The sequence below is a fragment of the Equus quagga genome, chromosome 15 (genome assembly GCF_021613505.1).
Source record: "Equus quagga isolate Etosha38 chromosome 15, UCLA_HA_Equagga_1.0, whole genome shotgun sequence".
Taxonomy (NCBI): Eukaryota; Metazoa; Chordata; class Mammalia; order Perissodactyla; family Equidae; genus Equus; species Equus quagga.
In genome coordinates, this window is record NC_060281.1 from 36,786,448 (window position 1) to 36,929,522 (window position 143,075).

A 143,075-nucleotide genomic window follows, 5' to 3' on the forward strand; every position below is an offset into this window, starting at 1 on the left:
ATTTACAGTGACTCAAAAAAAAAAAAAAAGAAAATACGTGTAAGTCTGAATGCTGAAGAAAGAAAACAAAGAGGATCTACATAAGTGGAGAGACATACCATGTTCATGGATTGGAAGACTCAATATAGTAAAGATGACAATTTCCCCCAAATTAACATACAAGTTTATTGCAATTCCTACCAAAATCTCAGCAAGTCTTTTTGTAAATACAAACAAAATTATTGTAAAATTTATATAGAAAGGCACAAGAACCAAAATAGCTAAAATGATTTGAAAAACAAAGTATATGGAATCAGTCTACTTAACTTAAGACTGTATATAACTAGTACAGTAATCAAGAGATGTGGTATTGGTGGAGGATAGACACATAGAGCAATGGAGCAGACTGGAGAACTGAGAAACAAATATGCCCAACTGATTTTTGCCAAAGGTAGGAAAGCATTCAATGGAGGATAGATGTGCTTTTCAACAAATAATGCTGGAGCAACTGGAAATCCATAGATTAAAAACAAAAGCAAAAGCCTTGATCTAAGTGTCATATCTTATACAAAAATTAACTCAAAATAGATCACAGACTAAAATGTAAAGCTTAAAACTACAAAGCTTTTAGAACAAACATAGGATTAAATATTAGCATTTAAGGACAAGGGGTTCTTAGACTTGACACCAAAAGCATAATCCATAAAGGGAAAATTTGCTAAATTGGACTTCATCAAAATTAAAGGATGTTAAAAGGATGAAGACACAAGCTACGGAACAGAAGAAAATATTTGCAAACCATATATCAAGGGACTAGTATCTAGAATATATAAGGAATTTTCAAACCTCAAATGTAAAAACTCAAACAATCCAATTAGAACTTGGGCAAAGGACATGAAGAGACATTTCACCAAAGACATACTGATGGCAAGTGAGCACATAAAATGGTGCTTAACATCACTAGCCATTAGAGAAGTGCAAATTAAAACCACAGTAAAATATCACAACTATCAGAAAAGCTAAAACAAAAGGAGAGACAACACGAAATGACGTGAGGATGTAGAGAAATGGGACACTAATACATTCTGATGGGAATGTAAAATGTTACAGCTATATAGAAAGCACTTGGTAGTTTATTTAAAAACTAAGCATACAACTACTACATGACCCAGCAGTTGTACTTTTAGGCATTTATCCCAGAGAGATGAAGACACTCTATGTTTACACAAAAACCTGTACAGGAATGTTGAGAGCACCTTTGTTTGTAATAGCCAAAAACTGGATACAACCCTCTGAGAATACGACTCAGGAATAAAAAGAAATGTATCATTGATACGTGATTCTCCAGAGAATTATGAATGGAAAAAGCTAGTCTGAAAAGGTTACACACTGTATGATTCCATTTCTATAATATTCTTGACATGGCAAAATTACAGAAGTAGAGAAAAGAGCCATGGTTGCTAGGAGTTAATGAGAAGATGGGGGTGAGAGGGAAGTAGGTATGTTGATAAAATGGATTCTTGTAGTGACAGAAATGTTCTGTATCTTGACTCTTATCAATGTAAATATTCTAGTTGTAACATTGTACTATCATTCTGCAAAATGTTACTAATCATGCAAAGTTGGTAAAGAATAAATGGGGTGTCTCTGTATTATTTCTTACAATGCATGTGCATCTACAATTATATTAAAATAAAATTTAATTTTAAAAAATCAAAAGAAGAATATTTTGTGATATGGAAAAATTATGTTGAATTCAAATTTCAGCGTCCATAAATCAAGTTTTATTGAAACAACAACCAAAAAAAGTTGGTCCCGAATTAAGGAAACCTATCTTAAGGTCAGTTGATTAGCAACATTTATTCTATCTGCAACCTTAATTTCCCCTTGCTATGTAACAAAACATATTCACAGGTTCTGGGGGTTAGGAGTAGACATCTTTGGGGGATCATTATTCTGCCTACTACTGGTAGTATACTATAAACATCTGTCAATCACTCCATAGTGGTGCATCAAGAAAATTATTTCTCATTTGTTTTTACAGCTGCCTAGTATTCTACCCAGTAGAATTTTATAATTAGTCTAATTTTACAACAGAATGTGTTGATACTTTTATTATAGAACCTCTTTATTGATTCTTTTTAGCCAAGAACAGCATATGGCTTTCTATTTGCTGTTTACACTGGCCTTTCAAGAGTTTTCTTTTTAAAGTTTTCTCCATATAGGTTTTGCACATTTCTTCTTAAATTTATTCCTAATAATTTTGGTTGTTGCTATTGTAAATACAGTCTTCAGCTTTATAACTTTATCACTGGTCATTTGCATATATGAAGGCTGATTTTAGTATGTTAATTTTATATCTCTACTTTACTAAATGATCTTTTTTACGTAGTTTTCCCACTGAACTCCGTGTTTTCAGATAGATAATCATACCAACGCATAAAAGAGAACATGAGAACTATTGAAGGTGAAAAAGGAGGCGGAAACCACCATGTTGCCCCTTGATAAGTGTATGTACAAGATCTTCGTCCCTTGATCGTCGTGAAGCGTTGCTGAGTTGGGAAGGACTTGGGGAGCATCCCTTTGAGGCACCTCGAATCTCAAAGGTGCAGAAACCCAAATAAAAGTGAGAGTGAGGAACCATGGGATTTCCCTATTTCAGATCGACTTGCGAAGCCTCGACTACTCATCGGGTCGGGGGAAGCGGAGATAGGCACAGAAGAGGAGAAGCAGAAGACTGTTCCGTGGAACCGCCGGCCTGACACTACTCAGCGGTCCTCTCGCGGGAGCGGCGCGCGGGAGCCGGGGGTAACTACCGAGTTGAGAGCCCCTCCCTCCCCCTTCCTAGAGCAGCGCCGGAAGTGCGCCCGCGCCGACCCGGCGAGCCGGTCTTGTTTCGGCCTTTGTGGGTCGTTCTTGTTGGGTTCTGGCTTCCGAAGGGGTTGGAGGCCTCAGCCCGGAGCCCCGGGAGGAGGGAATCCTCTGCTGGCTCCGGGGGCCGCGGGTGAGCGAGCCTGTGCTCCGGACGCTGGGCGACGGGATATTAGGGCGTTCTGGCGGCCTGGGGCCCTCGGGCCGGCCCAGGCGGGAGCAGGGCGCCCTGCGGTCATCCCCGCCCAGGTGGGTCCGCGGGAAGCTCCCAACACAGAAGCCATCCCCCGACCCTTGGGAGGGTGGGTCGGAGCCCGGGGCTGAGGGGTCCGCCCTCGGTCTCTGCGGAGTCCGGCTGTGCCTGGGGCCGCGAACCCTTCTCGCTTGTGCGCCTCCCGACATTTCTGGACGCTCCTGCGTCTCAGACGCCGACCGGCGGCCTAGGGTCACTTTCCTGGGCTTGCCTCCCTTCAGATTTAGAATCACAGAATGTGAGGGTAGAAGAGGGCCTTAAAGACCAACATTTCCAGCCTTTTCACTTTGTAAATGATGAGGAGCGGAGAGATAAGTCCCAGAGGGAATAAATTCATGTGACTTTGCTGTTTTATGACTTCATGGCTTTCACCAGACATCTGGGCATTTAAAAAATAAAGCAGTTAATCGAGGATGTCTCAACGTTTTATTATTATTATTTACTCTAAATGTTGGATTTATTCCATTTAGTTGTCATTTATTCTAGAACTAAATGGAAATGTTCTTTCCAAGTCTTACTCTTTCTTCATAAAGTCCTGAAATAACTTAGCACTTTTTACCTAATCTTTCTCTTTAGTCTATTCTTAAGTCTTTTTTAATCAAAGTATTTCCCTGAGTATAGTAAATTAACCTGGAGACGTGTTTCAAAGCACATATTTAAATTCTCAGAATTTGTGATTTTTGCCTATGGTATTATTTGTGTTAATAATGATGGCTTCTTCCTCAGATCCACCCAGGAAGAAACTTTCCACTGGAGATCTTGCTTGAAGCACTGACACAGCTTTTGCAAGGCTATGATGGCATCTACTTGGGCTATCCAGGCCCACAGGAACCAGGATGAACTTTTGGAAGTAAAGATAGAGGAGGAGGAGCAGAAGGAGGAGAATTATAAGTATACCACGAGACAGGATCAGAAGCTGCAGAAGAACAACACCCATAGCAGAGAGGTCTTTCGACAGTACTTCAGGCAGTTCTGCTACCAGGAAACATCTGGACCCCGTGAGGCTTTGAGTCGACTCCGGGAACTTTGCCATCAGTGGCTGAGGCCGGAGACCCACACCAAAGAGCAGATCCTGGAGCTGCTGGTGCTGGAACAATTCTTGACGATCCTGCCTGAGGAGCTGCAAGCCTGGGTGCAGGAACAGCATCCAGAGAGTGGGGAAGAGGTGGTGACTGTGCTGGAGGATTTAGAGAGAGAGTTGGACGAGCCAGGATATCAGGTGAGAAGACAGATGTGGTTTCTGTTGGAGAAACGATGAATTATGGATTTCTAGGCCAGAGTGAAGTACAGCATTAGTTCACAAAGTGTGATCTTGACACTGGTGCATCAGAAAAGGGCCTGAGTGTCATGAAAAATTGATTAATGTAGTCCTAATTTATTTATACCTTTTCTGTGGAAGGATTATGTATTTCTGCACTAAGCTACAAAGTTCTCTTTGATAAAATGCTGCTCAGAAACATTAGAAACAGAAGATTTAGAAACAAGTCTTCTAGGACAGAGAGAAAATTTTGGAGAGATGATGGTAACAGAATGGGCAGCAGCCTCTTGAAAGGGGCATCACTTCTGTTGTTCAATACAAATTAAGAAATAAGGTTTTGCAGATATATCCACTGCCCTGTCTCCATTAAAGGATTAAAAGATGGAGAAATTAGTTACCATCTCAGAGGAATGGGATATAGGAGCAGAGTAGAAAGTTAGGAGGGAGGGCCAGGGCAGGGGACCCATGTTTCTTTGAGTAGTAGAAAGCCAAGTTAGGTTGGAAAGGTGAGTTGTGACGAGTTAAGAACAGAGAGTCCAGGACCTTGAATATCAAGCCCTGGAGTTTAGATTTAATTCTGAAGGACAGAGACTCCTAACCTTTTCTTTTTGAGTCTAGATGAGCTTTACTAACCCCAAGATGTAAAAGAGAACCAAATTATGTAGGACCTTTTTGTTTTGTTTTAACATTGATAAAAGGCAGTGGTTCTCAGCCATTGGCAATTTTGTGCCCCAGAGAGCATTTGGCAGCATCTTGGGACATTTTTGGTTGTCATAAGGGGGCATCTAGCAGTGAAAGGGCAGGGATGCTGCTGAACATCTTAGAATGCATAGGACAGCCTCATACAGCAGAGAATTGTCTGACCCAACGTGTCAATAGAGCCAAGGCTAGGAAACCTTGGTATAAAGAGTATAAAACAGTGAGAGGGACCTGCCTGTTGGCTTAGTGGTTAAGTTCAGCAGGGTCTGCTTTGACAGTCTGGGGTTCACAGGTTCAGATCCTGGGCATGGACCTACACCATTCATCAAGCCATGCTATGAAAGTGTCCCACATACAAAATAGGGGAAGATTGGCACAGATGTTAGCTCAGGGACAATATTCCTCAAGCAAAAAGAGGAAGATTGGCACTGGATGTTAGCTCAGGGCCAATCTTCCTAACACACACACACACAAATATAAAACAGTGAGATGATAAAACAAGACGTGTGATCTAGCATTGGGGTACAAAATAGACTGGAGAGGGAAGGAGCATGTGGCAAAAAGATCTAAGTTTGAAATGGAGTTATAAAAGTGTGGCTAGAAAGGATGAGGCATGCCTTAGGTAAGAATTAAATGGAAATGACAGCTTAGACATTTGAAGAAGGAAGAATGCATGGAAAACTTTTTACTAAGCAATCTCTTCTAGGCTATGCACTAGGGATTTCAAGCTTGAAAGACTAGCGTAATGAAGACATTCCTAACAGAGTTCAAGACGGTAGGGGAAGTGAATTGGGGAAGAGTTCGTTCATTCAGATATTTATTGAAAATCTCTTTTGCACCAGGCACCATTCTCGGCACTGGGAATGCAGCAGCGAACAAAGCATGGAAGGTTGCTGCTCTCGTGTAGATAGATTCTAGCCTACTGAGAAGAGACAGATGGTAAACAAAACATGGGCAAACATAATATGTCAGGTGGTGACAAATTATATTTGTTAAAGAAAATAGGGGCTGGCCCCACGGCATAGTGGTTAAGTTCGGCACCAACCCAGGTGGCCTGGGTTCCCAGGTTTGGATTCTGGGCGTGGACATACACTACACGTCAGCCTTGCTGTGGTGGCGACCCACATACAAAATAGAGGAAGATTGGCACAGATTTTAGCTCAGGGCTAATCTTCCTCAAGCAAAAAAAAAACCCAATAAAGCAAAGGAATAGTGAATGACATGGAGATTGTGCTATTTTCGATAGACCAGTCAGTGAAGGCTACTCAGATAGGGTGACATTTAGAGCAGGGATATGAATCAGAAGAGCAAGCCATGGAGCCATCCAGAATAAAAGCATTCAGGCAAAGGGAATAGTAAATGGAGAGGTCTTAAGGTGAGAACGTGCTTGTCCTGGTGGAGTTGTGCTTGTCAAGGAGGAGATGAAATCAAATAGTTATAAAGAGATCAGATCATGTAGGCACTTGTAGGCCATTAATTAAAAGGACTTTGGATTTTATTCTGAGATGGAAAGTCATTGGAGAGTTTTGAGCAGAAGAGAGGTTTAATCTGACTTAAAATTTTAAAATAATCACTCTGGCTGCTATGCTGGGAAAGTTCTGTGTTGGGGATGGGGGGAGGGGAAGGCGTAGAGATTAAAGGTAGAAGCAGGGAAACAAGTTTAGGAGGCTTAGCTATAAGCAGTAATCCAGGCAAGAGATATTGGTGGCTTGGACTACGATAGTAGCAGTGGAAGTGGGGAGATGTGATTGGATTCTGGATATATTTTGAAGGTAGAGCTTGACAGGATTTGTTTTTATATAGGATGTGAGATATGAGAGAAAGCGAGTTAAGGATTTTGCTAAGGTTTTTGGTCTGAACTCAGGTAGAATGGATTTGTCATTTGGTAAAGACTGGGTGAGAAGTAGGTTTCGAGTGGAGGGACAGGAATCAAGAGTTAGGTTTTAGATGTGTTAATTTTGAGATTCCCATTAGAATCCAGTTGGAAAAGTTGAGCAAGCAACTGGATATAGAAAGTTGGGATTCAGTGGAGGGATCTATGCTAGAACTTTAAAGGTGACACTTGTCAGAATATGGATGGAATTGAAAGCTATGAGACAAAAGGAGAGTAACCAGAAGTGGTAGCTGAGAAGGAGTGGCCACCGGGGTAGGAAGACACTGACAGAAACATTGGATTCTCAGGTGCAGGCGAAAGTAATTTGGTTTTAAACATGTTGAGTTTGTATTGCCAACCAGTCCTTTCTCTTACAGCATGCTGGAGGCAGCTGATGGGGTTTACAGCTTGATTTCTGAGGTCAACCCGGAGAGGCAGGGATAGAAGGTGCAGCTCACTGTACTGGCCTTTTTTTTCTTTTTTTTCTTTCAAAATTTGAAGTATCAAAACATCTTTTCAGTACATCTGAGATAGCATTCTGTTGATTTTGGCTCTTACTCTGGAGACAGAGGTTACAAAATGAAACTGTGTCAAGGAAATAGAAGCAGTGTATAGTGATTTCTTATTTACAAAATTTAGCCATTGAGGGGGATAGAGGAGTAATTTGAGGGCCTGTTGTATGCCAAGGCCCTGTGCTACATGCTTTACAGACATGATGTCGTATAATCTCAGAGTAAGTGACTAGCCCAAGGTCACAGAGCTGCTAAACTAAGAAACAGAGAAAGTAAGTAGAGTGATTCTGCTTTTTACAGTACCATACTGAGGGAACCTATTTTTAAATACAAGAGGGAATGGCCCCTTGCAGGAATGGAAGCTACAGAGTGGCTGAAGTTGCTGAATAAATGAGTTAATTGGGGGAGCAAGGGTCAGAGGGCAGCAGAAAGGGATGGGATTGAAGGCAAAAGTGGAGATAGGAGCCTTGAAAAAGAAAAGATATCTTCCTCTAAGACAGAAGGGAAGGAAAGAGTATGAGTGGACATAGATAAATTAAAAGGTTAGATGATTTTTGAGATGATTGTAATCTTGGATAAACAGAAAATAAGATCATCTTCCTGGAGAGAAGTGGGATGGAAACCTTGGAAGAGCAGTGTATTGGGAACAGCTTCTGGAGTGACTATGGAAGAGATTTCTCTCCTTTCTCTTCTTTTCCCTTCCTTTCTGCTTCCTCCTCCTACCCTGTTTCTTTTCTTCCTCTTTGTTCTTTGTTTCCTTCTGCCTTTCTTCATCATTTCTCTCTATTATTTCCCTTTACTTAGCCCCTTTCCTTTTCTTCTTTCTCTCTTCTATTTTCCCCTAAGTTCTTTTTTCCTCCTTTCTTCCTCTTTATAGCCTTCTTTTCCTTCTCTCCTTTCTTTTTTCTTTCTCTCTTTCCTTCTCCACTTCTTTGAGCATAAGACAAAGAAGTAAAACTGGCACAACCAACATACTTTAGCTGTTAAGTATGGGGGAAATCACTTCCAGCTGGGGAAGGGAAGGTTTCCCAGAGGAGGTGATGTTTATATTGACCTTGAAGAATGAGTAGGATTATGGCAGTTCATTCAAGTTTCAGAGAGCTGGGTGCCACTGCCATGAATAGTATACTTTTTTGTTTTCTGTTGTCAGAGCAAGTGTCTCAGCTATACCTCATTTACCTCAGGTCTCAGACCACGCTGAGGAACAGGAAATGTTCTTGCAGGAGATGGCACCTCTAGGAAGAGAACAAGAACCCAGTATGACCCTCCAGTGTGTGAAAGCCCAGCTAAAGTGTGAATCTCCAGAACTTGAAGCCCAACAGAAGCAAGGTAAGGAAGAAAGACCCATCTTGGGAGGAAGAAGGCAGGGTTAGCAGAGGACATGGGACTCTTTTGTACTGCATGCTGTTTCTGATCATTGAAGTCAGGAAAGTCTCTCTGGGAATCTGAGAGTCATGCATAGACTCTCAGACAGCTTAATTTGTTACTCTTCAGTTCTTTTTTTCTCTTTATATTAATATTTTTCTAAATTTTGTCTTTCTTTTATTTGAGATCACTTAATTTAGGCCTTCTGATAGTTATTGTCCTTTGTACTGACTTCCCTGCTATTTCTAGCCTTTATCCTACCAGATAATACCACTATCTTCCACTTTGACTTTATCCTTCCTCCTTCAGTAAATAAGCCTTTGCTCCATGATGTCTGCAACTAACTCTCAGATGGTTCAGGAAAAAACAATATGTGTGTACTGTTATAAAGAGAAGGAGTAATAAAGAAAAGGTGGCAGAATGTTAAAATTCGGTGAATGGGTGAAAGACCCTGTATCTTCCTTATCTTTCTCTATATTTTTTCTTTTTCATTTAATTTTTTAAATTGGTAAAAATTCACATGGTGCAAAAACAAAAATTTAAAGTTATCAAATGAAAAGTTTTCATTCTATTCAATTCTCCCAGCCATCTTGTCTCCTCCTCCCTGCTCTAAAATAGGTTGTTACTGTTACTAGTTTCTTGTTTGTCCTTCTAGAGATTTTTTTATGCATATACATTTTTCATATTCAAATGAATATATTTTCCTCTCTTTATCACTAAGATGGTAGAACCTTGCATTTTTTATTTCTAAACAGTGGCTTAATATTAAAATGTCTGGATGTACTACACAATTAACTAATCCTTTTCCCTGCTGATGACATTTAAGTTATCCCCAGTGTTTTATTTACTATAACAGACAGTGCTTTGGTGAATAATCATGTGTGAGTATATCTGTAGCATAAATTCCTATATGTGGAATTACTAGGTGAAAGGTTATATACATTTGTAATTTTGATAGATATTGTTAAATTGCCCTCTGTAAGGCTTGGATCGATTTACACTGCAATGTGTGATATCCATTTTGTGAATACAGTGTTATATCAAACTGATGGCAAATCTGATGGGTGAAAATAATATCTCAATATTGTTTAAATTTGCTTTTCCCTTATTTTGAGGTGGAGCATCTTGTCTTATGTTTAAGAGCTATTGTATTTCCTTTCCTGGAAACCATCAATTTTTCCTTTGCCCTGTTTTCTATTGGGTTATTGGTCTTTTCCTTAACAGTTTTTGGAGTGTTTTATATAATAGGTCTGTCCTATATTCCAATACCATTTTATAGCCGTGCAGAAACTCTAGGTTCTTATGTATTTTTCATTTGAATAATTTTGTGTTGCCTATTGAAGTTGCTGTTTGCTATCATAAGAAATTAGTTAACATTTATGATCCATTTGTAGTTTCAGATATTGAGACTGGAAATGAGTACAGGAATTTAACTTTAAAGCAAGAAGTTTCTGAAGAAATGGAACCATATGGGACTATATCTAGCAAATTTGAAAATGAAATGTCCCAGTCTATTAGATATGAAAAAACCTATGAATCTGAAGAAAAAACAGAAGAGCCTTCTGGACATTCTAGGGAAGATAAACAACCTATATGTGATGAAAATGGAGTAAGTTTGACTGAGAACTCAGGCCTTACTGAACACCAGAGAATTTGTCCAGGAGAAAAACCTTACGAATGTGATGACTGTGGAAAAGCTTTTAGTCAGCACTCACGCCTCATAGAACATCAGAGGATCCATACTGGAGACAGGCCCTACAAATGCGAAGAATGTGGAAAAACTTTCCGTGGGAGAACTGTGCTTATTCGGCACAAAATAATACACACTGGAGAGAAACCATATAAATGTAATGAGTGTAGCAAAGCCTTTGGCCGGTGGTCAGCTCTTAATCAACATCAGAGGCTTCACACAGGAGAGAAACACTACCACTGTAATGAATGCGGCAAAGCCTTTAGCCAGAAAGCAGGCCTCTTTCACCATCTCAAAATCCACACAAGAGACAAACCATATCATTGTACTCAGTGTAATAAAAGTTTTAGTCGGCGTTCAATACTTACTCAGCATCAAGGAGTTCATACTGGGGCAAAGCCATATGAGTGCAATGAGTGTGGAAAAGCCTTTGTTTATAACTCATCCCTTGTTTCCCATCAGGAGACTCACCACAAAGAAAAATGCTATCAGTGTAAGGAATGTGGGAAATCCTTCAGTCAGAGTGGCCTTATTCAACATCAGAGAATCCACACTGGGGAGAAACCTTACAAGTGTGATGTTTGTGGAAAAGCCTTTATTCAGAGGACAAGTCTTATAGGACATCAGCGAATTCACACTGGAGAGAGACCCTATAAATGTGACAAGTGTGGGAAGGCTTTCACTCAAAGATCAGTCCTCACAGAACATCAGCGAATCCACACTGGAGAGAGGCCCTACAAGTGCAATGAGTGTGGGAATGCCTTCCGAGGAATCACCAGCCTCATTCAGCATCAGAGAATCCACACTGGGGAGAAACCCTACCAATGTGATGAATGTGGCAAAGCCTTCAGACAGAGGTCAGATCTTAGTAAACACCAGAGAATCCATAGTAGAGGTCCCTATAAATGTAAAGAGTGTGGGGAATCGTTCAGGCAGAACTCAGCTCTTATTCAACATCAGACGATCCACAAAGGAGAAAAATCTGTTTCTCTGTGATGACTACAAGGAAGCTATGTCACAGAGTGCAGGCTGGAGTAGCTTTTAAATGATTCAGGGCAAAATGTCAGTCACTCACTATTGCTATGAGGAAACCTCAGATATTTTATAAAGAATCCACTATGTGCTGACCCTTGTATTAGGTGCTGTGGAGAACAAGAAGCATAACACCAAATTCGTTTCTTAAAGAGTTTACAATCTAGTTTGGAATATATAAGACCACATGTTTAGTTAAATAAGACTACAGGACAGTAGAATTGATGCTCAAAGTGGTGGAGAATTAAAATGGCACTTGGAAGACAGTAAGTGCTATAAATTCTGAAGGACAGATCCTTGTTGCCTAAGATGGTCAGGAGAGATTTAATTGACGATAAGGGTTTGGTGGGCAGATTTGAAAGGCAAAAGGGAGAAAATATTTAGGCTCAAACAAATGGAAGCAGAGTCGTTTGGAAATATCAGTGACAATACTAGCAAACCTAAAGTAGAGAGCTTGTTCAAACTGGGCAGTTGATGACATTAAGTTGGAAATAACTTGGGGACAAACTATGGAAGGGCTAGAATGCCAGTAATTTTACCTAATATTTTATAACACTTTGACACTTACAAAGCACTCTTCTCATTTAATTCCTAAAATATCTCGGTAAATTAAAATTATTCTCCATTTCAAAACTGAGGATACTCTTGCTTACAGAGATGGTGACATAGCTACAACATCACACAAAGGAAAAGACCAGCAACTTAGGTGCAGATCTCTGACTTCATGTCCTTTTCATTACAATAGATTCCTCAACATCAGTGGAGCTTGTTTAAAATGCCTGAGTCCCACTCACAGATATTCTGCTTCAGTAGGTCTGGGATGGGGTTGAGAATCTTCATTTTTATAGCTCTACAGTCGCCTGATGTTAACTAAAATATGAGAAACATTGCATCGAGACACAACTGCCTTTGTGGTTGCCAGCGAAGTGAGGAAACATGAACACAGTCCCGTAAACAAGGGACCACTGCAGATTTTTGGCATAAGGAAAGCCCTACCTGTGGGACATATGCCACTAGCTCCTTAGAGTGAACAGGGGATTAGACCTCCATCATGCCCAAAACTAGGGCTTCAGGATGGCCTGCCCATTCCTTCAAATTTAAGTGTTTTTTTTTTAAAAAAAAGACTGACTTACATTCCAAGGCTCCAGGGTCTTAGTGCAAGCCCTTTGTGTGTGTATGTGTTTAGTTATGGGAGGGGTGCTGCTGCTTTTCTCTGTTTTACTCATTAACCTCCCTTTTTTCCCAACTCGATAGTTACTATGTTCTGAATTCCCTAAAAATGGCTCTTGAGAATGGTGTACAATTTTTGGTTTGTATACCTTCTTGAGCACATAAAAGACCTAAAGATTAGTGATTCTATCCCTTGGGGCTTCTGAAAATACAAATCAACCAAAAATTGGTTGACTTTACCCCTAGATTACTCAGTAAACAATTCTGTTTTGGATGAGAACCTATGATGATTATTGTAGTGGGAAAATAGGCAAGCCACATAGATGTACACGTGGCTCCTGTTCTGTTTATCTTTTTATTTACTGAAATCATTTTAAATCTCTACTGAGATGTCCTCTTATTTCCTTCCTATCCATAATCCCTATATAGAACATAAGCATATCATCACTGGCTTGGAAAGAGAAGAATCAGTAGTACTATAGAAATACGTGTGTTCCTAGTTTTCTAAATTGTAAGTGTGAACACATTTTCCCATAAAAATGATAATAGTATTAGTCTTATAACTTAGACAAATTATTTGCCAGATCGACTATTGGGATTGGAATTTACATGACTGTGCAAGAAAACATTCTGAGTTCACAACAGAGGAAAGCAAATGAACATTTGAAAAACACCTCATTCACCAGCTGAGAACTATTTATTTAGGCTTTTTCATAAGACCAAAATTGGAGTTGCACACACAAGGCATTGAGGCAGGTAGGATTGGAAACCTAATTTTTAACATCCAAGAAACAAACAAGGATCCCAGAGTGAGCCTGAGAGCTCTGGAGATATAAGTATGTGAGACCTAAGCTTACCCTGCCTGAAATTTCTTACTCTCATGCAAACTCTTCTTATTGGAGGGGACTTTACTTAGTAACAAGAACCGATATGAGAATGTCCTCTTTACCACACTGAGGCTCTCCATACTTGGCATCAAATCTGATTTCACAGACATGTTATCCAAACTGAAGTTCCTCTAACTCCAGAGCCTCTCACTTTAATCTGACTGCTCTCTGCAATGCAATCTTTATTTTAAACTTGCTTTCTACTCTCAGTGCCATTACTTGCAGTCTCTCCAGTTCATCCTCTGTTTAACATGTTCTCTCAATGCACACTTTTTCCTCCATTTGCCTCTGACTCTCTTAAGTACCTAATCTTATAAAGCAACCATAAACAAAGACCCAGAACAATGGGATATGCCTATTACATAGAAAGATACAGTTCATAACTTGTTTAAAAATAAATGGGGGTTTGTTCTGGTGGTTTCTTGTGCCTAAATACAGTTGTACTACCAAAAAAAGGTGGAGTGGCATGAAATTTCCAGGTAGGGATCAAAGGAGATCAAACTAATTATCCAGGATAAGGAGAAAATATAGTAGAATAAGGTTACTTATTGGAACTAAGTTGGCAACAGAGAAGCTGAAGGCCCTGAGGGGCAAGTGGAGGACATGAGAGATGTTAGATATGGAATTGGGGAGCAGTGAACAGAGACTGTCTTGTGATGAAGTCAAGAGTACATCTTCATGTGTAAAGGATAGATGTAGTATGACAATGACAGGATCTAGGAAATTAGAGTCCTTGGAAGCAGCTTATCTACATGGATTTTGAAATCATCAACAATAACAGGATGGAAAGGAACCATATGAAGTGAGTCCAATATAGAAGTAATGGCAGTCAATAGTAGTACCACAACAGCCAGATAGAGTGATGTAAAACTCAAATGAATCATGAAGCAGTGGCTTAGAAATAACATTAAGGATGAGAATAAGTTTGACTGGCTTCTCTTTTCTAATTGATTCAAGGTAAACAAGATGTGAATGTTTAAGGCAAAAAGCACCTGGAGGTTGGGGGAGACCCAGGTTTCTAAAATGATGGAAAATGAAGTGAGCTTAAACTGGGCTTTGGATGAAAAAGTAACCTGACAATCAAACAGGGGTTCCAGAGAGTGCAATAGAAAGGGTCTGCGAAAGGACTGCCAATGAAGATAAAATAGTTGTATGAAGAGGTTGCTGGAATCTGAGATATGAGGTACAGCTAATGATGAAAGAGGATTGAGCAGGGCTCTGAAATGAGAAATATCTGTATGGTGAGGATGGCGGTAGAGAGCGCTAAGATACAAGCACTTAGAAAAGCTCTGCACTCCTGTACTCAGAACAGAAGTAGCCTCTTCCATTAATATCCGGTACTACTTTATTATAGAGTTGTTACAGTTAAAACAAACCCTTCATTATTGGCCATCTTTTGGAATCGAGAAAAGGATTAATTAACAATAATACATAACATTTATTACTTGCTTACTGAGGGCCGGACATTACTGAATGCTTAAATTATTTCAGTTTTAGCTAAGGAAACTGAAATCGATGAATTAAGCTGCTTGAGGTCACAAAGTTAGTATGTGGTGGGGCCAAGATTTGAACCCAAGCAGCCCAGTCCCAGAGCCCACACACAGTTCCTCTGTTTATTTCATTTGAAAGAACTGTGTGTTGCAGTGGTATTCAGTGTTTCAAGTAATTATCTGTAGAAACTTTTTAACTTCTATCACTATTCTGGAAAATACTTAAGAAACTCCAGAGTCCTAGGTCCAAACACCAAAAGTAATAATATCACCATCCTCTCTGCCTACTAAATCTTGGATGAGGTTGGGTCAGCATACACATCAGCCCTAAGTTCTTCTTACCTGCACAATGAGGGTGTCTGCAGGAGACATTCCACTTTAAAAATGGTCTCTTTATAGGAAAGGATCCCCCTTCTAGCTTAGAACCATAATTGACTGCATTATTCTGACAGAATAAGGGATATTTGGCTGTCTTCTTTAATACAGATAATAAAGATTTAGAGAGATGCCCCCATTATGGATCTATCCAGTAACCAATATGGATCTATCTTTGATGAGGGTTTTCAAAAGTGATTTTATCTCTGTAGCTAGTACCACTTCTTGGATTAAAAAAATCATAATTGTGTATTATATAAAATAGTTCTTTCAGGTGTTCCTCTTGACTCCACAGCCCAGAATTTATTTGAGCAACAAGTGCTTGTTTAATTCAGGGATAATCATTTGATAGCCTTTAATTGAATCTTCTCAACTTTCATCTTTTCACGTTGAAAGGTCACATATCACAGCTCCTCCAGCAGTTCATTTTATTAGAATTTCTTTGGATCCCCTCTCCTTCCATACCTTTCTGGGTATAACTGGTAAGGAGTCCTTGCACATTATTTTTTATACATATAAGTATTTTTACATATATATTAATATATGTATGAATATATTTTGTATAAAATAATTGTATATAATTTTTATTTTATACATATAATTTGATTTTATGTATATAGTTTGGTTTTGACAAAGCCAACCATAAGTATTTTGAACTTCTCAGTTAACTCCCTAGCTCACATTGTAAAACCATCGTTGAGAGCCAGCAATTCTCCCTTGATTTCATGGAAACAGTTTATTCACTTCACACGCATTATAAAAGATGGTTTCCAGGTCTGAAAACCCATCATTCAAGGCTCCCAGAGCTTTCACCCATCACAGTTGAAGGTGGTCTTTGGGGGATATATATGTTTGCTCTACCAGTCATCTTAAGTCCAGATGTCCTGGTCCTCAGTGTCCCAAGAAGGACTCCTAAGCGGAGGCCGTTTGTTACCTCTGATTCGTAGTTAGATCTTCATTATTCCTTTCTAAGCTTGATATGCATATCTTACTTTTTGATCTAGTGCCTCAGTTCTGCCTACTCCAGTGAAATATTCAGGAGTAACTCTCTCACCATTTCATCCCGGATAAGGAACTCGACAGCTTGCTGTAGCCAAACTCTAGCTGTGTGACTTTGGGCAAGTGATTTAATCTGCTTGTGCCTCAGTTTCCTCAAAACGTAAAATGGCGATAATAATAGTACCTACCTTACTAGGCAATTAATGTGGACTAAATGGGTTATACATAAAGTGCTTAGAACAGTATTGATCACATGGTAAGTGCCTTGTAGCCGTTTTCTAAGGTTTTACTACCATGGGCTCTCAAACGTGTTGGCTCTAGATGCTCCAGCCCAGGCCCTAAATTAGCTGTGAGCATGCTGCAAGCTCCCCAGGATTGCTGCATACTCCGCCCCGCCCTGGGATTAAAGCTCCCACCTAGGTCTACTCGTACTTTCTTACCTTGGGAACTGATAAACAGTGGCCGGCAGGGGACAAATATCGCCTAAACTGGCAAGGAGAGATTCCCCATCTTTTGGCTCCGCCCCTGTTAGTTATCAGAGATAACTAGTAGCTCAGGGTTTTCGCTTTTTGTCTTTGGAGTGGCTCTTCTGATGTTCTGCAGTTGGAAGAAGACCCCGGGCGGGACCTGCAGCGCCCCGGCCTCAGAGTTTAGGCCCCTGAAGTTACCTGACGGCGCAGCCCGAGCCGGCGCCGTTCAGCGGGGGCGGGGATACTGTCAGGCGACCACAGAGAGGAGAAACCCTCCAGATTCCTAGAGAACACCGAATGGTGAGGCGGCTGGTGATAGTGCAGGTTTAAAACTGCGAGCTCTTACAGTCGTTGTGGCGTGCGTGTGGAGGTGGTTGTTGTGGGTTCGTGGCATCTGGGTTCGACTCAGTGTCTGATCCGGCCCATCAGAACTCCGGTGAGGTTGGGTCTGATGATTGGGAGTTACGGGGGAAAGTTCAGGAGGGCTTCCAAGTTTTGAGCTGTGTTAAGATACTGGGGCTGTTGAGAAAAAGAGGAAAGTCTGAGATCTTGGTTTGGTAAAAGGAAGGTTGGGTTCTTTTGCGGAGATGATCTGACTCATGACTCTCCCTAGAGCAGGTGGGACGACGCTTGAGTGCAAGGAAAAGACATAGATCTAATTACTGATTATACGACCTTGAGCAAATTACTTAATCTCTCGGTGCCTCAGTATAAGTCATCTGTCAGTGGAATTGTATAGTATCTACTTAAATGAGTAAATTCGTAGTCAATTTTAAACAAATATTAGCTGTTGTTATTTTCTCATTTCTGATGTCCTTTTTTTTTTTAATCTGGTGAGGGAGATTGGCCCTGAGCTAACACCTGTTGCCAATCTTCCTCTTTTTGCTTGAGGAAGAGTGGCCCTGAGCCAACATCTGTGGCCATCTTCCTCTATTATGTATGCGGGACGCTGCCACAGCACGGCTTAATGAGTGGTATAGGTCTGCTCCTAGGATCAGTATCCGGGAACCCAGACCTCCGAAGTGGAGCCCACTGAACTTAACCACTATGCCACTGGGCTAGCCCCCTCTGATGTTCTTTTCTTTACCCTTTATTTGGGATTCTCTGAAGGAGAGAACCAAAGGAAAGAGGGTCATGGTCTTTCTCTCAAGCTTTATTAACATAAACATTTAGGAAGTAAGAGATTTTAGCAGGTGTTGCTAGCTAATAATTTGCAAAGTCACTCCCACTCCTAATTTATTTAGCTTCCTGACAGTTCCTTTTTCTTTAAGTGCATTGTCCAGGTAAGTGAGTTCTTGGGTAAAAGAGCTTAACAAAATTTAGAGTTTCTTTTAACAGTTTTATTTTGTGCCTTAGGAAGAAGACTAGCTACAGGGAAATACTTCTGAAAAATCAGTGTGAACCCCAAGCTGGAGTGAATCTTCTCCTCAGCTCTCTCATTCCAGAATGGCAGTCCTCTTGCAGGAAAGCTCTCTAATAGTGACTGATGGTACAGGAACAGGGATGTGCTGTGCCAAGAATCAGGCTGGCAAAGAAATCACAGACCTTTCTTCAAACTTTAAGTTGTTACTATCAGGAGATAAAGATCTGGACCTCACAGGGCTGTCAGAAGACTCAGGAAGCTCTGCCCACAATTGCTGAGACTAGAAATACAGACCAAGGAGCAGATGTTGAAGCAGGTCCTGACCCCTGCCTGGAGAGCTGCAGACCTAGGTAGGATAATATCATCTAGAATGTGGAGAAGAGGCATCGGTCATGCTGGAGAAGTTGAAGAGACAGCTTGAAGGACACACCATCAGGTGGGAAGGGTTGGGAAGATAACTTATGGCTTGACTAGTGAAAGGCTTCCGGAATAGCACAGAAAACAGCAAAACGTGACTTTAGGATCCCTCAGATATCTCTGGAGCCATAACCCAGTGTCTCTGCTGTGGGCTTTAATTCCCCCTGGTATTCATGTGCACGTATGGAACCTTCTCTTTCTCTATTGGGTTTTTGGGGAAAGTTTAGCTTTAAAATCAGTTCAAGACCAGCTTCATCCCATTGCCTTTAGGGCCAAGGCTGAAGAAAAGAACAAGCTATGCCTATGACAGAGATAGTACCTTGGAATCAAAGGTTTCGGGTCCAGCCTGTTAAGACCGTATCTTAGTTTAACTCTCAGCATTATTGCCTTTGAAGCAGAAAGCTGATGAGAAAGGATTTCTGCAGAGAAAGGAGAGATTCTCGAAAGGAAGCTTTTTAGAACTCTTGTTAATAGTGTTCTCTCCCTTGAAACCTTGCCCCTACCAATCTGTTTCTCATTATCTACCCAATTCTTATTTATTTATTTTGCTGGGAAAGATTCACCCTAAGCTAACATGTGTTACCAATCTTCCTCTTTTTTCTCCCTCTTCCTCAAAGCCCCACTACATAGTTGTATATTTTAGTTGTAAGTACTTCTAGTTCTATCTGAGCCACTGCCACAGCATGGCTACTGACAGACGAGTGGTGTGGTTCTGCGACTGGGAACTGAACCCAGGCTGCCAAGTGGAGCACACTGAATTTTAACCACTAAGCCATGAGGGCTTGCTGTGCCCAATTCTTCAGGTAGAAACTCTCAGCCGTATTTGCCAGGGGCATTGTGTTTTGCTTTGTTGTTATTTTGTTTTGACCTGTCCAACTCCTTTAGCTTCAAGTACTGATTTCTTCTTATGTTTTAGTCCTGAACATTATTGGGAAAGTTATTTTCCCCACTGCAATTTTTCCAGTTTACTGATTTCCCACATCAAAATAGTATATGTATTTTGATACTGGTCTTACTATCACTTCAAGATAACCTTTATCATATCCTGTTGTTTATTGATCCACTCAACAAATATTCATGGAGCATTTTGTCTATAGGAGTGGCCTAGGTACATTTCACTTGGTGTAAATGGTCCTTTTAACTAGCCTTTGCAAATTAAACTTCCTCTTGGTTTCATAATATTCCCTGTTTTTCATCTCTGGATTCAAACTGATCTTCTCTTAACTTTTTTTTATTATACCTTCCTGATTCTTTTATTGTCACATTTTGTGAGAAAATCCTGCATGCTATTCCAATCTCCTGCCCAGTTATCTCCTCACTCAAACTGGAACCTCACATGCCTTCTTTGACACTTTATAAACTTGAGATGGCAGTTTTAAGACGTGGAAAAGGCATACACTTTAGGTAAAACTGGGTTTTGTTTTTATCAGTGTTCCTCAACTAAAGTCTCATTATCTCAGCAGAAGATACAACTGACATTTGAATTGTCTATGCATTTTTTTTAGATGATGTTACTGAGAATGAAAATAAGGACTTGTCTCCAACACAAAAAAACTGTGAAGATGCTAAATCATGTTGGGGGATCTCTATAGAACTGCATTATCAATGCAATAAGTGTAGTAAAAACTTTACTTACTGGTGAGTCATTACTCAGCATTAGGGAGTCCACATGGAAGAGAATCTCTCTGAGAGCAACAAGTTTGGAAAGGCTTTTGTTTATAACGGATCCCTCTTTTGCCACCAGCAGATCACCACAAGGAAAAATGCTTATCAGTATAAGGAATGTGGGAAAGCTTTCAGCTATAGTGGCCTTTTTTGACATCAGAGAATCCACATAAGCCAGAGACTGCATAAATGTGGTGAGTGTGAGGAGGCCTTCATTCAGTGTGGAAATCTTGTAGAACGTTATGTGAAGGAAATAGGAAGGCCACCCAGAAGTCAGGACTGACTGTGCACCAGAGCATCTACAGAGGAGAGAGATCTTATAAACATGATGAATGTGGAAATACTTTCCATGGAATCACCAGCTTTGTTCAGCATTGGAGAATTCACACTCAAGAGAACCCTGACAGTGTGATGTGTATGGAAAATTCTTCAGATAAGAGTTTGGATCTTGGTAAACATCAGCAAATCCATATTAGAGAGGCTCTTATAAATGAGAGGATTGTGGGAAGTTATATAGATAGAGATCAAGCCTCACCTACAGTCTCTCCACAGTATTGGAAAATTAATATAATTAACGTAAATGGGCAGTTGTATGGTGAAGAAGTATTCTAAATTGCCCATTTTAGCCAGTAAAAATATTCAATGAGTGTCTCAGGTCAAGAAAAGGAAAGGTCAGAAGTTTTTTCGATTCCTAGAGGAGTCTATATATGTAAGCAACCAGGACTTTTGAAATAAACTCTTTCTCTGCATCCCTGGACTTGTGATCCTGTCTCCTGGATGATTATCTGTGTATTGAAGATATGTTATTTCCCCATGCCTGCTCTAATCTCATATCTTAAATTCATTCAACAAATGTAGACTGTAGTAATATTGTCTTACTGTGTTATAAATATATTTTATTGATGGGCTAAATAGGCATGTATGAGTACCCTGGGACTCAAAAATCACATTTATATGGTTTCAGTAAATGTAAAGAAAGGAACCACATCGTTGAATTGTTGGATACTTTCCCAGATTTGGGACTGCCTCTGTGTTCTCCAACACAAGGCTATATACGTGTCCTTCAGAGAATATATATTTTCCAGCTTTGGTCTGATTATTTTTTTAAGACAGAAAAAGATACTTCACATATAACCTATTGACAGATAATGCTAGAGATATTTTCCCTTATAGATAACACAGAATATAATCTTGTGAAGGCTGGTACTTTAAGTGACTTGCTGGTTATCCTTTTCAGTTCTAAAACCTACAGGCTAGAAGAGGAAAGAATCTTTAGAAGCCCTGCGGCAAGTTGGTAATACAGCCCAATCTCTAGGAGAATAAGGCTTACATATTTTATAGTAGCTCACTAAATACAGGAACACAGATTTCAGAACTTTGCAATGATTCTTTGGATCTGCTGTGCATCATTAGATTCTTTTGACAAGGTATTATAGTCCCTATTTTAAAAGATGGACTGCATTTTCTAGAGGGTGTTTTCAGCATCTATGGAAATCACGTTTCTTTTCCTTAACGTTGTTATTGCCTTGCATCATTTGAAAATGTTTCTTAATACTGAGCCAACTTTGCATTCCTGGAATTAATCCCATTTAGTCATGATGTTTTGTTAATGAGTTCTACTTGCTATTTTATTTAGTACATTTTTCTTCAATATTTATGTAAAATTGGTCCAATTTTCTTTTTTTGTACTATATTTTTCAGGTTTAGGTTTCAGTATTTTATTTGCATCATAAAAAGAGTTAAATTCTTGTTCATTTTTAATGCTCTAGAACAATTTATATAGGCTTGGAATTAGCTGGTCTTTGAAGGTTGAATTCTGACATAAAACCTGGGCTGAGTGCTTTTTTGTGGAATAATTCCTGGGTAACTTTCTCTCTTTCTTTTACAGAAATGGTCTATTAAGCCTTTCTATTTATAAGGGGGTCAATTTTGGTAATCTGTTATCTGCCTAGAAAATTATCATCTAGATTTTCAAATTATTATTTCACCTAGATTTTCAAATTACTTCCCTAGAATCTGCAATATAATCTATTATGACTTTTTAAAAAGCTTTATTGAGGGAAATTGATATACAGTAAACTGCTAAGTGTACAATTGTACATGATAAGTTTTAACATGTGCACAGCTGTGAAATAATCACTACAAAATAATGCACATCTCTATCACCCCAAAAGGTTTCCCCATGTTCCTTGATAATTCCTCCCTCCCACCCTTCCCTGCACACTGCCCCCATATCCAACCTCTGCTCTGCTTTCTGTTGCTATAAATTTAGTTTGCATTTTCTAGAATTGTGTATGAATGGAACCATACAGTATGTTCTATTTTTGGTCTGACTTCTTTCATTCAGCATAGTTATTTTGAGATTCATCCATGTTGCATGCATCAATAATTCATTCTTTCTATTGTTGAGTAGTATTCTATTGGGTGGATATACCACAATTTGCTTATGCTTTTACCTGTTGATGGACATTTGGATTATTTCCATTTGGGGGCTGTTAAAAATGAAGTTGGTATGAACATTTGTGTACAAGTCTTTGTATGGACATATGTGTTCATTTCTCTTCAGTAAATACCTTGGAGCAGGATGGTCGGATATAGATGATAAGAATATTTTTAACTTTTAAAGAAACTGTCAGATTGTTTTCCAGTGTTTGTTCTCTTTTACTTCCTCACCAGCAGTGTATGAGAGTTCCATCACTCTACGTTCTTGCTAACCCTTAATATGGTCAGTCTTTTTCATTTTAAACATATAATAGGTTGTGCAGTGGTATCTTATTGTAATTTTAATTTACATTTCCTAGTGGTTAATGATATTGAGCATCTTTTCATGGGATTATTTGCTATCCCCATCAGCCTCTGCTGAAGTATCCGTTGAAATTTTTGCCCATTGTTTTCTTGGGTGGTTTGTTATTCTGGATGCTAGTCCTTTATCAGTGCAGTGATTTGTGAATATTGCTTCCAGTTTGTGGATTGTCTTCATTCTATTAACAGTGTCTTTTGGAGAGCAGAGTTTTAAATGTTGATTAAGTCCAATTTATCTTTTGTTCTTTTTTTTTTTAAAGATTGGCATGTGAGCTAACATCTGTTGCCAATCATTTTTTCTCCTTTTTCTCTTCAAAGCCCCCCAATACACAGTTGTGTATTCTAGTTGTGAGTGCCTCTGGTTGTACTATGTGGGACACCGCCTCAGCATGGCCTGACGAGCAGTGCCATGTCTGCGCCCAGGATCTGAACCGGTGAAACCCCGTGCCGCTGAAGTGGAACGCATGAACTTAACCACTTGGCCTCGGGGCTGGCCCCCCTTTTTTTTCTTTTTGGTCATATTTTTGGTGATATTGCTAAGAAATCTTTGCCTAACCCAAAGTCACAAAAACTTTATTCTACGATCACTTTTAGGTGCTTTATGGTTTTTAGTTTTTTCTCTACTGAATTGCCTTTGAACGTTTGTTGAAAATCACTTTTTCATATTCATGGGAGTATTTCTGGACGTTCCATTCTGTGCAAATGATTTGTCTACCTTTACGCTAATACCATTCTCTTTCGATTACCAGACCTTTATAATAATTCTTGAAATCAAATAGCATTAGCCCTCCAACTTTTTCAAAGTTATTTTGGTTATTGTAGGTCATTTCCATTTCCATGTGAATTTTGGAAACTGCTTGTGAATTTCTACAAAAAGTCTCCTGGGATTTTATTTTGGATTGCCTTGAATCTATAGATCAATTTAGGGAGAATTGACATCCTAAGAATACTGAGTATTCTAACACATGAATGTGGTACATTTCTCTACTTTAGATCTTTTGAATTTATCTCAGCAGTGTTCACTGTACAAGGAATACATAGTCAGGTCTTAATTTATGAGCTTAATTGAAAATCTTTTAATAGGTAAGTTAAGTCCATTCACATTTATTGATATGATTGATCTATTTGGTCCCAACTCTCAATTTATTTTGTAATTTTTTGTGTGTATTATGTCATATTTGCTACATTTATTTCTTGTGTATTTTTTGCTCTTTTCCTTTAAAAATATTCTTGGTATTTAGGAAAATTTGTGGTTTTATTAAATGGTAACATTTGTACTTATACATTTTTAATGCCCTCAGTCACTTATTTTCTTATCTAGCCTTTTACTATTGGTTTTGTCGGTTTCTGTTTCTTTTATGTCCAATCCATTGCCTGTGCAATAATAGTCACTGAGCTTATTCTACTGTGTCCCTTCTCCCATTTTTATGTTGCATTATTTCTACGTTGTTACAACATACAATGTTTACATATTTGTCTTCAACTCTTATTGCCACTCTTGTTTTAATTTTAGATCTACAATAAAGTATACTAAAATTTATCCATCAATAATTTTGGAGTTTTCCAAGTCATATGATTGAATAAAGCTTGTTCTCCAGTTGACTCCTCAAGGACTCATGAGTACTGAAATCCCTAAGTTCTTACACGTCTCAAAATATTTTTCTAGTCTTGATACTTGAAGGACAACTGAATATTAAATTGTTGTGTCACACTATTATTGAATTTTTTAAAAATAATATTCCATTATAGTTTCCTTTTGTATGATGTTTTTGAGAAAATGGATACCAGTCTAATAGATTTAGTCCTTTTAAGTTATTTAATGTTTTTCCTTAGAGGTCTGGAGAACATTTTTCTTTGTCTTTAAAGTCAAACAGATTTTCTAACATGTATCTCTGAGTTGCTTGTTCCAGGGTAATTTTCCCAAGTATCCATTGAGGCTTTTCTATATTCAGATCTTCTTTTCATTGTTTTAACTCTCTAAAGTGTTCTTGGATTATGGTTTTAAATATTAATTTTGTTTCAGTGTTCTCATCTCCCAGTATATTTTTCCAAGTTTTCACAACTAGGGTAGACTTCCTCCTTCTGTTGGTAGTTTTATAGCAATTTTTAGGCTCACTGCTAGCTCCCCTCTTCTCTCTTCTATGACTTTTTCTCAGACTGTCCTTTCCCACCACAGAGGTTTGCCATAGGAAGATTTTGGTGTTTTGTCATTTTGTGCTTCCAGGTAATTTCAAGTTTAGGTATTTTTTGTCTTCTGGTAGTCTTGAGGGCATAGTTTTTCTATAATTTTATTTGTTTTTCTTGTTCTATATTATTTTGGGAGGTTATGTTTGGAGACACAGATTTAAGCAGTTGCCATTATCCTCCATCAGTAGGTTTTCTAAAAAATAGAAGCATTTAGAACAGAAAGTATCAGAATTCTCATACTAAGGATAAGTATCGTTTTGTGATATTTTTGTTTCAGTATTATATATTTGTGTGTGTAACTATGTCATTTGTAAAGTGTATTCATTTTTATAGGTCATATTCAAAATAGTTTAAAGAGCATTGTACAAGATCATTTCCCAGGCCCCTTTCAACTTGTACTGTCAAGGGTTCTGAACCCTCTCTCTTTACAGACTTTTTATTGTTCAGTTTCCCTCTATCATATGTGTCCCAAACAAGCACTGTTTTGTCAGTCAAGTTTGATGGGAGTACATTGTGCTGAATCAGGCATTTGTTAAATGCAAAAGCCAAGTCGGAAAAACGTTCAGGGAACTTACTAACTGGGAGGAAACAACTTTATAATAAGTTATACCTCAAGAATACCTATGGAATACCTATGGAACATAACTCATGTGAAAATGACCCTCTTTTCCTCACTCCCTACAACCCTTCATGATAGAATTTTCTTCACTGGTCTGTAGGGACTGAAAGAAACCCATGATTTGGAGCCCTGACACTTTAATAGTTTCGTTCTACTGCATTTACCCTACAAAGTAGAATAACGATGTCCCATCATAAGAGCCTTCCCTTGTTTGGCAGAAGGCCAGTGATCCATGGGCAATGCTGCCAGCCATAACAAAGGAGGTAGAGAGTGGTAATACATCATTAGACTTCATGCTAAGAATGAAGTAACTTAGATTTCATATGGACTGCTAGATTTTGAAAGGTCAGGAAAAAATGACTGCTTGGACTGGCTGGGTGGTAGAGGAGTGGCCATGAGATGCAGATGGGAGAAGACTATAGGAAGTAGGTCTTTGATAAGTGTTTTTAAATTTCATATCTTAAATAGGCTTGGTTTAAATCAGTATTTCTCAACAAGGGGTGTTTTTTGTCCCCCAGGAGACATTTGACCATGTCAGGAGACTTTGGTTTTCACAGTTAGCATGGGAAGGGATACAGAGGGAGGAAGGAGCTACTGGTGTCTAGTGGGTAGAGGCCAAGGATGCTGCTATACACATTACAATGGACAGGATAGCCTCACAACAAAATCATTCAGCCCAAAATGTCAATAGTGCTGAAGTTGAGAGACCCTTGTTAAAAATGAAGGATACTGACAAGGAATGGGAGTAGGAATGAAATACATGTTTTCTTGGTTGAAATTCCATTACATTTCTAGGTTAGCTTTTCAAATGTGCTATCTGATCTTTGGGCTGCATTCTTTTGACCAGGAAATAAAAGGCCAAGAGTGTCATCCTTTGATTCAAGTCCCCATCCTGTTATTAAATTTAATACCCCACAAAGGTTTCCTGTGGGAAGTTGGTTTTCTTAATCGGGTAGATTAAAAAAAAAAGATCAACAGTTCTGACCACTCATGCTTCCTAGAGCTCAGACATTTCCTTTGGATCTTGGAGGTGCCTTGGTAGCAGAGGGAGCCCCATGTTGTCCTCTTTTGGCAACAGCTGCCTGTGTGCATTAGTGCCAGCCCTAACAGGTGCATCTGGAAGTACCTTTTATTTCTCAGATCCTCAGTCTGCCTTTACCTTGCTGGTGGACTGAACTTAGTGTTTCTCTGAGCACACCACTGGGCACTGATCATTTCAAGTGGTCTGGATGCCTGAATCCACTTCTGGATACTGACAGTACAGGTCAGTTTCTTCAGACGCCTCCTGCCCTGGTGCTGCTTTCTGAAGTTAGACACTGACTCTCTGTACTCAGATTACTCTTTCAGTATGTACCAGTGGACAAGAATGTCAGAACTCTTCCTTCAATATACATTTTCTAAGTAACCTCAGTTCATATATCAAGTAAATATTTGCTAGTGACCCTGGGTACAGTTAGAATGTAAAAACAATTTAAAACATAGGGAGTGAAACACTCACAATTTCAGTTTTTTTCTTATATCTAGGAGCTGTCTGTAAGCATATTCTTGTAGGAACAGATAGCTTCATTTTCATTCAGATTTGCTGTTTATATAATCAGAACAGGAAAGAACGCCAAGGATAAGGGCAAGAGACACTTATGTGTAAGAGAAGCCCACTCCTTCTCACTCTTACCACATAGCATTCCTCTTTCAACTGAGCCCTGAGCCGTGAGTTTAGAAACAGAAACTCGGACACGTTTCCAGAGACCACCAGGCTGGTCAGTGCTCAAAGGTAGGACGGATGAGTGTCAGGCCTGTAGAGGTAAGGCACATTTTTCTTCAACAAATACAAAGTGTTAATTGTGCCAGGTCCTGTCTCTAGTTGCTATATATATATAAAAAGTCTGGTAATGTCAGCAAAGAATCCTATAAGGAAAATGTCTGAATTTTATAGATAGAATTGAGTCCACGCTCATAACCACCAGTAGATAGAACTGAGTCCACGCTCATAACCACTACCAATACTGGAGATCGGCCTGTAGGCAGATAAGGCGATCAAAGTGCCTCCTTCAGCAAGGAAATGGAAATCCAGGTTGGAGAGCGGGTCCATTCCGTCTGTGAGCCCCATCCAGCCAAGGCTCTTCAGTCTTCTCAAGAGCAACCACGGCGTTTGGGGATCCTAGAGTGGACCCGGAAGTGCATCCGGGATGAGAGAAGCGCCAGTACCCGCGGGAGTCGAATTTGTGAAAACCTCGAGCTTCAGTGGTTTGCGGCGCAAGGGATCAGAGTGTCCGGTGAGGGTGGTTGGAGGCCACTGTTGCGCTCCTCCCCTCGGAGTCATCCTCGAGACCCCAGGTAGGGCTCTGATTAGGACCGGCTGGGACGCGGAGGAAGGGGGTGCGGAGCAGGGTTCTCTGAGCGGAGAAGCCTCCCTCCCATTCCTTCTCCCCCTGCCTCTTCCCAAATGCGTCTGCAGCAAAATCGGCCCAGACAGGCGACTGGGCGTGGTGGGTCGGATCTTTCTGGGTTGGGATGCTGAGGCAAAGGGCCTTTGAAAAGTTTTGATCATGGGCTGGAGAACCTGGGTCCTGTTCTATGGCCAGCTTGACTCACTTCTCTGAGGGGACTCAGATGTCACCTCAGTGAGGCATGTCTTTACTACCGTATTTAAAATTGCCATATACACCTTCAGCATCTTTCCCCTGTCTACTTCTATAGCTCTCATCGCCCCACTATAAATTTACATATTTTCTTTGTCCAATATTTATTGTTTCAACAGAGGTTTATTGTCTCTATCGCCAACTCACCCCGACCCTAACATTAGTATAAGCTCCTCAAGGGCAGAGATTTGTGTCGGTTTTAACTCATGAGTAATAAATGTGAAGCGCCCAGAATTGTGACTGGCACGAGTTAAGAACTATACGTGTTTGCCATTAGTGTATTGTTCACTGCAGCATCCTAAGGAACTAAAATAGGACTGACACTTAGTAGGAACTCAGTGTTTCTTGAATGAATGAGGTTCTTGCAAGAGCCTTGTGACAAAGGAAGGAAACAGATTTTCTGTGATTAACTAAGCTGTATAATAAATGCTCTGAGCAGAGCATGAGAAGCCCCGGTGATACAAAGATTGCTGGCAGAGAGAGTTTTCTAGAGTAATAGGAAAGAAAGGATAGCTAAATTAAAAAAAGAAAAAGAAAAAGAAAAAAAAAGGCATCATAGGTTACATAGGAAATAACTACGTGGCTAGCAGTGACAGAAAGTGCTATTTCTGTAATCACTTTTGATTCTTGCCAGTAGGCACTCTGGGTAATTTTACAATTCTAATTGATACCCAGTATCCAACTTCAGCACCGCAAACGTCAGTGGCCAAATGAATTTAGGTTACTTTGGATGTTTCAGTGAATGTGGAACCAAAACCCACATCTCAGACTTTCAAGGAGTGAAAAAGAAGCACTCTGTTCCCTTGAAATATACAGGTATAAATTAAAATGTGAAATGAACTAAAAGGAAAATTAAGTGCTTTTAATCACATTGAGAAAGCTGCGATATATATACTTCACTCTTACCTAGGTTGTTTTTGTTTTTTGGTTGGTTTTGTGTTGTTTTTGTATGGGTGGTTGGGACTTACTTGGATATGGGATGTGGGATATTTGCTATTTGACAGGGAATGAGATAGATGGGATTAACAATTTCTATTTATTGACATTTCAGCAATTCAGTTTTCATGCTCTTCAAATTTTTACAATCTTGTTCACCAAAGATGGAATTCCACATACTACAGTCCTTAATCCCTTGTTTCTTTTGAGGAACACATCTTTTAGAAATGGAAGAAAGCATTAATTATACAGGATTATTGCTAGGACATAACCTTTTCTATTCACAGGAATAAAATCTAGTTACGCTGGGACAGCCACTGAGTAACTTGAGAGTTTAAAAAAAATTATACCAATTGTATATATTCAAATAAGGATAACTTATACTTTATCCCAAGATTCAGCCAATTATTTATATCGTCCAAAATTTACTATTTTCAAAATTGTATTTATTTGGGGGTTTGGATATCAATGTGTTTTACTTTATATCTCTATATGGGTAAAACCTCTCCTAAAAGATGGCATTCAGGTGGGAAGGCATATCCTTGTTGGTGCCCCTTTTGGTCTTGTTTATTCTGTGTCTCCGTGAGTTGACTGTGCATGTACACATAACTCATACTTTGGAGCATCCTTTATGGATGTTCCTCTTAGATTTATTCATTGTCTTTCAGTTTTATGGTGATAAAACTTCACATGCATAAATTTTTAAAAAATTCTAATTCCCTCAAATTAGACACATATGTAGGTCCAGGAGGCCAGCACTCAGAAAGACCACCATTTAGCTTCTGCCCTACTTTTACGCCTTGAGGAACAGTCACCTTGCTCGTTTAGTGCCCTTTTTACCCTCCTTTTCACCTTTACTCCCTCCTCCATCTAGTTGTTCCTAAATGATAGTCCTCACTGCAGACCATAACTGCTTTTATCCTTTCAGCTAATTGGTCTGAGATAGTGAAAGGCATATGAATTTTGGAGTTAGAGACCTACATTTAAATCAGAAACTTCAGTTTACCCCCTTTTTTCTCTTGCGTATGTCACCGAACTATTTTGAACTTCAGTTTCCTTTTTTGTAAACAGGGATTATAATCCAAAATTGGTCACCTATAGGAATTGAATCATAAATATAAGCACCTACCCAGCACAGTGACTAGCAAATAGAGTATATTCAATTAATGTTAGTACCTGTCTCTTCATCTACTTTCCTTCCCATTAGACATCTAACAGTGCCCAACCTTTACCAATGACCATTTCTTTACATGATTACCTAAAGGCCACCTGAGTCAAGTCCAACTTTGGCTCACTACTCTCTAAAAAAACCCAAACTTTTCAGATTCACCCTTTGAGTAGGTTGGATTACAGCCCCTGTTAGTGATCACTTAGGAACTAGAAACTCCTCCCACATAACAGAGCATATCCAATGGACCTTGCCCTGTAAGCAAGAGATAGAGATGTTTTTTGAAGACTTTGGCAGATCCCTATAAATTAATCACAAAGCAGACCCTTAGGATTTTAGAGCAAACCCATGCCATTCTCTGCAGATTATTACTCTCCTTTTGAGAGAAACAGCTTTTGGCTTGCCACTGGACCTTAGTAGAGAATAAATTCTTGGTCATGGACCACTAAGTTATCATGTGACCTGATCTGCCCATCATGAATTGAATGTTGTCTGATATGCCAAGCCATAAAACTGGGCATGCACAGCAGCACTTCCTTATTAAATGGAAGTGGTATATATACGATCAGGCTTGAGCAGGCCCTGACAACACATATAAGTTGCATGAGGAAGTGAGCCAAGTACCCAAGGCCTCTACTCCTCCTACATTACCTCCTCTCTATCTACCTGAGCTTATGGCCTCATGGGGAATTCTCTATGACCAGTTGACTGAGGAAGAAAAAAAACTAGGGCCTAGTTTACAGATGATTCTGTATGTCATGCAGGCAACATCCAAAAGTGGACAGCTGCAGCACTTGAGCCCCACTCTGCGACAGCCCTGAAGGACAGTGACAAAGTGAAATCCCCCCAGGGGACAGAACTTTGAGGACTGTACCTGGTTGTTCATTTTGCTTAGAAGAAGAGATGGCCAGAAGTATGTGTCCATAACTCTTCATGAGCTATGGCCATTGATTTGGCTGAATGATCAAGGACTTGGAAGGAACACGATTGGAAGATTGGAGATAAGGAGGTCTGGGGAAAAGTGTGTGACTAGACCTCTCCTAATGAGCACAGAAGCAGAAGATACGTTTGTACCATTGAATGTTTACCAAAGGGTGACTTCAGCAGAGGAGGATTTTAATAATTAGGTGATTAGGATGAGCTGTTCTGTGGCTATCAGTCAGCCTTTCCCTAGGCACTCCTGCCATTATTTAATGGGATCATGAACAAAGTGGCCATGGCTGCAGGGATTGAGGTTATGCAAGGGCTTACTTCCACTCACCAAGGTCAACCTAGTGATAAATAAACGAAAAGCAGTAAGATATATTGGAGCATATGAGGAAGCCATTTGGTTTAAACCAATTCGGCTTGACCTTGTTTTTCCAGAAGGGCCTGACATGGCCTGCTGAGCATGCATTGTACATCTGCTTTAAACATTTACTATGTTCCAAAGATGAGAATGATGCCCTTAAGGATGGGGATGTAACTTCCCCCCATATTGGCATTTCTTTAAGGATAAGCATCTCTTCTTGGAAACTAAGGATTAATTACCGACCTCCTGTGCTCACCTGGTGACCACTGACCTGCTGACCACTGACTGCTGTGCCAGCATCTCATGACAGTAGTAAGAGAGATATTCCTGTCACACATGATGTATGCTCTTTGTTCCAAGATGGTATATACCACTCTGTACACCCCACTTCTTTGGTGCCCCAGGCTATAGTCCTCAAACCTGGCTCATGATAAACTCACCCCAATTTTGATTTATAGATTAATTATGGATTATTTGCATCAATGCTAGTTAGAGCCACTGCTCAGTTTCCAGTCTGTCAACAGCAGTAACCAACACTGAACTCCCAACATGCACCATTTCTTGGGGGTCATCAGCCAGCTACCTGGCTACATTGATTACATTGGATCACTTCCATCATGGAAGAGGAAGTACTTTGTTCTTACTGGAATAGACACTTATTCAGGATATGGATTTGCATTCCTGGTCCACAGTGTTTCTGCCAAAACTGCCTCCTGTTTTTGCCTTCTGCCTTATTCACCATCATGGTGATACCGGCTCAATGTGAGTTTGGCATAAGGGAAGCCATACTGTAGAAAGGAAGCCATATTGTAACTATGGATAACCTCTAAGTAACTAGCCCAGCTGGACATACTCTGGCTTGCACATAGGCTGATAACAAATAACCAAATCATAAAGAAAACTGCATGCATCATGATTTATGACCCCTGCTTAGCTATATACCTCCTAGCTGCCATGAGATGATAACTTTGTTCTTTTGAGTTCCTTAGAAATGTGATGATCCAGGACAGGAATTCTCTACTGGCATCCATCATCAATGAAAGCTGAAAGGTCTAGTGTAGCGACCCCTAGTATACAGTGCCAGATGGTCAACATTCCTGACCCCCTTCTCTACAGCCCACTATCCCTATGTAACTGCTTCAAGAGTCTATATTCTCCTCGAGATGGTTCTTTAGGACATAAGTCCACCATCTTCCAATTAGCTAGCTCATTGCTTAATAAAAGTCCTTTGCGCAGTAGCAATGGTATTCCACATAGCATCACTTCTGACCAGAGAGCTCATTTCGCAGCAAATGAAATGGGCAATGGACTCATATTCATGGAATTTGTTGGTCTTACCATATTCCCCTTGGTGCAGAGTTGGCATTGTCTTCCAGGATGCAGTATATACTCTAAATTGTCATCCAGTTTATGGTGCTGTTTCTCCCATAGCCATGATTCATAAGTCCAGGAATCCAGAGGTGGAAATAGAAGTTTTTCGTTCACTCTTACCCCTTGTAGCAATCCAGTAGCAAAATTTTTACTTTCTATTCCTGACCTTAGGCTCTGCTGGTCTAGGGAGGAATGCTTCCCCGAGATGACACAACAAGGATTCCATTGAACTGGGAGTTGAGACTGTGACCTGGCCCCTTTGACTCCACAATGCCTTTACATCAGTAGACAAAGAAAGGTGTTACAAAACTGGCTGATGTGATTGACCCTAATTAATAAGGAGGAAATGAGTTCCATTAGACAATGAGGAGTAAAAGGCTAGACTACAGGAGATCCCTTAGGGCATATTTTAGTACTCCACTGTCTGTGGTTAATGTCAATGGACAACTGCAACAACCCAATTCAGGCAGGATTGCTAATGGCTCAGACTCTTCAGGAATGAAGACTTGGGTTACTTTACCAGGCAAAAAACTACATCCAGCTGAGGTGCTTGCTGAGGGTGAAGGGAATACGGAATGGTCAGTGGAAGAAGGTTGTTATAAATAACAGTTAGGACCATGTGAGTAGTTACAAAAAAAACCCAGACAGTAATAGTTATGACTATTTCTTTATTGTTTTTGTATGAATATATTTGTATATTGACCAAATTTTTTGCTTTCTTCTCTCTTTTGCACTCTTATCGTCTAACATAAGATATATCAGTGGTAGTTAACTTTACATCTCAGTATTTAAGTTAAAGGATTTCAAAAGGAGGAGTGTCAATCAGCTAGGAGATGAATGAAGATTGGCCAAGGACAAAAAAAGAAGAGACTTTGTATCTTCTTCTGAGGAAAGAGTTAGTGTTTGTGGTTTTATGGGATTTAGTTGTATCCTGTTAGATGGGAGTATAATTTTGTAACTGTCATTATTAGGAGATTAAGTATGGTTAAAGGATATGTGTATAGGTGCCAAGTTGAGAAGGGGTGGAATATGATGGCTTGCGATGGTCAACTTGGCCAGGCTGAACTATATTCCCCAGAATTCTCTTTCTAGTATGTTTCCAGTTAGGGCGGGCTGCAGGAAGATTCTCTGGTGAGGAGAGGGCAAGAGGGAGGCAGCAGCCATTATGTAGCATACACATATTTTTGCTCATCAGCTGACTCACCTGGTTGGTGTGAAGCAGCATCTGGGCTTGTAATTGTTCTTCCTTCCATTGGGTCCTGCCTCTGGTTTTATGACTCCTGATCCAAGTGTATGAGTTTAACTCCATGATAGAGGGCCCCAGCTTTCACAGAATACCTTTGTCACAAAAGTCAGAGGCAACAAGAATTTATATAGGTCCTAGCCAGCTTGTGATCTTCCCTTCCTGCCTGCCTGCGGACTTTGGAGCCTTGTGGAGACTGTTTGGCCAGCCCCCTAATTGTATAAGCCTATTCATAGATAGATAGACCGACAGACACACAAACACAGACAGATAGGTAGAATCAACTTGTTCTCTGGTTGAACTCTGACTGATAACAGGAGAAAATAAGACTCTCTTTGAATACAGAATCTTTGGCCCACATCTCTTACATGGTGTTCTTTTTCTTTCCTTTATTTTTCTTTGCAAATCATGAAAACATGAGTTCTTTTTCAGCTTCTTTTCTCCACTTCCATAGCAGGCAAAGTATAACCAAACAATGATTCTCGAAAATGAGTGTAAGCAAATCACCTGGGGTTCTTGTTAAATGCAGGTTCAGATTTTGTAGGTCTGGATCTTAATTTTTACTGTGCTCCCAATGATACTTATTTTGCTTGTATTCATTTTCTATTGCCACCTTAACAAATTACCGCAAACTTAGTGGTTTAAAATGACACAAATTTATTATCTCACGGTTCTTTAAGTCAGAAGTCCCAGTTAACTTGGCTGGTTTCTCTGCTCCAGGTTTCATAAGGTCAAAATCAAAGTGTCAGCTGGTTGGTAGGCACTTGGAAGGAAACTAATTCCAGGCTCATTCAAGTTGTTGGAGGAATTCAGTTCCATGTGGTCGTAGGACTGAGTTCCCTATATGCTTGCTGGTGTTGACTAGAGGTCATTCTCAGTTTTTAGAGGCCACCCACATCCACTCATTCATGCCTTCCTTAATCTTCAAAGATACCAACAGCAGATTAAGCCCTACTTATGCTTTGAATCGATGTCTGCCCTTCAGCTCCCTCTTCTGCCACATCCGAAGCACATCTGCTGACAGCCAAAGAAAGTTCTCTGCTTTTAAGGGATTGTGTGATTAGATTGGGCCCACCAAGAGAATGCAGGATAATATCCCTATCTTAAGGTCTACGACTCTTTTGCCATGTAACATAACATATGTTAAATATTATAAGAGAAAATGGACTCTCTTTTGCTAAATGAGGCCTAAATTCTTTTCTATTGACCCCAGGTCAGTTTCTCAGGAGAAATGGGAACTTGAGCAATGGATGTGTAACCATTGATCCCTAACTTGTGACATTCTGTTTTGTAGCTGACCTTTTACCAACACTCCTGGAATGCTGATTAAGATAAAGACAAAGATAGACTGACACCAGTAGTCAGATCACCAGACCATGTTGCAGACCCTGTTTTTTGTCAATGGTCACTATGGAATTTGGACTGACACCAACATTCAGCCTATATAATCTTTCCCCCACCCCTCCCCTTCTGAACAACCACTCAGGATCTCCTTGGGTCCATGCTTTCACAGCCTGCAGACTCTAACTGGACGAAATAAACTTCAACTTTCCTTGAACCTTTGTTAGTGTTTTCTTCCAGGTTAACACATATTCATAAGTTCTGAAGATTATGATGTGGACAACTTTGCGGGAGAGCATTATTCTGGCTACCATATAACAGAACCACACTTTGGTTATAGAGAGCTCTTTTGGTAGCAAGGAAGAGAATCCCATGGGAACTGACCTAAGGAAAAAGGGTAATGTCGTATAAGGATATCAGAATATCTCATAAAGCTCAAGAATAGATTCTTGTTTTTATCCACCTCTGGGGTGCCACTTCAGTATTTCTGATACAAACTGACTTTCTGTGCTTCACAGTCTATGTGATGGTGAAAATGGGGCTCCAGTGCCTCCCAAGGCGCTGCTGTGTGTCCACCCTTCTAAAGAGAGGATCGATTCCAAATCCAAACTCCTGGGAAAGGGACGATGATTAGCTCAATTTAGATCAAAAACTTAGCCCTGAACGAGTTGGCTGTGTCCAGGGAGGAGGGAGTGAGATTGTTGGGGTATGGTTGCCAGAAACCTGTCCTTTGTAGATCAGTGGAGAGACAGTTAACACAGAAGGGAGGAACTGTAATAAGCTGGGAAGATATCCAAGAGCTATCACAGTAGGGCTGGCAGAGAGAAAAAAGACTTGCTGAAACAGTGACTTCTTTCCTGTTTTTGACTCTTGACACACAATTTCTTCATATTCAGAATAATGCTCCAGTTAAGGGCCTCTGCTGTTATGCATGGAACTGGTAAGGAGAGACTGGAAATTTTCCCTGATAAGGTGTTATGTCCCAGGAAATAGAAAAGAGAATGGCTCTGAAAAATGACTATGAATCTGAGGCTGGAGTGAGCCTTTTCTCTTGTTTCTACTTCCCAGAATGTCTGCAATCACATTGCCTCAGACCCCAGAGGAGCAGGAAGAGTCTGTGATAACAAAGGTGGAGGAATTTAGGACTCACAACCCACAGAGGCTAGACTCTTCCATTCACACTTTATACATTTCTGCTATTAGAAGCCCACTGGGCTTTGTGGGGTTCTGGCCCAGCTCTTGGAGTTCCTAGGATGCACATCAAGGAGCAGATCCTGGAGCTGCTGGTGCTGGAGCAGTTCCTGACCATCCTGCCTGAGGAGCTCCAGGCCTGGGTGAGAGGACGCCACCCAACGTGGGCAAGAGGTGGTGACTGTGGTGGAGGATTTAGGGAGAGACAGATGAATGGGGACAGCAGATGCAAAGGAGAAATCTAATTTTTTCTTAGAAAGTTGGAATGTAGATACTAGACTGAAGTTAAGGGTCCAGTAATCAAAGGAAGATAGTCATGCACTGCATAATGACATTTCAGTCAATGACAGACCACACATGCGACGGTGGTCCCATAAGATTAGTACCATATAGCTTAGATGTGTAGTAGGCTATACCATCTGGGTTTGCTTAAGGACACTCTGTAATATTCTTACAACAATGAAATCGCCTAAGAATGCGTTTCTCAGAACATATCCCCCCCCCTTAAGCAATATGTGACTGTACTGAGCCTCATTTTAAGCATAAGTTGTTGATTAATCTCTGAGTTTAATATACTTTTTTATTTCTTCTAATCAGAACCTACTCTTGATCAGCTTCTTTTCCTATTTGGGGATACTCCCCGTTTTCTCTAGGATGTGACTTAAGCTATTTGTTCTAGCCCTCAAACCATATACAAGAAATGCTGATGGAAAGCCAACTCAAAAAGTAATGTCTGGGGCCCCACTCCAAACAAGAAAGAGATGGGGAGAAGCAGTTAAGTTTAAGGCCTACCCACATGTTGCCCGAAACTGTGAAGGGCAAAGAATGACAGGTACTGCCAAGGCTACTTGGTTGTTTAAGCAATCAAAGTTTATTTATAAAGGGAAACAGAACAAGGAGCAGGGATAAAGGGGAACAACAAATTGGTACTTACAACATCCACACCACAATCAGCCGGGGAAGTCCCAATAGTTTGTATGGCTGGTGGGAGTGCGATTGTCCAGGTCTGAGGCAAAGCATCCTTTCCTCAGTGAGACTTCCAATTATTCTATGCCTGTGACTCCCTTTTGTCCTAAAGTTTCTCTGGGTTTCGACTCAGGGTTTTACACATTTGGATATTTTGAGTTATTTATTCTTGTTCCTACGGATGGGGTGTTTTTATCTGTTTTATTCCCATGGATGGGATGTTTCTAAAGTCCTGTCATGTGCCCATCGGGGTGGCTAGCCCAGACAAGGAACATGACGCAGGACATATTTTTTGTAGCTTGCGCCTTAGAGTCAAGGCCGAAGTGTCCATCCTTGGCCCTGAGCCCAGACACATTCCTTTGTGGGGGCCCAGGCCCAGTGTCCTTGGAAGGTGGGGGGCGTCGATGGACTTCCGAAAGGCTTCTTTCAAAAGAAAATATGCACACATATTAGTGGGCTTTTCTAAGACTCCAAAAAAGATTTCTACCCCCAAGATATGTATTCACACATGGAAATTTTTTATAGTTTTGAGGAGGGAAAAATAAGCATTTATTTGTTAGTTGTAAGTTGAGATTGGAACACACAAGGTAATTTTCATGAGTTCCTTCTGGCTTCTCTCCCGTATAGCCCGTATCTTCCCTCAGGTGAAGAGGGAAACGCTTTTTCCTAAAGTATTATTGTGTCAGAGGTCCCCAAGACCACCCTCAGGCTCAAAGATCACTAGAAGAACTTACAGAACTCAAGGGATTGTCATTATTTTGCATTTCCTTATGTATCCAGTGAGTCAACTTCTCGGCAGTTGGGTCTATGATTTCTAAATCCCATTGGTAAATTGTACCTGTAATAACTGATCACAGAACAGCTACTGTCGCATATCATGGGTGACTCAGTAGCCATCCACGCATCAAATGTTCATCACCCCCTGCCCTCTCCTCATTCCTTTTCCTAAATAATGCCTTTGCCATGTTTCAGTGAGTCGGGGTTGTTCTAGCAAATCCCTCTTCTGACACCATGTGTGTCAGGGGCCCCCAAGACCACTCTTAGGCTTGATGATTCTCTGGAAGGACTCACAGAACTCAGAAAAACTGTTATACTCACAGTTATGGTTTATTCCAGCAAAGGGCTACAGATAAGAATCAGCAAAGGGAAAAGCCACATGGGTGGAGTCCAGGAGAAACCAAGGACAAGCTTCCAGGTGATGTCCTCTCCCAGTGAAGTCACATGGGGATGCGCTTAACTTCTCAGCAATGATGTATGACAACATATGCAAAGTATTGCCAACCAGGGAAGTTCACCCGAGACTTGGTGCCCGGGTTTTTATTGGGGGTCAGTTCTGTAGGCAGGCAGTGCCTAAATGACTGCTCGTTCTCCAGCCCCTAGACATTAAACTGATAAAGCATGACTCAGGGCCTCAGGGATACAAAAGCAAGTGTTCACTGTAAGTGTTCACCGTAAGTATAAACTACATGGCCAAGCTAATATAGTGTGACCCAAGGCCTCGGGCTTATAAAAACACTTCTCAGACAGGCTATTCCAAGGGCTCAGAGGTTATGTCACAGGAGCCAGTCAAGGGTCAGTCCTCCTGAAGAAAGACCTTTCCTTAGAATGTGCAACCTGAGCTTGCGAAGTTAACCCTTTACTGTACAACTATCCAGTTAGGTAACAAATTTGACTAAAACAAGCCAGGTCAGGGAAACACTAAGGGGTGCTGGGGATTGTGGCTAATACATTTCTTCTCAGTTCTAGCCAATTACTGGAAGTTGTCATCCACTCTAAGTGAGCCAGATCCTCCGGTTTTTTAAGAGGAGCAAGGTATAAATGGGACTTTTGGTGAAAAATATCTTAGAGCCAATTTATATCTTAAATTAAGAAGGAATTCATTCAAAAGTTACTTGTTGTAGCAACTGAACATTACAGACATATTCCCCTTGTTCCTGTGGACATTATAGCCTACTGAGAAAGAGAAATATTAAACAACTAAATAAAAAATTACACAAATGGCCATATAATTGTAATTGTGGTAAGAGAGTTGAAGGAAAAGTACAGATGATGTGATGGCAGTTTATAACAGGGGACCTCACATGATCTGGGGAATCAGATTTCTCTGAGGAAATGACATTAAGCTCAGGCCTGAAAGGATTGGAGTGGGAATCAGGGTGGAAACAGCTTTTCAGCCTTTTCAGAGGAATCTGCAAAAGCGAAGGCTTTGAAGGGGAAGAAGCTTAATGAGTTCGTGGAATAGAGAGATTACGGGACTGGGTATTATGGAGGAAATAGAGTGTCGGGAGACTGGCGTCCAAATAAAGGTGAGGGAGAAGCCCCATACCCAGCTCTCGGCAAAGATATGGCTTTCGTCTTAGACTGTCTTAAGACCCTCATTGTCCCCTTCTTTATGGCTTCAACCTTCTCTACTTCTAGCTTCCTTCAGATAAGGAAGGTCACATACTTTCTCCTAAGTACTCTCTAGGCAGATAACAAAAAGGACTGGAGCAGGCCAGGTCAGGGAAACAATAGAGAGTGGTGGAAGTGTGATAAATTACACTTTGCTTCTTCTCAGGTCTAGACAATCACTGCCAAGTTGCAATCCACCTCTAGAGGCCAGATCCTAAGATTTTTCAAGAGGAGCAGGAAATCAGAACTTTTCTATGAAGTGGAAAGTAAATTTTAAAAATGTTAAAACACTATGTAGAGCAATTGTGTGCAGACTAAACTGAAAACCACCAACATGTAACCTCTGAAATCATGGTTAATAAGAGTAGGGAGCATTGAGTGAATTACAATTAGTTAAAAGGTTCGATAACCAAGCCATTATTCCTCTCTAGTAATATAATACTTTAACCTTGGGTATTTTAGAGTTAATCCCATTGATACTGAGCAAGGGCTCCGTCTGCTCTCCACAAGATAAAATGCCAAGCAGGCGATGGTATGAAAAGAATTTTAATAAGCAATAAACTAGCATATCGGAAGATGGTGGACTATAACCCTAAAAAACCTTAAAGGGAACTGATTTGGAAATGACTTTTATAAGGCAAATGGAGTTATGGGGGCGGGGAGGGGGGGTACTCAGAAATGTCAGGTGATGGACGACTGCAGAACATCCGCCGCCTCTCTGTAACGGATCTGCTGAATGTAATATTCCTGAGGAATCTGAGAAAACTTCAGTTCCTTCCTTATCTGAAACAGTTTGGGCAGAGGACATAAATTTTCTGCTAACAAGTTATTCTTTCTACTGGTTACAGATTAGCTCGCCTACGTGCAGTTCTAAGCATTTTTCCAAAGCATATTGTGAGAATAAGAGGGGGAGGGGAGCATGTTGCCTTGGGCGCTGAAGTTCTAAGAGTCCTCTGCACAGGGGTGACTGTCTTTCATGTTTCTTCATGGGCCTCCTGTGCAACTTCGGAGGGATTCTATGTGTTGCATGCGGTGGATCTTTAGTCTACGACATATAAAGTTTACAATGTCGTTTTAAACTGCTCCTGGGTGATGCTTAGTCAGGCAGAGGGCTGTAAGCAAGCTACTCTCTTAGCGGTCCTTCTGCTGTTGTACAAGGCAAACTCAGAAACTTTGGTTACTTTGTTTCCCACATTAACCTTGTGAGTACAGGCACAGTTTCATCCCAATCCAGGGAAGCTTGAACTCCGTCCTTGGTTTCACAATGATGACAAATTCTGGTGGGGGAGGGTTCCCCAGGATCTCCTCCAAGTGAAGTACCTTGATCAGTGGTTCTCAATTACCTTCCATCTGGAAAGCATCGTTTATGGGAAGGCATCTTAATCCTCCCTTTGTGTGGTCCTGATATCTCAATAACCCCCTCGATTTCTTTAGGGAGTCTTGTCTGTGCTCCTCAAGCCCAGTACAGTCCCGGCCAAGAACATTCAGGCCAGTGGGAGGAAAGGGCAAGAGATGCTGGCTGAGATGTTGTGAGAACCCCCAAAAAGGGAGGATGGTGGAGGAAGTAGGCTTCTGTTGGGACGAGCAGAGGGCACCTGGGCCGGGGTCGCCCCGCCCGCTGCTGGGGAGGAGAAGAGTGGCTGAACTGAGCGAGGGAAGCGCATAAAGCCGGAGGCGGCGGAGGTTGCCCTGTTTGGGAGAGATCATCGAGTCCAGAAAGCCTCTTGGTTCCTAGAGAGGAAGCGGGAGCGCATCTGGAGGACACGGTTGCCAGCGGCTTGGCGACTGCCGGGAGCCGGGCGCCCGCTGCTTGCAGCTGCTGGTGGGCGGGCGTAGTGGGAGCTCTAGGTTTCGGGCCGGTCCATTTCCCTGACCAAGACCGAGTTCTCTGGAGCTGGCGGTGCGCTTCAGCGGTAGCGGGGTGGTATCGACCCTTGGGCCCTCCGACTCGGCCCGTTTCGTGTCACACTCTCCAGGATCTCCGAGGATTGGTGGCTTCAGAGGACTCTGTGGTGGGGGGTAGGGGGCCAGGGACTCATTGATGACTCTTGTTCCACGTCCCTGAACGGAGAAGCCTCCCCACGCACCCTCCCCGTGCCCTGAGTCCGTTTCCAACATCGTGATTGTTTACAGTTACAGCTAACTTCATACTTAATGGTGGAATACCACATTTTCCCTATAAGATTGGGATCAAGACCACAATGTCCGTTCTCACCACTCTTATTCAACATAATACTGGAAGTAGAAGCCAGTGCAATAAAGCCAAAAAATGACACAAAATCATACATATTGGAAACGAATAAAATTTTCCCTATTTGCAGGTAATATGATTGTATACATAGAAAATCCCAAGGAATCTACAAAAAACTGCTAGGACTAGTAAGCGAATTAAGCAAGGTTGCAAAATACAAAGTCAACATGCAAAACTCAATCCTAGTTCTATACACTAATAATGAACCTTTGGAAATCAATGCAATGCCATTTGTAATCACCTCAAAGAAAATTAAATATTTGGGTATAAATCTAACAAACATGTTCAGGATCTATATGCTGAAAATGACAAAATGCTGATGAAAGAAACCAAAGAAGATCTAAATAAATGGAGAGACATATTATGTTCATGGATTAGAAAACACAACATATAGTAAAGGTATCAATTCTCCCTACATTGATTTATAGGTTTAACATAAATCCTACCAAATCACAGCAAGAATTTTTTGTAGATATAGATAAGCTTATTCTAAAATTTATACGGAAAGCAAGGAACCTAGAATAACTACATTTTGAAAAAGGATAAAGTGGGAGGATTCACTCTGCTTGATGGGAAGGTTTACTGCTTACCTACAGTGATCAAGAGAGTGTGGGATTGCAGACGCAGAGTTCAACGGAACAGACTGAAGAACCCAGATGTAAATCCACACAAAATGTCCAACTGATTGTTCACAAAGGTGCAGAAGCAAGACCATGGAGGAAGGACAGCCTTTTCAGAAAATGCTGCTGGTGCAAGTGGACATCCATAGGCAAAACCCAAAAAACCTCAGCCTAAACCTCACACCTTATACAAAAATCAGCTCAAAATAGATGATGGGCTAAAACATAAGACCTAAAACTTAACACTTTTAGAAGAAAACAGGAGGAAAGCATCAGGGCCTAGGGTTAGGTAAAGATTCTTAGAATTGACATCAAAACCATGATTCTTTAAATGAAAAATTAATAATTTGGTCTTCATCAAAATTTAAAACTTTTATTGTGTGAAAGACTCAAGGATTAAAAGACAAACTACAGACAAGGGAAAATATTTGCAAACCATATACCTGAGAGAGGACTTGCATCTAGAATATAAAAAGAATTTACCAGATCTCAACAGGTAAACAACAAACAATTCAGTTAGCTATGGGCAAAAGTCAGGAACACACATTTTACTGACGGTACCCAACAATGGGCAGGCACTTGTGTCATTCACGGGACCATTCATGCCCCATCTCATCTCCCAGGCACCCTCACTCACAAGGTTACTTTAACTTTTTTCTCTTCACTGCAAATTTTTAAGTTCTATCAGCTGAATTTAGACACATCTTTTTTTTCCCAACAGAAACACAGAGGAAAACACAGGCACTTCAAGAGTTACAACAGCAACTGCCAGGAGAGCACGTTGTCTGCTTGGGTGGGAGCTCAGGGAGGGCAGGAGTGATATAGTGTACATCCTGCGGAGGTGGCTGGAGCAGTGGGAGCCTTCTTTCCTTATAGTAACTGAGGTTGGGATATAGGGCAGGGAGCGGTCAGGAGCCATGGAAGGATAAGCTCCACACCAGTAAGCAAAGTGCAAAGTAAGATTTGCACTGACTTTCGTTTTTAAGTAGCCATCTACTCAGCCTCAATAAACATTTAATAACAACTAAGGCATCAGGCAGCTGGATTCAATCCTACCTTCAGTGACTTAACCTCTAAACATTCATCAGCAGGTAACATATGCGACTGGTTCCCGGAAAATCTTTTATATCCTGTATCTCAGCCAGGGCGGTATAGGTACAACAGCGGGAAGACCCTTGCTCCTCGCCTCGTGTCCACCACTTAGGCAAGAGCATGTGCTACCAGATGCCAGGAATTCTTACCACATATCCTATTCTGTTCTGCATGGCCACATCTTTCCTCCAAAAGGACATTGTGTCCTCACCAACCCCATGTTTGGCAGCAGATTTGTCAAGGAAAGGCTGACAGATTTGATCAGAAAACAAACAGCTCTTTTTAGATTGAAGCAATTTTAAAATTTATATAAACATAAAAGGCAAGAGTAGCCATTTGTGTCAGTTCCTTCTGTCCCTTGTCCCACAGGATGGCATCCAAAGCAGCCATATGACAGCAATACATATGGTAGAACGTCCTGTGCTGAGAAGCTCGTGTCAGGCTGCAGCTAAGCAGTTTTGTAGCTTGCAGTCATAGGCCTAACTGGGGAGAGGTAGAAAGCCTCATTCCTCATTAGAGGAAAATATCTCATGACAGCCTCCGCGGTAGATAGGGAGGGAAACGGCAAATGGCCTTGGAGCAGCTCCTCACAAGTCTACCATGTTCTCATGTTCTGGGTGGATTACAGGGCTTGGATCAGCTGCTGTTCAGTCCTAGTCTACATGGCACATACAGAGACATGCAGGGTGCCAAGCAGCCTCATAAAATAAGGACAGATATGGATAGAATATGATTAGGAGACAGAAGACATTAGTTCTCATGCTCTTCAAAGGCAAAGACAATGTCTTTATCTTTGATTCCTTAGTACATGCCCTACCACAATGCAGTTTGCTGAATGAATGGTTGTAAATATACTTATTTAGAAATAGAGAAGAAAAACTGTTGTTTCTGGAAATAGGAGTGTGAACACTTTGGTCTCGTATAGTAGGTGCCAGGAAATTTTATGTTAATGTGAAAGAGCAAGTAGAATCAGCCAATTTTCAGAATCATTCATTCATTTGGAACCTACCAGGTGCTGAGGATGCAGTGGTGAGCCAGTCATTTATCTCTTGTCTCTCATCCTCATACCAGCCCGTCTCTATTCTCATCTGTAAGCTGGGTAGGGAGGCTACAAACATTATTTCCTAGTCTCCTACTGTCAATTATAAGAACTAGAGATAAAAGCGGGGAGCATGGTTAAAAGTTTTGATGCTTAGCTAAAACCTGAAACTATAGTGTTGTGATAGTTAATTTTATGTGTCAACTTGACTGGGCCACAGGGTGCCCAGATATTTGGTCAAACATTATTCTAGGTGTGTCTGTGAGGGTGTTTTGGGATGAAACTAGCATTTGAACTGGCATAAAGCAGATGGCCTCCCCTAATGTGGATGGTCCTCATCCACACAGTTGAAGGCCTGGCTAAAACAAAGGCTGACCCTCTCAAGAGGGAACTCTTCTTCACTAACTGCGTTGAAGTAGGACATCAGCCTTTTCCTGCCTTTGGGCTCAAACTGAAACATTGGCTCTTCTTGGTTCTCAAGCTTGCTGGCTTTTGGACTGGAACATATACCATGAGCTATTTCACTCCTCAGGTCTTAGAACTTGGACTGGAACTACACCATTGGCTCTCCTGGGTCTCCAGCTCGCCAACTGCAGATCTTGGGACTTCTCAGACTCCATATTCATGTGAGCCAATGCCTTATAACTGTCTCCATATATACATCCTATTGGTTCTGTTTCTCTAGACAACACTAATACAAGTATGTTCAGGATGTTTGGAAAGCATGTAATGCATTTTTATGGGTTTAAGAATTCAAACGAAATAAATAACCATATAGTTTATGACTGTAATACAAATAACTCACATTAGGATTTGTTAGATTTCTGTCCCCTAGATCCCTGAAACCTTCGAAGTACAAGCCTTGGAAAGTGACATAAAAACGGGGACTTGGATAGATCTGCAAAGGATTTTAAATAAGCAGGAAATATATCACAATGGAGAAACCATTAATTGTGAAAGGTGACCAGAAAACCTTGCTATATATGAATTCCAGAGTCTTAGAATGAAATATTGTAAATAGGGAAGAGACTGCTGGTGCCAGAAACCAAGGGAGAAGGGTGAGCAGATGCAAAACAAAAGCATATTTCTATAGTAAAGAGGAGTGATACACTAACAAAAAATTTTTTAGGAAAATGGTCATCTTGAAATGCTTTTGCAGAGGCAACTCCATTTAAAATATACGTAATAAATTCTTTGTTATAATGCTAACTAGAAAAAAATTTCTCGCAAATTCAAGACTGCAATTTTGACTATCATGAAGAAGAAAAAGATGGTCTACAATGTGTGTTTAAAGAAAAGTAGATAGCTTGAGGAGTTAACTTAATGGTTAAAATTCTCACCATGAATAATGGACGGAATGGTACCACACAGCTGGTTTGGGAATCAATATATAAGAAGAGCAAGACAGTCACACACCAATAATGGAGTTTTGAAACTGTAAGTGCTATTTGTTTAAAATATTTGGTGTGAATCCACTGACTGCAGCACGTTTGAGCGTAGCAGGCATAAGACTTGATGCACAGTCTACTATACACTTGGGCGTGGGGAGAGTTTGTGGGCAAGAGAGTATCTATAGCTATTTTAGAGAGCATTTGGTTAGGCCCAAGAGAACTAAAAAGTGAGAACCAAGATGCTGAGCATTAGAGACTTTATTATTTTATTCTGACTTGGTAACTGATTTTCACGCTGCCTGAATAGGAACATTTTCTCCCTAAAGAGTGACAAAATTAATATCAGGGAAACAGTAACAAAACAATGGAATTTCATGATTGGCACATATTCACAACGATTTAATGATAAAGAAGCTGTTTAAGGCATTCACACTAGAATTCCTAGTCTGGTAAAGAAATCTGGATTCTCTCCATCACAGTAACCCAACCCTCAACCCTTCTCTGCCAATCCTATGTGCTTGGCAAAAATGCACTACATGAACTCAGAATCTAGAACCTCAGAATTAGACACAAGCACAAATGGTTTTGGTGAGAAATTCCTCAGAAATCTAGACGACATCAGACTTTCAGAATTATACAGGTAATCTCACTGGTACATTTAATAAATGTTTATTAGCACCTGTGTACAAGGCACAGTGGGGAGCGTAAGACTTCACGAATCTGACCAACCATGGAGGATTCATTATAGCAAACGAACAGTCAGAGCAGCAGTCCCCAAATCACAGCCTTCCACCCAGGAAATATCAAAATGTGCTGGCTGAGGGTGAGGAGCCAGGCTGGAAGCCCTTTTAAGTCCAATAGGTGAGAACAAACCATTTCAGGTCCTATGTCTTCCAGACAATTCTCCCATAGCGTCCTATCAAATATGGTTTTTTCAGTCACCTTCTAGAATAGAAGATACTTCCTCTCAGCCAGACTCTATCTTTTCAAACAAATACCCGATGACGTGTAGTGGTAAATTAAGCCCCAGCCCACAATTTCTGCAGTCAGAAGGGCTCCAGGGTGGCTTCAGTGCAGTAGGAATGAGCACCAACTTTGGCATGTTAAGACAATGAGTCATTGTGACAGAATTTTTTTCCCAGTGTGACTTCTTTGATGTTGAACAAGGTACGAAGTTCGGGTGAAGCCTTTTCCACATGCATCACACTGAAAGGGTTTCTCACCAGTGTGGATTTTTTGATGTTCCATAAGGCCTGTATTCTGAGTAAAACTTCTCTCACACTCATTACATTTATAAGACACGGGAGCCTCAATATGTCCCTCCTGGCTTTCCATCCTAGCCTGACTCTCCCAGCTCTCTCCATGGTCAGGATTCTGAACGTTGTTATCCCCATGGATCCTCTGGTGTCTCAGGAGATGTGAATTCCGCCTAAAGGCCTTGCCGCACATGTTGCACTGGTACGGCTTCTCCCCGGTGTGGATTCTGTGGTGTTCAAGCAGGCTGCAGCTCTGGCTGAAAGTCTTCCCACAGTCATCACACTCGTAGGGCTTCTCCCCAGTGTGAGTTCTCTGGTGTTTGATAAGGTCTGAGCTGTGACTGAAGGCCTTGCCACAGTCTTCACACTCATATGGCTTCTCACCAGTGTGGACCCTCTGATGAATGACAAGGGCAGAGCTCCCGATGAAGGCTTTGCCACACTCCTCACATTCATAGGGTTTCTCCCCAGTGTGGATTCTCCTGTGCTTACTCAGGCCTGAACTCTGAGCAAAACTCTTTCCACATTCATGACAAATGTGCCGTCTCCTCCCAGCGGCATTTTTCTGCTTTCTTTGTAACCTGCCCTCCTGTTCACCAGCTGCTTCACATGTAGAAATCTGGCCAAGGGCTTCACCCAGGTGGCACGGTATTTCCCCAGGCTCCTGTTCTGGATGTTCCTCTTGTGGAGGCAAGTCCCTGATCTTAGTCTGTGTTTCACCACCTGAAATAACAAATGGCCAGCAACTGTCAATTATGCTCTGCCAAGGAGGAAAGCTCTGTGATGAGTCCCAGGGAGGCAAGAATTACAGAGGTCTATATAGGCCATGGGTGAAGAGTGAGGTGCAAGAATAAGGATGGAAATAAAGAGGGAGAACAGGGGTGCTGGGGAGGAGGGAGACCTGAGAATGAGAATGGGGCCACTGGAAGAAGGGTACAAACTGGGAATGGAGGGAAGGTGGTGATGACTGAGGACGGTGCTGGGGACACACAGAGAGGCTCCAAGTTCTAAGGATAGTAAAGCAGGGCCATGCATCTAGGATTAGATACTAAGGGCTGAGCAGAAGGTGGCAGTAAACAAAGCAAGTGAAAGGACTTCTGAAGCATTCTGTAAGAAACATGGAAAGTGGGGACTCAGAAATTGATCACTAATCAATAAGGGCAGTCATCTCTGCTCTTATTCCACGTAGAGGTAGGGTTCCCAAACAGAACTGGCTTCAGCACTAGGAGATCTGAGTTGGAGCCCCCACTGTGCCACCAATGATCTATGTGAACTCAGACAAGTCAGGCAGTCTTGTCAGGCACCCTCATCTCTAAGGTCAGGCTCCATAGTCAATCTCTAGGTCACTGCTAGCTCTCACATCTGTGTTCCCATGGCCCTTTTCCTGAAGGGACCCCTCAGGTCTCCTCCTCTGTGATGGCTAGCAACAGGAAGGGAAGCGGAAGAAATCAACATGTGCTGAGCATCTACTATGAGCTGGACCTGTACTAGGGATGGTCTCTGCTTCCTCCCATGTATCCTGACTAAGACACTGGCAGGGCAGAGAAGAAAGCAAGGTCAGGATTAAGGAGCTAGTCACACAGCTGGTTAGGAGCTGGGGTTCAGAAGTGGTGGTTCTGAATCCAAACATAATTCAAACAGCTACTAACAACCCAGGAGGTTCTCATACTCAAAGGAAGCCAAGAAATCTGATGAGAAATCAGTGCCCATCAGTCTTACCCAGGGAGATCAGGCCACCACAGTTCTGCCTTTCATCTCTGAAGAAGTTCACCTGAGGTGAATCCAGCTGGGTCCACCCAGGAGTGAGGGTCAGGGCCACATCTTCCATTTTCAGCAGCCCCTAGAACGACAGGTAACCCCACCTAGTTCCACTTGCTCAGGATCACTCCTAAAGCTGGGGACTACAGTGAGGGGGACATGCAATGCCAGAACACCCCCTTAAAGGGGCTCTGTGAAAAACAGCAAGTGTGGCACCCTTATTCCTACTTAACCCAGTCTTAAGTGTCATCTGTAACAACGAAATAACCATGGAAGAAATGTTAAACACATTACAATAAGTATCTTCATATAAATATTTAGACACCAGAATAGAAAGAAAAGATTTGGAAAATAAAGGCCAACACAGTGAAAGAAATGGAGCCCAATCAAAACCTTCCAAAAGATTTGTGGTGTGATTTTCCGGCATAGTAGTGATAAGGGTTCATTTACACTAATGACAATGAAATCTAGGTATGAAGTGAGAAAAATCGGGGATGAAAATGGACACTACAGAGACTCAAACACTGAGATCTTCAAGGACATGAAGAACTGGGTAGGAAATTAAAATCCAGTGTAAGTAAAGACTGTTCAAATCGTATAAGTTTAGATAAAAGGACTTGCCTCATCTGTTCCCTCACATTTAAAAGTTCCTGAGGGCAGAGGTCACATGTTTATATTCCTATCCACAGGACAATTTTTAAAAACTTTAGAAAAACAAAACAAAACCACGATCACAACAAAAGCTTCAGTTTGCATTTTCTGAATTGCCCTTACTGAAGAAGAAAATCCTGTTGAAGAAGGGGCTGACCAAAGTGGTGGAGGAGGGAAGATCTGGGAAGCAGACAGCCCCCAAGCTAGTAATAAAATAGGAAAAGGCTCTGGCAGCAGAGTAGCTATCTATCACTGAGTGGTTTCTCTTGCTTATAAAAGTCATCTTTTCGTATGTCACATTATAAACATAAAGTCACCATCATGCTGTTATTTACTTAATAATGGACTATAATACAAAGCATTTAGAAGATATTAATCATCTGCATGAGTAAATTTTACTCTTTCATTTAATTTCATTATACGTACTTTTGGGGGAAAAAAAAAAAGGCTCTTAACTGGGCACCAAAAAGAAGTTACACAATGATAAACAACCTTGGCATAAATGAGAAAATTCAAAATTCACCTAGGATTTGGGTGGAGGATCGAGGATGGAGATAGAGGGGGAGTGGGGAGGGAGGGACCTTCATGGGAAGCACCACAGTAGTACAGGACATTGTGGGAGGGAGAGGCGCTCCAGCTCACCTGGGGCTCTGGGGAGAGCCTGGCAGCTCCCACCGTGTTTTCTCTGCAGCACCCTCCCGCGGCAAGCCCAGGAACCTGGAGAGCTAAGAAGGAAAGATGAGATCTACCCTGGCATTCGGCCTCACTGCCCTGTGGAATCCAAGTCCAAAAACTGGGTCAATACATTCCTGCTGAGAAGTTTATACAGTGTTTTCCTTTCCAGAAATGCCTGATCCCTACCAGCTCCAATCCTAGGGCCTAAATAGATCTGGTGTGCTCTGTAGATATACACAAACTACACAGAAAAGCAGGATCCTTGGTAAAAATGGTTTAATGAAAGCAACAGAAAGCAAGCTTTCCATCTAAAGATCCTTTGAACTTTACTAGGGAGGGAGAGAAAAATAAGATTTTGGTTAAAATGGCTTTAGTGGCTGTTGGGGGCTTTCTGCTTTGGTTTTGGGAAACTAATTAGAGTCAGACAAGGCTGGGCCCAGAAAGGGAGAAATGGACATCTGGTTGTACAGAACTTGCTCAGATCAAAGAGAGAGAAGAGTAAAAAGAACCTCAGGTTTCCTTATAAAAGGCAAACTTTAGAGGCCGGCCCCGTGGCCGAGTGGTTAAGCGCGCTCCGCTTCGGTGGCCCAGGGTTTCGCCGGTTCAGATCCTGGGTGCAGACATGGCACTGCTCATCAAGCCATGCTGAGGAGGCATCCCACATGCCACCACTAGAAGGACCCACAACTAAAAATATGCAACTATGTACCGGGGTGCGTTAGGGAGAAAAAGGAAAAATAAAATCTTTAAAAAAAAAAAAAAGGCAAACTTTAAAAGGGGCACAAAACAATTGGTTTAGGCTGGAACCTCTATTGAGAAGTGAAGACTGCGTGTTGGTTGGCATGTCCTGGTGTTGTGTGTCTTCCCTACACACATGTTCAGGGCACATGAGAAAACACCACAGAATATACAGCCGCGTCCTATGGAGTGAATTTCATGCTATTTTAATAACAGACCTAAGGTTTAGAAGATTTATACTCTTTAATTTGCAATAGTCCTATAGTCTGTGGGATATTCTGACTGGCTTTACAGATTCTGTTCATTTTCTTCTTGGCACTTACTGCTATCTGAAATTGTATTATTAATGTGTTTATTTTCCATCTTCCCCACTAGAATGTAAGCTCCATTGCAGCAAGGACTCCTGTCTCACTGACAGCTCCCCAGCACCAACAACACTGGCTACCACGTAGAAGGCCTCCATTATTATGTGTTAAATAAATGGAGAACAAATGCTTTCCAAACCAAATTTTATTTATTTATCTTATTTACTATGTCCAGGTTTGGTTAGGAAAGCTTTCCACCATTGTTTGAAATTTCCCTTTTAGTCTCAGTCTCAAAGTAGACTCAATCAGTGATGGGCATATAAAGTAACTGTCAATGGATTAGGTGACCTTTAAGTGGAAGTGGATGAAGCCTGTAGAATTCATACTGCCCAGAAGATAATCCTCACCTCTGTCTGGTAAGGGCTGGGATCCCAGAGATTCATGCTTGAGCAGAGCTTTCATTGGCTGGAATTGGCTACTTTGTGACCCCTGGGATGGTGCCAACAGTGCCATCTCGCAACAGAGCAGTTCTTGCCCCTGGTCACCACCTGGGACCTAGAAGTTATTCATTTATTTTCATTTATTCATCAAACACTTCTATTGCACGTTCTATGTGCCTGGCACTGTTTCCATGAGCACTAAAGATATTAACTCATTTAACATAGACAACAACAACCTTAAGGTTGGTACCATTATTACCCCCATTTCACTGATGGGGAAACTAAGCCACAGAGAGTTTAAGCAACTTGCCCAAGGTCACTCAGCTAATAAGTGGCAATGGTAGGATGGGAGCTCAGGCAGAATGACTCCAGATCTTATGCTCTTAAGCATTACTCTGTGCTCCCTCATTAAATATATTTGTGCTTTTATGAAAACTCTGGGAATTGGTACTAAGTTCTCAGAGAATACTAATATCTTTTCTTACTGAAAAATGAGGATAATAATTTCTAGCTACAGGGTTTGGCAGACCAGTAAATAAGATCACAGTATGTGAAATCACCTAACACAGGATCCTGCATATGGTATGTCCCTGTTAAATGCAGGCTTCCTTCTAGACACTTATAGTTAAATTATAGTTTTCAAGTTACTTTCTCATGTGCAGCTCAGAATTTCCCACATCCTCCATAAAGATTGAAGAGCCTGAAGCTAAGAGACTTGAAATGAGTTTTCACTGTTACAGAGGGCTTGGACATGGTAGATCCAATTCAAGAACCTTGGTCTCCTAGTGATAACTTAGAAGCCTCTGACCATATGTCCTCTGAAGGAATGTGCACAAGGGCACCACACAATGCAAACAGGAAACAATCTCATACAACAGGCAAGAAGATGCAAGTAAAAATCAACCAATTTTCTACCAGAGGTTTTTAACCTATGGTCCATGGACTCCCTCCCAAATGGTCCACAAACTTGGATAGGAAAAAACTACTTTTATTTACTAGGCTCTAAGAGAAACTGAGCATTCCCTTCAGTTATGAAAGGAAGCAACAAACCAATGTGGTACAGCATACCCAGGACTTCGTCACCAATAGAAGTTGAAGATGTTTTCACATCACATTACAACCAGGCAAATACTGTCAACATCATTCATGCTTCTAACAACTTTGAAATTACTAGTTACTAGGTCTGTCCCTGGGTCTTATTATTTAGTTCATCAATAAAAAAGCATATGTATAATTTTAACACAAATTTAATACTTTGCTAACCATATTTCAATATAATTGAGTACTTTTATAATTCTTTATATTTTCCTTTATGTATTTCAAAATATTATTATGAGAAGGGGTCCAGGGACTTCACCTTATTGCCAAAAAGGATCATGGTACAAAAAGAGATTGAGAATTTCTGGAGCTTAAAGAAATGCCTCTCGCTTGGATCTTGAGATTTCAGCAAGAAACAGACCACACCTCTCAGATACTAAACCTGTTCTCTCTACCTGCGACATCGGCTCATCCAGCTGCCTCTCCAAATACTCCAACAGCACCACCACCTCCTCCCCGCTCTCGGGATGCTGCTCCCGCACCCAGGTCTGGAGGTCCCCCGGCAGGATGGTCAGGAACTGCTCCAGCACCAGCAGCTCCAAGATCTGCTCCTTGCTGTGCATCTCGGGCCGCAGCCACAGTCGGCAGAGCTCCCGGAGCCGGCTCAGCGCCTCGCGGGGCCCCTCAGCCTCGGGGTAGCGGAAGCCCCGGAAGCGCTGGCGGGAGTGCTCCGAGCCCTGAACCAGGCTGCTCCTCACTCTGGCCTCCTCCGCAAAGGCAGAGGCGTCTTCCTCCTCCACCTTTATGACCAGAAGCCCCATCTGGTCCTCTGCAGATTGGGCGTCCAGGGCTGCGCTTTCCTTCGATTCTCTGGCCATCGTGGGCCAAGGCGGTATTCAGGCCTCACTCTAGCTGGGAGCTGTATTTCTGCGGAAGATTCCTGGAAGTAGGAAATCACTATTAACCAGTAAAATTGAAGCAGTCCCCTCCTCTCATGCCCAGCAGCCCGAGGACATCCCTGGGGAGCAGGCGTGAAGATTTCTTCCCCATATTCAAGTGCGTCTGCAGCTCCATTCTTGGCACCACCCCAAACCTTAATCCCACAATAAGCTCCCCAAAGGATATCCTGGGGGTAGGCCTGGACACCGCCTCTGGCCCCCCAACCTCACCCCTAGATCTCCAGACTAATCTGGAGAAAAATTGACACTGGCTGGGCTGAACTTTGGTGCCGACCTGGGCCACTTCCTAGACGCTCTCTGACGTCCCTCCTGGTGATTGGCCCATTACAAACCAAGTCTGTGGTTGGCTGAATTCTAAAATGACCCCAAAGACTGCTGCCCTAATCCTGAGGACTTTGAATATGTTGAGGTAGCATGGCCGACTGACCACAGAATTGAGTCCTACCACCAACCTCAGTGAGCTTGTCAGTGGGTTCCTCCCCAGAGCCTTCAGATGAGAGCTCAGCTCTAACACCTTCACTTTGCCCTTGGAAGACCCTAAGCACAGAACTCAGCTGAGCCTGCCTGGTCTTCTGACATCTGGAACTGGGAAATAATAAACAGGTTGTTTTAAGCTGATAAATTTATGGTAAACTGTTATACAGCAATAGGGAATAAATACCAGGTCCTTATCTGCCATCAAAGCACTGCAGGTCAAAAGACATACGACGGAATTTTTAAACCCTGGGCACCTGCTGGTGAGGCTCCCAACTCTCTCTGTTGTGAAGTTTGCCCAAACAACTGGCATAAAAGTAACACTCAAATTCAGCTGAAAGTAGGGCTTCCCTAGATGCCTCTGAGCTCTGTGCTAGAGGGGACCTTCAGTTTCTCTCAGAAACATCAAAGAAGCAGAAAATATCACCAAGCCCTTGCCCTGGAGAAAGCGGTGGCTGCCCCTGGTCCTTGCCACCCCCTCAATCTGCCACTCCTTTTCCTCCTCTTCAAGGTCAAACTTCCTGAAAGGAAGCCTCCGGACCCCCACTCTGGTCCCCAGCTCCCACTATCCCACAACACACTGTGAGCAGCAGCTGCCAGCGATGACCGCTGAGATCACTCCTGCAGAGTAACCAGAGACGCTTCCCCCAGTTTCCATTTTCCATGGCTTCTTCTCAGGCAGCAGATGCTCCTGTCCGCTTCCAGAAACTATCTTGTCCCTGAATCCAGGGACCCCTTCCTCTCCTGCTTTCCTCCATCCTGTTTCTTTCCAGCTTCCATTCACAGTCTGTTTAGGTGCAGACTCTCGCCTGGGTTCATTAGCGTGGCTTTACGACTTACTCGTTGGGTGACCTTGGTAAATTACTCAGTATTTCTGTGCCTCTTTCCCGTTCCGTAGTAGGGATAGTAATTGTACACAGGGATATTGTGAGCATTAAGTAAGTTTGTGTATAAAGTTCTTACAACAGCGCCTGGCTTGTGGCAAGTACTGTATAAATGTCAGCTAATAGTATAATTCACTGGCCTTTCTCTTTTTAAGTATGAGTGGGCCCTGGAGTTCTGTTCTTGAGTATTTCTTTTCTCTTGTTACATCTTCCCCAGAACTGTCTTTAATCACTTGCAAGATTTTAACTCTCATTTCAAGGCTGAAGACTCCTGATCCCCATCCTGAGCTGCCTCCCAGACAGTCCTATCTGGAAATCTTGCAAACAAAGCCAATTCAATATGCCCCAAACCAAGCTGATCTTCTTCCCCGCAATCTACTCCTTCCCCAGTACGGCACTCTCTAGAAACAACAGCATGACCTGCCAGACTTCCTCAGGATCTTCTTTGACGTGCTCTTCTCATTCAGTTGCCACACTGGGTCACCTGGTCCTGTCTATTCTACCTGTTCAGTGTCTCGCAGATCTGTTCCTTTTTCTCTATTCTCATTGCTATTGCCATGGCCCAGGCCCTCATTATTGTGTCTAGCCTACTAAGTGCTTTCAACCCCTCCTTTCCTCCCCCACCTTCCAGCCTGCCACCAGAGAGCTCTTTCTAAAATACATATACCTCATCAAGTCATTCCTCTGCCTCAAACCAGTAATGCTCCCATTCTCATCCAGATAAAGCACCTATTTCTACTCATGCCCACTGCTGATCTAAACCCTGGAAACATCCCCTATGGTCTTGCAGGTTGTGCACTGTTCAACGTGCCCAGCCAAGGGGACCAGTGGGAGCTCAGGTAGGGCTCACAAACCTGGGCCCAGACTGTGTCCACTCCACAGAGGTATGTTTTCTAATAGGCACAAAGTTTCCCTGACTTTGCAAGAGGTTAGCAGCTGCCCTGACAGGCTGTTCACTATACTCTTGATATAGTATTTATTTTCATGCTTTCACATCTCTGCAGGGTAAACAGCACTTGAGCTCTGAAGCCCAGCTTAAATATCCCCTCCTCTGTACAGCCTGTCACCACCCCCGTCCCTTAGGCAGAATGAACTGTCTCCTCCGATGACGCTTTCTGCCTTCCTTGCAAAATAAATAAGATAGCTTGTGGAAAGAGCACACTAAGAGTGCTTAGTAAACTTTATATTAAAAACAACAGGGGGCTGGCCTGGTAGCACAGTAGGTAGTGCGCTCCGCTTCAGCAGCCCAGGGTTCACCGGTCAGATCCTGGGCGCGGACCCACGCACTGCTTATCAAACTGCGCTGTGGCAGGCGTCCCACATATAAAATAGAGGAAGATGGGCACAGATGTTAGCACAGGGCCAATCTTCCTCCACAAAAAGAGGAGGATTGGTGGCAGATGTTAGCTCAGGGCTAATCTTCCTAAAAAACAAAACAAAAAACCAACAACAGTACTTGTGCATCCTTGTTCTCTATTTAAAAATCTGCCTACCCTGCTGGACTGTGAGTTTCTTGAAAAGAGATCTGCCTTTAGCTTACTCATTTTTGTATTTCCCAGGTCCTGACACATAGTAAATACAGAATAAGTTTGTGGTGGTTGTTTAAGTGAAAGGATGAATGAACGCAAAAGCACTGGGTGAACAGTTATTTCTGTAAAGCACTCCAGCACAGTTGACATTTTGGGTGGGATTAATTCTATGCGAGGGGAGGCTGGGGGAGTTGTCCTGTAAATAGTAGGATGTTCAGCAGCACCCCTGGCCTCTACCCACTAGATGCCAGCGGCAACACCCTCCCTCTCCCCAAGTCATGACAACCAAGAAACATCTCCAGACAGTGCTAAATTTTACCTTGGGAGCTAAAAGGCCCCTGGCCTAGAACCCCTCCTGTAAAGAGTGAAAATGTGAAGTTCTGAATTACAAAATCTGCCTTAGTGCCAAAAGCTGATGGGGAACTTAGGGACCACAGCAGGGAGTCACCTGGCAAGTGAGTAAGGGCAAAGCTGCCTCCAAGGAATAGAGGCGGGCATCGCAGGGACTCCTAAGTTTCCCAGAGTTGGGCACGGGGCCCAGAAGGATGGGCAGATGGGGGCTGGGGTCTACGTCCCCTGCAGCTTTCCCTGGGGAGGTACATGGGGTTCCCACAAAGACTGAAAAGAGGGAGGCCCTGCCTCTCCCTCACTGTGAAATCTCAGATGTTGGAAGGCTGCAGAGATAGGGGACAAATGGGGATTCAGAGGCTGCCTCAGGTGCCTCCAAGCAGAGCTGGCGCTAACCATAATCCATGCCAGAACCAGGCTGGGTAAGCTACCATTCACTGTAGTTAGAAGACGGGCACTGGAACAAGACAGCCTGGACTCAAATGCCAGCTCTGCCACTTACTTGCTGTGTGACCTTGTGCATGTTACTTATTAACTACTCAGTGCCTCAGTTCCCCTAACTTTAAAAGGGAGATAATAAAAGAACCTACTTCATGGAGTTGTTATACATTTGTTAATATTTGTAAAGACCTTAAAACACTGCCAGGCACATGGAAAGTATTTATTGAATAAAATTTAGAGGATGGGATTATAGCTTGGTCCCCTCCCACTTTAGCAAAGACAGGAAAGAAAATTCTCCCTCCATCCTCCCGCCCCCCACCATGAGTTGGGTAGGTCCAGGAAAGGGAGAAAGGGAGAAGGTAAGGTATGGAGGCCCACACATACACCATCCCTCACAGGTTACGCCCTCTCTGTTATTAGCCATTCCCAGCTGCCATGGCACCTGGGCCAGCCCTAAAAGGGAGGGGAGCCCTGAGATTCCTCTGAACTAGACAGAAATAGATCTGAAACCCTAAGTGACTGCAAACTTATTTGACTGGGCTGAGGTGTCAGTACGTCCCTCTTCACTCAATGGAATGGAGGGGATAGAAAACGTGAGGCTGACAGAGGTGACTAGAGGAAAACACTTCCAAGAGTATGCCTTCCTGGGTTTCTGTTCCAATCCACTACAGTTCAGAGGATGACAGGGAAGGGATGGGACTCAGGAAACTGCGACCTCAGCACAGGTGTTACAAATGAGAAGTACCAGAAAATACTTCCTCCTAATCAGCTGCCACAAGGGATCTGGGGCACTGTTCCGTGAATGAATATCACCAAAATAAGTGAGCCTCAGTCTAATCAAGTCTCTAGATCCAAATACCAGGGAACAGGTAAAATACAGAAGCAAATTCAATTAAAGGTTGTCAAACTTCACTAGATGCTAGAATCATTAGGAAACTTTTAAAACCTCCTGATACCTGGGCTGAAAGCAGGATCAACTAAATCAGTCCCTGGGGGTGGGACACAGGCACTGGTAACTTTTAAAATTTTCTAGATGATTCCAATGTGCAGCTGAGTTTGAGAACTAATGAGTTAAAGATACTAAAAAGAAGCAATCAGCCAAATCCAGAATGTGAAACATTTTGTAGTACAGAAGACCCGAGTTCTTCAACAAATAAATGGCATTTAAGTAAACAAAAAGGAGAGGGGGAGAAAGAGAACTGTCGCAGATTAAAAGAGATGGAATAGACATAACAACCAAATGCAAATGGTAGACTGTATTTGGACCCTAACAGAAAAAACAGCTATAAAAAGACATATTTGAGACAATGGGGAAAATTTGAACACCACGATATTAAGAAATTACTGTCAAATTTGTTGAGTGTAATAACAATACTATGGTTACATTAAGATAAAAGTCCTGGGGTGGGCCCCGTGGCTGGGTGGTCAAGTTTGTGCGCTTCGCTTCGGTGGCCCAGGGTTTGCTGGTTCACATCCTGCGTGTGGACCTATGCACCGCTCATCAAGCCATGCTGTGGCAGCATCCCACATAGAACTAGAAGGACCTACAATTAGGATATACAACTATGTACTGGGGCTTTGGAGAAGAAGAAGAAAAAAAAGGAGGAAGATTGGCAAGAAAGGCTAGCTCAGGGCCAATCTTCCTCACTAAAAAAAAAAAAGATAAAAGTCCTTATTTGTTAGAATTAACACTGAAGTACTTGTGGGTGAACTAATACAATAGCTTGAATTTGCTTTAATACTAGAAAGGGGGGGATGGGGATGGTGAAGGAAGGGAGGGAGGAGGGAAAAAGGAAGAGGGCAGGAGAAGGGAAGGGAAAGAAGAAGAAAGAAAATGACCCAAAGATGATGGTTATTGAAGCTGACTGACGGGCACATTGGGGTTCACTGTAATATTCTCTCTACACTTATATTTGTTTGAAATCCCCCCAACTGTAAAAATTAAACAAAATCCTACCTTCCTTCCTTCCAGAATAGTATAGTCTAAAAGCATTTAGGTGGGGTCAAGGGAGGTGAGAGAGGGCCACAGCCCAGCCCAGAATGAGTTTAGAGCCCAAGCGGAGTGAAGAGGGTGTCCATGCAGGAAAATTAACCCTGATACATTACCACTTCTATCCCACATTCCCCAAGCAAGTTTCACCCCTCTCCTATTTGGGGTCTGAGCCCAACTGAGCACAGTGAGAAGGCACTGGATTAGGAGATTGGTTACAAACAGGTAGTGTTGATCAAATAGGTAAATATATCAAAGTAAAGTTTCTCATTATCGGAGAAGAGAGCTACAAATACAGAAAAGAGAAATCTAGTGTTAACCTTGTAAGGTTGGATTGGAATTAAGGGTGTTAGTGTGAATTCAGTTTCCAATATTATAGTTATGTATAGAAACATGGAAGTCACATATAGAAACATATATATCTGATCCCCACTCAGGCTGGGACTTAGGACGCTCAAAACACTGGCAGATCTCCCAGCACTGAGCAGGACCCACGATTTCTGCTAACACCAGGGGTTCCAGTCCTTCTTCACTGTTAAGACCTTTCTTGCTCCTTGGGAATCCAGGCAGCCAAGGGAAAGGCATTCCCAAGTCTTAAAGCTTTGGGGAGTCTGAGCATCACAACACACAATACACAACACAACAAGACCCATTTGGCTCTTTGCTCTGGGATAGGCTCTTATTCAGATTATCTTTTTTCCCTCCTAAAATATAGAAATCATCCATTACAAAAAGAACTGATGAATGACACTAAAATTTAAAGAAGCAGTAGGAAAGCCAGTCACCAAGACCATTCACTAAAGATAATATGCCGTCATAATTAGAAATAATAATAGTAATAATAATAGCAAATCTTGAAATCGTGCTTACTCTGTGCCTCGTACTATTTTAAGGGCCCTACACATTTTAAGTCATTTAATCCTCACAACAACCCAGCAAGTTAGGTGACATCATTATCTCTATTTTACAAAGCAGTAAAACGAGGAACGGAGGCTAAAGGACTAGCCAAAAGTCATAGCCAAAAGTCACACAGCCTATTAGTGGCAGAGGCAGGAATCGAACCAGGCAATCCCACTCCAGAGTCCAGGTTCCTGTCCAGTACCACGGAGTAATTTAAAGACCTTGGTACTGACCTTGCCTCCAGGCGGAGCAAAAATGTAACGGCTCCCATTTCCAAGGCTTGTCTGTGAGTGTGACCCAAGAATCCCAGTCTCTAAACGCCCTGGGGCACCGACCCCGACACCCAGAAACGGCCCTAGACAAGGGGCACCCGTGGGCCCTACGCGGGGACCCCTGGCACCGCAACAGAGCGCCCTTCGGTCCCCCACGGCCTTTGCCAGGGGTCGCCCTCCTCGGGAGACGAGGCTGCAGGGGACGAGGGAGGGAGGGGCTTCTCTCCACCCCCAAAGTCCCGCCACACACCCCTGCTCGAGACAAAACAACGCAGGACAGCCCACCCCCGCACCGGGACGTTGGCGCCCGTCGGGCGGGCAGCACTCACCCCACACTCACCAAGTGTCCCAACTAGCCGACCACCCGGGGGCGGGGCACGGAGGCCACTTCCGGGCCTCTCTAGCCACCTCCCGACAGACACTCTGTCGTTCACCCGCTCCCCGCCCTGTCACCTCCCCTCCCCTCTGGCTATTAAAGGGGCTTTTAGAAAAGACTGTTCTGGCTGTAACAAAGGGAGAAACCCAAAGAGCAGATCTCTGTCTATGTTTGCGAGTAGAAGAAAGTAAAAAGAATTTAACGTATTTTCTTGTGTAATCAGAGACTGGAAAAATACATAAGAAAATTAATAATAGTGGTTACCTGTGAGAGTGAATGGTTAGAAACTCAGTGAAAAGGACAATAAAGGTGAGAGAAAGAGTGTTATTCTATATGTTTTAAATATATTTTTAATTTTAGAGCTGATTGTATTACCTAATTAAAACACGAATTATAAATACGTAATTGTTTTAAGGAGCATGCTGAATTATTTACATAGAAAGTCCAAGATAATCTAATACTCAAATTACAATGATTAATAAGAGAGTTTAGCCAGGTATAGAATTTTTAAAAATTCGTATTCGTAGTTGGATTTCCCATTACCAGCACAAGTTATAAGATGTAATTTTTAAAAGATAGCGATTACAGGAGCGAAGAAAGACATAAGATACCTTAATGGAAATAGTGTAAACTTTTATTTATGAAGGCTAGAAAATGGAGATATATACCATGTTTGTGTATACGAGAACTCAGTATCATAAAGATGTTCTTTCTTAAATTAGTATTCAATTCAACGAAAATCTCAAGAATGTGTTCCATGGAACTTAATTAGTTGATTCTAAATTCATGTGGAATGATGAAAGAGTGAAGAAGATCCAAGGAGATTTTTGAGCAAATGGAGATGCAGAAACTTTCTCTACCTGATAAAAGGATTTATTATAAATGTCTAGTACTTAAGAAAGTGTGGTATTGGCACAATTATGGACAAATAGACCAATGGAAAAGAATTGAGGGCTGAGAAACAAACATGCATGTGTGGAAGTTTGATGTATTACAGATGTGGCACTACAAGTCAATGGGGAAAGAAGGGGCTACTGACAAATAGTACTGTGGTATTTGGATATCCAAAAGGAAAAATAAAATAAAATTTGAGTTCCTACTTAACACATGCACTAAAATCAATTCCAGTAAGATTAATAACTTAAAACTCAAAAAACAATCTTTTAACACTTTTAAAAGAAAATTTAGGATCATTTCTTTATGACCTCAAGTAAAGCAGGATTTGTTTTTAAAATATACAAACATACAAACTATGAAGGAAAAAATAAATAAACTTGTCCTCATTAAAAATTAAAACTATCTAAAAATACACCAGAAACTAGTGGAAAAGACAAGTAAAAGACTGGGAGAAGATATTTGCAACATGTATAATCAACAAAGGACCAGTACAATAAATGTATAATGAACATCTATAAATAAATAAGAAAAAAAATCCAGCAACCAAATATGACAAATGACAGGCAATTCACAGAGGAGGAATCTTGAATGACTAATAAACATAAGCAACTGCACTTAATCATTAGCAATTAAGGAAAGGCCACTTTTAAACCATTTCATACCCACGCCTCAGCAATAACATTTGTCAAAAATTTGGAACTCTCCTACACAGTTGATTGGAGTATAAATGGGTGCACTTATCTTAAGAAGCAATTTTGAAATATATAGTAAAGTTGAAAATGATATGCACACTTGCCCAGCAGCTTCCAAGTATTTACCTTGTGGGACCTCTTGTACATAAACTAGAGTGTTCTCTGAGTGACTATTCTGAGCTAGACAGTTTTAGGTGCTCAAGATACAACAGTGGCCAAAAAAAAAAAGGGCAAAGATCCCTGCCCTCATAGATCTATTGTTCCAGTGGGGAGTGACCAAAAAAAAAAAAAAAAATTAAGCGAAATAAATACATAAAGTAGAATGGAAGTTGATGAGCACTAGGATTTAAAAAAAAGAAGAAGAAAGTAAAATCAAGTTAGAGAGATCAGAAGTCCTGGTATAGGAAGGGGCCAGCTAAAGTATCAAATAGGAAAGTCAATGCAAGTCACACTGAGGAGATGATATTTTAGCCAAGATCTGAAGGAGATGAAGGAGTTAGCCCTGTGCAAATCTAGAGTGTGCCTGGTGGAGGAAACAGCAAGGAAGCCAGGGTGGCTGAGGGAGAGTGAGCAAGGAGAATATAAGCAATAAGGTTAGGAAGACAACAGAGCTCAGACTGTCTCAAGTAGGTCATTGCAAGGACTTTAGCTTCTAAGTGAAATGGGGAGCCTTGGAAGAGTTTCAAGGAAGAGAGTGACATTCTGACTCAAATGCTTACTCTGGCTACTGTGTTGAGAACATCCTGTCAGGTAGCAAGGACAGAAGCAGGGAGACCACTTGGAAGGCTATTGTGGTACCCAAGGGAGAGAGATGATACTCTCTCAGTCCAGGGTGGTAGTTATGAAGGCAGTAAGAATTCCAGATATATTCTGAAGTTAAAAACAGCACGATTTCCTGACAAATTGGATATGAGATGTGAAAGAAAAAGAGAATTCAAAGATGATTTCAAGGTTAGACTAATTGCAAGGATGAACTTACCATTAACTGAGAAATGGAAGATTATTGGGTAGAGAAAGTTTGGAGGGGGTAATCAATGTATGCCTTTGGTCAGGTTATGATGGACATGCTGGGCCAATCATTTGCCTATTTGCTCTCACATTCATTCTTCACCTTCCTCTGCCCTCCTCTGTATCTCAGAGAACATTTCTCAGACTTCTTTGCGCTCTGGTTTCTGGATAGGCTTGGCCGGTAGGAGTCACAGGAAGAATACTGGAGGGCAAGAGGAGAGAGGCCAGACTTCTCCCATAGTCTCTCTGTGCTTTTATCTTTTGCAACAGCTGTGGTTTAGCCGGTGCTCTAACTCCTACTCTTTGATACTTCCTTCCATTATTCTCACTTCAAGTTCTTCATGATCCAGCTTTTGTTGGGCGAATCAAGCTCCATGCCTGCCTTATCCTTCCAGCTCTCAGGGTGATAACAGTTTCCTACTATTGCTGATCTCTGGGTTGCCTCACTATTTCCTCTTTGGCTCCTCAGCTTTTCCATTGCCTTGTAACACAATCCCTGTATGAAATTCCTGGTATTTGATACACCTAGAGTGCTTCCTTTTTCCTGAGTGTACACTGACTCATTTCTGAGTGTGCCCTGAAGTAGAAATATTGAAACGGCAGCTGGAGATATGAATTTGGAAATCAGGGAAGAAGTCAGGGCTAGAAATATGAATTTGAGGGTCAGAAGCAGAAAGATAGTATATGAATCCATGAAGGTGGATGACAGCACATAGAAAGTAAGTGTCTATAAAGAAAATAAGAGAATTGTTGTATATTGGGTTCTCAGGAAACTGAGTCAAGACTCTGAGATTTGTATGCAGAAATTTTATTGAGATACATCTTCAGGCATAACATTCATGAGGGATTGCAGAAGCAGGATCAGGCAGAGTAGTTGAATTGTGATGCAGTTACAAGAGAGGGTCTAGCTGATTTTATCAGGAGCTCATGAGCTGAGCTGGTCCTTTAGAATTGCCCAGCCTTGATGCAAGGTGTCTGAGGCAACTCTTTGACTGAGGTCAATTCCCGGAGACAGGCTCAACTAAGAGCCATCAGCTACCAACTCTCCAAGCAGCTGGGGAAATGAATGCCTCATTGTGTAGTACAACATCCACTACAGTCCACCCTTGAACCACTCTGGTCCATTTGTTTGATAGAATAAGGAATGGGAACAACTACTCCAGAATTCTGCTCTCTGCCTGCGGAAATTTACAAGGATAGATGGGTAGGAGGAATTACAACCCCCAGTGACATAGCACATCTTAAGGTTGTAAAGGATATTCATTTTCTTCCTCCTCTACTACCCATTCTAGATTCCCGTTATCCTTGACTATTACCTTTGATGGTCTGGGTGGTTTTCCTGGTGGGTGACCCAAATACACATCCCTAAGATGTCTAAACTTCTGGTCAGTATGCGCCTCTCAGGCTATAGCAGCACTTTTCCATTTAATGTGAAGATTGCTCAGGGGAGAGCCAGAGACATCCATCCAAGTGGATCACCTAAGAGACGAACTTTTTCTTTCTTGTCCGCATTGTGTAACAGCAGCCCTACCTCTCCTATTGATAGGACCATCAACTCCTGCCAGCATGGTGACTCCTCTCCTCATCTGCTGGTAAAGGAGGCTAAAATATCTGGGCAGCAGCCCCACCTTTCAGTTTATAGGGAGTCTCCCTGTTTCTCATGGTAGAGATGTTCTTCTAGGAACTAAGACTTCCAGACTCACAGAAGATAGAAAGCACAAGTTTCCCCACATGTGTCACTAGGAGGGAAGGAGTTCAGGGCCACTTCTCCTTCTGTTCCTTAGTTCCTAGACATACATGTTTATATATTAAGAAACAAACACTACTTAATGATCATTGTCTTAGGGTTTTTATGCTTTGCTCTGGATCATGACATGCCATTTTTCAGAGTGTCATCTTCAAGGTGGCACTTTAGCTGTACTTTCCAAAGGTCGTTCCATTGCTCTATTTGGCCAGCAGGTTCTTGGTGGTTAAGAGTGTGATAGAACCAGTGGATCCCATGGCCACATGCTCATTGCTACACTTCCCTTGAATCAACGTGAAGTTGTGTGGATCTCATGTCAGCAAATCCAAGATTCTGTATGTTCTTGGATAATAGTGCTAGCTGAGTCTTGTGAGAAGGAAAGCCAAACCCATATCCAGAATATGTGTTAATTCCAATCAAGGTGAATCACTTCGTAGAAAGAGGCCCTATGTAATCACTTGCCATCAATGGAATTGATCCCCTCACGATATGGTACCATATCAAGTATTTAATATTGATTTCCATTGCAAGTAATTTGGACATTCAGCAGTAGCTCTATACCATTAAGAAGGAGGCTGTGCTGTTAAGCCCATGGATAGCCTCCTTCTCTGTTACCATGTCTACCCTGTTCATGAGTCCGTTGTGCCAGCACTGGTGTGGCCAACAACAGAGGCTGGTTGATATAAACCATCTGGGTCATTCTGTCTGTTTATTGCCTCTTTCATGACGTATGCTTTATGATGGGCTTTAACTTGTATTACAATGATCTCTAGACTTCCTATTCACTTTCATAGATCCATCCACCTGCCTTCCCCTCAGACCTCCTTGTTTTTGACGTTCAATCTTTTTCCTTCCAGTCTCCTACAAACCAGCCATGACATTCCTCATTGCCGTGAATGTATATAGGTTCTTACCTGTAGCATTTTTCTTTCCACTCAATATATGACCAGGCGAACCACCCAAAGCTCTGCCCTCTGGGTGCAATTCCTATACTGACATACTACACCAATTCATCCATGGCCCATACTCAGCATTTTCCCTCTTTTGTCTATTGGTCATAAGGAACTCCTCATCAACCACCACCATCATACACTTATATAGTCATAGGGGTAAGTGCTAATGCAGCAGAGATGGATGACAACAGGAGATGTTTTTCAAAAGATGTATGTATAATTCACTGTGTATGTTATGACCTTGCTGCAGAACCATAGGGGTTTATATAGTGATTCTTTTATTAAGACTTTCTATGAACTCCATACCGCATGTTTTCCACAGTGGACACCTGCAATACCTGTAATACCTATCATACGGCCCGAGGATCAGTGCAGCATGCACCGCAGCCTGGACCTCCTGAAGAATCCTTGCCAGCCTCGATCTCACTGAGATCTGGCCACCTTCATTACTCAGTAAAATGGGTCAGGGAATTTTTCTCAAGTGTGAAATATACTGCTTCCAGAGTCTAAAGAGGCAAACCAGGAATCATACTACCATCTTAGCAGTAGAAATGCAAGATGCAATAATTTCTTTTTTATTTTAGAGAGGATGGTCTGACATGTCCTGGACACCTAGACATAACTAATATCTTCACTTTATGTTGTTGACACCTGAATCTTCTTTGCATATGTCTCCCACCTTCTGGAACAAATGTGTCTTACCAAGGTCTCCAACATATCATGATTTGCTCATGTGGTCTGAATAATATTATCATCAGTAGAGTGAATCAATATAATTTTTGTGGGGTTGTCCAAATAGTCCAGATCCCTTTGAGTACAATATGATAGAGGGGGAAAAGAGCTAATATAGCCCCTAGGAAACAAGTAGATACGTAAACTTTTGGCCACTTTGTGTAAAACTGAACTGCTTCTCTTCTTCTTTTCTGAGAGGGATGGAAAAGAATGCACTTACCAGATCAATGACTGCATATTATGTATCTGAGGTCATGTTAATCTGCTTTAGAAAATGTATCATCTCTGGCATATACCATATCTACCATTGCTGCTAATACTTGGTTGAGTTTGCAGTAGTTAATTGTCCTTCCCAGGATTGTCTGGTTTTTGTAGGGGCCAGGCTGGTGAATTAAAAGGGGCAGGGAGGATGATGCGTTCTTTTTATCTTTAAGGGTAGTGTTAACCTTTCCACGTTTGCTGGGATTCAAAAAAATTGTTTTGAGTTACTCTCTTGGCTGGGAAAGAGGTAGCAGTTTCAGAAACTACCACTTCTTTCCCTATGATATAGCTCTTAACTCCGAGTCCAAAGGTTCAATGTGGGGTTACTCCATCTCTGAAGTATATCTCATCTTTTTTAAATTCAGAGATGAGAGAAATGACCACTGCAGGCAGGGGAGTTTCTTTGGACCCAATCTGAGCTTTATTTGGGCCACAGCTTCATTTCTTATCCGGCCCTCATATATCCACAGTCTAACAGGGGGCCACAATGATACTTTGGGTACCTAGGTATCAACATCAACTCACACTTTGTGTCAGAGTCCTAAAAAATCTTTGGCTATTCCCTCTTTCCCTAGTATACATCTAATAAACTAGATGTCCTGTACTGCAGTCCCTCTATGGAAGGCTTAGGGAAATATAGTATATACCTTCAGTTTGGCATTACAGGGTCTTTCCTCATGGAAACACAGCCAGCTCAGGTCCAGAAACTGCATAATAACTTGAGACTTTTTATTGAGGTGATTGCTCTCAGCCTTATCACTTATCCTTTATTTTTTGAAGTTATATATATAAAAAAACACCCTTGTTGGGTACCCATCTGTTTTACCATTGGGAAGCTATGTTCTATCAACCATCTCCATAGTTTTCTGAGGGTCAGTTCCCTCTGGCTGCTACTCTAAACTTTATGTTTTCTATAGCTATTTCTGCCAAACTGGTTCTAAGTTTAAGTATAACTGCCTGGCCTGTTATATTGGTATCCTTAATTGCAATTAGGGAAACGTGTTCTGTTACAGCATCTCCTCCTGTTATGGATTGGATTATATCCCTTGAAAATCCATGTGTTGAAGTTTTAACTCTCTAGTACCTCAGAATGTGGCCTTATTTGGAAATAGAGTCATTGCAGATGTAATGAGTTAAGATGAGATACTGGAGTAGGGTGGACCCCTAATGGCTTGTCTTTATTAAAAGGGGAAATTTCAACACACAGATAAACACACGGGGAGAACACCATGCAAAAATGAAGGCAGAAATCAACAAACCAAGGAACACCAAAAGTTCTCAGCAAACCACCAGAAGCCAGGAAAGAGGTTTGGAACACATCCTTCCCTCATCACCCTCAGAAGGAACCACCCCTGCTGGCACCTGGATCCTGGAGCTCCACAAGTGTGAGACAATAAATTTCTGTAGTTTAAGCCACCTAGTTTGTGCTACTTTGTTTTAGTTCTAGACAACACACCTGCCATCAGCCCTGGTCTACAGCTGGCTCTCACCACAGAGCTTCTTAATGACGCTGGTCCCCTTTCATCAGCATATTCCCTCTCAGTTTGGTTAATAGAGGATTCTCCATCACTCCCATAGAATATAGTCAGATCATGGGTTTTCTGGCCTTCCTCACACAGTATGTCCACTCTAGCATGCACACTTCTGTGAGCCTCTTGCTCCCTGCCTCCACCATCTGCAGTAGCAATCCTATATTTCTGCTTCACGTACTGTGAACCTTTACTTCTCTCTCCCAACATCCTATTACAAACATTTTCAAACATTCAGAAAAGTTGAAAGAATTTTAAAGTATACCATTTACCCATAATTTAGATTCTACAGTGAGCATCTTACTATACTTGCTTTATTGCATGGCTGTTCCTCCATCCATTCATCAATCCATCTCATTTTTCTTAATATATTTATATTTTCTTGATACATATTAAAGTAAATTGCAGACATCAATCAGTACTCTTCCTCCTAAATACTTCAGTGTGCATGTCATTAACTAGATTTCAATATTTGTTTATAGCTCTTTTCTTCTGAGGTAAAATTTACATATAACAAAATGTATACATCTTAATCGTACATTTGTTAAGTTTTCATAAATGCATACCCCTGTGTAACCCACCCTCTGTTGAAGTATAGAACATTGTCATCATCCCAGGAAGTTCCCTTATACCACTCCCCAGTAATTTCCCCCACCACTCCCAGAGGCAGCAACTCTTCTTATTTTTTTTCACCAAAGTTTAGTTTTGTCTCTCTTGAACTTCATATAATTGGAATCATGGAGTATGTATCATTTTGTGTAAAAGGTTTTGCTTTTTCTATGCTCTCAAGTGCTAACCTATCTGTGTATTAGCAGCATCTCCCAGGGCCCTTGCCAAGGTGTTAAATCCTATATCATTGGAGAGTGCCTCTATCTTGATACACTCTTCCTTATCCAAATTTATATCCCCCTCTTTGATCCAGCCCTCTCAGATCCAATCTCATATATACATTCCTTGGTCCTGACAATACATGTTGGCTCAGTCCTACAGCTCCTTTAGCAGATAGCTTCTTTCCTCCCTCAGCATCCCCCCAGTACTTCCCCAGCCAGGTTTTGCTGTTGTGTAAACCTAGGAATTGACCTGGTGGCCAGGTGGAGAAGTGGAGTAGATTCTGGGCGGGCACATGATGACTTGCAAAGCAGAGGCTCTACATCATCTTCAAGCAAGCAGGAAACACTGGCTTTTAATAGGGAGGCATGGGGTACTTCTGCAGGCCCACAGGGTTCAGAGAAGTCTGAGGATTCAAGACTCTCAAGTGCTTTGACTTACATATCCCTATCCTAAGTCTTAGAATTCCAATCCTTCCCAGTCAGCAATCTGGCAGTGGCTTAGCATGCCTACTGGATTTGATAATAACCTTGTTTGGAGCTCTGCTGCTCTTTCAACTAAGTCCTGGGTCTGATCCTCAGCCTCTTCTGCTCTCGGGCTGAAGGAGATTAGACTTTTTATGGTGCTGAGGAGGCCCTTTGGCTTTTACACTTTGCTTTATATTGGTGGTTAATCACTCTCAGAAACCCATTGCCTACTTCTAATGCTTCAGTGGCCCCTGACAACAGCTATACTATTCCAAAGTCCTCATAAATACTATTTCTACTCAAATTCTCAAAAACCTCATTGGCAAAAACATTCCTTCTAGGTCCTTTTACATTCCTACACGTCTTGCAGTATGTGCCAAGAATTCAAAACCCTGACCATTCTTTTATCCAAGCCCTTTCTCACAGTTGTTTATGCAGGTTGTAAACTTGAGAGATGAGGTAACATTTTCCCCTGGACAAAAAGCAAGCTTACTTAACTGCATTCTACAGAAGTGGCAGATTCCCTAAGCTTAGGTTTCCCCTACATGCAACACAGACTCATTGTTTGCATATCATCCATCTGAATATACCTTGTAACTTCTTTCAGATTTGGGGGCAAGTGAAACTGACACATATATGAATGTTCAAGTTGCTTGCTATCTATGAATAATAAATTCCTTTGTTTCTGACCATAGACATTGTGTCTTTTGAGATCATCCACGAAACATTAACAGGCTGGATTTTGGTTTGTAAGTAGAATAAAATAAAATCCCAGACCCACCCCACCTGAAATAATTCACCTACAAGTTCATTACCTTCCACCATTATCCCATCCTACTTTACCACCATTGAAAGTTTTAACAATCATACTGCACCTCCTGTCAAGGATATAGGTTCTTTACCTATCTTTAGGGCTTGGATCTTCATTGCCAGTTGGCATCACGTAACCCAAATTCAAAATCCTAGTTTTGAGACTACTTCCTACGACCACTTCCAATATCAAATGTAGGTTCAGTTTTCCAGGAAAGAGATTTTGAGATTTATATGCAAGAAATTTATCGATGATTTCCCTAGAGAAGCAACATTGGGCAGAGGGAGAAGTTGAACAAAGGGATCAACTAGTACTACAGGGAGCTCTGGAACCAAAGCACTTGTCCTTCAGAGTTGCCTTGCCTTGAGGCAAGGAGTCAAATTTGCATATACATCTCAACAGTGACTGGTCACTAAATATGGGATGCCATGTTTGGGGACATGATCTTGAGCTACGCAGTTGTCACTGATGGCTGAGGGATATGCCTCAAGAGAGTCTCAGCTAAGAGCTATCAGCTCCCTCACTCTAAGCAGCTGGGGGAATGAGTGCCTCAGTTGTGATGGAAGGAACCGATCACTGAACAACAGATCCATTACAAGAATCAGTGACTATACTTTGACATTCTAACATGTAGAGAACGGGAAGATGGGTAGGATTCATAATGGAGACTAGAAGCAATAAACAGTATAGTAGGAGAACTATGAGAGAGAGTGGTGCCCCAGGGAAGAGCGTATTTGAAGGAAAGAGCAGTATTCAAATACGTGAAATGCTGCCAAGGGGCTGTTGAGGACTGATAATTTATCATCTGAGTTGGGAAAGTGGAGGTCAAGAGAAGTTTTAATGGAATGGTGGGGATGAAAACATTATTTCAGCAGGTTTATAAGAGAATGGACATTTTCCCATTTCTCAAATATGAAGCTTAGTTATTCAGACTGACTCTCTTATTGAAAAGAACCTATATAGCATATGCTATTTTACAGTAATTTATTAACACTATTGCAGAGCTGCTAAGATAGTAAGGAGTTTTAAGTTACAATCTAAGTGGAAGTGGAAATTCAGAGAGGTAGTTCAAACATTGAAACTGATTTTTACCCTTCAATTTTGCCAAACAAAATTTGATCTTCAATTGTGATAGTCTTGGAAATAGAAGACAAAATCCCAGGCCTGCCTAAGGTGAGCATCAGATAAGAGACCCTCCTTTGAGAAAGCCAGTACCGACAAAGGCTGCGGCAGTGATGAACCAAAAATAATGCTACTCCATATCTACCTCTAGCATACTAGAGGTAGGAACTAGTAAGGGAAGTTGCCTTGGTACTGAACACAACAGAAGAGAACAGTGCCTGAGAATTATAACCACAAGCAACTTTGCACAAATTTACAGTCCAGATTCACAAAACCAAGACAGAGCAAAAAGTCTTAAATCATGAATTGAGTTTAAAATATGGACTAGTCAGAGACAAATGCAAATCCTCTTAGGTACAGACCCTATTTTCCTTCATTCTACTTGCTTTGAGTTTAGTTTGTTCTTTATCTAGTTTCTTAAGGTGAAAGGCTACGCTATTGATTTGAGATATTTCCTTTTAATACTTACAGAAATAAATTCCCCAGAAGCACTGCTTTAATTCCATTCCATACATTTTGGTATGTTGTGATTTTGTGTTCATTCATCTCAAAGTATTTTCTAATTTCCCTTGAATTTTCTTCTTTAACTCATTGGATACTTAAGAGCACACTAATTTCCATGTATTTGTGAATTTCCAATTTCCCTTTATTATTGATTTCTAATTTCATTCCAGTGTGATTGGAGAACATACTCTGTATGATTTCAAACATTTAACATTTACTGAGGCTTGTTTTATGGCTTACCATAGGTTTATATGTTACAATCTAAGAATAGTAATGAAACTAGCACACTCCAATTTGCAGGAAGGTGGAGGAGACCTTAATGCAATAAGGTCTTAAAAGGCTAATGTGGTTGGGGTCAAACGAACTCTAGGACATAGGAAATTAAAAGTCCCTTCCAGGACAAAGCGTTGGACTTCTGCTTTCAGTCATGGCAGAGGAAGTAGGAAGACTATACACGTTACTCAGAACTGTGATTTATTGGAGTTCTAGCCCAGTCAAAGTGGAAAGACTTTGATTATATGCTGAGAATTGAACTGTAACACCAAAAGGTCATGCCTTAGGAGTAAGAACCATATCCTGAGTATGGACTTCTCTATATCCACCCTAATAAAGCTAAAAACCAAACCACCTAAGAATCAAGGAAAACTATCAGTAAATTAACTACCTGCTAGAACAAAATTCATTGAAGGAAGAAATCATACTCCAAAGGCCTTAAAATTCATCATCTATAATGTCCACATATAATAAAAAATTATTAGACATGCAAAACATGCAAGAAATGAGACACATAACCCACCTTCCCAAGCATTACATAGAAACAGATCCAGAGGTGACCTAAATGTTGAATGACTAGACAATGACTCCAAAGTAGCAATTATAATATATTCATCAATATAAGAGATTCTCAGGTTAGTCTCCATACAAAAAATTTAAAACATCCTAAAATATTGTAGCTCATAATTGAAAGAAACTTGGTAGAGGTTTACCCAAATATCAACAATTTAAAATGTTTTGATCAGACAGGGGGTGAAGGGGAGCACTTATGTGGTGACAGTCAAGAAATAATGTACAAGTGAAATGTCACATTGATGTAGACTATTATGAACTCAATTTAAAAAAACATAAAAAGGAAGAAAAAAATAAAATGTTTTGATCAGGCATGCTGGAGGAAGGACTATATTACCTTCTTATTCTTTCTAGAAAAAGTTAAATTACAAAATTAACATGAGGAGACAGTTCAAGAATATAAAGCCAACAATTTAGGAAAAATTTATTATAGAGGTGCATCAGGCAGTTAATTAATTAAAGCACTTATTTTATGATTTTTATGTTTGTGATGTTTGTAAAGCTTTAAAATTTGTAGTGTGATGCGATGTTCCATTCTCAATCTCCATTTCATCCAAATTGTATACACTAGATCTCCCACTTTCGGTATTTATCTTTGTTCTATAAGCTTCATGAGGGTGGGGACTTTGTGTTCATTATTATTATATCCAGTCCCTAGAGGAAACCCTTGGCACAAAGAATGCATTCGACAAGAATTTGTTAAATGAATGAATTAATTAATTTAAAAAATCAATTCAACTTAAGTATGCTGTCCCCTTCTCTGCATTTCCATGGCTACCACCTTGATTCAGGCCCTCTCTATCTCTTCCCTGGACTCTTGCAGTAGTCTCCTAACTGGTCTCCCCGCCTGTAATCTCAACTCCTTCCAGTCTATCCTCCACACTGCTGCCACGATAACATTTCTAGGTGTAAATTTGATCACATTGCCCAAACTCCTTGGTTAGGGATCCAGGAACAGCAAGTGCTGGTGCCCCTGTCACGTATTCCATTCTCCAGCCATGGTGATCTGCCTAGTTCTCTGGGTGACCAAAATATCTCACCCCATTCCTGCTTTTAATCTTTTATTCCATATCCTGGAAATTCCTTTCTCTTGCTCCTTTCCCCTTGTACACCTGCAAGCTCGTTTTGCTTCCTGTTCTGCTCCATTAGTTTCCTCTTTCTTCTGTGTCACTAATTTGGCCTAATACACACACTTATTTTCGAAATGCACAGCATTATACCGTTCCAGGGACTATCCTCTTCGACTTACAGTTATTTTATTCCATTTCACATGCAAATCAGTTTTATATAGTTACTTGTTTACATGCCCGTGTCTCCTTCTAGACTCTGGAGGTTCCAGAAGACAGGTTGAGAGTAAAAACCATCACCCACCACAACAAACCCTTTGTATTCTCACTCCCACAACCACATCTCCGCTCTGTCAGTGAGGCTAGCGGAAGGGGACAGACTCAGGAAGGAATGAACGATAAGTATTAGAACTGGAGGAGCCGTGAAGTCCGTTCTGGCCCTAACGTTTTGCGTTTCTATGACCGTCTGACTCCCAGATGCCAGAGTCACTCCGCACAGAAATCCCTCGCTGGGGAACCGCCTCGCACCCCGTCGGGCTGGATATCTGGCTCCGAGCTCTGTCAGGAGGTAGTCATCAAGACGCAGCGGCCTCCGGAGCTCCTAGAGAGTACAAGCTAGCTCCTGGAAGGAAAAGAGCTGCCCGGCTTCTGCGGCTGGACTCAGAGCGGCTGACGCACTTCCGGCCTTTGTGGTTCGTCGGTTGCCGGGCACCGCTGCTCCGCCTCAGAGCCTGCGCTTCCCAGGCCTCGAAGGTGAGTCTCGCGCCGCTCGTCCCGACCCCTCGAGTCCCGGAAGATTTAAGGTCCCTGTTTTGGAGTCGGCGGGAGGGGATGGTTGTGCTAGCGTGGCCCCCGACACGCTCTCGCAGTCGCCTAGACCTGTTCACGGGCGTGAAGCTCGTGGAGTAGGAGGAGGTCCCGCCCCTGCCCCTGCCGAGGTCATGGGAGAGACCCGTGGAGGAGGTGGGGCTTTGTGACAGCCCGGGAGGACTAGAGGTGGAGGAGGGGCGTGCGACTGCGGGTCTCTCTCTGTCAGAGCCCCACTCCCTGTATACCCATCACCTTCATTCAACAAGTGCTAACATTAAGCGGTATTTGTAGCATCTGTTTTTTTCTTTAAATATTTGAAAACACATTACAAGCATCATGACTTGTCCCCCATAAATAGTTCCATATGTGCATCTCTAAAAGTTAAGGGCATTTTACATACGCAGATCATAACCACAATATCATTAACACACCCAACTAAATGTAGGAGCATTCCCTAATATCGCCTAACACCTAGTTCATATCAAATTTCCCTTAGTTGTCCTACAAATGTTTTTTGCAATTGGTTTGTACCACCTAGGATTCAATTAAAGACCATTCGTTGCATATGGTTAAGTCTCTTTTCATTTAAAACTGCCCTGCTCTGCTCCTCCCTTCCCCCCATCCCACTGCCTTGTTGAAGGGGAGACTTGCCAGTCCTCCTGTAGAGTGTTCCCATTTCTGAATTTGTTTGTCCCCTCATGGTATTTAAGTTGTTCCTCTATTTTCTTGTCATTGTTGTTGGTTGTCCTTTGGGATTTACTTTACAACACGGGTGTTTTATGATTTTCATTCTCTCTCTCTTGCTGTTGCTAACATGCTGAAGCTAATAAGAAAAAATGTTCTTTTATGCTCTTTCCACCATGTTTTTAGTTCAGTTAAGGAAGATGAGGACCTGTGATTGAATTCTGCAATTGTGTCGCTCTTTTATCATGTGTGTGCTGCCTGACACATAATAGGCACTTAGTAAATATTTGTGAAGTGACTTCCTTTGTGGGTTACAGGTAGTGCAGAGAAAGTGAATATGAATTTAGGCTGAGCTCTCCTACTTCCTCCAGAAGTATGCCTTGCACACACCTCCAAGATTATAACTTTTATTTCATCCTTTTGTGATTCTATCCCCATGACCTCCTGTGTATCCCCAGCTCTTAGCACAACTCCATAAACATCTGTCCAAAGACTTTGTTTTCCAAACAAAGGTTAGGCTTTCAGTTGTATGTATTTTTCAAAGTTAAATTAATTTGAAGAGTACAGTGACATATCTAAGCGGAAGTCTTGCCGGATCTAGTGCAATAGCCTCCACCCCCACTCTTCTTTCAACTCTTGCCTTTTCTGCTTCCACTCTTGCTTCCAACTTCATTCCCTCAGCTTGTTCACTATCCGGTAACAGAGCTGCTTCAAACATAAATCCAGTCTTCTCACTTCCCTTCTTAAAAGCCTTTAGTGGCTTTCCATTGCACTTAGAATAAAATCCAAACTCATGCCCTACATGATTTGGCTTGTCTTAGAACTTAATTTTTTGCCACTCTGCTCTCACTTGGCTGTAGCCACTCCAGCTTCCTTTCATTTCTTTGACCACACCATGCCCTGCCTCAGGGCCTTTGAACAGTCTCAAGTGCTCTTCCTGTCCTCCACCTCTACTCTTTGCGTGGCTCACTCCTTTTTGCTCTTAAGGGCTCAGCTTAAATGTTATCTCACCTCTCATCACCCTATCTTAATAGGGCCTCCATTTATTTGATAACTCAGTGCCTAGTTTATTTTCCTATAGTATTTATCACACCTAGTAATTATTTTATTTGCCTCCTTACTTTTGTTATCATTGTTATTATTTTTGATTTGTCTTACCCATTAGAATGTAAGCTCCAGCAAAACAGGGACTGGTTCTGTCTTTTTCACCATTGTATCTCTAGTGCCTAGCAAAGTGCCTGGTATATTGTATGTGCTCAGTGAACATTTATTGAGAAAAATGAGTAAATAAATGGCAACAACATCTATCTGTAACACAGCCAGGAACTATGACTTCAGAAGAAATCAAATAGGAAAACTTGGAATGGTTAATATAAACGGCACCAAATTTATCCACTATATTTAAAAAATAAAGTGTCTTAAACCATTGGCAGAATTCACTTTCTTGTGATTGTAGGACTGAAGTCGCTGGTAGGACTGAGGTCCTCCTTTCCTTGCTGGCTGCCATCGAGGGCCTGGTCTCAATTTCCAGAGGCTGCCTGCGTTCCTTTACATGTGGCTCCCTCCATTATTGGCAAGCCAGCAGTTGTGCATCAGATCCTTCTCATGCTTCAAATCCCCCACTTCCTCTTCCGCTGCCAACCAGAGAAAACTCTCTGCTTTTAAAGGGGTTATGTTAGTGGGTTAGGCCCACTCAGATATCTCCCTATCATAAGGTCAACTAACTAGTGACCGTAATTACATCTTCATTACACCTTTTGGCATGTAAGCCAACAATCATAAGAGCAGCACTAGAGCATGGAGGTCATGGGGCAGTCTTAGACTTCTGCCCACCACAATACCACTAGTTAGTTTATTCTGCAGTTGATGGATGTTTGGGTTGTTTCTAGTCTGGAGCTATTATGAATAAAGTTGCTCTGAACATTCCTCTATTTCTGGCCTTTAGCAGACATAAGCCCTTGTTTCTTTAGGGTATATATTCAGGAGTGGAATTACTGGGTCATGGGGTACATGTTTGTTCAGCTTGTCAAAGACTGAGGAGACCATTGCTAAATATCTGAAATGAAAAGACAGCTACAGAGGTATGCTGCCTTGGCACAGTCCTGAATGGAAGGGATTGCTGGTCTTGTATAGGGGTTTTGAGAAGCATGGAGTTCAGTGATTGCTGGATCTTTGTGGGGCTAAGTGGGCTGGCACCATCTGTGGAAGGGTGGTTTTATGGGACAAACTGTTGTTGATTAGTTGGCACTTAGAGCTGCGTTTATTGAAATGAGTCATTAGGATTGGTTCATTTTCAAAAGCTATGGCTTGTCACTAATTGACTGACTTGCAAAAACATGTTCTCTGATGTGACCTGTTGTGTGATTGAACAGCCCGTTCTGGGCTACTTGGTACCATAGCACAGAACAATCAGTCTTTGCCTAGGAGTGAGGGAACTTTTTTCCTTCTCAAGCTTTAAGAGAGTTCTATCAGTATTAATGCATGAGAGTTCCATTTGGTCCATATCATTGCCAATTCACCCTTAAATTATACGATATGTATTTACTTTAGAATTTTTTTAACGAAGTCTCTCATTGTTAAGTATTTCTATTCTCCTTACAACAAGGGCTTTAATACACTAACATTTACTGAACATCCACTACATCTTGTTATTATATGTTAGAATTTTTAGTCTCATATCCCTCCCTTTTGTATAGTAAAATATTCTCACATAAAAAATGTAATAAAGGTTACCCGTTGAAACATTCCATATCATCCCTGCCCCCAGCCACTCATTTCCCACCCCTAGAGGCTAATAGTGTTTCTCAGGTATCCAAATAGAAAAGATATATATTCTTTTTTTCCTTTTTTTATACAACTAATTGTATGTTATTCACTCTGGTTCTTCACTTTGCCTTTTTCACTTAAATATATCTTGACACACCTTTCATGTCTGTGCATAATGAGCTTCCTCATTTTTTTAAGTTGCATAGTAGTACAATATATGGATTACTGTGCAGTCATGCGTTGCTTAACGACGGGGGTATGTTCTGAGAAATGTGTCGTCAGGCAATTTCGTCATTGTGTGAACATCATAGAGTCACTTACACAAACCTACATGGTGTAGCCTACTACACACCTATGCTATATAGTACTAATCTTATGGGATCACCGTCATGTATGTGGTCCGTCATTAATCGAAACGTCATTATGTGGCACATGACTGTAATTTATTTAACCAGTCCCATTTTAGTGGACATTTAGGTTGTTTCCAACCTTTTACTGTCACAGTCATATAGTAAATAACCTTTTATATACATCATTTTACACATGAGTGAATATGTTAATTTATAGGGGGTTTTTTGGCCATAATCATTTAAATTTATTTTCATATTTTGTCAGTTCTTGGGCATATGTTGTTTCTTCTATTTCACACCTCCTCGCTGAGTTCACCTTTGTTTCCTGGACTACATCCTTTACTTTTTTAGGAAGTAGGTGGTAAATGACTTTATTTTGCTCTCCTTATTTAATTATATTTGGCTGGGGGTCAATTCTGTTGACGGTCATTTCCACCACTCTGATTGCATTCTGAACCCCATTTTTGTTAATGAGCAATATGCTGTGTTTCCTTTGTAGGTAATGTGTCTCTCCTCTGGTAGCTTTTAAGATTGTCCCTTTATCCTCAGCAGGCTGCAGCTTCACCTTATTATATCTACATGTGCACTCTGGATCTGAGAAGCCATGCCTTCATTTCTGGAATATTCTTAACTTTTTTTCTCATCAACTATTATTTATCAGCCATTCATTACATTCTCATCCTCTGAATCTCGTATTATGTTAATGTTGTATTCTCTTAATATAGGCTCTATCTTAACTGCTCTTTCATATTTTTCATTTCTTGCTGCATTCAGAGTGAAATCTTCAATATTGTCTTAAAAATCACTGTTATTCTTGGGGCTGGCCCCGTGGCCGAGTGGTTAAGTTCACGCGCTCCGCTGCAGGCAGCCCAGTGTTTCGTTGGTTCAAATCCTGGGCGCGGACATGGCACTGCTGATCAAACCACGCTGAGGCAGCATCCCACATGCCACAACTAGAAGGACCCACAACGAAGAATATGCAACTATGTACCGGGGGGCTTTGGGGAGAAAAAGGAAAAAATAAAATTAAGAAAAAAAAAATCACTGTTATTCTTGAGCTGTGTCTGTTGTTTATCCTCTAATGCATTTTAAATGTCAAAAATTTTTTTTTATTCTAAAATTTCTAATTCTTTTTATAGCTGCTTGATGTTGCGTTTTCACCTGTTTTAGTTTCATTATCTCCTGTATTTCTCAGAATCACTTATTTTAAAAATTCCTTGGACTATAAAATAAATTTCATCTCAAGTGAATTTCTATTCTGATTGCTGATTGGTTTTCTTAGGGTTAGAGTTCTTTGTGTGTTTTGGAATTTAGTTTGTAGAGTTATTTTGTATGCAAGGCTTTCTGTTGTAGATTTCTCTCTCTTCTTCCTTCAGCATTATATCCAAGACCCTTTCTGGGTCTTATAACCAGTGCTTGAGTGTTGCTACCCTAGGGAGTTATTAGGGTGGGCAGACCTAGTATGGGGCCAGCAGCTTCTGGGCTAAGTTTCTGCAGATGAGGTTGGTCTTGTCCCTTGGCTCCTGGGCCAGTAGCTTCTCATAAAGTCATAGCCCAAGTCAGCAGCCTACAATCTTTTTTTCTGCCCCCTTTTTATGAGTGTGAATGTCCACTGATGCCTCTGGCATTAGAAAGTGAGCCTGGTTCCCTACAGTCTGAGACACACCACCTTGAGTTTCTTTAATCTCCCAAGAATTGAATTCTAGCCTGAACCTGACTGCTTCTAGACCATTAGCCCACAGCCTTAACTCCCTTAGCTAGTCTGTGTTTCAATTTCTGGTCCACTGAGATTTTTATCTTGTATTTGTGGCTGGCCATGTCTTTCTCTTTATCTCTTTTTATGTATCATCTCACAATGCCTAATGTTTGGAGGCAATTGGTAATTAAGCATGAACTGGCTGTACCGTGTTGCCCTGGAAATCTGAGTCCAATCTTCGATGTATTGCTTTTGAGCCGGTTGGGATGTTCAGGTGGATGCCCCTTTGGGATCTAGAGGTGAGCTTTAGCACATATCTGGAAGGTCACCACTGGCCATTGTCTGCCCTGGCCTTTCTTGAATATTTCTTCCAGGATTTTCAACTGTCTGCTGAATATTGGCCTATAAATTCATTGTTTTATTTTGTTAGGGCTATTTCTTCTGTAAAAAGAGGGTATTCAACTTACTAATACTGCTTTGCTAATAATACCTGGTAATTAATATTTATTTAGCAATTGCTATGGGCCAGATACTGTGCTAATCTTTTTATATGCATTACCTTATATAATCATCACAACAGCCCTATAATAGGGGTGCTATGGTCAGTCCCACTTTAGAGAGGCCACATGATTTAAACATTATTTGCTATCATGCAGTGTTTCTAAAGGTGATTTTAGAGAACTCATTCCCTTCAGTTCATCAGATGTGTATCAAGTACTTGCTCCCTGCTAGGACATAAGGTGACATCAAATTGCAAACAATTGAATAAATCAGGGCACATAATTGAATAAATTAGGTAAACAAAACATTGAAGAAAGATTCATCCACAATTTTGTGGCAAGTCCAGATTTGTAAGTCTCCTGCGCATTTTGTTAGAAGAGGTATCTGGGATCTGTAGCAGGTTGGGGCATGGTTGAGAGAGGAGACAGTAACACATGGGGGACTATCTGGGAACACCGGGTAACACATACAGATCCTGGGAGCAGGGGTGGCATGAGGGAGAAGAGAAAGAGGGCATTTTCCCTTCCCTGTCCTTGCCATGGCTTGATGAAATGAAAAGGGAGGTAGAAAGGAAGAGTTTGTTTATTTATCCAGAAAACATCTATGGAGCACTGACAGTGGGCCAGCACCATGCTAGGCATTAGGGATAAAGACAGAGTTCACGGTGGCACAAGATCAGGAGGTAAGTCCTAAGTCCACCAACTGTGGGGAGAACAACACAGAGATAGAGAGGCTGCCCCACCTGTTTGGGTATGTGAGGGATTGCCTGTGGTGCTCAAGTTAAAAAAAAATGATCTCCATGGTTTCTCAATAGCATTAAGGTGCAGAACCCATATCAGTAGAACAATTTTTGCCTGTAAACCTAACCTAAAAATGTGGGAAGCCACATTTTTAATAATAATGGAATCTAATGCAACTTCATAGTTAGAAATTCTCAAACTTATGGTTGTCCTGGACTGAAGACTCAACAAACCTGATACCCAGATGCTGCAGTAAGGTGTAAAAAAAATACATTTGGCCCTGGACATTGACAAAGAATAAGTCCCACAATCTTTGTAATTCTTCATATTCTCAATGCTGTGACATAATTTTATGTAAATATTGTACTAAAGTCTGTCTCTCCCACTGTAAATACCATAAAGGCAAAGACCATGTCTGTTTCCTCTCACTGCTTTGACCTCAGTGCCTACACTGTGCCAGGCATCTGGTGGGCACACAGTATTTGAATGAATGGAATAAATACATTTTCCATCAATAAAGTATAACCGAAAAACTTCTGAATTCTCTCAGACCTTAATAATCCTATTAACATAGGGCTAAAGTCATATATAAAACTTAAATTCCATCACTAAAGTAAGCATTATATCAGTGTAACCACCATAAAGCATCTCAACTTAATCTGCCACCACCCTACAACATCTTCCTGCCATTTCCTTCCTGAATTTTACTCAGTATTCCTTTAAAATACAGATCTAACATGATGACAATGAAATAAAAACCTTGATACCCCTTGGTTTTCCATATAATATAGTCTAAACATCTTAGCCTAGAGTTCAAGGCTGTTTTCTATTCCAGTGCAATGCATCTTTCCAGCCTCATGTGTTTACACCCATTTTCCATCCCCACCCGACACTCTAGAGTTCAGCCACCAGTTCAGCCCTGCCGGTCTTTAGAGACACTATACAGTGTAACCTTAAATATTTTTGGTTGTGTTGTTTGCTTGGCGTCTGATGTTGAATCCCCGCCCACTGCCCTTTCTCTGGCTGACAAATTCCTGTTCATTATTTTAGGCCTGATTCAAATGTACTTGCTGCTAAGCCACATTCTTCCACTGCTCCATACCTAGTCAGACTTACTTTTTTCCTACTCTTTGCTCCCAGAATACTTAGTTGAAGCCTCTATTATAGCTCTCATCATTTGCTCTTATAGCTAGTTTTGTATGTCATGTTCTTCACCTAAAACTATGAGGCTTTTAAATCACTACTATTTATTTATTCATTTGTTTATTTATTTTCTTGGAATAAGCACTATTATTTCAAATGGTACAAAAATCAGAAAAAGTACAGCAGGTATTCCATGAAAAGTAAATTTCCCTTTGTCTCTTCTTCTGCAGTTCCCTAATTCCCTCCCCAGAGGCCACCCTTCTATATCAGTTTTTCATTGCCATAATAATGTGGTATAACAACCACAACATTTTTGTGGTATGCAGCAGTAAACATTTATTTGGCACTGAATCTATAGGGTTAAGCTGATCTGGGCAGGGCTAACTTGTATATCTGCAGTCACCTGTTTGTCCAGCAAGCAGCTCTGCAGATCTTGGCTAGGCTCACTCACATGTCTGGGGATCAGCTGGCTGTTAGCTGACCTAGGATGGTCCATCTGCCCCACTGGGGTGATTTGCCTCTGTCCTGCATGTCTCTGATCATCTGAAAGTCAGCATATTCTCCTGCTAGCAGTTTAGAGGGCAAGGGCAAGCAAGCTCAATCACAAGTACTTTTCAAGTTTCTGCTTGTATCACCCTTGCTAGTATCACATTGGCCAAATCAAGTCACATGATTGAGCCCAGAATCACAGTGGGAGGGCATTGCAGAGTACATGGCAACAGGGAAGGGTAAAGAATTTGGGCCATTAATGTATTCTGCCATACCCATTTTTCCAGTTTCTATACATAGTATAAGTAAAATCCTATATATGCTTATTGTTAAGATAAATGATAGCATAATATTCATCATTCCTATATTTGGTTTTTTTCCCCACTACTTTTTTCTTTCCATTAATACATACTGTTTTATCATCAGGTGTATCCTTCTAAAGAAGATTAAGTCAGGGAATCTAAAATCAGTTACCCTTTGCCCCAAGCTGGAGTGAGCCTTCTAAATTAATCCCAGAATGACTTCAACAGAAGAACAGGATGGCCTTAAGATTGTGAAGGTGGAGGAAGACCCTATGTGGGACCAAGAAACCTACCTTGAAGAGAATAGCTTTTCTGGCCAGGAAGCCTCCCGCCAACTTTTTAGGCACTTCTGTTACCAAGAGACTCCTGGTCCCCGAGAAGCACTGAGCCGGCTCCGGCAGCTCTGTCATCAGTGGCTGAGGCCAGACACCCATACCAAGGAGCAAATCCTGGAGCTACTAGTGCTGGAGCAGTTTCTGACCATCCTGCCTGAGGAGCTCCAGTCCTGGGTGCGAGAACACCATCCCGAGAATGGGGAGGAGGCAGTGGCTGTGGTTGAAGATTTGGAGCGAGAGCTTAGTGAACCAGAGAACCAGGTGAGAGGAGGAAGATGGGCTCCTAGACACTGAATACTAAATGAAGGGTGAAGTTGGTAACCCAGGTTGGTTGGCTGTAGCCACATGTACTAGTTTTCCATTGCTGTGTAACAAATTACCCCCAAGCCTTAATGGCTTAAAAAGACAAACATTATCTCACAGTTTGTGTGAGCCATGATCTGGGGGGCTACTTAGGAGGATCTCTCATGAGGTTGCAGTAAAGACATCAGCCAGGACTACAGTCATCTGAAGATCTGACTGGGGCTGGTGGCTCCACTTCCAAAATGGCTCCCTCCCATGGTTGTTGGTCAGGGGCCCTCAGTTCCTCACTGGCTGTTGGCAGGAGCTCTTAGTTGTTAGCTGTATGGGTTTCTGCTTAGGGCTCATTGAGTGTCCTCACAACATGTCAGCTGGCTTCCCTAAGAAGGAGACAGAGAAAGAGAGAGAATAAGGATGAAGCCACAATACTCTTTATGACTTAGGCTCAGAAGTTACATACCATCACTTCTGCCACACATTCTATTCAGTAGAAATGAGCTATTAAGCACAGCTCACACTCAAGGGGAGGAGAATTAGGTTCCACCTTTTAAAGGAAGGAGTCTCAAAGAACTTGTGAACATATTTTAAACCACCACATCCCTTGGGTCACTCTTGTTCTCCCCCTTCTGCTCTTGGGTGTGGAATTAAAACTCTGGGCCTTCCCCTCTGCCATTTCTCTACAAAATATTTCATATGGTCTCTTTCATTGAGTATTAGCTTGAGCTCCTGTAGTGCTTCTCTTGTGAATCCAAATATACCTACCTTCAGGCCCCAGATTACCAACGTGGACATTCTGAAGTGCTCTCAGGGGATATGGTGAATCTGAAGTCCAAGCAGGAATCAGCAGCCATCCGGCTTCAGTCCATGGTGACACAGCTCAAATGTGAATCTTTTGGTCCCCACCAATTTGGAGAACAAGGTAAGGACTTTGACGGGTCCATTCAGGGGATCTCTGGTGGCTCTGTATAGGGTAATAGTTAAGACTGTGGATCTGGAGCCAAATTAGCTGGGATGGAATTTAAACACTGCTACTTAGTAGCTCTGTGACATTGGGCAGGTCAGATAACCTCTTTGTGCCTTCAGTTTATGATTATATAATATGGAGATAATCATAGTACCTCAGTCATGGAGTCATTTGAGGATTTAATAAGTTAATAAATGTAAAACACTTAGAACAGTGCCTGCTTTGTAGTAAGCACTCTATAGTACCTACTTTCATACATCGTGTTGGGGAGCCTCGCCTTCTCTGAGTGACCCCCTCCAGCCATTTCAGCAGTGCTGACGATCCCTTCGTCTGCTGGCCTCAGTATCCCTGTTTAGCCCCTCTTTACCTTACACTGCCAATTTTGCATTCCTAGAACATGTGTGTTTGCTATGGATCTTCATGTTCCCCAGCCCATGGTTGTACTCTGTCGTAAAGAAAAGAGATGATGATGTCTGGCCCATTTATTATTCCAGATGGTGAAGCTGTACCTGAAAACCAGGCATTGGCCTCAAAGCAGGAAGTCTTAAAAGAAATGGAACATTTTGGGAATAGCAGACTCCAGAGAGATGTTCCTCTGGATTCTAAGTATAAAGAAACTTGTAAACGTGACAGCAGGGTAGAAAAGCAGAGGGGACACCCCACTGGAGAGAGACGTCACAGGTGCAATGAATGTGGGAAAAGCTTTACTCAGAGTTCAGTCCTCATTCAGCACCAGAGAATCCACACTGGGGAGAAGCCATACGAATGTGAAGAATGTGGGAAGACCTTCAGCCAGAGGTCAGGCCTGATTGAACATCAGCGGAGTCACACAGGAGAGAAACCCTATCAATGTAAGGAGTGTGGGAAAGCCTTCAGTGCCAGCAATGGCCTCATTAGACACAGAAGAATCCACACAGGGGAAAAACCATATGAATGCGAAGAGTGTGGGAAAGCCTTCCGCCTGAGCTCATACCTTGTTCAGCATCAGAGGATTCACACTGGAGAGAAGCGCTATCGGTGTAACGAGTGTGGGAAAGCCTTCAGTCAGAATGCGGGGCTTTTCCAGCATCTCCGAATCCACACTGGTGAGAAACCTTATCAGTGTAGTCAGTGCACTAAAAGCTTCAGTAGGCGAACGCTCCTTATAAAACATCAGAGAAGCCACACTGGAGAGAGACCATATGAATGTGATGAGTGTGGGAAAGCCTTCAGTCACCATTGCAACCTCATTAGGCATTTCAGAATCCATACTGTTGCCAAACTAGACTAATTCCATGGACTCCCAGGCCCTTAAATGGGGCCATCTTGGAAAGTAATATTTTCAAGTGGCTTATTTGTTATCAAATATATCTTGCTTTGGAATGAGTAGCTTGTCTGCAGACCAGGTGCTGGTGTCTCCTGGGTGGATGACTGTGGGTGTGCGCACTTGCTGGGCAGCCTCCTTCTTGCCTATCCTGTGGTTCATTTCTAATGATTTCCCTTAAAGGGACCAAATCTTACCTGGAAAAAAATTGGTACGGAGGGGCTGTTATTGAGTAATACTGAATATTGAACAACTGTAAAAGACTAGTATCTGTGTATACTTTTTAAAGATTGGGTAAGTTCAAGTGATATTCAGAGGCGAGTCTTTTTTTTCCCCCTGTAAAAGTTACATTTTAAACACATTTAAGGTTTTGGGGAGTAGGAATCATTTCCACAGGAAACATTGCCGTGGTCTCCCCTAGGAATGTGATGTATGGTCTCTTTGGTGCTTTCATCAGGAGGGGTGGTATACTCATTAACCAAGCAGCATTATCCATGGAGTGAAACCCGTAACCTTGATGATTTTGAAATCTATGTCCCATTTGATATCTAAGTGCAGGTTATTACCATATTTAAGGTTCCCATTTTTTTTATAAATAATGAATGAGGATATTTTAATATCCTCACGATGTACCTTTTTATTCATAGTCTTTTCTGTCAGCATTATTCCCCTGCCACTGCCCTTTGGAGGTTATCAGCAACATTGAATGCCACTGCAAGCAGTGTTATTGAGGCCCTGTAGAGAAAAGCAGCCTCTGACCTCAGGCAGCTGCTTAATTGGGGAGACCAGCATGCTCAGGGCACATGCTGTCAGAGTTGAACACAAGCTCTGACACAAGACTGTCCAGGTTCAAATGCTGCCTCTCTATACTGTGCGACTTTGGGCAATTTATTTGAATGCCCTTAAGCTATGGTGTCCTCATCTGTAAAACAGGGGACGATAACAGTATCCTTCTCATAGGATACATGAGATTATATTAATACAAACTTTTAAAGCACTTAAAACATAGCTCTCAATAAACGTGCACTATGATTTACATAAGAAATAATACCATCTACTGAATATAGGTGGAATTATAAGTATGTTAGAACTAAGTAGGCTATTAAATGCCTCTACTGATAGTCTCATACTTTTCTCCACAGTCAAAATCTGAATAAGAATTTCAAAAGGGAGGAAATAAAAGTTCAGCTTAAAAGTATACTGTGCTAAACCTTTGTCTTCAAAGTTTATAAAAAATGTTAAAAGTATATGTGTGTATGTATATATATGTGTATATATATTTGGTTTTCCTTATAGCTTAGAGACCATAACAAAAAAAAAAAAACCTCTAAAATTCGTTGACTATTTCATTTGTGAATAGAGCAATTAGCTAAATTCAGATTATCTAGACTAATGCTTATCAGATTTTAGAGTATCTACAAATCACCTGGGATCTTCTTAAAGTACAGATTCTAGCATGAAGGTCAGAATGGAGCCCAGGAATCTGCAAGTTTAGTAAGTTCCTGGTGATGCTGATGCTACTGGTTCATGGAGCCACTCTGAGTATCAGGCCTCAGACAGCCCTGCATGTTGATACGGTCCTTCAGAATTGCTAGAGGTGCCAGGCAAATCAGTTTCCTTCCCATCCGCCTTCCTCCTGCAACCTCTGCATCAGTGTGAAGTCCCTAAACCTGTGCTCCCCATCTGGACCCACTGCCTGCCCCACCTTAGGAGGAGTGAGATACCCTGAAGTGCAGTGGGCAGGTGGGGTGAGGTGGGTTTGGGAGACAAGGTAGTGTCCTCTGCTCTGGCACAGGCAAATTCAGCAGTCTTTACCTAGGCAGCCTAAACAGTACCTACAAAAGTTTGCTTCAGGAAAAAAGCTGCTGCTGCAGAGCTTCTGCTCTTCCTCCTGCCTCCTCTGCACAGGAGCTCCCAGGGTACACGGGCCAGGAGCTGTTGCATGTATACGAGCGCACTGTGGACCTGCCAGTCCTTACCTTTCTTGGTCTCTCTGAGCATTTCGGGACACAAGGACGAGGTCTCGGCTGAGGTGTCCTTACCTAGGGTGCTTCTACATACCACATCTACCTTCAACACTCGACTTGGGCTTGGTGCCTCTGGGACTCCAACCCCAGTGCTCAGACAGCCACTTCCTCTCTCACTGCTCAGAAAGGCAAAGAAAAGCTCACAGAGAAATCAGCCACAAAACAGAGGCCAAAGGGGTAAAGGAGAAGAACAAAGAACAGCAGATCACCTGTTGGGGAGGGGGGTGAGAGAGAGAGGAAGAAGAGAGGGCCGGACAGGGCAAGGCTTCAGTGAGGAGAAAATTGAAGGGAGAAGTCGGGAATGTTTCGTTTTTTCAGATTCTGTTCCACCGATCTGGTCCAAAGTGTTATAATAGCTGATGCCACAGCTTCCCTGCATTCAGCCTCACTGACAGTGACAGGAAGCATTTTCAGTGCCTGTGATCAGAGGAGCAGCAAGAGACCTGGAGGAGAGGGAGGTTCAGGCAGTGGGTAGGGGCACTCAGTTAATCAGCAAGCATCCACTGAGCCCCGCTTTGGCCAGCAGGCGTGGGACACATCAGAACAGAACAAGCAGACACAGGTCCCTGCCCTTGCAGAGTTTACATTGTAGCAGAAGAGAAAAACAATAAACAATGAGCATAAGTAAATTGTGTAGTATGTTAAAAAGTGATAAAGTGCTTTGGAAACAGAAGAAGGTGGAGCAGGATAAAGGAGTGAGGTTTCATCGAGTGCTCGGGAGGCTTCATTAAGAAGGAGGCGTTTGAACTAAGATTTGGAGGAGGGTGGGGAGTCAGCAGAGTGCTGTCTGGGAGGACGTTCAGGAAGAGGGATAAGCCGATGCAAAGGCCCTAAGATATGGAATAAAAATAGCTGTCCCGTTGGGTTTGTCAAATTATCCTCACAATCACCCCAGAAGAGAAAGGTATGTGTATTTGCCATTCACATGTATAGCTGAGTAAACTGAGTGCGGTGGAATGAAGAATGAAGTGACTGCTCAACCTCGAGTGCCTGTGAGGGAGCAAAGGTCTGTGATCCAGACCAACTGAGTCCCCTTCTAGTGCTCTTTCCTACTAAGTGCCTGGAAACTTTGTTTTCCCACCTGGAAAATTCTTCTTTTCTTCCTCACCTAGAAATCATAGGTGATGCCACACAAATAGATGTCAGAGTAATTATTTTGAGTGACTAGCTGTGTCCCGAAAGCACTGGGGAGGGTGTCCAGCAGATAACCTGTTAGAACGCAAGAAGAAATGGATAGATTCCTGCAGAGTCAGGTGATGTTAATGGTTGGGTGAGAGCCTGGGGAGTGAGGGTGGCGAGGTACAGGGACTGCAGGCAGCCAGCGCCTGATGGGAAGGAAGGGCTGGCAAAGTGGAGGCGTGGGGGAACTGGAGACAGTCAAGTTTGCTACTTGGTAGCAGAGCACCGCTGCTGTTTGTTACTATCTAGCTGTGTGACTGAGACAAGTTACTTCACCTCTCTGTGCTCTTGTGGAAAGAGAAAAAGTCCAGGTGGATAAGTAGAGATCTCCAAAGCAATATTTTGATAACTAGAGCTCTTCTTCTCTAGCTCTCTTGGTGCTCTCCCTTAAGTGAAATCCATTTGTAACAAGTGGGGGTAGGGTGGGGCTAGGAATTGGAAGGGAAAAGCCAGGCCTGTATCGAACGGGAGGTCCCAGGATTTTTTGGGAGGGGGAAGGAAGAGAGTCTCCAATTTGCCTCTTTGCTCTGGATGGACCCAAAGGGAGGAGGCCAACGAAGTGAAACAACTTCAGAGCAGCCTACAGAGGAAGCGGAAGTATCTGCGTGCAGCGGGCGGGGGAGTGGGGCCATGACGCCAGGTTTGCCCAGGTCCCAGGCGCCACCAAGTGATAAAAGTCTGAGACAGAGCTCAGTCCCGCCCTGGGTGAGTCCTGGGATGAGGGCAGCGGGGGGCTGCGCTGTGAACCAAGACGGGATAAATGCTTGCATTTCAGGAATAAATACCATACTACGACCACTACTAATAGATGCTTGTATAGCCCTCACCAGGTGCCTGGCACTGTTCACTCGCCCAAGGTCCACACAGCTTGTAGCACTAAAGGCACCCTCTGTGCTCTTGACCCCATTTCAGATAAGAAGCTGCGGAGTATTAAATCAATGCTGTCAGGCTGGGCTGGATGCCTTTTAACTGCCACCCTAGTCAGAACTGAGAGCACGGTTTAACAGTTCTATTGAAAGACATTGAGGTTGTGTCTGTTTTTCACTACATTTTAGAAACAACACTGCAGTGACAGGTCTTGAACTTGCCTCCTTGAGCACAATAAGTGCAGGAACATAGCATATGTACATTTGTAAAAAGTTCTTTACTACAGAGAATTTAAAACATTGATAAAAGTTGAAAGAATAGTATAATGAATCCTTCCATGCGGTACATCCACTTTCAACAGTTAGCAACTCATGACCAGTCTTGTTTCATGTATATCCACATCCACTTCCTCCCTTCCCTAGTTATTTTGAAGCAAATCCCAGATGTATTATTTTACCTGTCAATATTCCAGTATGTATCTCTAACAAAAACTCTTAAAAACATAGCGATAATACCTTTATCGCCTAAAAATTCAGTAGTTATTCTTTGTATCATTGCATATCCAGGAAGTGTTTACAAACCAATTCTTATGTCATTGTTCCGCCACACCCCCATCTGGGTGAGCAGTGTGGGATAGGTTGCCAAGAGACCAAAGAAAAGACCTGGAGACAGGGAACAACACATATGGGTTTATTGGGAGTTACAGGGAAGGTCCAGTGGCGGCTGGCTGGACAGCAACATGTACCCGCTATCGCCCCCTAGAGAAGCTTGCTTAAGTAGGCAGAGGAACAAAGGCTGCATGCTTGCCAAGGGGGATGGTCCGTATATGACCTGCACTCCAAGGACCAGAGCCCCTCTGGAGGGCCTCTATATTCCTTCAGACCGCCAGGGTCTTGGTGCTAACTCTCCCATGAGAAAGCAGTGGGGTTGGCCAAGCCCAGGTCTGTTATTATCGTGAGTGCTGGCGCACAGCCCAGACAGGAGCCTCAAGGACACATGGTTTTTAAAAGGGCACGCCAGCTAATGCCCCTCCAGTCTTCATTTTTTTACGTTTGTTTGAATCAGGATCCCCATGCTGCCTACAACTGTGCTTGACTGATAGGTCTTGTCTCTTAATCTCTTAATTAGATATCGCTTTCATTTCTCTTTCTCCCCATTGCATTGTATTTGTTATGGCTGGCGGGGGGCGGGGATTGTTTATCCTGTAGTTGCTCAGTCTGCGTTTTGATGAATGCCTCCCTGTAGTGTGGTTTAAAATCTTTCTCTGTCTCTGTATTTCCTGGGAATTGGTAATTCAATCTAGAGGCTTGACCATATACAAGTTCAGCCTTTTGGGCAAGACCACTTCATCATGGTGTCATTTTCTTCAATCAGGAAGGAATGTCTGGTTTCTTTTTGTGATGTTAGCAGCCATGGATGAATAGTGTCTTTATCCATTAATTCATAATGGATGGCAAAATTGTGATATTCTAATTGCATCATTCCTTCTTTATTCACTAGAAGAATACATTTATTAAAAGAAACTTCTTATCACCTATTTTGTTACTGAGTGGTATAGTTCACATGGAAAAGGCGGGGTAAATGCTTGATTGTTTCCTTTTATTTACCAGTTTTCAAAATACTTAGTTGGTTCTCTAGCATTCTCTAAAGGTAACTAATTCAGTTTTTAAAAATACTAATAATTATGAACTCATGGATGTAAACACACTTGAAGTGTTTGAATCCACTGCTGTCATTATCTTTACTGATGTTCGGATTTTCCATCTTCAAGTGGGAAGCTCTTCAAGTTAGCTCCCAAGTCCTTCTGACATGAGACCTTCATAGTCAGGGGCTTCCTTGCTTTATGGTTTGACAAGATGTTTCGGGCTCATGTCATATATTTCCTGTCTCAGATCTGGATTCAGCCATATCTCCCAGGAGCCTTGATTTCTTTTTGGAGAAATGCACATAACCACAAATGAGGTATTGGGGGAGGCTCATTTTTTAGCTGGTCATTGTTGCTAAGCCTTTTCAGTAGAAAAACCTAGGGCATATACTTCCAATTCAAATTCAGGACGATAGGCTACAGTCATGTGTCACTTAACAGCAGGGGTACGTTCTGAGAAATGTGTTAGGTGATTTCATGACTGTGTGAACATCACAGAGTGTACTTACACAAACCTAGATGATATAGCCTAATAAACACCTAGGCTATATGGTACTAATCTTATGAGACCACCATATCTGCAGTCTGTCAGTGACTGAAACATCGTTGTGCAGTGCATGACTGTATTTACTTCTCTCTTACATTTTTTTCTACTCTTGTATTAGTTATCACTGTGTAGCAAATTGCCTAAAAACTTAGTAGTTTAAAACAACACACATTACCTCATAGTGTCCATGTGTCAGGAATCCAGGCGTGGATCAGCTGGGTCCTCTGCTTCAGAGTCTCTCAAGACTGAAATCGAGTGTTGATAAGGCAGGTGTTTCATCTGAAGGCTTGACTAGTGAAGGATCCAAGTTCACATGGTTGTTGACAGAATTCAATTCCTTGAGGGTTCTTGGACTGAGGGCCTCAATTATTTGCTGGCTGTTAGCAAGAGGGCGCCCTCAGTTCCTTGTCATGTAGGCCTCTTGAACATGACAGCTTGCTTCACCAAAATTCCCAAGGGAGAGCATCTGCTAGCAAGCAGAAGTCACAGTTTTTTGTAACCTGTTCACAGTAGTGACATCCCCTTGACATTGCTGTATTCTGTTGCTTAGAAGCAAGTTAATTAAAGGGAGGGGATTATACATGGCCTTGAATACCGGGAAGTGGGATCATTGGAGGACATCTTAGAGGCTGCCAACCACAGTTTTCTCCTGTGTCAAGAATCCCAGTTCTCAGTGACAGTAGGGATGATAGAATTAACATGTCATATGTGCATTGAAAATTTTAACAGATGCTAAAGAGCCTCCAAATTGGCTGTGCCAATTTACATTCCCATATCCCACATCCTTGCCAATGTTTATATTATCAAACTTTTAAATAGTTGCTAATCTGTTAGGTATGTAATGGGGTCTTTTTTTTTATTTTTAACCCCTAATACTAATGAAATTAAAATTATGCATCTCTTAATTTTATTGGCCATTTGCTTTTCCTCCTTTGTGAATTCCTTATTCATATCCTTTTTCTTTTGGACTTTTTCTTTTCTTTTCTTTTGGACTTTTTAACCTTTCCTTATTGGTGGGCAGGAGTTCTTTATATTCTGGATATTAATCCCTTTTTAAATCCTTTGTCATGTGTGTGTGTGTGCATATATATATATATATATATATTTATTTATTATATATGGATGTATGTATTTATTTCATTTTTTAAAAGATAGGACTATCTCTGAAGACAAGATGGTGAATGGGAGTCTTCTTGAATCCCAGACTCCAGGCAGAGTGCACGTGCTACTAAATTATTGAAGCTCAGACCATCTGGAGAACCAAGAGAAGTTCCCAGTTGTGGCCATGCCAGTTCCCTCTTGAATAGAAAAGGGCTACACAAGTCAAGGTGGGGAAAACAGCTTTACATGGAATCAGGAATCCAGCCTGCCTGGAAAGAGTCCTTCACACCAGGAAATTTGCAGACAGCACAACACCTCTGCTACTAGGATTCCCTTGGGCCTGAGTGACTTTGATCCATCTTGGGAAATCTGCCATTGGAAGCTACAGCCAGAACACTACACAGCAAGGAGCAGATACTGGAGCACTTCCCAACCATCCTGCTAGAGGAGCTCCAGGCCCTGGTGAGAGAACATCACCCACACAGTGAAGAAGAGGCTGTGACCTTTTGGGAAAGAAAGACTAACGGATCAAGAGCATGTGGGCAAGTGGAAGGCTGGGAGGTAGAAAGTCAGAATGAAGGGCAGTAACAGGTTAGTGGTGGGTGGGGAAGCCCTTTGAGAAATTTCTTCCCCACTGGGCTAAGCTGAAATAATCAATCATTGGAGTTTTTCTTTACCATTTTCTAACATCCCCCCTGTAGCTCTCGAATGTTTGAGAAGCACTTATGCCTTCTTCTCAGCCCTGTGTCTCCTAAGTCTCTTCTCAAAGGATTTAACCCTAATTCCCATAATAATTTCTAAAGAAACCCACTGATTCAGATTCCAGCCCAACCCCATAAAAGGGACACCATCTTGAAGGAAGAATCTCCTCTGAGAACATTGTGGGCATCCTCAGTCATCCAGCTACAGCTCACAAAGACCCAGGGCAAGTGTGAACCTCCAAAACCACGTGCAGTTCCAAAGACATGTGAGGAATAGAATTTCTTCTGAGATGCAGGATAGAAAGCACTGCCAGCTAGAGACATATAGGCAATCTTTGTGCCCATTTTTATTAGTTTCTGCTTCCATCAAAACTCTGCCTTATCCATCTTCTCACTCCACTCTATGGCTACAAAATATTTATTAGTTGAACGAATAAATGAAGATATGTGGGCAGAACTAACATCTACCCATTCCTTCAGGAGACAAAGAATTTATTCTTCTATTTGGCCTCTTGTTCTCTTTTCTCATGTTTTCATCATCAGAAGTCACTTTTCAGAGTTTTTGCCTGTTTGAGTGGCGTGCAGGATTGACACATTTCTTTTGCATTTCAGATAAAGAATCCAAGATTGAAAATATGGAGACTAAATGCAAGCAAAAGAAGTTGGCTTTAGAGGAGGGAATACTTGAAGTAAAACCTAAAACATTCTACGCAGACCTCGAATTAAAGTTTCGCAGGGTCCCAAATGTGACAGTAGCAGTGAATGCGCGGGTCGTTTAGCAAAGCAGTGGAGCAGAGCCACGTGGGAAAAAGGTTCACGTTAAGGTGAGTGTAGGAGGGGCTTCATCCACTCCTCGGGGCTCTGAATCCACGAATCCACGGCGGATCCACCCCTGGGAAAAGCCGTATGCGTGTGCCGATTGGAGGAAGGCGATGCCGCAGCGCTCGTACCTGACTGAGCCCCCGGAAGCGCGCGGTGGGAGCTCGCACAGCGTTTTCCGCGGCTGCCCAGCCTTCGCACAGCCAGGCGCAGGCACATGGGGAGCGGCCATACGCATGCGCAGCCGTGCTGCCGTCTGTGACCCGTCAAGGCCCGGGCGCCTCTGTCTTCCTCAGGGCCGACCTTGCGCTTCAGCTGTGCGACGGCCCCGGGAGCAGATCGTGCGCGTGAAGTCTGCGCTGGCCCTTCATCAGGAGCTCTGACCTCGTGGGTCCTCACGGACGAGAGGCCTTTTAAGTGTCGCAAAACTTTCAACCGGCGCCCCACCCACATCCAGCACTAGGGGGTCCACGTGGGCGAGAGGCCCTATCAGTGTGAGGAGTGTGGCAGCGCCTTCAATCAGAGCTCAACATTTCTGGAGCATGAGAAAACCCATCAAAAAAAAAAAAAAAAGCCAAAAAAAAATATTAATTGGTAGTGTAATGCCTTCGGGCAGAGCCTGAAGGAGTTTGGTTGAATCAATGAAAGAAGAAATGAAGAGCTTAATTCTTACACCAGGAGTTCATCTACCACAGTGAAGATCAATTGTATCTTCCGTCAGAACCCATATTTTACTTCTAACAGCAAATTTTATTGAGAGTCCGTGTGTCAGACGGGAGCTGAGTATCACGTGATAAATAAAACACACCTTGACCCTGCATTGACACAGACACAGGCCCTACCTTGGAAGACAAATTCCAGTTATATACAAGCATAATCAGAGAGCTAAATACTTTGGTAAATATATCCTGGAGAGAAACTTTTATCAGACAGTTGGATTTGGCACTGTCTCCTTCCGAATTCTCACTTCACATTAGAAACTGCATGTGAGCTACAAGTTCCATATCCACTTGGGATTTGTCCTGAATGGCACAGGAGCAAAACCACAGCGAAGAGAGAACATCATAGTATAAAATGAGGGGAAGGTGCAGTCTGAGCTTGGGTCTTAGAGTATTCAGGCACAAAGGCAAAGCAGACTGATGTTAATTTTGTATCCAGAGTCCCTAAATAGATCACTCAGTGTGGGGAATGCAGGAAAACCTGGTAAGGATCATTTCTGTCTTGCCTTGAAAACTCTATGGTGATTCAGTTGAACAGTTTCTCCGAGCCAGCCAGATGACTAAGGGTGCCTGGGCCTCTTCTAATCTGTAAATTTACCCAATAAAGTTGTGAAGTCACCACTTGTCTTCATCCCTCACCCAAATTATTCTGTATTTTTTTCCCATTGAGGTTACTATCATACTCCACTGTTCCAAAGTGCACTTTAAAGATAAAACCATTTTTTTGGTGGCTAATTTTTCCCATCAAGTTGCAATGTATTCTCAGTATCCTGAATGGTATAGCTAATAGATTAATTTCAAGTCCTGTTTTGGTTACAAAAGAGATTCTTCAGAAGCTAGCTGTTTAGTAAAGGACATGATCTGAACACAAATAACTACCATGTAAGGAGTAGTCGTATTTGAGAAGCACCATAGACGTGGTGTGGACAGAAGTACCACAGGTGTTCAGTACAATGGTGGGGGAGGGGAGACAAAAACATCATATCTCTGGTATAGACCTGCAGGAAATTTTGGAATGCTTTCCTAAGTGATAGTTCTTCACAATTACACAGACGTTGATTTCTCCCGCAACGTGACTTTTTGGGGTTTTATAGAGAGAAGTACAAAAAGAATAAAAACCAGAAAAAAACCATAAAACAAATTGGTACTCAGTATTAGCCCCATGGGCTGTACTACTTACTAGCTATATGAATTTGGAATGCTACTTAATATCTCTGTGCCTGTCTCTTCATCTATAGAATGGGAATATGAATAACATAACATTTGCAAAACTCTTCGAACAGTGTCTTGTGCTATAAAAGTTATGATAAAACGTGTCTGTGTGTGTGAGAGAGAGAGATAGGAGTCCAAAACTTATTCTCCTGTATCCAACTTCATCTCCTAGCCTGGGAGGAGGAGACCTGATATGGATCAATGATATATCACTTAGAATTGGGTTCAGCTGGGAGTACCAAAGGCCCTCCCTCTCCCCTAGTAGCAATGACTTAAGATAGAAGCTTATTGTCCTCACATGTAAATTTTGAAGGTAGGCAATTTCCAGAGCTCCATTCCATAAAGTCTTCAGGGAACCAGGTTCCTTCTAGCTTATTTCTCCATCACTTCCTGAGCAGATACTGGTTGTACAGCCTCGGCCAGTCCTGCTCCAGACTTAGGGAGTCACTCACCCTTTCCCTTGGGCTCACTGTTTCTTCTCACCTGTGGAGTGGTATGGTGCTGAGGGCTATGGTGAGAGTGTGGGCCAGGCTCAGAGAGGTAATCTGCCCAAGGTTACATAGTTGGAATTCAAAGACTTTCTGGTGCCAGGACCCACATATAGTCCACTATTTATCATGCTTCATAACATACTGTCTCTACCTTGTGCGTGGCTGATGCCAAGTTGCTCCTTAGAACTCTCACTGTGGACGTGATTTGGAGAGGGGCTTGGGGAGGGAGAGCGTGGAGGGACGCTGTGGCGGGCAGCCAGGCAACATCTCAGAACTGTGATCTAAGTGACAGCAATGGCAGAGGAGTGGAGAGACACAGAGAGTCAAGAGAGATTAGAGGTGGGTGGTGGAAGGATGGAATCACAGACGACATCCATGGTACCTGGGTGGGTACTGATGTTACTCATTTAATATGGAACCCCAGAGAAGAGCAGGGTGGATTTAGAGGGGGGCAGATATTAAGCGCAACCTTTGATAAATGCCTAGTGGGGATGGCTGGAGGGCTCTAAATATCAGGATAAAAACGAAGGTGAAATAAGAGGTTATTCTGTAAATATTTCTTGTCCACATTTGCAATTACTATCTGTACCACTCACTTAAATCATTTAATCAAAACCTGCATTCTATTAATACTCTTGTAGGTAGATATTTATAGATACCAGACACTATCACTTGAAAGCAGAGACCAACTCCTCTTAGTCATGGATTTCACAAGGAATATCAGATCAATTGAAGGAAGCAGTGAACATATGAACATATTTTCTTTGAGCATCTGATTGTGGAGTAAGTGAATTTGTGACTCCATTACACAGGGCTTACACTTCCACCTCAGCACTCACATAACAGACACTCCTGTTGAAAGAATTCAAGCCTGACCACCTGGCTTCCAGCCAGGAATGGGACTGTAAATGTTAGATGTGAAAGGAATGCAAAGAGTTGTTGCGGCTGTGACCCACAGAAATGAGGTCAGGTCCATCTTCTCTTTACCCTCCAGACTAATTCACCAGTACTAGCCTTCAGCACTAAGCAGTCACAGTTCACATCATTCACTTCTTTCAAATATTTTCCCTTGGGTTATCTATCCTGGTGACTTTAGTCCTGGCCTTACTCATTTATCTCCTTAGTTGATTTCAACACGGGCTTTCTGTCAACTTAACTCTACTGCTATCCCCTCCTTTCTTCTCATGGTCATTCTATTGTTACTCGGATTTGTTTTATATTTCCTCAGTTTTCTTTACTCTTCTGGCTTCTGCTGCCGACTTCCACGGTCAGAGTAGGACACACCTTTCAATATTCAGAGGCACTGCTTCGCCCCCAGCTTTTCCTTCATGGCACTCTCCTCCTCCAACATCCCCGCCTGACCCTCCTCATCTACACATAGTCTGATCCAGATTTACACCAATGCTGAGGTCTTCAGCATCTTATTACCTATGTTATGTTTAGATCAGCCTTACGTCATGGGTTCTGTCTCAGTTTTCACCCAGGGATTCAGCGCCATTCTATGGTTACTATGACATTGCCTGCATTTTTAAAATGGCATGCTCCAGAGATAATTACCAAAAAAAAAAAAAAAGAAAGAAGCAGAATTTCATTCTTTAAATGAACAAAATAATCAATTCAACAAATAAATGATTTCCCACATGTCTAACACCAAAATTAGCCATAGTAAAAAGTAGCACCGGAGTTCAACACTTTTACAGATAATTTTTAACATTACTTGTTATAATAGTCTGTGAAACTCTATATAAATGTCTGATTTTTAAAAGTACTTAATTTCATTACATACATCAGCTTTGCTTTGGGAGAGTACAAACTGAAGTGTAGCCGTGATTTTTCTGTCTTGTTATTGTCTGCATTGTGTCCGTTTTACCTGCCTTAATCTGACAGATTAGCATTGTGTTCCAAGTAGAAATGTGCAACGTATCTCCAAAAATCGAAGAGGTCTAGAGAGGCACCTGGGTTGCAGGCTCTGTGTAGCTGCCACGCATTGTTCATGGCTACATCAATCATATAGCTCACCAAAATTGAGTACCATTTCTTGCTTCTTATTCTCACCTTATACTTGGAAATGATTTGATCCATTTTAGCTACACCTTCCCTGCATTCATCATACAATTTCACTATGGATGGCTGACTTATCTGAGGGCTCTCCTCATCATCATCCGCAAGACAACTTATCTCATTGACTGGCTCTATGCCAACAGCGTTCGAGCACAGACTGATAATGCCATCACCATGCCAACGACACAGAATTATCTCATCATTTTCTTCCACTCGGAAATCAAAATACCCCTTCTTCATTTTTTTCATATGTTCTGTATTCATAAGGGGACATTTTTCAGTCCTGTTCTCACGAATTGTTCCTGTTGCCCTTACCCCTTTCTTCTTCAAGGCTGACACCAATTTGACACTTGTAAAGAAGCTGTCAAAACACAGATGATAGGGGTACTGACCTCTCTCTAAAAGAACATCAGCAAAATTCATCACTAGATTTCCACCTAAACCAAGATCAAGATCCCTATCTGCCATCATAGTTGATTCTTCTTGATAGGGTTCAAACCAAACCACATAACCCTGTGTGGTTGTACCACACCAAATTTTATAGCCAATTCTAATAGGTTTCCCATTCAAGAATTGGTCACTATCAAAGCATTCACACATTGTCTTATCAAAATAATAGTATTCTTCTAGAGGAGCATACAGGAGGAAGTTTTTATTCATTTGCTTTATGAGAGGCCTCAACTTTGTAAACTTATCTTTTTGGTCTAAGTGGCTATTATCTGCAAAATGCAGGCATGAGAAAATCAATTCAAATCTGTCCCTTCTAATTGCATCTCTAACCAGGTTCTGATCGGCATCAGAGATTTCCCAGTACATGCCCCTTCTGGGACGCCTCACAAACCCACTCAAAAGCAGGACACCAAACACACACCTCATTTCCTGAACTGTGACTTTCAAGTTGACATTTTTCTGAGAAGCATAATTATTGGTTTCATTGACAATCAAGTTGAATGTCTCATCATCAAAAAATAATTCAAAGAGCTCTACTGGGTTCAACTTTTCACTCTTGAGATTCAAAAGTCCAGAATCCAGTGCTGACCAGTTTGGAAAGTTGGGTTTAATGTCTCTTTTGGTCCAATTCTTCTCTGGGACACTGAATACCTTTAGCTTTTTTGGAGCAGGCTGGGTCTCAGGCTCATTGTCTTCTTCCACATCTGAGTCACCAGAAAATGCCAGGCCTTGGAGCAGTTCACTCACTCGAGCTTTGTCTTTTTTTCTCCCTTTTCGGGTAATGTCTCCTGCAGCATATTCCAAGGATGAGATGTGCATCCGGGCCCACAAGTCACCCGGGTGACGGTCCTTCAGGGTATTCAAATGTGCAACCGTCCTTTCAGTAGGGACGGGAGTACTACAAGGGACTTGGGATGTGCAATCTCTGGGAAAGGAAAAAGAACATATGCTATAAAAATCCTCAGTCTTATTTGCTACTATGTGAAAAATCCACTGAAACCTAAGTATTCTTTTGTGGGGATTACTTACTTCTTACTCCATGAGGAGGAGTGGCCAGACCTAACGTTTCTGACCTCCCTCTACCTCTCACTCACTCATGCTTTAACTAATTGCTGAATCTTGGAGAAGGAACTGGGCTGTCCTCTTTAGGGGCAAGTGGCAGGCGTTCCACGCTCCTGTTTGCCCCAGGTCGTATTGGGCAGGCCCACACAGTGGGAGCTCTGCTACACTCCTCCTCTGCCACTCTGCCTGTTTAGCTCTGCCTCTGAGCTGCTTTATCAGCCCAGCTTCTGTCAAGAATAATGCTGAGGTTCCCAGAACCATCCGTCTTACTCCTGTGTCTCTCTCAATTGGTTCTGAACTTGGACACGGAAGGGGGTTAGGATTTACTGGCCCCAATCACCTCTCACAGAATTCCTGAACATGAAAGGATTTAGCATCTTCTAGTTCTACATTCTTATCTAGTGGACACACTGCTCTGGGGAGAAACAAACTTACTGCTTTTGATCTGATTTTTATGGGGTTTACAAGGAAGAAGCTAAAGTTACTAAAATGAAAAGTATTATTTTACACAAACTTCTTTTTTAATTGTAGAAATTTGCATTCCATTTACTAATGTCCTATTGGCAAATAGTCTAGTTTTAGATGACACGGGGAAAAAGCAGTGAAGAGTATGTTTTCATATAATTTACACTACGTATATTTATTTACTTAAAGCATTTATCAACGTGGGTGTCTTCCATGTCCACCCGTAGGACCCATTCAACACATCCATCTTAGAGTTCCCTGACATCCTCCACTTCAGGGACCCTCCCTGAATCCCATCAATATCTGAATCTTTCCACTGCTGAAATCTAAACTCCAAGAGCTCACTCCCTCTCCCCAGTGTCTTTTCTCTCCAGCCTCCTCACGCCGTTGTCCGGTGATGCCTGTTGTTCCGTCTCACTCTGACTCCTCCATTCCCTCCTGTTTCCGCCTCCCTTCCTATTCAGTCTAGACTCCATGATCCATCACCTTAGCCCCTCTCTTGCCAGACAGTCCATCACCCCACCGCAGTGTCCTTCTGTAGCATTGGACCAGCAAAACTTCAGCACTGGATCAAACCCATTATTGCTCTTCTCTGTTCCTCACTCAGGAGTGAGCAGTGCCAGAGGTAGACTGACTCTGCTAAAAATGAAAGGTTCCAAATTCAGCTAGTTACTCAATACTGCCCAGAAATCCTTCTCATTTCCTCTCGTCCCTTTTTTCCCAGTTCCCCATACCAAGTATTTCAAATCATCATCACTCTTCCCAAATCTTCAGCCCAGTTCTTGGTATCTCCAAATATCACCTTTGTTCCTACTTCAAAGAGGACCGAGAACTTTTCAAGCAGAAACTCGCTCTTTGAAACAGTCTCCTTCCCTGGCTCATGTGACTCCTCTCTCCTAATTCTCTAATCCTCTCTAGGCATTTGCATATTCTATTTCTCTGCCTCTCTCCTTTCTATCTCCTCTTTATCTAGCAAATTGCTGCTTACTCACTAAGTCTTGTTTCAGATGTCATCTCTTCCAGGATGCCTTCTCTAATATTCCAAACTTCAATTGGGTGCCTCTCCTGCACACTCTGTCACAGCTACAGGGCACTTCATTACATTGCATGGTAGTAATGAACTGCTATACCCCCATGTGACTTATTGAGGGTAGGGTGTCTGTGTAATATATGACTCTCTATAGGAGTGATGAAATGCTTGCTGAATGAGTGGAAAAAAGGAAGAATAATATGAAATGAAACAAAAGTTGGAAACTTCTAAAGGTATGCCTGGAAAACATAATCAACACAACTATCTCTTGGCCTTTCTTCTCTTATCAGTTCATCATTTGATTCCCCAAACCCAATTCTTGGTCCTTAATTCTGTCTAGTTCATTTTAGCCTGTGACATCCTGAGAAAGTTTCAAATTCCTAATAATCTGCTCCATGACAGTGGCAGGCCGTTACTTTTCTGCCAACATTGCTTGCCTTCTTCCTTTTAAGTAGTCAGAAACCCGATTTGTTTGTGGCAGTGATGTGTCCAGATCCAGGCCATGAGTTGGTCTAAGCCAGTGATGATAATTCCATTCCCCTTTTCTAGAAACTCTATGCTCTAGCCTCTCTTGTAGCCAGAGATGGTCATGTGACTCAGTTTCAGCCAGTGAGAAATAAGGGGAAGACTGTTGGGACTTCTGGGAAGGCATCTGCTTTCTTGATAAGAGGAACAGATAAGGGTAGAGGTGCCTTCTACCTGCTTTCTGCTTTAAACAGCACAGTACTTGGAGCTGCAGGAGCCATCTTGTGGTCATAGGTCGATAAACCAACACACTCAGGATGGTGAAACAAGAGTTACTAAGAGCCTGGACCCTTGAATACGAAAAACGAATAATGCCAAATGTTGTAGGAGATGTAGAGATAAATGAACCCTCATCTACTGATCTGGGAGTGTAGATGGTGCATTCTTTCTAGAAGTCAATTTAGCAGTACCAAATTAAATTTAGTAAAAACACATCCTATGGCTCAGCAATTCTGTTCCTCGGTATTTATCCCAAAGAAATTCTCACAGGAAGCATGTTTGAGGATGTTCACTGTAGCACTGTTTTTACTGGTGGGGAGTTGGAGGCCATCTGGGTGACCATCTCTGGGGGAGCTGATAGGCAAACCATGATAGATGCACACTACAGAAGACTATGCAGCAGTGATAAGTAAAGGAATCAACGTACACACGGAAATACAGTCAGGTCTTAAAATGTTAATACTAAGTGATAAAACAAGAACCAGAACAGTATGATTGATAATGCTATTTGAATAATTTAAAACACATGCACATAAAACCAAAGTGCATATTTTACACGAACACATATCAATAATGGATATGCATTAAGCCCAATATGATGAGAGAAGTAAACAGAGTAATGGCAAGAAGAGGTAAGGAAATGAGTGTGTGTGTGTGTGTCTGTGTGTACGTGTGTGTCTGTGTGTACGTGTGTGTGGCTGGGCAGAGGAGTAAAGGCACAGTGAGTCCTGGTTTCAGTTACCTGAGGCTAAATGTACCCAACAGGCACAACGGCAGGTTCCCACTCTGCAGTTATAACTCTAAGTAAGCTAAGGCACAGAACATTGTTTCTCTTCCTTTAGTGGAGCTGGGCTCAGACCTCATGAGCTTTAGGAAAAATTTCACTGCTCTTCTTAAGCTTCAAAGCATTTCTGTTTTAACTGAGATTTAGCTCCCTGTTTCCCTAAGATGAACCGGTGTCAATAAGGAGAATCCCCACCCCCGCCCTGCTCTCCAGCCTAATCATCCTACACTGTTTCCTTTCTGCTCTTTTCTCAAGTCTCTCAGGAGTTCATGGCCTCACCAGAAGCCAACCCTCTGCTTGTGATGTGGTCCCTCCCTTTCTGCTTTAGGAGTGTCTATGCTACACATTCATTCACTCCCACAACCAACATTTATTAATCATCTACTATTGTCTTTTATTTCTCCTTGTTTATCAGCTACTTTCCTTTTGATTCTTGGTCATGACTATTTTTATGGAGATTAAAAATTTCCTACTTGTCCTCCCTAAGTCCTCTTCCAGCTCTGACATTGCTTTCTTAACCATCATGGCAGCCTTACCTGCAGGCTTCATGCTCTTGTCTAACTTCTCTGCCTTCTCTATCTTCTTCTGCCTTTTCTGGCTTCTCTGTCTATAGCTCCACCAAATCATAAGGGAGACTGGGGTGGAGTGAGCAGGCAGCATAGACTGAGTCAGAACAGGATTCTGGGAGGCAACAGTGCACCAACTGAAGGTTTTGCATAATGACTGTATATTGACAGGTCACCTTCTTGGCATGGGGCCTCCTATGATCACAGAAGTAAGAGTGGCACTATGCCTGTATTATTCCTGGGAAGCAGACTTTTGACAACTGGTTTCTCTGGTTCCATTCCAATTTCTTCTTCTTCTTTTATTTTTTTTTAAAGACTTTATTTTTTCCCTTTTTCTTCCCAAAGCCCCCCGGTACATAGTTGTATATTCTTCGTTGTGGGTCCTTCTAGTTGTGGCATGTGGGACGCTGCCTCAGCGTGGTTTGATGAGCAGTGCCATGTCCGCCCAGGATTCGAACCAATGAAACACTGGGCCGCCTGCAGTGGAGCGCGCGAACTTAACCACTCGGCCAAGGGGCCAGCCCCTTCTTCTTTTATTTTAAAGATTGGCACCCGAGCTAAAATCCGTTGCCAATCTTTCTTTCTTCTCCTCTTCTTCCCAAAGCCCCCAGTAAGTAGCTGTAGTACATATTCTAGCTGTAGGACCTTCCGGCTCCGACGCTGCCTCAGCATGGCTTGATGAACAGTGCTAGGTCTGTGCCCAGGATCCGAACTGGCGAAACCCCAGGCCGCCAAAGTGGAGCATGCAAACTTAACCACTCTGCTGTGGGGCCGCCCCCCCCAATTTATTCTTATGTCTGCAGGATTTGTTCCGCTGAGAACCATGGAGACTCACCTATTGGGTATTCCTGACACCTCAGCACCTTGTTCCATTTCCTCAGAAGTTTCTTGCTTTGCGCTGAACAATCCATCTTCAGTTACAACTTCTTCAGCTAAAATAATAAATTAGTAATTTAAATGTCATCTGTTGCCTGAATTTCGGAAAAACAATCTTCAGGGTTGGGAATAGAATGTTCCAAATTAAAACAAACAAACACAAATCAACAGGTGTCCCAGGAGTGCAATCAAACACAATGTGGCACAGTACGGGAAGATAATGAGAAAGGTCAGTTAGCTGGGGGAGGGTCTAACAGGGCAAAGCACGTTGAAAGAAAATTACACATGGACAGGAGTGTTCTCAGAGAGTGGAGAGCTTCCTCTCAGGTAAACAAGGGATCAGGCAGAGGAGTTTGAGGGGCTTCCGGGTATAAAAGAATGCCTGAAAATGACAAATTATATGGGACCCTTCACAGGGAAGAAAAACAGGAGCAGAGAAGGAGTTGTTGAGGGAATTACAGAATACAGCGGGATGATCAGAGAACAATCAATAAGCTGAGTGATTAACAAGAGAAGAAGATAATGTGACTGGGAGAGATGCAAAATGACAGGGGCTGAGGCAGTGTGGAGGCATACACCAGAAGAAGGGGAAGGGAGGGTGAAGCTGACGGAAATTTCAGGGTTAATGATGGGAAAAGGAGAGCAGAGACAGGGGACCAGCCAGAGGCCTGTCCTTACTCATCAGACTGAGGTTTGTAATCTTCTCCTGAGCTAAGTTCCCACAGAGGTTCCTCTGAGCCAAACTCAGATGTGGCCGTTCCTCTGGGACAAGGGCCTGGGTTTCTTCCTCCTCAGTCTTTACTGATACCTAAAACAGCAAAAAATGGCCTCTTAGTCTTTGCTGTGGTAAGGGGTAACTGGTAAGGGGCCCAGTTGTGAAGGGTATTGAATACCACACTGGTATTCACTGGTAGACCAGTGGTACCAACCCTGCAGCAGGGGCCATGCTCTCTGAAGGCCTAGGGGAGGACTGTCCTTGCCTCCTCCTAGCTTCTGATGGTTGTCAGCAATCCTTAGCGTTCCGTGGAGTGGAGATGCATCACGCCAACCTCTGCCTTGGAAATCACACGGCATTCTTCCTGTGTGTCTCTCTGTCTTTACATAACCTTCTTAAAAGGACATGATCACTGGATTTAGGGCCCACCCTAATCCAGTGAGACCTCATCTTAACTTGATTACTTCTACAGAGAATTTATTCCCAAATCAGATCACATTCATAGGTACCTGGGGTTAGGACTTCAACATATCTTCGTGGGCGCGGGGGCGGGGAGGGGGGGCACACAATTCAACCCACAACATCATCTTAGCCCTACGTTAGTTAAGGTCATTTCCCTCTTTCTCTGTCCGGTCTTTTATTATTTAACTCCACACTAGTTTTCATTCTGCTGTCCACCCACACCTCTGCTCTTTCATTTTCCCAGATTTCTGATCATCTTATTCTTCCACAATTCAAACTTACTGATTATACATCAGTACAAACATTTAAATTATTTTGTTATTTCTTCTGGTGCAATCATGTCCAAACATTTCCATTTTGAAATACATACTACTCTTTTAATAAATTAATTGTTCTTTGTTTCTCCATTATATTACATTTTAGACAATTATATTGATTTAAAAAATCTGTACAGATAAGTTTTATTTTCTATATATTTCTTTTCAGGGAGGTAGAACATTTGTCATGAACAGGAGGCACTGGGTCTGCTAGGATTAAGAACCAATTAGAAGCCACAGAAAAGGACTGAGAGTGGAGAGGACTCCAGGAAGACACTGTCTTGAGAAAACAGATTTAGCCGCAGCAGACTTAAATGGGAGACAATTTTTTTAAAGCTATATGACTAAGAAAATGATTGAACCACTGGGACAATGAGGAAAAAACAGGAGTCCATTTTGCGAAGATGTGAAGATGTGATGTCTTGGATACACAGAATTTCCGTTATCATCACCAAATGTTAACTGGATATGTGCAAAATTTCCACGGAGAATATAAGAGTGTGAGGGAGACTTCTGGTTCTCGGGCTGGGGAGAGAAACTAGAGACCTCCCCAAAGATAAACATCAGTGACTAAGCATCAACGAGTGGAGGCACTTTCTGAAAACAGGAGCTTCACTCTGCCCCTCACTCCCATACCCTGAGATGTGGACGTGCCCCCTAAATATGGCACGGAATGAGGCAATAGTGCGTGATCAACACGAGCTCCTTGGATGAGCCATACATGGTCTGTGACATTCTGAGACAAGGTGAAGGCAGAGGGACTGTGCCATCTGCAAGGCTCCCAGGGGTGAGGAGTGTGAGCCAAGAGAAGGGCAGGGAATAGGTGGCCAGGGAGAAGGACGGCAGCTACGAAGCCCCCATAAGCCTGGGCACCCTGCTCACCTGGGACCTGGCTAAATGGATCTCAGCTACAGCTGCCTTGTCTCTGGGATTTTCTTCCTGGAGTGGGGCTGGTCCCTGGGGAGCAGGCCCTGTGAACGGAAGAGACCAGAGTCCTGAGTGAGACATGACAGCCTGAAGGAGTGCCCTTTGTGGGGGCCCAGCCCCTAAATCTTCAAATGCTTGTTAAAAATCCAAGAACTAAGTCTAACATAGAGCATCACACCTGTTTTCATTCTCTTAGGAATTCTGCAATTCTAAAACTTAGGGTCCCCCTCCCACAAAATTCAGTGGTTGCTCTACAGTGATGCACCTTCACATGCACAAAGAAAAACTAAAATCATAGATGAAAATAAAGAGAGGAAAGTAATAAGTTGGTGGTAAAGGAAAGACTAAGCAGAGAACACAGATGAAAGAAAAGAAATGCGGAACAGAAAGACAAGACAAAGAGGAAACAGAAAAGCAGAAAAGATGAAAGAGAGGAAATAAAATATTAAAAAAATTTTAAAAGTTGATAAAAGGGGAGGCTATATGTTGGAGCAGGGGGTATATGGGAAATCTGTGCAGCTTCCTTTCGATTTTGCTGTGAACCTAAAATTGCTTTCAAAAAATAAAGTCACACATACACACATAAATAGAAGAGATGTTAGCCATGAGCTGGAAGAACGTTTTGAGAATCTGCCTCGTTAGAAGTGGCTGATCCCAAAGGAACCACCAATAATTGAAACAGTGACCATGAGTGCATAGTGCCAGGCACTGCACTGTGACTTAAAAAGATTAGTTTCTATGCTCACAATAATCCTAAGAGTCCAAATTATCATCTCTATTTATCCTAGGCAGAATCAGAGAGATCAGAGGTAAGCGCAAAGCATGCAGAAGTCAAATATATTTGTTGACTGACTAAGTGAATGACCTGTTAAATAATTTGCTCCAGGTCACATGGTTGGCAGGTGACAGAGCTGGGATTCAAACCTCTAGAAGTCCTCCCTCTTTGCTATAACTTTTCTTTCTGGATTCTCTTCCTCCTGTCTTAGAGCTTGGGGAGGTAATTCCTCAGTTGCAGGATGCTAGGAATAGGGGGATGACATGTACCGCAAAGTGGCTCTTCCACGCCCCAGTTCACACCACCTTTAGGCCATGATGCTCCCTGGTTTTCACCGTGAAGGACAATCCTGAGATCTGGGCTGCAGTAGGGACCACACCACAAAGGCAGGCACGTTCCCACAGGCTCAGCTCTGGCCTATTCAGTTTGGAAAGTAAAGAATTTCAGTTTCAGTAGAAGCTGAGAGCCGAGGCCCAAGCCTACTGGCCTCTGGCAGAGCATCGGCCTGCTCTTGAGATACAGAGAATGAAGGCAGGGATCACACCAGTCAGACGCCAAAATATCGTATCACAAAGTGAAACACTCATGCCACCATCTTCTCCTAAAATTGCTCTAATGCCCAACGACCTAAAATTCAAGACATAAAAAATAGCATTCCTTGGATAATGGAAAGGGCAATTTCACAAACCACTTTGAGCTAAGGGGCACCAGGAATACTACAAAATCAGAGCGAGAACTTACATGTCTGATGAGGCTCTGTGGTCAGACATGTTTCATTTGTTAATTTCTGTATTTAAGGTTGAGGAAAAGAGCTGTGTCTTCAGAAATTCTCAGAGGAGCCAGAGTTCCCTCTTTTAACTGTCTGACCAGAGTTTGGAGGGTAGGGGAGGGAAAGATGGGACTTTCTGGAAGAGATAGCTCTGAAATATCTGAATACCAGGAGAGAGTTGCCTGACAATGAGGCCACAGACAGAGCTGACAGGCAGAGAACATGACATGAGCAGGAAAAGAATTAAAGGCCAGAAAGCAGTCATATGTGACACCTGAAGGAAGGAGGAGAAGACTCAGCAGGTGCCAAAACAGTTACCAGCATCAAACATTAACTGAGCATCAACTATATGTACAACAAGGTACTTGGCACAAAGCAGAGAGGTACAAGTTAGGGTTTTTGTTCTCAAGGGGTCTACAGATTGGCCGGGGAAATAGAAGGCAGTTATAAAGTGGATTTGATGTCAAAAGAACTGGGTTACAGTTCCAGTTGTGTGACTGTGGGCCTGTCACAGTTTTGCTAAGCCTCCAATTCCTTATCTATACAATGGGGAGAACACAGCCCACTTTACAGGGTTAATGAAGATGAATGAGATAATGAACACAAAGGCCCTCTGTAAACCGCAAGACCCCACACGAGGTAATGTATTATTATTTTTCAAGATAGGCAACAATACAAGGAGCCAAAATTACTGAATGAAGAGCACAAGTGATAATTCCAACCCAAAATACAACACAGAACATAGCACCACTTTTCTTTGCTCCAGGCACAATGGGTCACTGTAGAATCTTTTTGTTGCTGTTGTTTCATATCTAGAGGGAATAAACCTTGCTAGCTAGCAAGACAGCTTCGCACCCGATTCACTTTTCCTACCTGACCTCCATGAAATGCATAGATGCCAAACCCAACAGCTTAACAAGCACGGTGTAAAGCAGCTCTGCATAACTATAATAGTAAGGTCCTTCTTAACTATTAACTATTGAGGGTGTTGGACAATAAGATCTTAGAATTCTAACATTTTACAATTTCAAATGTTTTAAAAAGCTTGCTTAGGTACAGGGTTAAACAAAAACAAAACTTGAGGATACAGATAAACAAACTTTTACTAAGAAGACCATGCACTTGTCAGTGGCCTGCTCCCAGCATCCTCACTAAACTCAGTTCTGGCACTCACCACTCACTTCTTGGGGGTTCTCTTGGGGGAGCTCTGGAGGTTCACACTTCAGGGTGGTTACCCCAGGCAGGAACTGGATGCTCTGACACTCCAAAGAAGCTCCTTGATATTCTGTCACCAGTAGGTGCATGTCCCGTCCCTGAGTGTAGACAGGGGCCTGAGGACAAAAGATTCACCTTGAAAAGGCATCCTGGTAGGAACTGGACTAAACAGCAGTTAGGGACATCCTCAAGGGAACACTGGACAAGCCCCATTCGACCCTTTAAAGAAGCAGTGGGTAAGACAAAGTAGCAAGACAGAGACATTCACTCATTCAGCAAATATGGACCGCAGGCCTACTGAGAGCCAGGCTCTGTTCTACATGCTGGGAACACAGTGGCAAAGAAGAGGGACAAGGCAAGCAAAGCATCTCTGCCCAGAAAAACAAAAGAAAAAACCCAGATGGATGCTGAAACTAGTGGGTGGAAATTTAATAAGAAATAGGATATGTACATTGTCTGAAAATGTCTCCCACAGATTAATTACTACAAGGGAGAAAACGGTAACTGTGTAGTGGAGAAATCTGACAGATACCACCTTAACTTCATCAGTAATGGGACAACCCATGACCATGTGCCTCCTGATACAAGGCACTGAGAAGAACACAACATTATACGTGTGGTATTATAGCCAAAATGCACAACATTGATTTATCATGAGAAAATACAAGACAAACCCAAATTGAGGGGCATTCTATATAATAACTGGCCTGTACTCTTTAAAAATATCGATGTCATGACAGACAAAGGAATACTGAACTGTCCCACATTCAGGGAGACTAAGAGACACAGCAACTAAATGCAACATGTGATGCTGGATTGTATCCTGAATCGGGGGAAAATCGCCATAAAGAACACTGCTGGGATAATATGGTAAAATTTGAACCAGAATTACTTTTTGGAGGATAGTATCATAAGAATTTTAATTTCTCCAAACTTGATAACTATATTCTGGTTACACAAGAGAATGTCCTTGTTCTTCAGAAATACACACTGATGTGCTTAGAGGTAAAGGGGCATGATATGCACACTAACTCCCAAATAGTTCAAGAAAAAAATGTGTGTGTGTGTGGGTATGCACACACGTGCATATACGTTTGCACACATAGAAAGAAAGCAAGAGGGGGAGCGCTCACTCACACAAGAGTGGGACACAGCATGAAACAAATGTGAACAACTAGTGAATTTGGGTGAAGCGTATACAGTTCTCTGTACTATTCTCCCAATACTAAATAATTATAGACTATTTCAAAATAAAAAGTTAAAAATTAACAGACAAATGTTGTCCATTTCTTCTCCCACACCACCTCACACATTCTCTTCCTACCTGCTCTCCTGTGTCTCCTGCGTCTGTCTCTAGATTCTCCAGCGCTGTCACCACCTCCTCCCCATTCTCCAGAGGACATGCCTGCACAGAGGCCTGGAGATCCTCGGGCAGGATGGTCAGGAACTGCTCCAACACCAGCAGCTCCAGGATCTGCTCCTTGGTGCGTATTTCCGGCCTCAGCCACTGATGGCAAAGTTCTCGGAGCTGGGCCAGAGCCTCCCGGGGCCCGGTTACCTCCTGGTAGCAGAGCTGCCGGAAGCGCAGGCGGCAAAGCTCCTGAGTGTGGGAGCTACGTTCCCTTGAGCTGGACATCTGCTCCCATGTGGCATCTTCCTCCTTCATTGTCACAAAGCTGTCTCCATTTTTAGGAGCAGGGCCCGGGAAAGCTTCATCCATCTTGGGCTTAAAAGCTACGAAAAGGTTCACTTAGCTAGTGTCTATGCTTCAGAAACACTTTTCAAAATGTACATCTGAGGTCTAAGCATTGATCAGTAACTTGAAAATTACAAGAGCTTCAAGCTTTATGTAACATATTTATAATTTTGTCCCCAGTGTAAGTCATGCTCAAAATCTGAGTCTGCTTGCCTATATTATCAGTGAAATTAGCCAGAAGTATACCTTGAACCCTAAAGAGGTTGAGCCAGAGGTAAGAGATGTAAGGTGAGGGAAATGAGGGAAGAAGGGTCAACAACAAGAATGCTTGAGCAGCTTAAACTTTAGCTGGGAAGAAGGGACAATTTTACTCATGCAGGAGCCAGATGGCTGCCTTCATGGACAGATTAATAGACTCTCATCTCAAAGGTCATCTATCTCTGGGTATTTCTTACAGAATATTCCACCTTAAACGTAGGTGAGATAGACTATTTCCAAAGTCTCGCACCCCCTAAAACCTTTTGTGATGACATTTTGCCCCTCTTCTCCTCAAGAAGTGGAGTCTATTTTTCCTTCCCTTGAATCTGTGCTGGCCGATGACTTGCTCTGACCAATAGAATATGGCAGAAATGACACTGTAAGAGGAAGTGCTCTTGTGCCTCTTGGCACACTACCACAGGACTGCCATGCTGTGAGGAAGCCCAAGCTAGCCATGCAGAAAAGTCACGTGGATGAGAACCAAGGTACCCCAGAGAAAGCCCACATGGGCCTTGTCCCCAGCTGATTCACCAGCTGAAAGCAACCAAATGAGTAACCCCAGCACTGCCCATCAACCCACAGAATCATGAGAAATAATAAGCTGAGGTTGTTTTAAGCCACTAAGTTTGGGGTTTTAATTAACTTATATTTTTATGTAACCATACATAACTGAAACAGTAGACATCCTTTAGGTTCTTTTCCCTCTCTCTCCTCACTTTCTCCTTCTGTGATCTCTTTAATCACAATTTCAATATATCTTTATTCCAAGAACACTAAAATCTCTGGCTCTGACTTGCTTTTCACATTCCAGACTGACATCTTAAAATGCCAGCAGGATGCCTTCAGTTTTGGTCCTCTTCTGCACCATAGTTTCAACACATCTCAAACTGAAATCAGAGTCCCCTCAAAGCTGCACTCACTCTGGATTTCTCCATCTCTACTGGCATCACCACCGTCTTCCATGCATTCAGGCTTAAAACCAGCCCCTACATATAATCACTCAAGCCAGTCAATTCTTGTTCCAAAATGCCTCTTGCAGCCATTCCTTCCATTTTATTCCCTTATTACCATTTACATTCACTATTGCAATAATATTCTGTGTGGTATTCCTGCCCCACCACACACTCTATCATCACTGGATTGATATTTCCTAAAGCACAATTTGGACCATATTCAACACATCTCCCCTCCCCGCAAAAAAGTGGGTTTCAATTGCTTAATGAACTAAATTCAAACTCCCCAGAATCTGATCTTTACTGTTTTACTGGCTTTTTTGTCACTCGATAAACATTTACTGAGCACATCATTACTTCCCAGGCATAACGCTAAGCCAGAAATAAAAGACAGTCCCTACCTCCAAGAAAGCCATGGTCGTCCCAAATTCCTCATGTCACTGCCATGCTGACCACTCAAATCTTTTCCACCCACCTTGTACTTTATGGCCAGGATCGCCCTTCTAACAGGGTAAATTCCCAAGGCCAAGAGCAAACGCCACACCCAAACCCAATGAACAAACGGAGAAAACGCTTCTGTCCTCTAAGCCACTCAGGTGGAGGCGGGGTGTTCCCACGGAAAAGCGAGGCCACACCTGCCTCAGCCACCGCCCTCCCTCTCCGTCTCTATTACAGACCACACCCCCGATCGCCATCATCCCTGCTCCCTGAGGACAGGGGTTTATCTTTGCATAACCTCAGCGAGCCCGGCACGTACCTGGTATTCAACAGATACTGGTGGACTTCTGGATGACCGCACGGAGATGTACACGAGATGCCAGTAGCCAAGACACTGTGGCGGGCCCAGAAGGTATCTTACCGAGATTGCACTCAGCACCTAGCGCTCGGCATACAGTGGGCACTCAGTAAGTGCGTGTCTAATTGCTGGTTAATGGACCAAAAGTTCAAGGAACGTGCACAACAAAGACGTGGCCGACCTCGTGAAAGGCTCGCACGCGAGCGCGGAGGCCGGGCTCTCCAAAGTCGGGAGGCGCCCGCCAGCCTCCGCAGAGCCCGGGGCGCGGCGCCGCGCGGGGCCACCGGGACTCGCCCGCGCTCCCCGCAGCCGGGGCTGGCGGAGGGAGGGGGCGGGGGCCGAGGGCTTCTCCTCCCGCCCGCAGCCGAGTCCCGGCGTCCGGCCGTGCCGTGCCTCTCTAGGAACGCGGCCGCGCGTCTCTCTGGTGCCCCGGGCGGACCCCTGCCGCCACCCGTCCCGACTCAGGACTCTCAGCCGCCAGACCCCAGGCCCATCCGGACGACCCAAGCACGCCCTTCAACTATGGAAGTCATTTCAATTAAAAAACACCAAGACGGTAAAGGCAAAACTGAGACTCTGTCTTTCGGGTCCTCACATGCTGCTGGGGGAGACCGATGAATGATTACAATACAGCAAGCAGCACAAATTAATTTTCAAAATTTAAATATAGATTATATATGCACAATAAAAACTCAAATTGCATGGAGACCATAAAATGAAAAGTGTCCCACTCTCCAGGTTTAACCATTGTTAATATTTTGTGTATATCTTCCCGGGACACTACCAGCCAAATAGTAGCACTCAATAACCATTTGTTTAGGGAATAAATATGCATCTATATATCTTAAAACACTTATGGGATCACAATATAATTTTGCACCTTAGCTTTTTCAGTTAAGATAGCTTGGATAGCTTTCCATACCAGTTCATTTTTTTAAAGGCTAAATAGTATTCCATTGTATGGGAATACCATAATTTAATTATCCCTATTGCTATTTTTTTTTCTTTGTAAGTAATGCTACAGAGAACACCGTGGAATATCTTTATATGCTTTTATATTTCTGGGGTAAATACTACACGTTGGAATTGACTTGTCAAAGGACATGTGCATTTAAAATTTTGATATACAGCTCTCCTATTAATTTTTAAGGGTACTGCTGTTGAGTAAAAGGAGAATTTAATAGAAAAATTCAGCGAAGATGAACATCGCTGTTCACAAAATCGGAATTATAAACGACCAATTAACACGTGAAAAGATGTTCAACTTTGATAGTAAAAATATTCTTTAAAAAACGGTTTAAAAAGCAGACCCATTTTGTATACACCAGGTTGTCAAATACTCAAAAGACTAATTCCCAGGGTTGATGGGTGTGGACAAATGGGCATTTTCACAGACTGCTAACAGGATGTACAGGTTAGTATAAGCTTTCTGGAGGGCATCTGGCAAATGCATGGACAGCCTTAGAAAAACATGCCTACCCCTTTGTCTCATCGATTCTGGTTACAGGAATTAAATGAAGGAAAATAATTCTACAAGTGAGCAAAGTTGTTTGTACAAGGATGTTCACTGAAATATTGTTCATGGTGACAGAAGTCTCGATCACCTAAATGACTAACAATGGGGACATATACCACAGATAATATTGTGAACTCATATTGGAAATTACCGTCCATGAAGACTTTTAATGATCTGGGTGTCTTAATCAGGGATTTTTTTTATTTGTTGGCAAGGTTCAGGAACCTGTCAAATTAACTTAAAAGAGACCTTTATTGGAAGGAAACAAGGGTATACCATGGACTCGCAAGACCCGCGTGTAGATGGACTGCAGAAGCTGAGGGCTGAGGTTACTTCTCAGTCTGGCCTTCGTGGGATCCCAGCTTCAGGAGATGGCTTTATTGTTTTGTTTCTTGCTGCCAGCCCAGCGAGACTAAAATAGAGTTTGTCTCCATTTGATTTTTATGTGATCACAAAAATGGTTCCAGCTCTCTATTTCTTTCTGGTTCAAATGCCTAATAGAAACCAACCAGAATCTGTGATTCAGTGTCAAATTCCTAGGTATCTAAATGACCAAGCCTGGCTTCGGGGTCCCCTCCTGGTCCAATCCTCATTGGTCAGAGAAGGGTCCCATGGCAGGGTGTCCACGCAGGATTATGGGAGGTCTGGACTAGAATGTAGTGGGTCTGAACCCAGGTCACCAAAGCAGAGCGTGCCAAACTTAACCACTAGGCCAGGGGGCAGCCCCTCGTTGTCATTGCTTTTTAAGAGAATAATAGATATTCTATGCTTTTTCCTTCTCAAACTGAACAGAATCAAACAGACAAATTATGACATGGAGCTAAATGTTTAGGTACTGACCTCAACACAGCCCTCAAAATACTTGAAAATCCCTGATATTAGTTTAATTTTACACATAAAGACAGAAAATAAGATTCGTAGCTTTATGGGTCACTAAGCAATGGAACATGACTGACTTTCCACAAAATTCTTTAGTGTCTCAAAAAGGTACAGCTTCTCCTACAGATTTGGTCATCCTCCAGGAAACAGTATTAACTGTGGCTTCTGGTCAGCTTGCAGCCAGTCAGATCAGAGTGGGAAGGAAGAGCAAGTGGGTCAAAGACTGCTAAATGCCTATTCCAGCATTCATTCTTCCCTTTATTTCTTAGTCACAGAAGCCTAATTTTCAGCTGGGAGCTCTGCACCCCAGAATAAGCCACACTTTCCAGCCTCCCTTTCCTAAGTTTTGGCCTATGACATATGTGCTGAAGTGATTTATGGGAGGGCTGCTCAAAGGGTGCTGACTGAACTGGGAGGAGCCTCTTTTTGTCCTTCTGCCTTTTGTCCACATTTTGCATGTAATGGCTGGGGCTTCAGCAGCCACTGAGGATCATATGATGACCTTAAGGACTGATGGCACACACTAGGATGGTCGAGCAGAAAGGCAGAGGCCAGGGTGCCTAGTGATGTCATAGAACCATCTTCCCAGTCCTGGACTGCTCATCTCAGGCTTTTCTATATGAGAGAAAAACAAGCTTTTGTTAAGTCACTCCTACTTTTTGTGTTTTTAAACTATAAGCAGCTGAGCCAAATTCTTACTAAAAGATGAGGGTTCACCAACATTCCCACTCCAGAGGCAAACTGAGCAGCCTGTTCCAGACAGCAACACCCTAAGCAGCTACTACCAATCAGCAAGTGATGCTTATCACCCTGGTGACGTGTTTGGGAGCTTAATATTTGTCACCATTGTGGTGACATTTTAGTATTCACAGCCCAAAGATCATGATCTCCTCCAAGCTGACTTTATTGTTTGACTTTCAAAGAATTCCAGAACAAGCAACATTTTAAAACTGCATCATCAGTATTAAAGGGAAAAAGTCCAATTTGTTTCCCCAGACATTTATTGAATAGTGTCTATGCAGCAGCCACCAGACTGGCACTGGAGTTATCAAGTAAGACAGTTGCTACTTGGATTAATTCAGCATGGTTCATTCAAATGACTTAGGAAATTTCTTCCGCAAGCTAAATAAAACCTTGATTTCTAACTTGAATCAATGAAAGTATTGTGGCAAGGATGGGGGTGGGAAATGGTAAAATTAGATTATCTTTGCTTTCCAAAATGCTTCCACTGATTGGGGGCAGGGGAAGATGGGGGGAATGCCAGTGGAAGTGGGGGAGGTGTTAGTAAAACCAGTTGGGGGAAATGGTCTCCCTTAACCTGCACTTTAAGACACCTTTAAGTGCGGTATATTTCCAAACAGCATGAGTTTTATTTTATAGGAGAGAGTTGCTGTAGCATATGCAAAAATCTCAACCTGCTCTTTTTCTGCTGAAGCCTGTAAATCTGTGGACACTTGATTCGCCGCTGACTTCAAAGCCCTTACTCAATCACAAGGCTCTCTACTACTTGGAGATGCGTAATTATGCATTTACTATGTTCAAAGCTCTGAGAAGTCCTGCAGTAAAGATGCTGTTTTACTTTGATCCCACAGTACCATCTAGGATCAAATTATTGTGGTCCAAAGCTGACTTCAAGGAAAACAAAGAAAAGTGGAGGCAGATAGCCTCCAACTTGGCCCCCAAGAGTTCTCTGCCAGAGGTGGCTAGAGTGACTTTTCCTAAAGTGCTGTTTGCTTGTTACTGTGCTGTCTCTGATGTTCTATAAGGAGAGGACACATCAGGAAGCCAGTTTTTCTTTGTGGTGATATCTCTGATGTTGAAAAAGACCTGACCTCTGTCTGAAGGCTTCTCCACATTCATCACACTCATAGGGTTTTTCTTCGTTGTGGATTCTCACGTGCTGAGCGAGGTGTGAGTTTAGTCGGAAGGCTTTCTGGCATATACTACACTTGAAAGGTTTTTCTCCAGTGTGAATCCTGTGATGTCGAATAAGGTCTGAGGTCAAACTAAAGGCTTTCCCACACTCGTTACACTGGTGGCTTTTGGAGTGGCTGTGGATTCTCTGATGGTGGGTGAGGAGAAGGGCCTGACTAAAGGTTTTCCCACACTCCTTGCACTCACAGGGCTCCTCCTGACTGTGAATTCTCTGGTGTCGATTAAGGTGAGAGCTGCGCCTAAAGTTCTTTCCACAGTGGATACAGAGATAAGGTTTCTCTCCAGTATGGATTCTGAGATGTTCCAAAAGGCCTGCGTTCTGGCTAAAGACTTTTCCACACTCCTTGCACTGATAAGGCTTCTCGCCAAGATGGATTTTCTGATGTCTGACAAGGTGTGAACTTCTCTGAAAGGCTTTCCCACACTCGTGACACTGATGACCTTTCTCTCTAGAACGGATTTTCTGATGTCCAGTAACACTAGAATTCTGACACACTTGAGATTCACAGAGCTTTTCTCCCATGTGCGTACCTTCATGTTTAGTCAGGTCTGAGCGCTGGATGAAGCCCTCCCCACAGTCTGAGCGTGTAGAGGCGGTCTTCTTCTTGGGCTTGGCCTGCTGCCTTTCCAAGTCAGAGCCCTCATAATGAGCCTCTGGGGGTTCAGATATCTTCCTAGATGATTCCACTCCTCCACAAGGTTCTGTCTCTACAACCAGCTTCCCATTCTCCATCCTTGTCTCCTCACCTGAAACATTAAATATATACCACCAATTACTTGTTTTTTGGTGCTTGGGGAATGGAATCTGCAATTAGGAGGAAAAAATTTAAATCAAGCCATGTGTGCAAAGTGGAAATGTTGTGGATGCTTGTGTTTGCATAGAATGTATACAGAATGATACATAAGATATTGTTAACAGTAGTTGCCTTTGGGGAAGGACAGGGGATTGCAGTGGGAGGTGACTTATTTTCAATATCTGAATTTTATCATGTGATATACACACGCGCGTGCGTCCACACACACACACACAAATACACACACACAAGTTAGCAAGCAAGCAAACTGTCCTAACCTATACAGGTTTCCCCTGCCATCCAAAAGTTCGCTTTACGCCACTTGGCTTTTAAGAAAGACCTACATTAATATGGGCTTTCACTAACCGAAAGAAATCTGAAGATTTTTACTTTTACAAAAAAAGGCGGAAAGCGAAAATAGCATTCAGCATGTGCTGCAGCAAGCTGTTAACTGAGGTAGCACACACCCCAAGCAGCGAGAGTGGCGCCACCATGCTCCTTCCCCAGGAACTACACTCGGCATCTCAGCATCAAGCCGCCATGGCTTTGAACTGTCTGTGAGCATCTGTACTTTATCTCAATTTATTTTGCTAGGTAATTTTGTGAGTCTGGGAACACTTGAAAATTTTTCCCATATAAATTAATGGTAATTGCTTCTTCACTTTACACCATTCAGCTTACGAAAGGTTTCACAGGAACGCTCTGCTTTTGGATAGCAGGGAAAACCTGCATATTCTTGAAAATGGTTTGTCACATGGAAAATAAAAAAGCTAGGTCAATTGAGGACCCTGGGGCCAATAAGAAAGGGATAGCACCGGAATTGAAGAAATAAACTGGAAACAAAGAAATGTAGACATGGTGCCAATTTTATCACTGATTACCTGTGTAATCTTAGAAAGGTAATTTTAAAGCCTCTGGGCTCAGTATCCTCACCAATAAATCAAAACCACTGGCCCACAAGACCTTGAGGCTAACATGAAGTTCACGAAGATGTCCTGGCCTTTCATGATCTCCTTGGACAGCAGTAACTGCTTTCCTGTGTGGTTCAACAGAGCTATTATATCTCAATGCTCATATGTCTGGTACATAAGAGACACCAAACAATGTTTGCTGAATAAAACCTAAGCTCAGACACACGGGCAGAAGGGTGAGAGGGATGGGCAGATAGGATAAGTCTTCTAAGGCCAGGGGCGTGAGTGGGGATGGGGATGCAAAGTCAGAATGAGAGAGTAAAAGGGGAGGTGGATAGAGAAGACAGAAGAGAGAGATCCTAAGCAGCACTAATAATAAATGAGGGTTAATCAGTGTGAGTAAGATAAAGGCAGCAGGTCACTGAAAAAGTGAGAGTAGATGCGAGCCGAAAATGAAAGTGAAAGTAAAGGGAGTGATAAGGAGACGTCAGAGAAAGTACAGTCACATGCAGGGGGTGGGAAGATTAAACAAGTAGACAATGTACTGTGTGTAAAGGCCCTTTGCAAGAGAATGAAGTCGCCTACATGGGGGAGGGGAGGAGAATTAAAGGAAGAGAATAGGAGAGATTCTTTTCCAGCAATGATATAATAACATATACAACTAAAATTAGGGGAAAGGTCCTAAAACCAAAAAACAAGTGAACTTTGAATACAAAATAACATTTTCAACAGATCCAGAGGGTAAAGAACAATTTCAAGAATCTACTGTCACTAAATTTACTTTTCATATTTAAAATATACACTCATCATTGATTACATGGCGTAAATTCATTTCTGCAAGGCTATTCAGAAAAGGCAGGCCCTTCTCTTTCAGTTACTTTACTGAGAAAGCTTCCAGAAGAGACCCTTTGAAGCAGACTCAGAAATTGAACAGGGAAAGTAGATAGTAGGTAAAGGAAGGCTTTAGAATCAAAATCAGCCTTCATCAAATAGACATTTATTGAGGGGCTGCTCTAGGCCAGGGACTGTAGCAGACTCAGGAAACATACCAAGCCCCTGGCCTTTCAGTCTGGCAGGAGAGAAAGAGATGTAAACCAGCACCTATAACACAAGGTGGTCAGTTCTATGACAGAAGAGACCTTGGAGCTCTAGGAGCACAGGTGGGGAAATGAGCCTAGACGTGGGGGACGTAGGGAAGGACAGAGAAAGTGATGCCTAAGCTTGGTCCTGAAGGACGAGCAGGAATTAGTCAGGGAGACTAAAGGAAAAAGTATTCCAGACAGAAGAAACAAGGCAGGAGAGGCTCAAAAGAAACAGCAAGGAGCAAATGGGAAATGGAATGTAGCCTGGCATGATGGGAAGACACAGTGTGAGCAAGTGGACAAAGGGTGACTGACTATCCCAATTTGTCTGGGAATGAGGAGTTTCCCAGGATGTGGAACTGTCAATGCTAAAATCTCAAGCAAACTGGAACAAGTTCATTATGCTCGTGGACATGAGGCTGAGAGGTCAGCAGATGCCAGAACAGCCACTTGAGGCCTTTGTTAATGGCTATTGGAAATCACTGAAGGTGGTGGTTTTTTCTTATCTTTATTTTTTACTTTTTATTACGGACTTTTTCAAACATCAAAAAAAACATGTTGAAAGAATAACATTACTCATCTCACTGAAGCGTTTTAAGGAGGGGAGCAACATTAATGAATTTGTGTTTAAATGATGGAGAATGAATAGGAGGTAACTTAACTTCAGTGGAAGCACCAAGATGACAGATATTAAAACAAAAAGAGAGAAGCAGGCTGTGTCAAACCAGAAAAAGGAAAATAAAAATGAAAGGGACAGAAATTAGAGAGATTTCAGTGTCAAAGAAAATATAGTAGAGCGAAAAAATAATCCAGGTGACATTTAGAAATAAGACAGGGGCCAGCCCAGTGGCGCAGCAGTTAAGTTCGCATGTTCTGCTTCTCAGCAGCCCGGGGTTCGCCGGTTCGGGTCCTGGGTGCGGACATGGCACCGCTTGGCACGTCATGCTGTGGTAGGTGTCCCACATATAAAGTAGAGGAAGATGGGCACGGATGTGAGCTCAGGGCCAGGCTTCCTCAGCAAAAAGAGGAGGACTGGCAGTAATTAGTCAGGGCTAATCTTCCTCAAAAAAAAAAAGAAAAGAAAAGAAATCAGACAGTAGCCATTTACAGTAATTCGACAGCAATAAGAAAAAATGAGTAATGAGGCATGTGGCTGGAATCCTTTGCTTTGGGTGAGAAGCTAGCACTTCTTTTTTTATCCACCCCTACAGTAATGGGGAGAATAGCACGGTGAAGGTCCGCACAGCAGAAGGCTTCAGTTGTAATTGAACAACAACAAAAATACAGGGATGGGGTACAAGGGAAATGTTTGGGGGGATGAAGACTTTCATATCTTGATTGTGATGGTGATTAAATTATTGTAATTATTTCACCTTTGTGAAAACCCATTGACCTGTACACTTACAAAGAGTGAATTTTGCTGTATGTAAATTATACCTCAATAAACCTGACTCAAAACAAATACCAAAAACAAAATGCCAACGGTGCTGAGCAGGGCCCGAGGAGCAAACTACGAAACCCACCACATCCCACCTGCCAGAAGGGGCAGTCTACTTCTTACCCTTCTCCTTTTCGGGCTTTGTAACTTCATGCTCAAGCTGGACCTGCTGCTCCTGCACTGCTTTCGGAGGGGCTGTCTCCTCCACAAGCATTTTCTGTTCCTTTGCCCGGTCTGGGTGCTAGAGACAATTAGGTACATGTGGGTTTAGGAGGAAACTGCTGTTCAGAAAAACACTTCAATGTTAGGAAAGAGGCTGGGGGGTCTGGAGCAGATTCCGCTTCCTCCCAGCAGAAAACAGGTAAGGCTGAGGGAAGACCTACAGCAACGAACAGCCAGGCTGGAATGAAACGGAACCAAAGCGTAGAAATTCTCCTCCCGCTGCAGAGCTCACATCCACCTCTCTGGCCAGAGGTCTCAATTCCCGCTTTCCTGCAAGAGAGCACACCTGACCCTTACCACCTGCTGTCCTCTTTCTCCAAGCGCTGGCTGCAGATCCTCCAGTACAGTGACTACGTCCTCCCCACTCTCTGGGTGATGCTCCCACACTCGGGCCTGGAGCTCCTCGGGCAGGATGGTCAGGAACTGCTCCAGCACCAGCAGCTCCAGAATCTGCTCCTTGCTGTGGGTCTCAGGCTGTAGCCACTGGTGGCAAAGTTCCCGGAGTCGGCTCAGGGCTTCTCGAGGTCCTGTGGTCTCTTCATAGCGCAACTGCCTGAACTGTTTGCACAGCGGCTCCTGTCCAGGGCCTGTGCTGTTTCCTTGCAGCTGGAATCCCTGTTGCCAAGCAGAGTGGTGATGCTGCTTCACCACCCGAAGCCCCTCCTTCTTCAGATTCAGAGGAGCCGGGGAATGAGCACTCACCGAGGCTGCTGCCATCCCCAGCTTCACACTGCTCTCTGTGTGGAAGAACTTTCTTTTGACTGTCTCCTCAGGGCTATTCCTGAAAATGTAATAACAAGAATCACAGAAACAGTAGTGATAGTAGTACTGATAACAAGAACAACAACAGCAATACCCCTTTATTGGATTTAGACATTTCCAATAATTACTATCCATTTTTTTCTCTCCAAAACAACCACTCCTAAAAAAGGAACACACATACAAAATAAGAAAATTCTCTTTACAGAAGATTATCAGCTAAGATGGCAGGAATAACAGATTTGGAAAATTACCATGTTGCAGCCCCTGACGAAATAACTAATTCAATCAAGGACCTCAAAGGAGTGAAAGCACTAGGTGAAAGGAGTGGGGTGAAAGGACATTCTCATCATCTCAAAGAATCACCACACTGATGGCTTATTAATTCCAAAGGAAAAGATGGAGATATCTGGCAGTCACAAACTTAATCAAATGATCAAGCCTAGCAACACCAACAGTAAGACAACCAACCTTGTGCTTTCACACCTATGTAGCATTTTTACTAAAAATGTTTAAGATGAATCTAATAATGAATAAACTTTCAGATAAATCCAGAATGCAGCTCATCTAAACAGGCATGGAATCTTCAAAACAATCAATTTCACAAAAATAAAAAGAAGGTGTGAGGAAGGTATTGTTCTAGAGATAGTGAAATGCAAGGTGTGAAATTGGCTCCTGAGTTAAAAAAAAAAAAGATAGAAATATTTTTTGAAGGATTCAGAAATCATCATATGAATGATGTATAGGCAAACCACAGCCTGGCAAACCAAACAGAGCCCAAAGCCTGTTTTTGTCCATAAAGCTTTACTGGAATACAGCTCCACCCATTTGTCTAGGTATTGCTCACATCTGCTTTTGCACGACACTGGCAGGTCTCAGTAGTTGCCACAGAGATCATATCACCTGCAAGGCTGAAAACATTTACTCTCTGGCCCTTTAGAGACAAAGTTTGAAGATCCTGAGAGAGAATTTTCTCAGGTGGGATAACAGTTTTGTGGTCATGTAAGAGAATATCCTTTTATCAGGAGATGGTGCTAAAACTTACTTTAAAATGCTTCAGTAGAAAAAGTGTGTGTGTGGGTTTGTGGGGGAGAGAGAGAGAAAGCAGGCAAATGTAGCAGAGAGTTCACAACTGCTGCTGCATGAGGGTGTATAGCATTAATTGTACTATTCTTCCAACTTTTCCGTAGATTTGAAAATTCTTAAAATGTTTGCGGAGGGGAAAATACAAAATAAGTAAAACTGCTTACAAGTTCATTAAAGCAAGTATCAGAATTACCTAAAAGAATATAAGGATATTCATAACTCATCTCATCAACTGATTGTCTACCATGTGCCAGACTCTCTTAGTTGCAGAGAGACAGAGACAGAAGACAGCTCCCTGGCCTCTACAGCTCTCTGCTTCTCAAGAAATCCTCAGGGAATAATCAATTACTGTTCAGTGTTAAGGGCCATGCTGAAGGTATGCACAGGACGCTAGCAGAGCACAATGGTAAGGCACCTAATTCCAACAGCAGGTCAGTAAAGGCTTCCTGGAGGTGAGTCCCTCTGAGTCTTAAAGACAAGTGAAAGTTAGTCAGGCAAGAAAATAGAGAAAGGGTTTTTTAGACAGAGAGAGAACCTGGGCACAGAGCTGTTGGAAAGCCTGGCACATTCAGGGTAGTAGTTAGTTATGGCTGGGAAAAGGCTATGTGGGGCTGGATCCCTGGGAAACACCTACATGTGGGAAGAGAAGTGAGAAGAGACAAGGGGAGAGGTAGAAGAACAAAGACAGTGGTATCTAGAAGGCCAAGGAGATCTATTTCTGTAAGTGTGGAGTGGTCGAAAGAGCCTGGGCCTCTGACAGGCCTGGGTTCCAATCTAGCCCTGTCAGTTAGAAGCAGTGTGGCCCGGGACAAGTTACTTATCCTCTTGGAGCCTTAGTTTATTCATTTGTAAAATGAAGACAGTACCTAATTCACAGAAATATTTTGAGGTAAATGAGATAATAATTGTAAGAATAGAAATTCACTGCTTTATAATTGGAATTATAAAGAGGCGTTTCTTAAGAGCATGAAATGCTATAGGAAGATGGATTAATCTCAGACCTGACATATGCACTTAATTAAAAAATAAGAAGGTCTTTGTGACCTCTGTGAAGGCAATTCTGGTAGTGGGATAGGAAGAAGAGTCAGCCTGCCATAGGAAAATGAGAAAATGGCAAGCATGAGCAAAAATTACTCCTTCAAAGAATAAGACATTGAATGGAATAAGAGAAATATGACAGAAGCGAGGAAGGGGTAATGTAGAGGACAGGTATGTTTGTAACTTCAGTTACTATCTTTATGCCAATGATTTCCTTATTTTCCAGTCCAGACATCTCAAGAGTGCCAGATCTGTTTCCTCCTGGCTATCTGCTACCTGGATACCTTACAGAAGCCTCTCAAACCCAACATGCCAAAATGAACTCAGAGAATTCTATCATCATCTTTTGGAGCAGGCCGTTGGTATGTGGGGACTTAGCTTTCTTGACGTTGACTACTCCTAAGTGACTCTAAAGATCAGTGAAATGACATCAGCCAAATGCTGACACACGCCTTTGAATCAATATGCATGGGGGGAGTCCTGCAATTAGTGGCTGTGCCTGGCTGGCTAGGCTCCAAATACAGCTTACTGTTATATATTCCTGGATGTGTACATAGTAACACTCTCAGCTGAGAAATATTGTTCTCTGTCAAAAAGGGACCTAAAATTTAAAAAGCCAAATCTTACTATTCCTAATAGAGGTGAAAAACTCCAAGAAAGTGATGACTATTAGCCAGAAAATAAGTTTGGTATTATGATGGTTAATTTTATGTGACAATTTGACTGGGCCATGGGGTACCCAGATATTTGGTCAAACATTATTCTGGGGGTTTCTGTGAGTTTGTTTTTGGATGAGATTAACATTTAAATCAGTAGACAGAGTAGAGCAGGCTGCCCTCTATAATGTGGTAGACTTCATCCAATCAGGTGAAGGTCTGAATAGAACAAAAAGGCTGACTCTCCCCCAAGTAAGAGAGAATTCTCCCTGCCTGACAGCCTTCAAACTGGGACATCGGCTTTTTTCCTGCCTTCAGATTTGAATGGAAACATCGGCTCTTCCTGGGTCTCAAGCCAGCTGGCCTTCTGATTGTAACTACACTATTGGATCTCCTGGTTCTCAGGCCTTTGGCCGCGGAATAGAACTAAACCATCGGCTCTCCTGGGTCACCAGCTTGCCCACTCACCTTGCAGATCTTGGGACTTGCCAGCTTCCGTAATACCATGAGTCAATTCTTTATAATAAATCTATATCTCTATGTGTCCAAGTCTATATATCTTCTATTGCTTCTGCCTCTCTGGAGTACTCCGACTAATACAGGTATATGGTGTAGGTTGTTGAATTAGTGATGGCTCATTTCTATGACGTGATTAAATATATCAAACATAATATATAATAAATAATTTAATAAACTGACCCTTCCAGCCTCTTTTCATATCTCATGCATTAGATCAATCAAGTTCTATTGATTCTGCCTGACTATCTCTCAAATCTATCCACTCCTCTTCCTCCCCTCTGCCACCATCTTCTCCTATCCAGACTACTGCCATTGGTCTTTCTGACTCACCAATCTATTTTCCACACTGCAGGCAATGATCTTTCTAAAGAGGAAAGATGATTACATCTCTGCTGCCTATATTGCATTTAATGGCTCATCATTATCCTTAGGATCACGTCCAAAACATTTAATATGGTTTAAAATTTTCTTATAATCTAATGAACTTTCCATTCCTCAAACTTGCAATGCTCTTTCCTGCTCCTGGGTCCTTCCACTTCTTATTCCTTCTGCCTGGAACACTCTTCAACCCTCCAATTTTCTTTCCATTAATGCCCATATACACTTCATGTCTCAGCATAATAAAACAATAAACCAGCACAACTGTCCTTTGTACTTTACATGTATTAATGCATTTAATCTTCACACAACCCTATCAAGAAGATGCTATTACTAACTCCATTGTATGGAGAAGGAAACTGAACCATGGAGAGTTAAATAACTTACACAAGGTCTCAAAGCTGAACCTTAAATCTTTCCTCCAATACCTCTTGCAGCCACAAGCGAAAATCTTGGATTCATCTGTCTTCTCTTTTACTCTCACAACCCAGGTCTGATCCAAGAGCAAATCCTGTTGGCTCTACCTTCAAAGCAGATCATTAATCTGACCACTACTCACCACTTCCACCATAATTCTAGTCCAAGGTATCCTTATCTCCTACCCAAATTACCTGCAATAGTCTCTGAACTTTTAAGTTTCTCTGACTCCATTCTTACCTGCCGCTACAGTCTATTCTCCTCATGAGTTTCCAGCTATAGATGCTTTAAAATATGTCAGATTATGATTTTCCTCGGCTCAACATCCTCCAAAAACTCTTTTCACGCTAAGTAATGACCAAATTCTTTACACAATACAATGCCCACTTCGTCTATACACCTCTCCCTACACAGACACACTTTCTCTAGTATCATCCTCTACAAACTTCACCCTTGTCCACTGTCCTCCGATGACTCTGATCTCCCTGCTAGTCCTCGAATATGTCAAGCAAGCTGTGGCTTTCCGGCTTTGCACTGGCTGTTCCCTCCCACTAAAAGTCTCGTGCCCCTAAAAGCCACATGGGTCTTTTCAGGTTTCTGCTCAAATATTACCTTCTAAGGCTTACCTTTAATACATGTTTAAAACTGTGCCAAATGGATGGAAAATATGCAGCAGCAGGTCTGCCCAGTTTACTAGGTGCACAGCTTCATCCCTCTCATAGGCCCCAGGATTGACACCTCCCACCCCGGACCCCGCCCCCAGTCCCTAGGGCCCATCTGTCGCAGAAGATTTCTCTGTGCCCCCAGGGAATGAGCCGCTCCCAGCGCCTTGGCCGCAATTCCTCCCCAAGCCGGAGCACAGTCACCACTCACCCTGCCCAGGACCCGCAGCAGGAGCCAGCGCTCTCGAGCACCGTCATAGATCGCCGAGGGGGAGCTCTCGCTCCGCAGCGCACTGTGCTCTCCGCTCTAGGAACGCCGGAGGACCGCGGCTCCATGGTCTCCTGCTTCTGCCTCTCAGAGGTGGCCCGACTCAGCCCGGGCACCAAGCGTTCTCTGGGTCCTGAGGCTGGGACGGGCGTGCTGCTTGAGCTTAGTTTTTTCATTTGTAAGCCGAAGTTTCTTTTATTCATGTAAAAAAAAGGCCAGCTCAGTTTAGTGTTATCACAGACAGTTGGCATTTCCACTTTCCTCACGCACGTAATTACAACACAGACACATACTTTACCGTCTCGCCCGAATTTAAAAAGTCATCAAACTGTGTTCAGATTCGTGGGACCCCTCTCCCTTGTCTAATAGGTGAATGTAGCAAGCAAACTACATGGGTTTTTAAGTCACTACAATAAAATCCGTGCTGTACTGTGAAGCAGCCGTGCGGGCCATCTTCAGCCTGTGTCAAAATGATCTTGCAACCCCACACCTCATGACTGAAGATGCCAGTGGACAGATCCACAACAGGTCAAGACAAAGGCGGGCCTCGCTCTCACATTCCCAGCGGCACTTCTTAGAGACTGAGGGAATAATTCAGGACCCTGGTCCTTGACTCCCTCCACACATAGATAACGTCAGCATGTCTGAGCTTGTTTCATGTATCACCAAGAAATTCTTGTTTATGTTATCTTCAGTGTATGATCTAGAGAAAAGCCCACATGTACTCCATCCCTGTTTTTTTGTTTTTTTTTTTTTGAAATCTACTTGTAAGTTGTTCTTTCCTTTCCTGTTCCCTACAGGTACACTGTTTTGCGAAAGAGAGATAAGCTGCACTTCAACTCAAACACCTCCGAGCAGTTCCATCAGAGCAATACATTGAACTATTTTCCCCAGGTTCCAACTCCTCACTCTGATTATTGAAGAATCTCCTTCACTAATATCACCTAGACTCTTTATTTCAGTTGACAAAACATGGCAAAAACAAATGTCAGGGCCGGCCAGGTGGCACAGCGGTTACGTTCCCACGTTCTGCTTCTCGGTGGCCCGCGGTTCGCCAGTTCGGATCCCAGGTGTGGACATGGCACCGCTTGGCAAAAGCCATGCTGTGTGGTAGGCATCCCACGTATAAAGTGGAGGAAGATGGGCATGGATGTTTGCTCAGGGCCAGTCTTCCTCAGCAAAAAGAGGAGGATTGGCAGTAGTTAGCTCAGGGCTAATCGTCCTCAATAAATAAATAAATAGATAAATAAATGTCAAAGTATCTTGAAGATTAAGTTGAAAAATGAACATATATTTGGACTGACAGGTTTAAGGTAGTAAAAATTAAGTCTGTTACTGCTGGAGAGAATAATCAACAAACTTTACAATGAAAGTAGGTTTGGAGGGGTGAGGGGGGGAGGGGGAACGGGGTGGATGGGGACGACGGACGAGCATCAGATATCACTTTACCAAGAGAAATTCTACAGAAGAAAACAGAAATATTCCATCTCTTACCCAACTTATCATAACCTGTGTTGTTATAGTGTTTGAATAAAATAAATCCTTTTAAAAATCTGAACTTTTCTGTTTAATCAGTTGATACTTTTGAAACACCATTAAATATCATACTAACCATTGTTTTATGACATATGTAATTTATTCAGTGTTTCAAGCATTGAATAATAACAGAAAAAAAGTTTCAGTATCACAAGAAGGGTTATCATTTCCTCCTTGGGTGTCAGAAGCTTGAAAATATATTTTAAAAGTTAAACATATTTACCTTAAAATCTTTCCTTAGGCTAACAAATCCAGACAATGCAAATATTTTACTAATTGAAAGTTAATGTTCTTTCTTGAAGGGAAAAATTGTATATCTGATTTTTTCTATTTTTTTAAAGGGCATATATTTTGTCAAAAATTATATAAGAGATAAGCATAAAACGTAATTTAAAAAAGAAGTAAGGGGCCTGCCCTGTAGCATAGTGGTTAAGTTTGGTGTGCTCTGCTTCAGTAGCCCCGGTTCGGGTTCAGATCTCAGGTGCAGACCCATACCACTCAGCCATGTTGCAGTTGAAACCCACATACAGAGTGGAGGAAGATTGGCACAGATGTTAGCTCACGGATAATCTTCTGGGGTGGGGGGGCAAGGAAGTAAATATATCTCAATTCATTTACTCTCCCTTTCAAACTCCCTACTATGGCTGGCTTCTTAAATGTCTCTCATATTATCAAGGCTGAGATTATTGCTGATATACGTTGCATTGGATATACCATGAAAATCAAAATCTTTAATATAGCTTAACGAAGAAGAGTTTTTAAAAAATTAAGGTGTGCATTTTTAATTAAAGTAGTCTGTTTTTCTCCTCTGCAAGGGGTAGGAATAGATAAAGTGAGAATAAATCAAAATACAATTTATACCAAGAGAGACTACATATTGCTAATAACAAAATCAAATTTCAAAGTTCAGATTCTTATTTTCCAGGACTATCCTTATTTTTATAAACAAAATGGTGGTCTGTATATTTCCATCAGGTCAATTCATAGGATATTCAAAATAAAAGCTTCTTTTTCTATATGATCAGTAGAAGCACTATTGTATTGCAAATCATGCTCCCATGCTGTAGCATGTGAAAATCAATAAAGGGTAACTTCATTTAAAATGGAATTGGAAGGCCAGAAGGAGGAGCTTCCATGCAGTACTGGTTAGGTCAATTAAAGGACAGATAGTCAATTACAGACCCCAATAGAGACAAGTGAACAGAAAAGAATTATCAATTACAAGAAGAAATGTGCGTTACATCCCAAACAGAAATTGACTACCCCAGCAACTCAGCCAATGAGAAATCATTACCACCCTGAACTCTCACTTTTCTCTGATGGATTTCTTTGAAAACGACCCCTCCCAATTTCCTTCTTTTTCTCTATAAAATAACGTTCCTCTCCCTTGTTTGTTGGATTTGCCTATGGCCTGCCATAGCAGGGACAACCTGAATTGCAATTCTTTGGCTATTCTTGAATAAACTGATTTTATTGGTGAAATAACTAGCTGTTTTATTTTAAAGGTTGACAAGCATAAGTTCTTATCTTTCTGTAATGAGGCTTTCTGCTCTTCTCTCTGCTTTCACCAATACAGCAAGATCTCATTCATTGTTCTGAATTTTGAAATAGAAAATTGTGTGGCCAGTGATTGTTCTAAACAATCAAAGACCTACAAATGAAGCCAATAAACTTAACCTGTAGTTTAATCTTAGGAAATCTATAACTTTAAGTCATCATATTAATGGGCTAATAAGGAAAAATCATATGATCTCCAGAAATGCTAAAAAGTCATTTAATAAAATTTAACATGCATTTCTGATTAAAAGGGGAAACTCTTAATAAGATAGGAATAGATGGATACTTCCTTTATAGGGCAAAAATAAATACTTTCCAAACAAAAAGCTTCCCTCATGCTTGATGGTGATATTTTACAAGTATTCTCATAAAAATCCAGCTGAATTTGTCAGATGAAGAATAAAAAGACAGCAATTTTCCAAACCTATAATTTCTTACTCCCTGAGTTGCTGATAGCTATGGATAAGAAATACCCTCCGTTGTGCTACAGAACTTCAAAAAAAAAAAAACTGCCATGAAATACCCATTTGCACCCTTTATGCCAGTGGTGGAGTTTTCATATTTTGTGAAACACTATTTTAGATAATTCCATGAAGTCATAAAATAATGGTCCATGAGAAAGTTAAGATGTTTCGTAAAATTTATCAATTGTGAATTAATCGTCAGTGGTCTCACTAGTTTGCTTTCTTGGGCTATTTCTCAGCACTGAATACAACTCAGGGTAACTCCGCCAGTTAAAGCAAGCTGTTTGATCTGTTCAACTTCCTCCTGGAGCAGAGTTTAATAATACAGTTATCTCATGGTTTCTTGAACCCTAAACATGAGACAAAACTTTTGTACTGTTTTACTTCTATTCCACAACCCATAACCACATACTCTGGACAAAATCAGTGTAAAAAAAATTGTTCTCCTTTTATTAGCTCCTCCGAGACAAAATAATCTGCAAACAAGTTCCAAATCTCAAAATCTCTTTTAAGGAAGATTTACTGGCCAGGTTCCTCTCTAAGCGCAGCATAACTTGTTAAGTATAATGACAGCACAAAATGCTGTCACAAGAACTCTGCTGTAGGCATTAAACTTACTATTTGCTGCATTATGTGTATTTTATCAGTTTGGAAAGGAAGCCCACCAATCTTATTTTGGCTTACTCAGAAGCCACAGTTTCTCAGCTGCATCTTTTTCCCAAGTCAGAAAAACAAAGAAACAAAGATATTTGATTATATGGCTAGTGTTAGGGAATTTTTTAGGCCTTAAACGGCATTATGATCAAGTGTTCCCAGAAAAGCAATTCAAAAGGCAAGTAAGAGGGAAAAGTATCTACAAGATATGTGATAAAGAGCCAATTTATTATTTTAAGAGTTCTTGTGATCAATAAGAAAAAGACCAAAAACCAGGTAGGAAAATGGACAAAGGCTATAATGTGAGTAGTTCACACATACACACAAGGAATTACAAAAAACTTATACATATATGAAAAGACGCTTAACTTTACTCTTACTTAAAGAAATAAAAATAAAATAAAAAATGAAATGCCATTTTTCACCTATCAGATTGGCAAAGATCAAAAGGCTTAGAAGTACAATGTCATCAATGACATAGGTGAGTGTATAAACTGGTACATCTTATTTGGAAGGCAATGTTGCAGTATCTATTAAAATTTTAAAACCCATAGAGCTCAAATGTGATTATTCTTAGACTTTCCCTGAAAACTCTCTCAAAAATGCCCCCCATTACTGCCTCTAGCCCCTTATTTTCTTCATAGCATGCTGCAATTTCTAAGTATTTGTCAACTCTTTAAGGTCTGTCTACCCCAGTAGAATGTAAAATTCCATGATGGCAGGGATCAAGCCTAACTTGTTTGTTGGTTTAACCCCAGTACCTGCCATAATGCCTACCATACAGAAAACACCTAATAAATTTATTTTCCTTTTGATCCAATAACTCCACTTTGAGGTACCCATTTTTAGATGACCCAAAGGATTCTTTTTGACCCAACAATTCTACTTCTATATGGATATGCTTCAGACAATACTCACACATCCACAAAGATTTTCACTACACTGTTGTGTAAAAGCAAAATATAGGAAATATTTTAAACATCCAATAAAATATGGTCCTTCCATTCAATAGAATACTACAAAGTTGTTTAAAAAATGAGGTAGATTTATATGCATTGATATAAAACATCTCCAAGATGTATGGTTAGGTGAAAAAAAAAGGTGTAGATCCATGCATATAATGTGGTATGGTTTGTTTCTAAAATTGGAAATATACATATGCAACAAGGTGGCTTTCACCAGTGTTCTCCAACCCTCTTTGTGGGAAGTCTCAAACTTGTATGGTCCATGTCAATCAAGTCACACATTCGAATGAAAATACCCTTCAACATCACACTGCCCTGCCAGATTCTAGAACCCCACCACCTCACCTTCAGTTCTGTGAGGTTTACCAGGGTCTTGAGCCTTGAAAAGAGGGTTATTCAAAATAGGTAGTTTGGTTAGGGTCAAAATGAAGTCTCAGGGTTCAGGCAGATGTCACTGAATGACAACAAAGGCTTTATCATAGACAATGAGTGGAGCTCTCTCTAAAGTCTTTGCCAGCTCTGGTGCTAGCCAGTCTCTCAATACCAACTCTCCCATCCACACGGTCCTTCATGATCTGGTCTCCTTTTCATAAGCTTTACCAACTGCATCCTCATTTATACCTTCTCATTTTTTCTTTCTCCTAGTCTAGGTGGCACCTTATCTACTCTTTGGAAGGCTGAAGCACCCTGGATCTTCATCTTTTCTCTTTTATGTCTATTTTTATGGAGAAACCCTATGTCACCTTCACTCAGGCATTTGGCTTCTAATAGTCAAAACCAAACTTTTCTTGAAGAAAACTTTGGCCTTCAGCACATGTACTCTCTATTCTGTTTTTAAAAAATCATTCAAAACTGCAGCAGGCATCTGTTGGTTGCCTATCCTCCCTTCCCAACATTACCCTGATTTTCATTCAGGTATCCCCTCCTTCCCTGTGTAGCCCATAAACTGACCATACCTACAGCTCCAGGAGTAGGCCATTCTATTTCCCTGGCAACAGCACCTGTTTTGAGGATAGGCATGTGACTTAAGCTAATCCAATTAGGGTGAATCTCAGGATTCTTGTTCGGACTATCAGGACAGAAATGTTCTTTCTCTCTTCAAAGGTGGATCAGGAAATATATAACCAAACTCAGGAAATCTGGCAGCCCTTTTGTTAAGGGAAACCAGACTGAGGAGGAAAATGAACTATACAGAAGAAAGAAGCCAAAGTCCTATTAAAGCCATGCAGGAATCCCATCCTCCTGCTGGACTCTTCAGTTACACAAGCCAGTACATCTCTATTTTTTAACTCAGTCTGTTAACTGCAACCAGGATATATTCAATTGAATTCTTTGTTCTGGGGTTGTTCTGGTCCTCCCTGGGGCAAATGAATGGCTCCATGAGGAATGAAGCCCCCCAAGAGAGAGAAAAGTCAGGGCAACAGGAAAAAAACCTTCAGGTTAACAGCTCCAAACCTATTGGAGCTAATTCTGCAAAATGCATGCCTGTATATACACAGAACTTATGGGCAGACATAGAAGACACCAAAAAGAGATTTCTTTGGGGAGAAGGAGTAGGGACTGGGGTGAAAGACTCATTTTACTGACTTACTGTAGTGTTTGAATATTTTTTAAACCATGTGCACATATTACTTCTTTAAGTTAAAAATAACGAAAAATAACTTGCAAAAGAAAACTTAAAAAGCAGCTTTTTCTTGAGGGACTTACAGCATAGGCACAGTAGCAACATAAAGTGTTTTAATACTATTTTGCTCATATAAAATTGTTGTTGTTAAAAGTCCTGCTGTAGAACAAAAAGTCCTTAGTTGTTATCTTTCCCTTTTGTCTTTCTGTACACCATCTCTCGGAAACTGGCTAGAATCTTATTCTCTCTCTTTCGTCTCTCCTCCTGGTTAAAGGATGCAAGGGCTCTCTTCTCATCAGCACTGTAGATTTGGTTCTCTTTGCGCAGTCGCACAGCCTCCATTCTGCGATGCCTGCTACCACTCATAACATAACCGGAGCATTCAAATGAAGCAATCTCTTCACTTGTCAGCCCAATTTCACCTCTTCGTGGGATACGCTTTCCAGCTTTTACATACTCAGCCATAGCTGCACCTTCACCCGGGAGCAGAGCATGGCCATAGTTCAAAGGTTTCTCATCTTGAGAGGTGTGTATTACAGGTGCTTCTGGACCTATTAGAGCCGTGGTATCGGCAATCTTTGACTGCTTAATCCATATATGGTCTGGAAACTCTCCTTCTGAATCCTTACAGCTTGAATCACTGGAATCTTTTTTAGTCTTCTTATTCTTCCTTTTCTTGGTTTTTTTTGCTCTATGTTTCTTTTTCTTTTCTTTCTTCTTGGCTTTCTTGGCTCTCTTTTTATCATCAATGGAGCCAGAGTTAGTGTCAGAGTCTGAATCACTGTCACTATTATCGGAATATTTCCTATGTTTTCTCTTGGACTTTTTCTTTCTTTTTTTCTTGTTTTTTGAACGAATGGTCTTCTTTTTCTTTTTTTGTTCCAAGCTGGAATCTGAAATGCTGCTCTCCTGAGTCTTTACTTCTTCATCCTCAACTGGGCTGCGCTCATCAGAATCAGGCTCAGGAAACTTGGGAGACAGCCCCCACACCTCAGGAGCTCCCACCTCCCCAATCCTTTCTCGCTCCCTCAGCCGCCTCTGCCGATAGCTCTCCTCTTTATCCTTCTCGCAGTCCTCCGCCCACTGCCGGTCGCCCGCGTAGTGGTGGTGATGGTGGCGGTACCCGCCACAGTAGGTCGAAGATGAGGATGAGAAGAAGTAGTTGCGGAGCCCGGAGAGCCGCTCTCGAGACCCCGAGCGGCTAAGGCGGTGAGGGGTGTCCACGCCCGTCCCGCCCCACCGAGGCCTGACGCCCTCGCGGCCGCGGGAGTGGGAGCCGGAACGGCCGCTCCAAGGGGAGCGCCTGGCCTGCGCGGACGGCGGGCTCCCGGACGAGCTGCGTCGCCGTCTCCGAGATCCCGGGGTGTCCTCGGGATAGCGGGACCCGGACGTTGGCGCCATGACCAGCGCTTTCGCAGGCAGCCAGCTGGTCAACGCACTGCCGTTACCGCAGAGACCCAGCGGGCTTCCACTTCTCGTCCACGCAGGCGCGCTAGCAACGGTCCCGCGCGCGACTTCCGCTTCCGGCCGGTTGTCAGGCGAAGACCCAACCCGCGGGAGGGCCGTGAGGCGCCTGCCTTGGGTGAGGCTGTCTGGGGGCTTCTTGTTGGGAGTGGGTAAAGGGGCATGGTCGGATTTACATTCCCCAGACTGAGCCCCCTGGGAACATGAAAACAATTCATATCAATGAATCCCTCTAGTGTTCAAACACTCCCTTCTCTGCTTGGGTATTTAACCATCTTAGTACTTCCCTTCGCTCCTCCCATTCTCACTTCCGCCCTCTTTATCTTTACCTCTCAGTGGAGGTTCCTGCTTCCCACGTTCCTCTTGTTTATCCCTCAAAAAGGAGCTTGTCCACCATCTTCAGGGGGGAAATACGTTTATTAATAACTTCCAAACCCTGCTTGTTCCTACTGGAAGCAAAAACCAGAATTTCTTTTGGAATCAAAGTTTGAGCTCAGCCTCTGAGCCAAGTGAGGGCCAGGATCATGATTTTAATTCTTAAGTTCCCAGACTTTTCTACCCCAGCAGCACAGAGACGCATTCAACTCAGTCTTATCCAGTTACCTCAGAAACTTCGTGGTTTGGGAACCACTTTCTGCACACACTTTGTTTGCTCTGAAGCAGCAAACATTTTATGAAAGATCTTTTTCTCCTGATCTTGAGGTGTACATAGGCATTACGGTCATCTGATTCTCTGTAGTTAAATTGACCTGCTTGGTTAGTTGACAGACTTGGACAGAGACAGAAAAGTTGTCAGAACTTAGAAATGGTGCTTTCCTAATGCTAGGACTCTAAACAATAAAATGGAGAAATTAAATTGAATAGGACCAAATTAAATCATTTGATCTAACAAAAATTTTAGTAATGTGATTGAAGGACATAAGGACTGGCATGGTTTCCTGCCATAAACTACGCTAAGTTAGGAAGTGGCAAATAGGAGGGAGTATTATAAGTGAATAGTCACATGTATAGTGAAAATATCACAATGGATGTAGGACTAGAGATTCTCTATAAGTAAAAATGTCATACTTTATGTAAAAAAATTTTCTTTTGGAGTTATAAACTCCTTGGTGGGCCAATGAAATTAATCTGTAAATTTTACTTGAGATAACTGTAAAATTAAACCAGTTAGCATCTGACAAGGATTTCAAATATTAGCAAATTGATTGATGGAACATCTCTTTCAGGTAACATGGGAAAATGAGTTTTAGAATATATTTTTGTTCCTTAGGAAAACTATGACCTAGAACGAGGGTGGGAAAACTTTCTCTGTAAAAGGACAACAGTAAATATTTTAGACTCTGTGGATCATGAAGCAAAATTGAGAAGATTATGAATGTACGTATATATAACAAGAGAAAAAACAAATTTCCACACATTTTTATTGATAAAATATAATTATCTTATTATTCAAAATATAATAATTGAATACAATTTTTTGTAATACAGGTCATCTGAGGGGAAGAATAAAATTCTTTTTTGAGGGAATAACATTTTGCTTAATTGGCGTTCTGCCATTGTGGGACAAGAGCACCCACAGACAATATGTAAATGAATGAACATGGCTGTGTTCCAGTAAAGCTTTATTTATAAACACTGAAATTTGAATTTCATATAATGTTCACATGTCATGAAATTCTATTATTCTTTTGTTTTTTTTCCAATCATTTTAAAATATAAGAACCATTCTTCACTCAGGCCATACAAAAACAGACAGTGGGCCAATTTTGGTCTGTAAGCAGTAGTTTGATGACCCCTGACTTAGTAGAAAAAGTAGTGGTAAAAAGATGTGCTTATAGGAATAAAAATAAATACCTACCATACTTTTTTGGGAGGAAGGATCTTTCATTTTCTTAATTTTATTTGTAGATGAACAAATATTCGATAGTGTAGAACACAAAAATATATTTGAAGATCTTTAAGAAAATAAAGTTTTTCAAGTAGCAATACATTCTAATCATTAAGAAAAGCACCAGATGTTGAAAGCTCAGCTAAAATGAAATTGTTCTCACAGATAATATTTTACTGTATTTCTCAAAGTTTATCAAAGTTATTTTCCATAAATTTCCCCCAAATTTCTGTTTTAGAAACTTTCAAACCTACAGGAAAGTTGAATACACACCCATATATCCTTTACCTAGATTCACTAATTGATAAGATTTTTTTCTTACTCAATTGAAAGAAAGTTGCAGACATTATCATGCTTCACTCCTAAATACTTCAGTTATTGAGGCCTAAAAAGGGCATTCTCCTTCATAACCACAATACCATCTTTACTCTAAAGAATGTTACTATTATTATTAAACATTAGATAGTGTTATCTAATATGCAGGATGTATTCAAAATTCCTCAATTTTTCCAATAATACCCTTAAAATGGGATTTTTAAATCCAGTCAAGGATCACACATTGCATTTAGTTGTCATTACTCTTTAATCTCTTTAATCTAGAACAGTTTCTCTGCCTATGCTCCCCCCTCCACTTTCTTTTTTTTATCACGTGACAGAGTGATATGTCCCACAAGTTGGATGTATCTGATAGTTCCCTCACAGCTAGATTCAAGGTATCCTGTTTGGCACATCACATAAGTGATATATACTTATTATTATATCTCATCAGGAAGCACATAACATTATTTTGTCACAATCTATACTTACTTTTAAGAAATTCCTAACAAGAAAACTATATGGCACTCTCAGGCAAGCTGGAATTAAGTATCCCTCCAAATTACTTTACATTGCCTTTACACATATATTTAGTGACCTTTACATACAAAACAAAATAAAGGCAGTGTTTTGCCTTATGTCAATTTGAGACATTCACTAATGAGAATCATTTTGAAGCACCTAAATAAATAAATAAATAAATAACAGAAACTCTGATAAGTGGTAATGTTTATCAAGTTAAGTAAAAAATACAGAATCAATATTGTATCTGTTAAGTAATTAAAACAGTGCAAAAAATGTGTGCATTTTGGTGAAGACTAAATAGAAACATATCTCCTTTTAAAAGATTTTAAGTCATTGATATTTGCACATTTATTTTTTTACTTTTTCTAAGAAAACTGTGTGATGAACTAATAATTATTTAAATGGTTTCCCAATGAACATGAATCGTTCAGATAAGCTTATTGACAAAGTGTTAATACTAGGAGCAGTCAATCAGGTTAGCCTGTGTGCCCTAATAGGGGCAGTTCAGGCGGTTATAGCAGCTCCATTGCATCACGAGTGGTCCAGGCTCCTTCTGTCTTTCTGCTTCAATATTCTCCAACAACTTTCTGCTTCCAGCAAATAGCTTTCATTCTCATGTTTACCTCATCATGGTGAGATGGCTAGTCCAGCAGTGGACTCCCTCTCTGAATTCCAGGAAGGAAGACGGTTGAAGGGCAAAAGATATGGGCTGGCTGAGTCATTCCTTTTTTTGTCAGAAAAAAATATATATATGGTCTTTCTGAAAACTCCAGTCAGTGATTTCTCCTTTCATTTTGTTGCCTAGAACTGGGTCAAAAAGCTGCCTCTATCTGTAGGAGAGTCTGGAGATGTCATTTCTTTTTAAGTGGGCACATTGTTGTCTGGACAAAAATATGTATCAAGGTTCTCTTAACAATACAGAATGGGAAACTGGACATTTTGTAGTCAACTGCAGTGTCCCTCACAGGAACTGACAGCTTTGAAGCACTGCCCGTGTTGTCACTTTACAGAAGTTATCTCAGTTACTCTTTATAACTTTAAGAGATATTGGAGCTTTATCATAATTCCACAATTCAGCATCCATCATTCAACATCTTTCGCCCAGCCTACCTCCAATTTCAATATTCTTGCTAGAAAAATCCACCCACTCTCAAAATACATGCAAAACTACAAGTCTCTACCTGTTTCTAGGAGAAATGAGAGAGAGGCTTGCCCCGTTTTGTCCTAAGCCCCTGTCTCCTGGGATTTCTTGAAAGCTACCTCTGATGTGAATTATACTGTAAAATCAGCCTGCTTTAGAGTGGAAAAACCAGGATGGAATTGTCCAGAATGGCTCTGGTTCCAGGATAAAAAACAGAAAACCGATTGTTTCCTTTAATTTCCTTTCCTGTCAGGTGGTGTCAAAGAAGCAGGAGGTGTGAGGCCCACTCAGTCCTGTTACGTTGGCAGCTCTGAGTTTCCCAAATGCCAGGCTCATTGGAAGATAGAAAAGGACCTGGCTCCCAGGAAA

General features: G+C 42.0%; 6 protein-coding genes across 18 annotated transcripts; 2 read left to right on the forward strand and 4 right to left on the reverse strand.

Moving 5' to 3' along the window:
* Positions 1–2,850: 2,850 nt before the first annotated feature.
* On the forward strand, positions 2,851–22,716 carry ZSCAN12 (zinc finger and SCAN domain containing 12). Of its 5 annotated transcripts, none has more exons than XR_006885430.1 (6): positions 2,851–3,099; positions 3,830–4,322; positions 8,630–8,774; positions 10,205–11,357; positions 18,280–18,722; positions 20,209–22,716. XR_006885430.1 is itself a non-coding variant. In XM_046641089.1 (5 exons), exons 2-5 carry the CDS (start codon positions 3,897–3,899, stop codon positions 18,398–18,400), a joined length of 1,845 nt encoding a protein of 614 aa, XP_046497045.1. In that variant the 5' UTR covers positions 2,851–3,099; positions 3,830–3,896; the 3' UTR covers positions 18,401–19,356. The 5 variants fall into 5 exon arrangements, 3 of the variants coding, with proteins under 3 accessions (XP_046497045.1, XP_046497043.1, XP_046497044.1); XR_006885431.1 differs by having other exon boundaries at positions 20,451–22,716; XM_046641089.1 differs by lacking the exon at positions 20,209–22,716 and having other exon boundaries at positions 18,280–19,356.
* A 24,843-nt stretch (positions 22,717–47,559) lies between these two features.
* Positions 47,560–61,969, reverse strand: LOC124226291 (zinc finger protein with KRAB and SCAN domains 3-like). 5 transcript variants are annotated; one of them, XM_046639382.1, is made up of 6 exons: positions 61,905–61,969; positions 54,223–54,707; positions 52,697–52,844; positions 51,214–51,296; positions 49,882–50,002; positions 47,560–48,885 (listed from the first exon to the last, which is right to left on the reverse strand). In XM_046639382.1, the coding sequence occupies exons 2-6, from the start codon at positions 54,643–54,645 to the stop codon at positions 48,023–48,025; spliced, it is 1,638 nt and encodes a 545-aa protein (XP_046495338.1). In that variant the 5' UTR covers positions 54,646–54,707; positions 61,905–61,969; the 3' UTR covers positions 47,560–48,022. The 5 variants fall into 5 exon arrangements, with proteins under 5 accessions (XP_046495338.1, XP_046495337.1, XP_046495340.1 ...); XM_046639381.1 differs by lacking the exon at positions 61,905–61,969 and adding an exon at positions 61,526–61,864; XM_046639384.1 differs by lacking the exons at positions 52,697–52,844; positions 61,905–61,969 and adding an exon at positions 61,526–61,864 and having other exon boundaries at positions 51,214–51,288.
* A 14,098-nt stretch (positions 61,970–76,067) lies between these two features.
* ZSCAN31 (zinc finger and SCAN domain containing 31) lies at positions 76,068–89,081 on the forward strand. Its single transcript, XM_046639393.1, has 4 exons — positions 76,068–76,154; positions 85,007–85,478; positions 86,286–86,436; positions 86,976–89,081. The coding sequence occupies exons 2-4, from the start codon at positions 85,098–85,100 to the stop codon at positions 87,749–87,751; spliced, it is 1,308 nt and encodes a 435-aa protein (XP_046495349.1). The 5' UTR covers positions 76,068–76,154; positions 85,007–85,097; the 3' UTR covers positions 87,752–89,081.
* An 11,648-nt stretch (positions 89,082–100,729) lies between these two features.
* PGBD1 (piggyBac transposable element derived 1) lies at positions 100,730–116,469 on the reverse strand. 2 transcript variants are annotated; one of them, XM_046639376.1, is made up of 7 exons: positions 115,975–116,463; positions 113,635–114,044; positions 112,270–112,426; positions 109,507–109,595; positions 107,809–107,938; positions 107,090–107,186; positions 100,730–102,528 (listed from the first exon to the last, which is right to left on the reverse strand). In XM_046639376.1, exons 2-7 carry the CDS (start codon positions 114,028–114,030, stop codon positions 100,968–100,970), a joined length of 2,430 nt encoding a protein of 809 aa, XP_046495332.1. In that variant the 5' UTR covers positions 114,031–114,044; positions 115,975–116,463; the 3' UTR covers positions 100,730–100,967. The 2 variants fall into 2 exon arrangements, with proteins under 2 accessions (XP_046495332.1, XP_046495334.1); XM_046639378.1 differs by lacking the exons at positions 107,809–107,938; positions 109,507–109,595 and having other exon boundaries at positions 115,975–116,469.
* A 2,825-nt stretch (positions 116,470–119,294) lies between these two features.
* On the reverse strand, positions 119,295–130,549 carry ZSCAN26 (zinc finger and SCAN domain containing 26). Of its 4 annotated transcripts, XM_046639392.1 has the most exons (5): positions 130,517–130,546; positions 125,493–125,571; positions 125,088–125,405; positions 124,692–124,809; positions 119,295–121,090 (listed from the first exon to the last, which is right to left on the reverse strand). In XM_046639392.1, exons 2-5 carry the CDS (start codon positions 125,505–125,507, stop codon positions 120,186–120,188), a joined length of 1,356 nt encoding a protein of 451 aa, XP_046495348.1. In that variant the 5' UTR covers positions 125,508–125,571; positions 130,517–130,546; the 3' UTR covers positions 119,295–120,185. The 4 variants fall into 4 exon arrangements, with proteins under 4 accessions (XP_046495348.1, XP_046495344.1, XP_046495347.1 ...); XM_046639388.1 differs by having other exon boundaries at positions 125,088–125,571; positions 130,517–130,549; XM_046639391.1 differs by having other exon boundaries at positions 125,091–125,571.
* A 6,708-nt stretch (positions 130,550–137,257) lies between these two features.
* On the reverse strand, positions 137,258–138,829 carry NKAPL (NFKB activating protein like). Its single transcript, XM_046639398.1, has one exon. The coding sequence runs from the start codon at positions 138,772–138,774 to the stop codon at positions 137,551–137,553; it is 1,224 nt and encodes a 407-aa protein (XP_046495354.1). The 5' UTR covers positions 138,775–138,829; the 3' UTR covers positions 137,258–137,550.
* Between the last annotated feature and the right edge of the window lie 4,246 nt (positions 138,830–143,075).

Bases quoted from the DNA above. Each gene is read 5' to 3' on its own strand.
- ZSCAN31 (XM_046639393.1), top strand. From the start codon at position 85,098: ATGACTTCAACAGAAGAACAGGATGGCCTTAAGATTGTGAAGGTGGAG. The intron at 85,479-86,285 runs GTGAGAGGAGGA...ACCTACCTTCAG, and splicing joins TTAGTGAACCAGAGAACCAG to GCCCCAGATTACCAACGTGG. The intron at 86,437-86,975 runs GTAAGGACTTTG...TTATTATTCCAG, and splicing joins CCACCAATTTGGAGAACAAG to ATGGTGAAGCTGTACCTGAA.
- ZSCAN12 (XM_046641087.1), top strand. From the start codon at position 3,897: ATGATGGCATCTACTTGGGCTATCCAGGCCCACAGGAACCAGGATGAA. The intron at 4,323-8,629 runs GTGAGAAGACAG...CATTTACCTCAG, and splicing joins TGGACGAGCCAGGATATCAG to GTCTCAGACCACGCTGAGGA. The intron at 8,775-10,204 runs GTAAGGAAGAAA...ATCCATTTGTAG, and splicing joins TGAAGCCCAACAGAAGCAAG to TTTCAGATATTGAGACTGGA.
- LOC124226291 (XM_046639382.1), bottom strand. From the start codon at position 54,645: ATGGCCAGAGAATCGAAGGAAAGCGCAGCCCTGGACGCCCAATCTGCA. The intron at 50,003-51,213 runs GTGAGCTGGAGC...CTGTCGTTCTAG, and splicing joins GGCTCTCCCCAGAGCCCCAG to GGGCTGCTGAAAATGGAAGA. The intron at 48,886-49,881 runs GTAAGACTGATG...TTGTTATTTCAG, and splicing joins TGGTGGCCTGATCTCCCTGG to GTGGTGAAACACAGACTAAG.
- PGBD1 (XM_046639376.1), bottom strand. From the start codon at position 114,030: ATGGATGAAGCTTTCCCGGGCCCTGCTCCTAAAAATGGAGACAGCTTT. The intron at 112,427-113,634 runs GTAGGAAGAGAA...TTTTGTCCTCAG, and splicing joins CAGGAGACACAGGAGAGCAG to GCCCCTGTCTACACTCAGGG. The intron at 107,187-107,808 runs GTAAGGACAGGC...TTATTATTTTAG, and splicing joins TACAAACCTCAGTCTGATGA to CTGAAGAAGTTGTAACTGAA.
- NKAPL (XM_046639398.1), bottom strand. From the start codon at position 138,774: ATGGCGCCAACGTCCGGGTCCCGCTATCCCGAGGACACCCCGGGATCT.
- ZSCAN26 (XM_046639388.1), bottom strand. From the start codon at position 125,507: ATGGCAGCAGCCTCGGTGAGTGCTCATTCCCCGGCTCCTCTGAATCTG. The intron at 124,810-125,087 runs GTAAGGGTCAGG...AATTGTCTCTAG, and splicing joins GAGAAAGAGGACAGCAGGTG to CACCCAGACCGGGCAAAGGA. The intron at 121,091-124,691 runs GTAAGAAGTAGA...TTAATGTTTCAG, and splicing joins AAAGCCCGAAAAGGAGAAGG to GTGAGGAGACAAGGATGGAG.